General features: G+C 36.9%; 2 protein-coding genes across 2 annotated transcripts; one reads left to right on the plus strand and one right to left on the minus strand.

The window, feature by feature from the left end:
* Nucleotides 1–4,956: 4,956 nt before the first annotated feature.
* On the minus strand, nucleotides 4,957–23,261 carry LOC149785960 (superoxide dismutase [Mn], mitochondrial-like). Its single transcript, XM_089976217.1, has 4 exons — nucleotides 23,143–23,261; nucleotides 20,708–20,898; nucleotides 10,659–10,955; nucleotides 4,957–5,417 (listed from the first exon to the last, which is right to left on the minus strand). Exons 1-4 carry the CDS (start codon nucleotides 23,172–23,174, stop codon nucleotides 5,266–5,268), a joined length of 672 nt encoding a protein of 223 aa, XP_089832343.1. The 5' UTR covers nucleotides 23,175–23,261; the 3' UTR covers nucleotides 4,957–5,265.
* A 202-nt stretch (nucleotides 23,262–23,463) lies between these two features.
* On the plus strand, nucleotides 23,464–109,018 carry LOC149785961 (pre-mRNA-splicing regulator WTAP-like). The gene is made up of 8 exons (XM_089976215.1): nucleotides 23,464–23,581; nucleotides 38,246–38,282; nucleotides 38,714–38,769; nucleotides 43,024–43,085; nucleotides 57,852–57,976; nucleotides 63,932–64,110; nucleotides 90,533–90,687; nucleotides 101,122–109,018. Exons 2-8 carry the CDS (start codon nucleotides 38,253–38,255, stop codon nucleotides 101,865–101,867), a joined length of 1,353 nt encoding a protein of 450 aa, XP_089832341.1. The 5' UTR covers nucleotides 23,464–23,581; nucleotides 38,246–38,252; the 3' UTR covers nucleotides 101,868–109,018.
* The last annotated feature ends 35,161 nt before the right edge of the window (nucleotides 109,019–144,179 follow it).

Consider the following 144,179-nt stretch of genomic DNA (forward strand, 5'->3'; position numbering starts at 1 on the left):
GGTTTTCACTGTATATAGTGACAAACACACACACACACACACAAGCACAACACACACACAAAGTATAGCATTCACCCAGCTGTGAAGGATATACTATACACAAATCTATAAGGTTTACACTTGGGTGTGTTGTACTATATACATATCTACATGGTTTACACTTGGGTGTGTTGTACTGTTTACAGATATATATGGTTTACACTTGGGTGTGTTGTACTGTATACAGATCTATATGATTCACACTTGGGTGTGTTGTATCATATCTATAGTTTACACTTGGGTGTATTGTACTATATACAGATCTGTATGGTTTACACTTGGGTGTGTTGTACTATATACAGATCAATATGGTTTATGCATGGGTGTGTTGTATTGTATACAGATATATTAGGTTTACACTTGGGTGTGTTGTACTGTATACAGATATATAAGGTTTACACTTGGGTGTGTTGTACTGTATACAGATATATTAGGTTTACACTTGGGTGTGTTGTATATAGATCTATATGGTTTACACTCGAGTGTGTTGTACTGTTTATCTATATGGTTTACACTTGGGTGTGTTGCACTGTATTCAGATATATTTTGTTTACACTTAGATGTGTTGTACTGTATACAGATATATTAGGTTTACACTTGGGTGTGTTGTATTATATATAGATCTATATGGTTTACACTCAAGTGTGTTGTACTGTTTATCTATTTGGTTTACACTTGGGTGTGTTGCACTATATTCAGATATATTTTGTTTACACTTAGGTGTGTTTTACAGTATACAGATCTATTTGGTTTACACTTGGGTGTGTTGTATTGTATATCCATATGGTTTACAGTTGGGCTTGTGTATTGTATACAGATCTGTTAAGTATACAATGGTGCTCGTGTTGTACTATATACAGATCTGTGAAGCATACAGTTGGGCTTGTGTTTTACTATTCACAGATCTGTAAGTATACAGTTGGGCTTGTGTTTTACTATATACAGATCTGTGAAGTATACAATTGTTCTTGTGTTGTACTATATACAGATCTGTGAAGTATACAATTGTGCTTGTGTTGTACTATATACTGATCTGTGAAGTATACAGTTGGGCTTGTGTTTTACTATATACAGATCTGTGAGGTATACAGTTGGGCTTGTATTTTACTATTCACAGATCTGTGAAGTATACAGTTGGGCTTGTGTTTTACTATATACAGATATGTGAAGTATACAGTTGGGTTTCTGTTGTACTATATACAAATCTGTGAAGTATACAGTTGGGCTTGTGTTTTACTATATACAGATCTGTGAAGTATACAATTGTGCTCGTGTTGTACTATATACAGATCTGTGAAGTATACAATTGTGCTCATGTCGTACTATATACCGATCTGTGAAGTATACAGTTAGGTTTGTTGTACTATATACAGATCTGTGAAGTATACAGTTGGGCTTGTGTTTTACTATATACAGATCTGTGAAATATACAATTGTACTTGTTTTACTATATACAGATCTGTGAAGTATACAGTTGTGCTTGTTTTACTATATACAGATCTGTGAAGTATACAATTGTGCTTGTGTTGCACTATATACAGATCTGTGAAGTATACAATTGTGCTCATGTCGTAAAATATACCGATCTGTGAAGTATACAAATGTGCTTGTGTTTTGCTATATACCGATGTGTGAAGTATACAGTTGGGCTTGTCTTGTACTATATACAGATCAGTGAAGTATACAATTGGGCAGTGTTGTGCTATATACCGATCTGTGACGTATACAGATGTGCTTGTTTTGCTATATACTGATGTGTTAAGTATACAATTGTGCTTGTGTTGTACTATATACAGATCTGTGAAGTCTACAGTTGGGCTTGTGTTGTACTATATACAGATCTGTGAAGTATACAGTTGGGCTTGTGTTTTACTATTCACAGATCTGTGACATATACAGTTGGGCTTGTGTTTTACTATATACAGATCTGTGAAGTATACAGTTGGGTTTCTGTTGTACTATATACAAATCTGTGAAGTATCCAGGTGGGCTTGTGTTTTACTATATACCGATCTGTGAAGTATACAAATGTGCTTGTGTTCTACTATATACCGATGTGTGAAGTATACAGTTGGGCAGTATTGTACTATATACCAATCTGTGAAGTATACAAATGTGCTTGTGTTTTACTATATACAGATCTGTGAAGTATACAATTGTGCTTGTGTTGTACTGTATACAGATCTGTGAAGTATACAATTGGGCAGTGTTGTACTATATACCAATCTGTGAAGTATACAAATGTGCTTCTGTTTTACTATATACAGATCTGTGAAGTATACAATTGTGCTTGTGTTGTACTATATACAGATCTGTGAAGTATACATTTGGGTTTGTGTTGTACTATATACAGATCTGTTAAGTATACAGTTGGGCATTTTTGTACTATATACAGATCTGTGAAGTATACAATTGTGCTTGTGTTTTACTATATACAGATCTGTGAAGTATACAATTTTGCTTGTGCTGTACTATACACAGATCTGTGAAGTATACAGTTGGGCTTGTGCTGTACTATTCACAGATCTGTTAAGTATACAATTTTCCTTGTGTTGTACTATATATGGATTTGTGAAGTATAAAGTTGGTCCTGTGTTGTACTTATACAGATCTGTGAAGTATACAATTGTGCTTGTGTTGTATAGTTTACAGTTGGGCATCTGTTAGACTGTACAACAATCTATAGAGTTAAATGTTGGGTATGTATTATACTGTATGATGATGTATAGTTTACAGTTGGGCATCTGTTGTTGTTGTTCTAGGGTTTAACGCCATTTTTCAGCACAAGATAGGCTATACATGGCGGCCAGTATAACTGGTGGAGGAAGAACCCTGGAAAATCCAGGGAAGAACCACCGACCCATGAGAAGCTACTGACAGGCTTTCCCACATACCCACACTAGCCGAGCCTTGGACTCGAACCCACGCAGACAGAGGTGAGATGGCAGTGATCCGGAATGGTGAGCGCTTTAGACCACTCAGCCACTCGGGGCCCCCAGTTGGGCATCTGTTATATTGTACAACAATCTATTGAGTTAAATGTTGGGTATGCATTATACTGTATGATGATGTATATAGTACAGTTGGGCATCTGTTATACTGTACAAAAATCTATAGAGTTAAATGTTGGGTATGCATTATACTGTATGATGATGTATAGTTTAGTTGGGCATCTGTTATACTGTACAACAATCTATAATTTACAGTTGGACATGTGTCATTCTGCACGAAGATCTATACAGTTAAATGTTGGGTATGCATTATACTGTATGATAATGTATAATTTTCAGTTGGGCATCTGTTATACTGTACAACAATCTATAGAGTTAAATGTTGGGTATGCATTATACTGTATGATGATGTATAGTTTACAGCTGGGCATCTGTTATACTTACTGTACAACAATCTATAGTTTACAGTTGGGCATGTCTTATACTGTATGAAGATCTATACAGTTCATAGTTGGGCATGTTTTATACTGTATTAAGTTACAGTTGGATGAATGCTATAATATAGACAGATCTACACTGTTCACATCATGCTAGTGTTTTACTATATACAGATACATATATTGACCCATACACAGTATACAACTCGCCCAACTGCACCATATAGATCTGTATACGGTATGTTATGTATAATTAAACTGTTTTATTTGTTGGCTTTTCTTAATGATTATACATTATATACATTTGTATTTTGTACCTGACCTTATCCAAAATCAAGTTCACTGTATCTGACTGGGGGCATTTATTTTGCAAACAATATATTGCTAATATTTCTCTATTTGTATTGACTGAATATTATTGAATATTAGGATCATTATCAATGGATGTAAATATGTTAATTTGAGTCTAGAACATTGGTATTCTTCCATGGAAAAACCTGGTGTACCTGAGATTTTTCATGTTCTTTATTATAATTTTAGTAACAGTATCCATATCTTGTTGACAACTTAAAAGGTCTAGAGATGAACTTTTGACCCTCATCCAGGTTCTATTTTCTCTTGAGAAATTACTCATTCTTGCCTTAACATCTTCAAGAAGACTCAGTCTCGTTGGTGTGTTCAATTTATCATTTTGGCAATTTATTTATTAAAATTATTATTCACTGGCAATACAAAGTGCTCATCAGAAATATTCCATGAAGAAAAATTATTTTGGAATTATAGTGAATTTAGACAAGGACATTTTTGGACTATATTATACATGAAAAGACTTAGTACATCATCACACTTCGAGCCATTGGCACATTACCACATTCAAGACCACAGGCATATCAACACATTCAGTATTGGAATATATTTGGGATACCACTGAAATTCAGTTGGTGTATGTGTGATTTGGATTTTTAACACAGCTTTAACAAGTTTTCAGTCATATCACTACGATGTCTGCAGTGTGGCAGTTTATAGTGATGTCGTGCACTGGGGCATCATGCTGCAGACATGTAGCATTATGTTCCACCCGGTCACCAGGCCTACCAGTCCTAAAACTAACCTCTTAATGCTGAGCGCCAAGTGAGGCAGCTGTGAGTACCATTTTTTAAGTCTTTGGTATGACTCGGACGTGGATCGAACCCACAAACTCCTGCATCCGAGGCAGACGCTCTAACCACTAGGTCACCGGAACGGTCTACTAAGATTACTGGGACCTGACACTAAGATTACTGGGACCTTGACACCAAGATTGCTGAAACCTGACACTAAGATTAATGGGACCTGACACTAAGATTACTGAAACCTAACACTAAGATTGCTGAAACCTGACATTAAGATTACTGGGACCTGACACTAAGATTGCTGAAACCTGACACTAAGATTTCTGGGACCTGACACTGAGATTACTGAAACCTGACACTAAGATTGCTGAGACTAGGCATCGAGAATACTAGAATTGACACAAAGAAAATCAAGCGAAAGAAATGTATTCCTTTAATTTCTTCAATCTTATGCGCACATTTTATGGCTTTTTTTCTTGATTATACATCTACTTTTTAGTAACAAGTTATCTAGATTAACTCTCAAACATATATAATGAGTACACATTTCAAGTTTCATGCATTTACAATTAAGTAGCACAATGAACATACTGTCTGTCTATTGGCACAAAAGGCAAGTACACTGGCTACTGGCACTGTAAATTAGTAACCTCATGAAGCACTTTTATTGTAAATTTCCTTTAAAAAATGTTACAGTCAGATATTTATGGCAATTTCTGGGATGACCTAGTTGGCCATTTTAGCAGCCTGAAGTCTTTTTGTAACATTTTCCCAATTTGCCACATTGAAAAGAGCTTTAACATAGTCAGCCCGAACATTTTTGTACTGCAGATAGTAGGCATGCTCCCATACATCAATACCAAACAGCGGTATCAGACCTGAAAGATATGAAAAAGACATGTTTGAGATAGCATCATGAATTCAAAATTTGAAATCCTATAGGTAAAAACAATTTGAAGCAAATAATATTGCTACAGGTATGTCTGAGACTCATTTTCCATACCTTATTGCTACATGTATGTCTGATACTCATTTTCTATATCTTATTGCTACAGGTATGTCATAGACTAATTTTCCTTACCTTATTGTTACAGGTATGTCAGATACTCATTTCCCTTACCTTATTGCTACAGGTATGTCTGAGACTCATTTTCCATACCTTACTGCTACAGGTATGTCTGAGACTCATTTTCCATACCTTATTGCTACAGATATGTCTACAACTCATTTTCCATACCTTATTGCTAAGGTCTGTCTGAGACTCATTGTCCATACCTTATTGCTACAGGTATGTCTGAGACTCATTTCCCTTACCTTATTGCTACAGGTATGTCTGAGACTCATTTTCTTTACCTTATTGTCACAGGTATGTCTAAGATTCAATTTACTTACCTTATTGCCACAGGTATGTCTAAGACTCATTTCCCTTACTGCTACATGTATGTCTGATACTCATTTTCCTTACCTTATTGCTATAGGTATGTCTGAGACTCATTTCATTACCTTATTGCTACAGATGTCTGAGACTCGTTTCTCTTACCTTATTGCTACAGTTATGTCTGAGACTCATTTTCCATACCTTATTGCCACAGGTATGTCTAACACTTATTTTCCATACCTTAATGCTACAGGTATGTCTAAGACTAATTTTCCATACCCTATTTCTCATTCTGTCAATGTATTTCAGTTTGATTAATAGACATGGATGCAAAGCAAGAGTAAAACATTGTTTATATGAGCATGGATGAAGAAACAGTAAAAACATGGTTGATATAAATATTAATACAACAACAGTAAAACATGGTTCATATGAGCATATACACAACAACAGCAAAACATGGTTCATATAAACATATACACAACAGTAAAACATGTCTGATATAAACATATACACAACAACAGTAAAACATGTCTGATATAAACATACACAACAACAGTAAAACATGGTTCATATAAACATATACACAACAACAGCAAAACATGTCTGATATAAACATACACAACAACAGTAAAACATGTCTGATATAAACATATACACAACAACAGAAAAGCATGGTTCATATAAGCATATACACAACAACAGTAAAACATGGTTCATATAAACATACACAACAACAGTAAAACATGGTTCATAAAAGCATATACACAACAACAGTAAAACATGTCTGATATAAACATATACACAACAACAGTAAAACATGGTTCATAAAAGCATATACACAACAATAGTAAAACATGTCTGATATAAACATACACAACAACAGTAAAACATGGTTCATATAAACATATACACAACAACAGTAAAACATGGTTCATAAAAGCATATATACAACAACAGTAAAACATGGTTAATATGAGCATATACACAACAACAGTAAAACATGGTTCATATAAACATACAACAACAGTAAAACATGGTTCATAAAAGCATATACACAACAACAGTAAAACATGGTTCATATGAGCATATACACAACAACAGTAAAACATGGTTCATATAAATATACACACAACAACAGTAAAACATGGTTCATATGAGCATATACACAACAACAGTAAAACATGGTTCATATAAACATACACAACAACAGTAAAACATGGTTCATATAAACATATACAACAACAGTAAAACATGGTTCATATAAACATATATAACAACAGTAAAACATGGTTCATATAAACATACAACAGTAAAAACATGGTTCATATGAGCATATACACAACAACAGTAAAACATGGTTCATATAAACATATACACAACAACAGTAAAACATGGTTCATATAAACATACACAACAATAGTAAAACATGTCTGATATAAACATATACACAACAACAGCAAAACATGTCTGATATAAACATATACACAACAACAGTAAAAACATGGTTCATATAAACATATACACAACAACAGAAAAGCATGGTTCATATGAGCATATACACAACAACAGTAAAACATGGTTCATATAAATATACACACAACAACAGTAAAACATGGTTCATATGAGCATATACACAACAACAGTAAAACATGGTTCATATAAACATACACAACAACAGTAAAACAGTTCATATAAACATATACAACAACAGTAAAACATGGTTCATATAAACATATATAACAACAGTAAAACATGGTTCATATAAACATACAACAACAGTAAAAACATGGTTCATATGAGCATATACACAACAACAGTAAAACATGGTTCATATAAACATATACACAACAACAGTAAAACATGGTTCATATAAACATATACACAACAATAGTAAAACATGTCTGATATAAACATATACACAACAACAGCAAAACATGTCTGATATAAACATATACACAACAACAGTAAAAACATGGTTCATATAAACATATACACAACAACAGAAAAGCATGGTTCATATGAGCATGGATACAACAGCAAAGCATGGTTCATATGAGCATGGATACAACAACAGCAAAGCAAGGTTCATATGAGTATGGATACAACAGCAAAGCATGGTTCATATGAGCATGGATACAACAACAGCAAAGCATGGTTCATATGAGCATGGATACAACAACTGCAAAGCATGGTTCATATGAGCATGGATACAACAGCAAAGCATGGTTCATATGAGCATGGATACAACAACAGCAAAGCATGTTTTATATGAGCATGGATACAACAGCAAAGCATGGTTCATATGAGCATGGATACAACAGCAGCAAAGCATGGTTCATATGAGCATGGATACAACAACAGCAAAGCATGGTTCATATGAGCATGGAAACAACAGCAGCAGCTAAGCATGGATACAGCAGCAGAGTACAGTTCATATGCGCATGGATACAACAGCAGTAAAACATGGTTCAAATGAGTAAAGGTGTCAACAGGTACCGGTGTACTTGGGTACCCAGCCATTTATAATTACCCATAAAATTAGGTATAGGGTACCCATAGCTGCCAACCTTCCAGGCTCACAATTAGTGAAAATAGGGATAAAAAGTCATGAATTTGGACATGAATTCATGAAAAATACCATGACAATAACTCCATCCACTCTGACCACTCCATCCACTCTAACCGTCAATACTACACTATATCAAGTTCGCAAAATAAAACTAAAACACTACATATATGCAGAAATATTTATTTATCAAGACATGATACCAAGGCAGACTTGAACTTCCTCAACTTGGTGACTAAAATTGCTGACAAATTTTCTGCAGCTAAGGAGGCCCTAAAGTCTGTCTTATTTTTCCTCACTAAAGAAAATACTCTTTCGCTGTCACTGTTGCTGTGAGGAATGCACAGGATCTGCAGCATTTTTGGTTCTTCCACAGGAAAATCTGGAAGCAATTTTCGAGTCCGGGAACATTTGTCAGAACAAATGTTTAGCATGGTCTCCAGCTGATAAAGGTAGATTGTGTTCGACAAGAAAACTCACAAATAATGCTTCAGCGTTGGTAGCCTGCAGGTCTTCCGCCAATGGTTTAAAATATATTCCAGAGCTGAAATCTGCGAATTCTTAATTTTCCCAACTGCTACGTGTTTTTTGCAACCGACGTGCTTCCTCACATCATCTCTGCGATGGGCACACTGAGTGCGAAAAGCATGATGAATATCAATGTTTAATGCAGAATACACGGCCAATTTTTGATATATTCCAAATTAAACTTCACTTTTTGAGTAATACATTTCTTTTTCCTTGGTGGTGAAGACATTTTCAAGATCTTACATGCGATGCTGAAAGGTAACTCAAATCAGTGTTGGTGACGCATGCACGGAGCAAAATTCCAGTTAGGCCCCAGTTCCTCTCAAAAGCATTTGTAAAACTACTCTTATACATATAGATTAAAATAGGCTAAAATACTTGCTACCGGGCCAACTGTACTAATCGGCTGTAGATCTACTAATATCGTGACCAGCAGCACCGGACCGTTTCGGCAACTGCGAATATCACGACTAGCGCTTAACGGGAAATCGGTTATTTTATTAAAGATTTAAAATAATTGAGGATTGGAGAATTTGTGAATTTTTGGCTTGTGGCATGAATCCGTGAATCGCTGAAAAAGTCGTGAAATTCACACCAAATTCGTGAGGGTTGGCAGCTATGGGTACCTGTTTAGTTCATGTAAAAAATGTTTCAATGTTCAGATTAAAGATTATATCTGGCAACATCAGGAGCGAGTGAGACACAAAATGAGTACAGTTTGCGGCTTGTGTCATGTGACACTTATCCATTGCAGACCTAGTGATCTTATACTGTTAACATCTGTAGCCATTGCGCTATGTACGTCAAATGGTTTCCTTATTTTCTAATTACAGAAACCATACATATAGACATTTCGAAGAAAACAAATGGGTTTCTTGTGTCACAGATTCTTTATTATAGTTTGATACACATTTTATAGTGGACCAGTCTGTACTGAAACAAAATGGCACCAAATATGATCAAGTGAAACGGGGTTTTATCAATGTGACTCGTGGATGTTATATGACTGAAAATGTTAGAGGAGAGAGATTTTGTTAAACCGAAGAACCTGTTGCATCAAGAACAGGACAAATGAATAGTGCTTTACAAATTTTGAAAGAGGAATTCTACAGCATTGAGAATTTGTGGACTTGACTTTACGCATTTTGAGTGAAAGTTGAACATGAGATGTAGACTATTTAAAGTGAACGGCATGTATAAATAATTTATCATTTAGTTTTGTTTCTGTATTCTCGTATTAATTCACATGGATTTAGCCAATCTGTGACAAGAATTTTTAATCAAATTTCTGTAGTTTTTGCTTTTATTCCATAAGTCCATATTTTAAGGATAATTTTCGTAAGACTCATGGCAAAATTGTAAATTTTGGCAAATCTGCATATATGAAGATATTAGTGACTGAGGTATTTTTCATAAACATAGCTTGGCTTATTCTTCAGGTAGTTGGATAACATTCTCCTTTGGTTTAACTCTATATGTAAAAATGGTGTGTATGTATGTGTGAATAAAAGAGGGGGAAAACATCTTTGAAACTAGAAGCATAAACATGAAGAAAAAAGTCATTCAAAGCATTTGTGCAGTGTTAAGAACAGCCACATAAATAATACATGTATTTATCTCACATATATTATTCCTGTATTTTACCTGTTGTTGGTTCCAATGGATCCTGATTAGCTGTAGTGTTTATTCGCAGTCTGCCAGTGGTTGGGTTGTATCCAAGCCATCCCCAGCCTGAACCCTGAATTGCCACAGACCTGTTGATCAATTCATTTTTCATGTTTTCAAATAAGCCAAAATCTCTTCTAATAATGTCCATCAGGTCACCCTTTGGTTCCCCGCCTCCGGTAGGACTGAGTACTTGCCAGAATAAGGAGTGATTAATATGGCCACCTCCATTAAACTTTAGTGCTGGCTGAAGACTAATCACTTGTGAAAGATTTTCTGAAAGACAAGAAAAAAATATAAAAGATGTAATCAAATTTCACTGTTACATAATTCTGCCTTGTGACATCCTAACTGTATTTTATGAACTTTGACATGACAAAGTAAAATGCAGCAACTTTCTGATGGTTATTAAAAGTCAAATCTGTTCCAAACCACTGATTAACTCTCGACATTTTGTTCTATCAATATTATTGCTTGTAAATCCAACTGCAAACTACATAGACCCAGCAGATCAGGGTCTGTGATATTTTCTTCTTCTGATTACTCCTGACAAAATTGAATATACCCACATCTGCTGACACATTTTATGAAGGCAGATCTGGGACTTTACCCTTTGCAGCTGGACTCTTAAATAAAAGCATGTATATACACATTTACAAGGTAAATTGTGATCAGATACAGTCATCCATATCTTCCTCTTTGTATCAAGAATAATTGCTCCTGAAATGTCAGATTACAGACATCGCACCTTTATAGTCAGTAGATGTTGTTGTTGTATGGTTCAACACCATTTTTCAGCACAAGATAGGCTATACATGGTGGCCTGTATAATTGGTGGAGGAAGAACCGACCCACGAGAAGCTACTGGCAGGCTTTCTCACGTACCCATGTTAGCCGAGCCTGAGACTCGAACTCACGCAGACAGAGGTGAGATGGCAGTGATCCATAACGGTGAGTACTTTAGACCACTCAGCCACTCGGGGCCCCCAGTCAGTAGATGAACTAAACCCTTCTTTCCAAATGAATCAACAGACGTGAGAATGTCTATTTGTAGAAGTTTTCATAATATAATCACTCACTTTATATAGCTTCATTACGACAGTCCATTGATAGGATTGCAAACTTATGGTTTATTTATTTGTCTACATAATTGTAGTAATTTTAGGCATTAGGTATCTGTATGTAAAATGCAGTCAGTCACATATCTCCTTTACACATATCTCCTTTACACATTTGCCTTTGCATATTTACCTTTATATAAAGCATTGGTGACTAAGTAACAATGTTGTTTGTTATATCAATGAATTAAATATATGGGAGGGTCAAAATGCACTTTTTTCCCTTCCAAAGACCTCTTACAAAATGTATTGCCCCAAAATTTGCATTTCAATCAATCAAGTGCTTTCTGGACCATGCATTTCATAATCTAAATTTTATTCGATCAAGTGCCTTCTGGTCTATCCAATCTTTTTGGAACAGCCCTCACCAATGTGACATCTTTATATTTTTTGACCCACACTACTCCCACATGCTGTAATTGTATATGCATAATCAGCATAGATCCAAGCTGTAATTGTATATGTATAATCAGCATAGATCCATGCTGTAATTGTATATGCATAATCAGCACAGATCAAAGCTGTAATTGTATATGCATAATCATTCTGACTTGGAAATTTATTAAAAATAGGCAAATGCAGCCTTTTTGATGGTCAGAATATATTCGTGTAAGACTTGGATGAATATATAAAGGAGCCAGAATGCCATGTGCTCAATTAATGAAAGACTTGGAGTCGTGTAAAGTTTTATCTTAAAGGAGCCAGTATGTGATGTGCTTGATTCATGAAAGACTTGGAGTCGTGTAAAGTTTTATCATAAAGGAGCCAGTATGCCATGTGCTTGATTCATGAAAGACTTGGAGTTGTGTAAAGTTTTATCATAAAGGAGCCAGTATGCCACATGCTTGATTCATGAAAGACTTGGAGTTGTGTTAAGTTTTATCTTAAAGGGGCCAGTATGTGCTGTGTGATTGAAAACAACTAGTGCATATCGATCTTCTGGAACATTTTGCTAAGTAATGAGGAGCACAATGAACCATTTGTGGACAATGTGGATGCATTTAGCTGACAATAAGGATGGATTTAGCTGACAATGTGGATGGGTGTAGCTGACAATAAGGATGGATTTAGCTGACAATGTGGATGCATTTAGCTGCCAATAAGGATGGATTTAGCTGACAATGTGGATGGGTTTAGCTGACAATATGAATGGATTTTGTTAACAATATCGATGGATTTAACTGACAATATGGATGCATACTGCAGACAATATTAACATGAAAGGTGCCAGGAAACTAAACGAAACAGGATTCAATCTAAAATTCAGTGATTTTTATTGCATGTAATTTCAATTTTTTAAAACTGAAAAAATATGCTCTTTATTTAAAGTAATTTCACAATCTATAATTACAATACTGAATGTAAGAATTCTTAAAAACTTTATTAAAGTCTGGTCTTTATAATTACAATACTGAATGTAAGAATTCTTAAAAACTTTATTAAAGTCTGGTCTTTATAATTACAATACTGAATGTAAGAATTCATAAAAACTTTATTAAAGTCTGGTCTTTATAATTACAATACTGAATGTAAGAATTCTTAAAAACTTTATTAATGTCTGGTCTTTATAATTACAATACTGAATGTAAGAATTCTTAAAAACTTTATTAATGTCTGGTCTTTATAATTACAATACTGAATGTAAGAATTCATAAAAACTTTATTAAAGTCTGGTCTTTATAATTACAATACTGAATGTAAGAATTCTTAAAAACTTTATTAAAGTCTGGTCTTTATCACTACAATACTGAATGTAAGAATTCTTAAAAACTTTATTAATGTCTGGTCTTTCAAGTAGGGGTGGAATGATACAATTCTGTTTTGTATCAATATGATTCATGATACAGTCTATGATAGAATACATTATCAAAATACACATTTATACGAGTTGACATACTGGTTGTAGTTCCAGATTACAATCACACGTTGACTTATCATCTGTTCATATGCTATTCTCTTCCTTGACAACATAAAGTAAACACTTCCAAACTGACTACCTGTTGGTTGTCAGATTTTAAATCTAGGACATTTCAGGCTGCCCCATTTGATCAGATGCAGGTATCCTCGTGTGCACCATGCTCTTTGTTTTGCACTGCATGAATGCATTACAAACATCTTATTTCAGGTCTTCTCTTAAATTTTTAAGGCATGATGGTTTTATCTTCAAAACAAAAGAAATACTGTGCAAGGAAAATCAAATCTTCTCTAAAATCAAATGCGAGTGTGGAAGTGGAGATAACTACCAACCAGATCCATCTCTTTATAGTTACTGCAGATGCAGAATGACTGCTGTGGCCATGGTAACTCATTTCTATCAGTAAAAACAAGAAATTATTGACAACACCCACATCAATTATAGCAACTAACTAGGTCACTAAAACTCTTGTGGCTTAGAAGCACAAATTCTGAGCTATTTCTTTTATCCCAATGGCATGGTTAGTCTGAGTTTCCTCTGACCCTTGCCACCCCATTTTTGATATTTGGACATTTATGTTGGAGTGTTGGGTCAGATTCCATTCCCTATTGAAAAGTTGGAATTCGCCGATACCACTTGGTGTTGGCATGAGGTAGCCGCTTACTAGCCGGTCCAGCAAACTTGAACGACCTTTCATCGAGATACACTTGCATGAAATCGATATGAATATGATTCATTTTCTCAGTAATTGCAATCATAGCATTTTAGGTAAGGAAGAAGTCTATTATTTTTGGAATGGAAAAGTCAAAGATCATAGTTGCTGTAACTGAAAGAAGAAAAGTATCAATACTCCAACACTTTTACATCAATGACCTTGACCAAATTTTGTGGATGCTTGGCGATCAAAAGATCAATAGTCAAGGTTACTGGAGCTGGAGAAAACAAAATGTTTTCCACACAATAACTGGAATAAATTGAGTTCTCTGCCATGTAGAGTTACAAACTTTGTGGATGGTTTGCACTTGGGATATGGAAGCACCCTGTCAATTTCAGGATCAAAAAGTGAAAGGTCAAGGTCATTGACTAAACCATATACATTTATGAAACTGAGTTCAAGATTGCATACATTAATCAAAGGTCAATGTCACTGAGACCTACTGGTCAATAATTTCCAGACTCAACATCAGTTCTCCTATAATCTGTACACATTAATGTATGACATCAGTTCTCCTATAATCTGTGGGGGCGCTCACCAGTTATTTTGTACTTTTGAGAGAGTGACATATGTAAGGTGAAGCTGTTTGCATTTAAAACATGCACAATGGAGAGAATGGTGGCATATCTCTATGCTACATTAATGTAATGTGGATGATATTTCTTTGGATATTGTACTTTTGGAAATTGTACACGATTTAAACACACTGCTAACTTAAATTAATGCTCCCTTGTGCTAAAAAATCAGCCTGAATTTGTCTAAAGTACACTATCCATAGCAGCTATTAAAATAGGGAAATGAAGTTTGCCAGACTAGACAATACCAGCTTCTGAAAGGGCAATGAATAAATTATCAAATATATAAAATGTAAAGAAAGTTATCAGCTCTTTTTTTTATACAATTTACCTCTGAAGTTCAGGAAGTGAAAATGACCAAGTAGAGCTAGCACTTTTTTGAAAGGTGCACATCTGGAGTAAGGCCAAGCTGTATACTCTATAACCCATATTACACCCATCAATCATACATCAAAATAAAGGGAATTAAAGGTTCTTTCAATTAACCTAAGATATACAAGGTCTTTTTTAAATAGCCAGTATAACCAGTCAGGAAAGCTGGGGAAATTCTTTTTCTTTAAAATCCTAACCCTATGCAAAATACGAAACTGAAGAGCGCCACCTGTACACTTTAATGTATTACATCAGTTCTCCTATAATCTGTACACATTAATGTATGACATAGTTCTCCTATAATCTGTACACATTAATGTATAACATCAGTTCTCATATTTACTGTACACACAAGTATATCAGCTCTTCTATCATCTGTACAGATGAGGGAATAGAACTAGCTCTCCTATAATCTGTTCAGAAGGACTGTATCAGTTCTCCTAAAATCAGTATGCATGAGTGTATGGCATTAGGTGTCCTATACTCTGTACAGATGAGTGCATGGCATCAATTCTGCTATAATATGTATGCTATAATATGTACACACAAGTGTATAAATTTCCCATAATCTGTACAGACAAGTGCATAGCAGCTCTCTTATGATGTGTACAGAAGAATGTATAGCATTAGTTCTCCTATAATCTGTACAGAAGAGTCCATGACATTATATCTCCTATAATGTGTACAGATAGCATTATATCTCCTATAATGTTTAAAGATGATTGTATGTCATCAGCTCTCCTATAATCTGTACAGATGACTGCACATTACCTCTCCTATAATCTGTACAGATGAATGCACATTACCTCTCCTATAATCTGTACAGATGAATGTACATTACCTCTCCTATAATCTGTACAGATGAATGCACATTACCTCTCCTATAATCTGTACAGATGAATGCACATTACCTCTCCTATAATCTGTACAGATGAATGTACATTACCTCTCCTATAATCTGTACAGATGAATGCACATTACCTCTCCTATAATCTGTACAGATGAATGTACAACATTACCTCTCCTATAATCTGTACAGATGATTGCACATTACCTCTCCTATAATCTGTCCAGATGAATGCACATTACCTCTCCTATAATCTGTACAGATGAATGCACATTACCTATAATCTGTACAGATGAATGCACATTATCTCTCCTATAATCTGTACAGATGAATGTATAACACTGGCTCTCCAAAAATCTGTACAGATCATAGCTACCAACCCCTGAGAACAAAAATACTGATTGTTTATGACAAAAATACTGATTTTCAGGAAGAAATATTGATTTTAATATTGTACTGCATGTACAACTATTTACATCATCTACAACGATCACTAAAGTAGGTCAGTAAGTTACTTAATTATTACTTAATTATTTAATGTCAAAGATGCATGTGTTGCACTCTTGCACCTTCTGAGTAAGTCATCAGATACAGGATGTTTATATGAGCTTTTCCACACCTTGTCTTTTCAGTCATTATTGATTCCAATGTACCATCTTTCACTGATGATCTGAAATCTGTGCATTTCTTTTTTTTACTGAACAAAAAATCCTATCACAATCAGCATTAGAGTGTGGTAAAGAAAGAAGTCCTAACATAAAATAACTCAGGTGATCGTAAAGAAAGTCTCCACATGAATTCTTCATCTTTATCATTAGAATCCACAGATCATCAACACTATTGCAGGAGAGTATTGTTTCAGTCAGGGAGCTTATCTGGTATGAGGCAAACTGCTCTAAGCTTGTCCTGATCTGGTATGAGGCAAACTGCTCTAAGCTTGTCCGGATCTGGTATGAGGCAAACTGTGCTCTAAGCTTGTCCTGATTTGGTATGAGGCAAACTGTGCTCTAAGCTTGTCCTGATTTGGTATGAGGCAAACTGTGCTCTAAGCTTGTCCTAATCTGGTATGAGGCAAACTGTGCTCTAAGCTTGTCCTGATCTGGTATGAGGCAAACTGTGCTCTAAGCTTGTCCTGAGCATCAGAAGAAGATTCACCATCTTTTTTCAGCAGTAACATGGAAAATTTCTTGAAAAAGAACCTGACGTCTGCAAAAGAGACCTCAAACCTTGAGCTAATATTTGCAACTCGGGCATGTGTCAGAACATCATCCTTTAAGGGGAATTTCTTCTGCATATAGGTGCAAGCATTTATGAAAAATATCTTCATAGCACTGAAAAACTTCTCTCAATGCCTGGTGCTCAAGGCTTCCAAAGTCTCAGCACACTCTGTCCCAACATTCAAATCCTCATTTTTCATGCTGATATTTTCATCATTTAAATCATGGGTAGTGATGTCATTTGTCCCAACTATAACTGCGGGCTTAATAAATCTGCAGACCAGGTCTTTGCAAAGATTCATCCGACAATCTTGTGATATATGGATTTGCGGAGAACTGCCCTGTAATAGCACGTTGCTGACCTCAAACAAAGGAATTACTGACTAAAGGAAAAGTGCATATGCAACTGTCTCCTTCTTGATCAATCATTCATATATTGACAAGCCCTTGTTTGTCAATGGTTGAGGCTTCATCTTCTTTGATGATGTCTGTTTGCCACATTTTTTCTGGTCATGATTGTCAGCTTGAGGTTTCATAGTCAACTTTTTTGCTGAAGTTGACTTGCTCTCATAAGGTAGTGCACATGTGACTTTCCCGTTTGAACCACCATCAGTAGCAACTTCAGGTATCTTGTACAGTTTGATTGGGCTACTAAAAAACATTTCTGAAGTGACTCATTTTGTGCTGGAAGAGGTGCCTTGGGTTTCTTTCCTACTCAAAGCACAGAGGTGGTGGTAGATGTACTTGGCTTGGATTTCTGCTTTGCTTGGAGATGGACACTTGCCTTGGCTTTGAAGAAAGCTGTGAAGGGTTCATATTGTTCCAGTAACCTGTTAATGCATGGGCCAAGTGACATCCATCTGGTACACGTTTTAAAATTTTATGCACTTTTATTTCATACAGGCTTTGTAACTCCTTGAATCTGTGCACTCTCTTGGCACTTTTATCCATGTAATAAAAAATGTCAATTAGCAGTTCATCCATTCTTATGGGTAACGCATCAGCTGCCTTTAGTGCAGCCAAGCTGATACGATGGCAATACTATCTAGTTGCTTCCTTCTGATAAAAGAAATGCCCCCTTTCTTGTTACCCATCATTACTGATGCATTATCAGATACAAATCCAATGACATTTGCCCATGGTATGCCCAATTGAAATAGTTCATTGCTTATCATATTGAAGATATTTTCCCCAGTTGATATTCAAGCTTGATAATGAAATTCAGTCGTAATCTTTTCTTTTGTATGATCATAGAATCTTACAACAAGAGGATAAAGCTGGCATCATTTTCCCCATCAGTACCAATGCTGAATACTCCATCTAGACAATGAAAAGAAAAAGAAACATAAAATTAGGCTGAAAGATACATACCGAGACTGTCACTATATAATCTAAAACAAACAGGTTTAAAATTATTTTTAAACTGTTTCCTCTTAAGTTCTATCCAGTGTATCCACTATGGCTGAACTGATCTATCAAGGCAATATTCTCTCTTAAATGAAGAAAAAATAGTATGTAGCAGGCTCACCACAAAAATATCTCATTTTCTTTTACTAATAATGTGCATTTTAATTTTAATAAAAGGTAATATTTTTATACAAAGTATCACTTACCTCCTCAGAGAGGAAAGTTGAGTTTATAAAAGTTTTCGGTTGAACAGTGTATCAAAACAATACAGCACAGTAAGAAATGTAGAGAAGAAAAAAAAATTTCGTGCAAGAGGAAAGAAAAAAAAAACTGCAATCTTTCTGGCAATCAAAAGTACAATTTTAACAATTCACAGTAAAAATAAGAACTTAGAATGTCCAAAACTACGCACCTTTCAGTCTTTTCACAATGTAGCTATGGTTGCCTGCTGCCAGATCATTAAGGATAGTCAATGTTTTCGTTCTAGCACACAAGTAATCCTTGGCGATGTTGCTATTTGGAACAATGTGTGCAAAATAAATCGCCAGCCTCACTAGCAACTGAAAGAGGAAGGTTCCTTTCCATAAGAAATTGAGTACAAAGAACTTCCGATCGAATTACGTCAAGGTTCTCTCTGGTATGTATAAACTTAAGTTCAGGCTGTGGTGTTGATGACAGAACAGCAAGCTGATGTTATATTAGCTTTTTCATGCTGTTTTATGTCATGGGCGCCTCCATGCCCAATAGCAAAATCACAATTGCACAATTTGCAAAATGCAAAATTTTCTTCTTTACGAGATGGTTTCACAAAATTAAAGATGACAGAATACTTGTCCTTCCAGTTCTGCTTTCTTTTCGTTGCTGGAGAAAATTCTGACTCTTCTGCTTTTCTTTTTGACATCATCAAGATGAGACACAGTGATAGCAGCAGATGCTCTGTGCAATCCAATATGGCAGCAGCTGGCGGTTAAAATTTGGCATGGCAGCCTTGATTTCAAATAGACCAATTGTATTTTATACATGCAATACATTTACTATAATAATGGAACAGGTCCCGTTCAAAACAGAAAATTGCAAGAAAATTTTTTGTACATTTTTTTTATTGAAAAAATTTTTTAACAAAAGAAACATTCGTATTCAGGTCCAAAATACGGGACAAATATGGAAAAAAACAGGACAGTTGGCAGCTAATACAGATGAATGTACAACACTGCCTCTCCTGTAATCTGTACAGATAAACGTACAGCATTAGCTCTCCCATAATTTGTACAGATGAATGTGCATTACCTCTCCTATAATCTGTACAGATGAATGTAAAATATTAGCTCTCTTATAATCTGTATAGACAGATGAATGTACATTACCTCTCCTGTAATCTGTACAGATGAATGTAAAATATTAGCTCTCTTATAATCTGTATAGATAGATGAATGTACATTACCTCTCCTGTAATCTGTACGAATAAATGTACAACATTAGCTCTCCTATAATCTGTATGGATGAGACAAAAATTACTTGAAAAAAATATGATGACTCTTTTTCATCATTTTAAAATTCCCTAATAAGGAATTTATTTTCCTACATGTGAACTTAAAAGTGTCATGGGCCAAGTTTGATAATTATTGACATGTAAAAATGTTCTCACCCAATGGTAACTGATTCCTCAAATTGTTCCCTGGTCTACACTAATCTATCTTCCACAGGATTAGATAAGTTCTGGATTACACAAGCTATCTACAATATTATATCAACATGTTCTAAGACACTGATCATACATATCTTGTATACACTATGAGCAAATACATCTACAGTCAGTATCAAACGACCCTGCCATTTTGACATTCTTTGATAATTCAGCTTACTTTTTGTCAATGCTTCTGCCAGTTTCTCCTCAGCCACATTTAGGTTGGTGACATAGGCATTATGATGTTTCTGGTGGTGCAGCTTCATAATTTCAGCAGAGATGTAAGGCTCCAGGGCATTGTAGTCATAAGGCAGGTCTGGCAGGGTGTGTTTCATTCGCACAGCCATAGCTGCCCCCAATCTTTCAGCTCTGTGATATAAATACAGATTTGAGAGCTTAATAAAAAGTATACTTTCTTGTGCTGACCATCTATAAAGGTGACCATATTGTGCCAAGATACCATCTAAAGCACATATGTTTAACATTTTAACCAAATTTTAAGAATGTTTTAAAACTTTGTAATCACAGCTGTATCAATGTTTAAAACAAATAAGAAAAGGTAAAGCTGTCGAAATCCTACTGTGATGTCCTGAGTTTGATTTAAGGTTTGAATATGAGTTTGAATCACAGTTTGAATACTGAGTCTGAATACTGTGATGTCCTGAGTTTGATTCAAGGTTTGAATACTGAGTTTTAATACTGGGATGTCCTGTGTATAAATCAAGGTTTGAATACTGTGATGTCCTGAGTTTGAATCAAGGTTTGAATACTGTGATGTCCTGAGTTTGAATCAAGGTTTGAGTACTGTGTTTGAATACTGTGATGTCCTGAGTTTGAATCAAGGTTTGAATATGGAGTCTGAATACTGAAATGTCCTGAGTTTCAATCACGGTTTGAATACTGAGTTTGAATACTGGGATGTCCTAAGTATAAATCAAGGTTTGAATACTGTGATGTCCTGAGTTTGAATCAAGGTTTGAATACTGTGATGTCCTGAGTCTGAATCAAGGTTTGAATACTGAGTTTAAATACCATGATGCCATGAGCTTGAATCATGGTTTGAATGCTGAATTTGAATTTTGTGATGTCCTGAGTTTGAATCAAAGTCTGAATACCAAGTTTGGATACTGTGATGTCCTGAGTTTGAATCAAGGTTCAAATTTTGGAGACAATACTTATCATAACACAAATCTTGAATTTTCATTGTATATGCTTTTAAAAGCTTCCAAAAACACCAAGTCTGTGTCATGTCAAAATCAGAATAAGAATTAGGAGTTGGAGAAAAACCGAAGACCTTAAACAAATCACTGACCGTCACTGATCCTTACTTTTCTCCAGTAGTGTATACTTGTCTTAAAACAAGTAAAAATGTTTAAAGATAATTATTTTCAGTTACAAGATGATCAGGGCTTGCATGTCAAGCACACAAAGTACTGCTGTACAGTGTGACCTTGACCCCAAGGTCAAACAGGATCAGTGAGCATGTCACAAAATGAATTGCCTAAGCTTTATAATGATTCATCTCAAAAATGAACAAAATCCATAAAGGTGTTAGTAAATTAAATTTTTTTTAAAACCCAAAACATTAACATAAATTTTAGAAGTCTATGACCTTATTCCAAGCAAAATCATGAGAGCAAACATGTTGAAGAATGAGATGCTTATCAAATTATTAAATGCATATTACCAACTTCACTTGGTGAGGCTGTATAATGGTGGACATACAATTTTTACTCAGTGGTAATTTCTATGCTGTTATATGCAGTTACAAGATCTTATGGAGTGCGAATGTAAAAGCTTATAATTACTGCCATTGTGCTAATAATAAAGTTGAACCAAAACTTGTATCCGTATTCATTCAAGTTATTAACACACACACTGATTTTGTTTTTAAAAAAATCTGCCCCCCCCCCCCCCAATCACCTCTTAGGAAAATGATCAAATGGGAGATTCCTACTTTGTGGAAATCCAATAGAATTAACTCAAATTGGTAAAATAAAATAGGCAGGGCTATGCCAAGTTTATAAAGCTTGCAAGATGACTGGAAAATTGAACTTTCTCGTGCACTGTTTCTTTTTTTTTTTTGCTATTGTGCAATGACCCACATTTTTCCTTTTTAGCTATTGTGCAAAGACCCTTGCAATTTTTCCTTTTTTGTCAAGTCACCTCTATGGTATCCAAATAGCACTTAAAAAAAAGACCCGTTCAATTTTTACTCTCCAAACTAAGCACACCGTAAACAGGCTTTACGAAGAGAGTGTTCTGAAGCAACAGACATGATATAACTCACCGTCTTTGATAATCTCAATAATTCTACAAATTCTGAAGTTATATCTCATGTATACATTTCAACTATTTTTACGAGTATTAAAACCTGCCATTGCAAATGTTTGACACTGCATATCGCGTAACAAAACCAACTATGGAAAATGATGTTAAATTTAGGACCAAAGCCTACAGTTACTATCAACTATATAGTATTCCAAGGACACTGGCCATAAATCTAAATTGCATAATGTTTCATATAGTCCACGTGTCTGCGATGTTTTGCAGAATAAGCAGATAAAACAGCCACACCAAATAAAGTATATGAAATTTTGTTGTATATTTAACCTCCTCAATGCTCCAAATGTAGTTGACAACATCCTGATGTTCTTATTTTGACACCAAAATTACTCGCCAAGTGCTCTTGATTGTTTCGACCCTATGTGTATACGACCTTGACCTCAAACGTATCTTGACTTGCTTAGAGTAAATTTTTAAGCAGACTTTAGTGGAATATTTTTGATAGCATCTTTAAAGAAATATTTTCGTACTTGCATTAAAAATTAATTTAGTTTTGAATTAATTACTGAAAGTATATGTAGAATGGTTTCATCGATTTAGCAATTATTGTCACTAATTTTCTTACAATGAATCACATGATGGTATCAGTCTAATCTAAGGGGAAAACTCTTATGTTGTGATAGGCTTGGAGGGAAACTGTTTGCAATTCGACGTTGCTGAACAAATATTTAATTTTGACGCAGTATTGTTGTGCTGCCTTATATTGGTAAGCATATAAAGCTGGAAATGTCTACTTTTGTCCGTATATCCAGGAGGTAGAGATTTGAAAAGTGTTTCACGCTATGGGGTGTTCGCCATTTTGAAAGCACGCTTCGAAGAATTTGAAATTCAAACTGAAAGAGCTAAATTAGACAATCCAGACGATTGATACTCATATAATAATAACCTTTATATGAAACTGAATCATTCTGAGAACGATACAGATATGTTGCTTTTTGATTAATTTCTGTTTAAACTCGAACGATTTTGTCAGTTTCATTTTCTCCTTGACTTGTCTCCCTTGCTTGGTAACTGCATCTTCCTTCACTAAGTTTAGTTTACCATATATAAGTAGACCTGAAATGACAGGTGGCGGAGATTAATTGTATAAAGACACGATTCGATCATCAGCTTTTTTTACTCTGGTGGATTATCTGACCGCTCGCTGCTAATTTATAAATTGATTTCTACTGTCTTTGTAGACTTGGGTTAGTCTTGGACAATTCGGCCCAGCTGGGACCGAAAATAAGACAATTCGGCCCAACTTAAAAGACAATTCGGCCCAACTTAAAAGACAAATCGGCCCAACTGGAAAGACAATTCGGCCCAACTTGAAAGACAAATCGGCCCAACTGGAAAGACAATTCGGCCCAATTTTATAATACAACTGACAATAGTTTTAACAAGTATTTATTTTTAACATATATTTTGACAATTCTTACATATGTTTTTACCGTAGAGTTCAAAATCCTTGCATTCGGTAACTTAATTATTCATTCTCATTTTAATTAGTTTGTAAAATAGAATAGATTGAAAATAAAATTTGAAACATTTGGTGAACTAGATAAATGTTTTCTGAAGCTATAATGGTTAGGAGCTTTCTGATATCTTTAGGAAAACCGTCCCAAAGACAAATATTACTGTGGAGAAAGGACGTCTGATAGAAAGAAGTATAGTAGAGAAGGACGTGATGCTTTGGGAGTTACGTAGACAATAATGAGATGCATCATATCTCCTGTGGAAGAAGGTCAATTTTGTTAGGCACTTGCCCACTTGGTCTCAAAACCTTAATTCTCAAGCAAAATACATACGTTACAAGAGATCTCGTATTTGAACGTATTTGTTATGATTTACAAATAAAATGATACTGGGAAAATGGTTGAAAATTGCATCATTAGGTGTTTTGCGATAATTTCACCTAAATTTAATTCAGAACATTATTGCGTTTTGTCATTATGAGTTACGAAAAAGACAGATAAATGTGCACAACGTAAGATGCATCTTTACCAAAATTTCTCGTGTTTTAAATTTCATTTAAATTGATAATAGTAAATATTCAAAAGACCAAAAACATTTTAAGTTGTCAAATTAATACCATTCTAATCATAACAGTTTCCGATTCAAAGTATAAGCACGAAAGTTACAACGTGTATGCCTTTTTAGTCACTCCAAAAATATAACGTATGTATCAGATACATACGACAAAAGACTATTCATTAAATCTGTAATCGTTTTCACTCAGTTTTCTTGGTTCTCTTTTGGTCATGAAAATATGGCATGAAATTATTCAAATATGTTTGATTAACCATATTAAACACATACATTTCGTCATTGTAGTTACTTCTGTATGTGACAGCTGGACATCATCATTATTCATTGATCTGATATAATCATTGACTTATTTTATACTTTTTAAGAAGATAAAATGAATAAAAATTTTATACTTAAGTGCTTTCACGAAATTTAAAAAAAAAAGTATTTTATAAAATGTTTTGTAACTTAGAATGGTAATGTATGTGTGGTAGTGTAAAACATGGATATATTTTAAAGTTCAAACAACTTAAATGTACACTTTTGTGTGCAATTAAAACGGCCTGAACTTGTATACAGTCTCACATATAGAAAACTATATCTATATATATATATATATATATATATATATATATATATATATATATATATATATATATATATATCTTACACAGTATCTACTTGCTGTTTGAAGAAAAATATCTTTATACAACTATCGCAAAGTTGGGTCGAATTGTTTTTCGAGTTGGGCCGAATAGTCTTCTTTTTGGTCCAAGTTGGGCCAAATTGTCTTTAAGTCTTACAATGCAACTTACAGGTACCATGAGATTTATGTTCTTTGGATCATTGTCTTACTTCTAAAATAAACTTGTGTAGCATGTTCATTGGCCGACTGATGGAAAATGGAGGCCAAATTTTCATGAATACCTCTCACTTTGCAGCCCATATTAACACTGATTCTCAAATTAGAGTCAAATTCCTTTAGGAAGTCCTACATGTAACACATAGCACATGTTGATTTTGTTTAGGTGCTATGTCTTACTATCCAAATAACGGCCATGTATAGTGTGTTCTGATACTGTTGACATCGGAACAAGTAGTCAAAGTTTCAGGAATATCACACATCTGGCAGCATATTATTGACATTCTTCCACTAATTTATGTACAATTATTATACTTACTGTGCTGTCGTTATCCTGGCGGAATGAAAATATGACACTAGCAAATGGATGCTTTTTCATGTTCTGTTGACATACATTTGAATTTGTTGCAATGCGACGGTAGTCAAGGTATGCCGAAGTATGTTTAAGTAGGTTCATGTGGCGGATATGTTTCTTGAACAAAACGAAATGTTGCTTTATAGTTACAATAGGCATATTATATTTTTTATTCGTTTCGTTAAAGAATAATATTTCCACTTAACCCTATTTTGGCATTCCCGGCTTTCATCGCTTTCCAGTCAACTGAAATGTTCGAAAACGAAACTTGAAAACAGGTCCATTTCTTTTGTGAGAATTTGAATTTATTAGAGAAAAGACATCAGAGTAAGTAAAGTCTGACTAAAACATTATTACCTTACTTTGTAGAAAAGAGCCATTATTTTAGTTGCCAGTTGTGTGAGATATTCCTTAAAATTTGACTTTCATTACGATGTTAGTCGCCATCAAAACACACTACACAGCCTTGTTAGTTAGGCAGTAAGACCCTGACGCCCAATACATAAATATCAGCATCAGGTCTTACATGTAGGACTGTCCTTTAGGTTGACTATTTTTTTGCTGTCTTTTTCTAGATGGAATCAAATTCTTATACAAGCAAGTGGGCACATTTTTGGATTATGTTGATGTACATTTCAGTTTGTTGAAATGCGACGGTAGGTGAGGAATACCAAATCTTTTGATATAGGGGTAAATTTCTTTAGCAATAAAACATTCGAATGTTGATGAATACGATTAGATCACTTTGTTTTGTTACAGAAGTTTGAATCTCCTTGAACCATCTTTGGCATTCATCTGCTACCATTACATTTCAACAAACTGAAATGAATGTCAATGGAACTGGAAGACAAGCCGATTTTCTTGTGTCAGAATTTGTTTCCATCAAAAAAAAGACGGAGTATATATGGTCCGATTTAAATAATTAGACTTTAATTTGTGGAAAAGTGTTTATGGGCTTCAAGTTTGTTCGATATTCCGGAAAATTTGGCCTCTATATGCCCTGTTAATGAGCTGGGGAACACATTACACAACACAGTTTAATTCGAAAGTGAGACATAGACCCAAGGAACATAAATATTGGGGTATACATCTTACAATGGAGGACTAACTTAGTATAATCCCATATCTATTGATCCATTGCAACAATTCCTTGAGAACACTCACTTTTCGGGGGCCCAGAGTGACCGAGTGGTCTAAAGCACTCACCATTATGGATTATTGCCATCTCACCTCTGAGTGGGTTCGAGTCTTGGGCTTGGCCAATGTGGGTATGTGAGAAAGCTTGCCAGTAGCTTTTCATAGGTTGGTGGTTCTTCCTGGGGTTTTCCCTGGTTCTTCCTCCACCATTTATACTGGCTGCCATGTATAGCCTATCTTGTGCTGAAAAATGGCGTTAAACTCTACAACAACAACACTCACTTTTCAGACTTGATCCTTGTCAGAACAGAACATCTGTGTATTCAGCAGCTGTTGACCTCAGATTTGAACTGATGACATATGCATAGAAAGAACCATCACCTGAACACAAGAACAACACATCAAAACAGTCCTTAGCATTAGTCATTTCCCAGTTAGACTGTGTTATGACTCTATGGTCTTAAATTAATTATCCGAAAAGAGCGAAAAACCAACCAGTTTTGTAAAATTCAACAAATAATTTATTCCTCTAAAATGCAAAGTGAAAATTTATAAAAGGACAATAGTGTTGTTGATTAAATCCCAAAAAGTCCTCAGATTTCTGTAACAAGTCCAGTTGAATTTAAGTGGTGTTACAAATAAGTACAATATTGAATGTGTTTATGTGCCTGTAGTCTTGAATGTGGCAGTGTGGAAACTAACTTAACTATAATTCCAAATTAATTATGTAATCCAAGAAGTATTAATGAGCACTTTGTAATTCCAGTGAATATTTTAAGTAAATTCACCCAAATAAAAAACTGAACACAACAATAAGACTGATTCTGCTTGAGAAGTTATGGCAGGCATGAGCTATTTTTTAAGTAAACAACAAAGACATATAAAGCTAAGACAGTCTCATCTCCAAAACACTGAGTTGTCTATTTTCCTGACATCTTTATCTCCATTAATAATGCTTTAAATATTTGCTCAATAATTATTGGGAAATATTGGCTATGTCTTATGTTTATTACAATATAAATGGCCCAAGGACAATTACAAGATATAAACTTAATGTATAATAATTGAATAAAGCCAACAAACGGAACAAATTAAATATAAGTTGTACAGTAATAACTATGGCTCTTGCTTGGGCAGATGATGCTTTAAATGCACGTGTCTGCAAATCAGTCTAAGGTCAGTAGTTGCTGAATACACAGATGATCTGTTTTGACTGCTAAATACTTTTGGGGGGGGGATTAAGTCTTCTAAGATTTAATGCCATGGATCAATAGAAGAAGGATTATACTTCATGTCTGCATACAAAGGTCAGCCAGAATAAATTTATTAATTGCTCATGAGTGGCTCGATAATCTTCAAGAATAACAAAGCTGATGCTTATGCAAAAATCCTGTCATGTGCTGCTGTTCTCGGCCACCATTTATCTAAGATAAAAAGGCAGAGACCAACTTATTTTACTACATAAGACATTGACCCAGTCACAGTAAACTCGCACAAATTTTCAAAACTCCTCTCTTTATGGTGGGATGGAGAGAATTAATCAAACAAAATCTGTACCATAATGTACTACAGTAAAACCTGTCTTGAGAGACCACTGCTACGAGAGACCGCCTGTCTTGAGAGACCAGGTTCTCCATGTACAGATTTAGAGATTATATATTGTTATAACCTGTTATGAGAGACCACCTGTCATGAGAGACCATTATGTTTTGGCAGAAGGGGTGGTCTTTCAAGACAGGTTTCACTGTATTTCTTCTGACATCCGGTTGCAGTATTATATATGGATAATTGAATCTTGAGAAAGCATAGTTCTGGTGGTAGCTGAATCAACATGCAAAAGCAACATTTATTGCTTAAAATAAAAAAGATTTTGTACCATTATTTTAATTTCAGATTTTTTGTATGAATTGTCAAAGTAGCAATTTTTAAATAAAATTTTAAATGGTCACAAAAGGTCATCTTCGTTACACGTAGGTCAACAATTCAAAAAAAATTTGAAGGTGAAATGCTTGTGCAGACGAATAACCCAGGACAACAGAAGCCATCAACACTTTTTTGTGTGCTATAGATGTGCTAATTTCATGTATGACCTGATAACTTAAAAGCACAACAGCATATCTTGTTTGTTTTCTTTACTGTTATGTTGACAATAAACAATGTACTTGAGGATGTGACACCCAAAACATAAATATCAGCATCGAGGTCTTGAATGTTAGACTTCTTGAGGATAAGTGATTCATTCTGTATATACATAATTGCATTTGTCAATTCACTGAAAAATCATTGATTGAAACAATTTTGAACTAATCAGTACAGCTGGTGTCAAGTCTTTTAATTAATCCATTATTGCATTAGTCAGATTATTGGTTAAATGGACAATGGTTTTGCTTGAAACTACGTACAAAGGTTTAATTTGACCTTTCAGTATTAACAGTGAGACCTACATCACTTGATCGTTAGCTCCCTTTCTGTAGAATTACTTTTATACAAATTCCTGCTTTGACAACTTCTAACAGAAATTATAAGTAAATTGTCTATACAAAATCTCTAAAATTTTCTCGGACCAGAATAAATATCAACCCATTTGTTGTATGTAAATGCTTTGCATCAATTTTATATCTGTATATTGGTATCACCAAGTGAAATTAAATGTTTTACTGTTATCTTTTTCTGTTCATTTTCCTATTTCATACTATGCATGAAACATTGAAATAAGATGAACCTGTTCTCAAGCATTTCTAAATAATTCACTGTTTGGTAAAATTCCTCTTTTTCTCTTGTGCGCACACATGCACAAAATTATTGTATAGTGGTCCCCATCTTCAGCACGCACACCCCACCCCCATGGGCTCAACAATGTTGTGATATAGTTCTGGGCTTCACACATCTGTCAAGTTTTTTTTTGATGATTACAACTGGTTGTAATTGTTCAGATCTTAATATGGGCAACATAGGCTAAATATAGATTTTTTGGATTAATACACAGAAATTAACCTTGAACAAAACATGGTCCCAGACAAAGGCCAAAAAATGACTTGACATCACATATAGCGCTTCCTTTACGAAGACGGTATTTCATCCACTCTACAAAAGTTTTGTCTGCATAATTATGTTGCATAACGTTAGCAACATCCAAAAAAATTAATACCAAATGTTAACATGTCTTCACATAAACGGAGTAGGTTATTCTACTCGATGACTTTGGGGTGGTGGGAGGGGGACTTGCAGAACACGTTTATGTAGAAAAGACTAGAATAAAACAATTTATGTTGAAAAGACTTGAATAAACAGCATTGTAACCCTAAAGAGATTATTCAGCAGCAGTGGGGAAATGGAGCAAATGGAAAGAGAATTATGTGCGTACCAAGATTTCAGTGATGTTCTTGAATGGTTTTGCGATGTGCATGACAACAATACCCACTCGCATATCACACTTATGTCAAGAATAAGAACTACAGTAGTCCCCCTCTTGAATGGCCCCCTGACCAGCGGCCACCCGCTCCTTACAGCCAGAATCCATTGGCACCGACGAGTTTGTGTTCAAAAGTACCTCTCGCGAAAGGCCACCCGGCTAACGCAACCAGCGGCCAGCATATTAGTGCAATAATATAAAATTTACCCCTCACAAGCGGCCACATTTTATTTGAATATGTATCCAGAACCAGTATTTTATTCATAACATGTGTTAACTCAGTTAAGAAATCCGATTTCTGTTTCCCCGATGTCAGGTTTTCGTTACTGAAAGAAGTGTTGAGTAAAGTACATTTACCACTAAGGTTAATATTATACCATTTACGTCTCACGAGAAGCCAAATTTATTCCATAAAAACCGAGAAAGACTCAAATTTTAATCCGTACAAAAGGTACGTACATGTAATCCAATTAGCCTTACTTCTGTGTTATCGTAAGATGTCCGGTTTAGTCACTGATAATTGTTAAGATTACAATTATTGAACAGTAGTAACAGCTGAGAAGTGGCAGTATCAATGTACAATACCCAAGTCAGCAGGAAAATGGTTTGATAGCCTTTATGGCTTCACTTAGTAAGATGTTGAGCTTGTTCACTTTGATAATCAGTGGCTATTACTGCCGACAATAATTGTCAAAATTACGAATCCTAACGGCCGTGAGGTCAAATCTGCGTGATGTTAATGGTGCATATCGAAGCCGTTTTGGCTTCTCTCACATAGTGTAAAGAAATGTATAAAAATAGGGTACCAGACTGTGACTAACGAATTACGTGACAAGATCACTTCTTTAAAAACACATGGCAATTTGTTTAGATGCATACAAAATTGTTTTATCAGTATTGTAGTTGGCAACATTAATAACTTACTGCAAAAAGAACAACATGTCATTGAGGAAAAGAAAATTTCTCGGTGTAGAAGAGAAAGTGAATGTAATTCAACTGACCGGGGGGGGGGGGTCATCAAGGATCCTTGCAGAAAACTAACGTCGGGAAGATTCAGATAAACAATATCGTGAAAGATAATGAAACAATTCTGCAGAAGTTGGGAGATGAAATGGACGGAGAAAGGAGTATTTTTTGAGCCAGGAGACTTTTGTATCCTGATTTGAAAGACAAGAAAAAGCAACAATTTTGTCACTTGAATTGGGATATGACGACTTTACCGCAAGTAACGGATGGTTGCACAGATTTCAAGTGCGACAATATTAAGTGTTCTGTCCTTAGTGGAGAATCAGCTGATGTTAATAATGAAGTTGTCGAAGATTGGAACAAAAGACAACGATATATGCAGGGGATATGACAGCAAGGATATTTTTAATGTGACGAGACTGGTTTGTTTTTTAGACTTACCAACAAAGTGACAGATGTGATCTGTAACATAATTGTAAAGACAGTTTTAAAACTATATCAGTGGTTATTCATAGCATTCTTTTGAAAATGATGACACAGTTTGTTTTACATTTATTTCACATCATGCATGTGATGTTTTAATGAAAATATTAAATATTTAAAATTAAATGTACTTGTGACTTTCTTCATATGTATTTACTATTCGCATTTGTCATCCCCCTCTTGAAAGGCCACCCGCATTATAAGGCCACTTCCCTGCTGCATTAGGGGTGGCCTTATAAGAGGGGGACTACTGTATTAATGTATATTCAGTTGAAATAAGTATATTTTTAAGACAAGAAGTACCTTTTAATAATTAATGTTACTTTTAAACAAAGATATTAAATGAAGATATTAAATTCTTTGAAGTATGTAGCTCTTTCTTACTACATACGTATACTTCTCACAAAATATTTAGTCCACCCACTCCCCCGGAAAGGCCACACTTCCTAAAATAAGGCCACTTTCCCAGTGCAGAAGGGGTGGCCATGTAAAGGAGGGGGGATCACTATCCAGATCACTATTGCAGCAAAGTTATCATAATCATTGTGACTTGACAGCTGAAACATTTTGTTTTGGATACATGCTTAGGTAACAGTTGAGTATTCCTGATTTCCTCATTTTATTCAGTTAGTGACTGTGTCACTTGAAAGATGTTCCTGCCTTGAAAGATTTTCTTGATTCTGCTTATGTTTTGAAAAAATTTTCTTCAGTGTGAGTTAAAACAAAATAATGCTAAAGTACTTATTAGTGTTTACCAAATTGGGCAATCTTTAGAATTAAAATATTAAAAATCGACTGATTTATTAACCTACATTAACACCAAATCTAACAATCATTAGATTTTTCCAAGTTTTACAAAAATGACCCTTAAAATAGAGATTTACTGAATAGAAACAAAAACTATGGAAATAAGATTGTTGCGGTAAATTCAGGATAATTGGCTCATCCATATTTGATTTTGATCCGGTTTTCATATTAGATTTAGTGGAGTTGTCAGGGAACCAGATTATTTTCACTACAGTATCTCAGATGCTTTAAACTGAACATGTTTTTTCATGCAAGTCGCCTGCATGATCAAAATGTTGATTATAGAATTTTCAAAAAATGGAGACCATCAGTCAATACAAATTGAAGGCGAAATGGAAAAAATTCCTCTTGAAAAAATAATCAATATAGAGGAATCGAAATGAATAGTCAGATTCTTGTGAATAAAAGCAGGAACAGCAACAGTTGCATTTATTGGACATCCATGTCGATTTGATTATGTCACGAGGCAGAAGATATAATAATCATATGAAACTGAATTAAAATTCTAATAATTAAGCCAGGTTGAGAGATAGCAACAAGCCATTGAGTGCAGTAGGGTTTGGAACTGAAGTTTGTGCAACTGTACTAGAAGTAAATATGATCTGCATGTACTTCACAAACTTTTCAGCTGAACATATATTTACCATCCCTGAAATATCCCCAACAGTAGGTGCAAACTCATGACCTGGTGTCCCAGGTTGAATGGGTGTGTGTCCAAGTCGTACATTTTATCCATAGTATCTGTAGATGCAGTATAATATTCCACCTTCAAAAACATGCTAAATGTTATTGAAAGAAATCAGTCTACATGTTTTCGGATTCAATAATTGAACACTCCAATAATTACAAATAGTAAACTGCATAGTTTAATATGTCAAAATATTAGCAATAGTTCAGTATTATGGTTGTTACTGACACTTCATTTCCATTTAATTTACTATTGTTTTTCCTCAAATGATAAAACATTTTTTATATTTTTGCCTTTCAAAAATGAGCAAATGATTAGGATATGTGTGGACACAATACATACAGAATGCCCTAAACGTATAGGAAATTAAAATCTCAGAACATCAGAGATTTGACAGTTTTCCATGTTATTCGTTTTTGCAATAAGATTAATTACCTACAGTTGTCAAACTTTTCAATGTAAATGGCGGGACCATGATTGTGGCTGTTACCACAGGTGAAGTTGGTTGACTTTGTATGATAAAAACTTACCTTTCTCTAGCTGAAATTAATAGGTTTCTGCTAATCCTTTTCAGTATTAACAATGTTGATAGTGGTAACTACCTTGATTTTTGTGAACATTGGCTGAAGTTGAGGCTTTACTAAAGAGAGGCCATTTAATTTTCTAAAGGGGGAGGCGGTTAAATGCGTCAAAACAGTTTGCTTTATTCAGATGTATCATATAAAAAAGAAAATCCATTCCATTTTTTCTTTTAACAAATTTATCTTGTGATGAAACAAATATTCTAGTTAGAAAGAGTATTCTAGTTCCATGCATGAAATGGTTAGTTCCTTACAGTACACATGCAATCAGAATTAAACTGGTTCAAAGTTTTGTATATTCAGCCTTGTGACTGTCATTACTACGTAGGGATTAAGCACGTGGTTCACATTTCAGTGTAAATTCAGTGTTTGCAGTACGCATGCAGTCAAAATTAAACTGGTTCAAAGATTGTATATTCAGCCTTTTGACTGTGTCATTACTGCTTAAGGACCAAGCACATTCGCAGTGGTTTTTTTAAAACAGAAGCGGTTATCAATTTGGATTTATCCGTATCTCAGAGCATAAATTTTCATTTGGAAAAATAGGATAAATCTATACTGTTAAAAATATCCACAGGGTGCTCCAGATGTCAAGTCATTCGGCAAGTTTGTTCAGATTTCTTTAGTAAAGTGTAAAGTTATTGCAACCAAAAAAAATGTTGATCAACCTTTTCTAAATATACATGAACTGAATATATATTTGTCCAAATATATGCTCTTAAAGGTGACTGATTCTTTCGATAGTATCTGGTTGTAAATCACTCTTGACATCTCAGTCTCTCCATGGGTGGTCTTCATTTATTAAGTTAAAACCAGGATATAAATGGTCATATTTTCTAGTTTATGCCTATAGCTCCTTCCAAACCAAATCAAAATATTACCGACCTCAAAACCACAATTTCTTTTTCAATGTAACCAGGACCACCCAGTTTTTTATTTGGACATGCCAGAAAATAGTAAACATAGATTAAGTATGCCGATTTTAGGTGTATGAAATGGAATTGGCTGCATGAAAAGATGATTTATATGATATGGTGAGCTACCACATCCCATTGTTCTATGATTGCTTGGCTAAATAATATTTTTTAAAGCTGAAATCAGACTGCCTGAGAGACAAGTCAATGATGATGTAATTTCATTGACATTTTCAGTTCAAATTATGTTGGTCTTTTTGCAACACAGTATAGTTATGTATGGAGTTGTGTGTCTCTTTTTTTATGGACAAGCAAGTTGTGTAATAAGGGTTCCAGATATTAGGGTGCAAACATATTCACTTGTTAACTATAAAATTTAATACTCATTAATTTTGTCAGTGATCTTTTGAAGGAAACCATAGTGCTTGTGGAATTTATATTAAAAACATTGCAGTGAAGTACAAGACGTACATCTTTTTTTCATTCAGTTGTGATACACTGGCTCATATTAATCACAGTGGCTAAAGGAAGTACATTTTCTTTTCTGTCTTTGTGCTCAAAAATGACCTGCTAGTGATAATCATCCAGACTCCAAGAAAACAAAGTAACCATCCTGAGGTGAAGGAGAATAAATCTCATAAAGTTGTGAAAAAAATCTTTAACATCCTATTGCTCCACAAATAAGGATCAGCCCCAGGTATGAGCCATGACTCAAAAACAAATAACAGATTTTGGTGTCAGGGGTCAAACAAATTTTGAAATCTGTTGAGAACCCTGAGTAGAATGGTAAATACAAAACAGCAATAAATGCTAGATCTCAATATCCAGTTCTAACAGTCTTCATCTTGACTCTCTTGATCAGAATCACTTTATTTGCAATCTCATCACAACAAAACTTTAAATGGAATCAGGAAGGTTGCTCATTATTTTTGTTTCCTCATTTTACCTATTTTCTTTGGTAATTCCTATATGGAGGATGTAAAGCTAAGCTGTAAGGATTACCTTCATCAGCTAAATACTTTTTAAAAACAGTGGTCTCGCTAGAAATTTAGAACTAGGAGTCCATGACTCCCATTTTTGGAAAAAATAGGAATCCCACCAGCAAAAGTTACAGTCCCCTCCCAGAAAACGTTAAACTTTGCAGATTAGAAGAATTCTTGGTTGCCATTGAGTTTAATTTCCACATTCTTTATAACACTGACGTTTACAACCTATTCTGCGTGTCTGGCAATTCTGCACAACGATACGTCATTTCTGTAAACATTGGATCACTTGTTTTGAAAATCCAATTTGTATCATGAAAGAAAGATCGTCCTTTAATTAAGGAAACTGATATTCATAAAGTGTAGAAAAGTAACCCACATTTCTATTATAAATGAGTATATAAGTGTGATTTCTAAATATGAACATGAAGACCCAATCCATGATTTTTTTGAGCTTGTAACCCAGAAAAACCTATTTAATATTAATCGTTTAGAATCATACAAATATATACAATCATTAAATGATAGAAATGTTTACCTTAGAACAATGCTGTATCTTAATCCAAGTTACTAATTTTGCAAGAAGTTGTCACACACCTAGTTTATCGTCTGCTATCCAATTGTTCAACTTCCATCTCCGAATGATTCTCAAGAAAATTGGTAAGGATTGCAGAATTTTATTTTCATCAGTTGGTCCAATTTGGTATGCATTTTGCGCAAATATTGGTGACCTTAGATGCGCAGAATAGCCTAACAGCAGGCACATTTGGGGGTCTTTTAACCACTGAATTGTTTCATTGTAAATATCAGCACAGCTAAACTGATCAATTAATCAACACATTCTCCCACTCAGTAAGTGGTTGAGATAGGACTGACAGGTCTTTGAATTAGCCACCCACTATTTGCATGCGTACAGAGTACACCTCCTTGTGTGATTTTCAGCATCCCAGATAAAAAAAATTGTGTCCAAATATGCATAATTAAACGTTTCCGAGACCTCTGAAAAAGGCCTGTAATTTCATCCATTGTAAAGCTTTAATGTAAAATGCATAAATAGCATCATGGCAGGGAAACTGGTTATTTTTAGTGATGCATATATATAATTGTTAGATTGTCAAGAATTATAAAACTGAACACTTATTAAGGTAGGACATTTTTATTGCAGGACAATTAATCGCATGTGTTTCTGTCACATTATTCTGGCTGTCCCCCAAAAAATGAAATGGCTGACTCAAAATGTGTTTTTTTTTATGGCTGATTGTTCATGAACCTAGCATGATTAAAAAATTCAAACTTGCACATGTATGAAAGGACCAGTTCTAAACAAGACAAAATACGATGTACATGTAGCTTTTAATTTTCAAATGATCTTAACAGTTATTATTGAAATTTATAGAATGTATTCTAGTTCCTTTAGTGCCAAACTCCCAGATTTCTGTATATATTCAGCAAGTCTTTACAACAAAATGTCTTGAGGTGAACCTTCATTAGACCGATATAAAAACTTTGCATTTATCATTGTAGCGATGACAAATTGAGCACCAATATACATTATTTATAAACAATGTAATGTGTTCATATGATGTTTAAAAAATGCTACAAGATGCTTACTCCTCACAAATTTGAACCACAATGCAGCAAGTAAGGTAGTATGTTTTGTTTATATTAGTTTGGGCATTGTAGAAAAGACAAGGTACTTTATCAAAATATGGCAGTTGAGAGGAAATAGCAGTGGTAGAGTGTCTGCACTGGCTGCAATATGGAATCAATTGCTGAACATTGCTTGCTGCTTCCTGATGCTGTACATTGTTTTGTGGTCATCACATTTAGTGTTTATTTTTATTTCCGAGCAAGAAAATTCTTATAGTCGAGAACAAGTAAGAAACTAGTGGCAACTGGTTATGCATGGCAGCTAGTGCAGACATTTGATAAAATTCCATGTGATATAAGTGAGGCATGGAACTGTAAAGCGGGTACTGAAGTTGAGAGCTACTTGGCCAGTTTGCTATGTGAAATCTGTGAAAAGTTGCTATATATATTTGTTTAATTGTATGGCAGTTTGATTGTACTGTCCAGCACCTGCATGTCTTTTGCCAGCGGGCAAAGAGTCCGTGTTGAGCTGTGGACTATTTATAACCTAATATACCTATCCCTTTTGTTCCTGTGTTTCAGAATCAGAATGTCAGAAGGATCCTTGAGCCCCAAGAGGGTATGTATTGCTTGAATGATGATCAAGTAGGGCAGTCTTGTGTGATGATTATGACAGTGATAAATAATGCTCAGAAAATTGATTAAATTATTAGAGCTGTACAGTTGTTGAATTTTCAACAATGAACTGGGTTTTCTTTTGATCCTATATGTGGAGTCCCTAGATTGCATGGGACTCCCACATTTACAGAAGTTTTATTTTAAAAAGCTGTTATTGGGACTCAAAGCTGCTAGAATCCTAAAAATTCCCCTGTATGAAGCTTTAAAGAATAATTGTTCTGGAGTTGTATTAAATTTATATTTCACTGGGAGGCTATCTTTCATTTAGCTTTGCATTGGTATTGCATCTGAATAATCAATCAGACATCTGTTATGAAAAGGTCAGTCAATTGTGTAAAAAGATTTGCAAGAGGGACTTCTTTTTTTATTCAGGTTCATTTAGATGATGATGACCTTGGCAGTTTGTCCAAAGCAGAACTCATTGAAAAGTAAGTTGATAATAGTTGTCTCTTCTCCCCTTCCTTTCCTGAATACATCATGTGATCTTAACATTTTATGTTGAAGTGTGTTTGCAATTCATTATTCTATACCTTATTCAACCAAGATTGCACTTTATCCTCAACCATATTAAATAAAATTCATGCAATATCAGCTTGAGTAGTCATCATTGAAAGACATATTAAAACTTTGATTTGGGAAATCATGAGAAAGTTGATACATACAGGGTCTGTTCTACTTGGTGTGAAGGACATTGCAGGGGTAGAATTTTGAATATTCATGGTTGTCACGGTGCAGTCAGTTTTAAAAATCAGGTTGCCTGGTAAATTACTGCAGTTACCTCCAAGATTGCTGTAATCAAATTTATCAGGTTTTGTAACTTACATACATAGTTGATCCTGTTTGCACACTACTTTCAACTCACCATCAGGCCTGCCAATGGAAAGTGTCAGATAAATGTAAGTACTTATCTCATATATTTTTTGAGAGCAGGAAATAAAATATCATTTGATGGTATCTTGTTGTACAGCAACATTCATGTAGTTGTCATTATCTGACCACAAACTTGTCTGTTTTATGGTTATCTGTCTCGACATCATTATGGTTCACGTTCCTGTTAAAATCCGATGTTATTAGCTGTATCTAAACTGTCAGGTAACTTCAGATTCCATGGTTTCTTTAGTCATTTCCCCTCAAGCAGCAAGAGTTGTGATTGGTTGATTGTTTAAAACTTGCCATTATTTCTTAGCTAAAGTTATCCAGCAGAAGCAACTATCACACAGACCATTGAGAAAATACAAGATTATAGGCATTCAGTGTGGTAGGCCAAAGCTGAAAGAAACTTTGTTTTGATAAAGCCAAACATTTACATGTCTTGTTTCTTTAAGGGTTCACTCTTAGGGTCTAACTGTATGGACTGTGATCACAGGGTTCAGTCTTAGGATCTAACTGTATTGACTGTGATTGCAGGGTTCAGTCTTAGGATCTAACTGTATTGACTGTGATTGCAGGGTTCACTCTTAGGGTCTAACTGTATGGACTGTGATCACAGGGTTCAGTCTTAGGGTCTAACTGTATGGACTGTGATTGCAGGGTTCACTCTTGGGGACTAACTGTATGGACTGTGATTGCAGGGTTCACTCTTGGGGTCTAACTGTATGGACTGATTGCAGGGTTCACTCTTAGGTTCAAACTGTATGGACTGTGATTGCAGGGTTCACTCTTAGGGTCTAACTGTATTGACTGTGATTGCAGGGTTCAGTCTTAGGATCTAACTGTATTGACTGTGATTGCAGGGTTCACTCTTAGGGTCTAACTGTATGGACTGATTGTAGGGTTCACTCTTAGGGTCTAACTGTATGGACTGTGATTGCAGGGTTCACTCTTAGGGTCTAACTGTATGGACTGTGATTGCATGATCAGATAATGAGTAATGGTTGCAATTTGGATTAGTGTGGTCTTTTACCAAATGAAATCATCCAATACTGAAGTATAGATAATGGTTATAGATTGCAATGTGGATTAGCTGAGTGGTCTTTTACCAGAAGAAATCATCCAATACTGAAGTATAGATAATGGTTATAGATTGCAATGTGGATTAGCTGAGTGGTCTTTTACCAGAAGAAATCATCCAATACTCAAGTATAGATAATGGTTATAGATTGCAATTTGGATTAGTGTGGTTTTTAAGCAATCAGTCAATACTGAAGTATAGATAATAAGCAATGTGAATTTGTGTGGTCTTGTACCATTAGCAGTCATCCAGCATTTCAAGTATAGAGATACAATTTAATGATCAAAGGTTTATCCTTGGAAAATATATACAATTTCATGACCTGAGAGTATCCCAACTAGGCTTTCATACTGGGGGAAAATGGTTGCCTGGCATTGACTTTTACTTGTTCTAGGCAATGGATATAATACCTGCTTCTGTCTACCCACTTTCCTTTCCAGTCTGTAACTTTACAGCTGTTTGAAGATTAACAGCTTGATTTGTTGTATGCCATCATTAGAATGCATTGGTAATGCTCAGTGTTCTTTGTTTCCACCATACTTTCCTTTCTGTTGAATGCTTTAAAACTATTTGAGGTTCATGGATGCAACTTGGTCTACTTGTCCATCGTCACAAGCAGGTGTTTCACACACTCATGTCATCTCCAAGGACAGATGGTGCAGTATTTAACATTTTCAGTTCCACTTTCCTTACCCACCAACCATTATGATTGACAGCAAGTCTTGTGGGAATGACCCTTTAATTACAAAATAGTGTCAAAAGTCACGAAAATGAGAACGTTCAAATCGAATCAGGAAACTGGCCATGTTTTTTATCAGGTTCAGTAGAGTCAGTCAGGTAACCAGTCTGACTTGTACAATAGTACCTAGATGCCCATGTTTATCATGCAAAATGCCTGCATGATCTAGCTGCTGCTTACAGCATTTTCTAGCAGTGGTATCCGGCAAACTTAAAGACTTTGAAAATGAAAGGATTATAAAATGTTCAAACTGCATCGAAGTTTAAAAAGGAATGTTCAGTGGGGATAAAAGCAGGAAAGGCAACAGTTACTTTTATTGGACATCATATGTCTCATGCCCAGGGTTAAAAAGAATGAAGTTTTATTTTTTTAATATGGTGTTTTAAAATTTATTTCAGATTTTTATTTGAATGAATTTTATTAGGCCATTGTATATGGAGGATATCTACATTTTATGAGTGATATATATATATATATAAAGGCCATTTTCTTTTTATTATATATTTTGTAATGGCAAAAATTGGGGCCCTGGTTGGCTGAATGATACAAAGGGCTTGCCTTTACCGATCACTGCCATGTCACCTGTCTCAAGCTCGGCCAATGTGGTTATGAGAAAGCTTGCCATCAGCTTCCCATTAGTTGGTGGTTCTTGCTGAGAATTTCCTTTGTCTAACAGTTATACTGGCCATCATGTATAGCTATGATGCTCTGGCATTAAACCTAACAAATATAACCGTGGCAAAACCATCAGTTTTTCTTTTTCTTCATTCTGTGCCAATGTGAGCATCAGCCGCATTACAAGGATAAAAGGAAGTTTTCTGAATTTTACAATTGTTTTGGGATGAATTTACCCACTAGCATTTCTCGTCTGGAGTAAAAAGTAAACTTATTCACATTTGTAGGATTTTTATAAAATTATGTTTCTGCATGTGGAGAAATAATCCACAACAGAACAGATATGGAGGAATAGAGTTTCAGAATTGTACTGGCCAGTTGAACTACCGGAATTATGAAATGCACTAGACTGATTCTAAATAAATGTATGCATTGCAGACTAACATAAATATCATTCCCTGGTTTTACAAGGTCATGGTCCATGGTAGTACTTAATTTTCAATTACTTTTGCCTGTTTGTTCAATAACAGAGCTGTTTGATATGCAGGGATAAATCATGTGAACTATTCAAGAAAATTTATTTGGTTTGGAGTTTTACAGCATAGCAACACCTATAGGTTATTAAGGTGCGAGTGAAGTTCCTTGTCCACGGACACCATGGTAGCCAGCCTGGGCTGATCCAGTGGTAGGATTTAAACTCTTTGAATCACTAGTTCAACACTCTAACCACTGTGTCACCTTGGCTTCTGCCACCATTAATCAACTCTTATGACATGGGGGGGGGGAGAGCATATCTGGCCCATTCTTCATCGCGGAGTCCATATGGGATTGTTCATGGAAGATACAACCACATTTTGGGTCCCATTTCTAAGGTGAAGGTTACATGTCAGTATCTTAAAATTTCTTTCTCTGCTTTAACATATTAATGGCGCTTTTGAGCTACAGGAAAGACACATGGTGTGTAATTTTATGTCATGTCGCGTAACTAGCAGGGTTACATCTTCATACTTTAGGTCACTTTCAGTTTGTGTTCATCTTTCTCTCTGAGATCAATCAAGATATTTGGTTGCTTTCCATGTCAATAAAAGTATTCTTAAGTTCTGTCCCAGAGGCCGATTCACCACTATTCACTCTTGATAACCTCATTATGGTAAGACAGGTCTACTGAATTGGCTTATTGTTGCTTTAAATTAATTGTATCATTGTTTCCGCATTGGGTGTTAGATTTTGAGTCAAAAATCCCTATGGTGTCAGAAATGGGGATCGGATTTTTAAAAAATTGGGAGTCTCTAATTTACAAATAAGGGTAAAGGGAGACACTGTTGATTTGTCTGTTTGATCCTAATGATGTATATTATTTATCAATTTTCTTACTAGGCTGAAAGCACAAGATATTTACATTCGTCGCCTAGAAAGCAAACGAGGAAGGTTTGAAAGAGGTATGGCCTTCACTCTGGACTTCTTGTCTATATAGTATGCATTTAGAACATTATATGTATTGCTGCTGAGCTGTGGCTGGTTAACTCTTAATTACTAGCTTCAACTGATTTTGTTAACCTTTTTTTATTTTGCCTAAAATTGTATGTAGCAAATGAATTTCCAGAATGTTTCCTTCTAAATCACACTGAAAGCTGTACTAAATTATATTGTTAAAAACAAATCAATTCTTGCAGATCATAAATTTTGAAAATAATCTGATATAGTACCTAGAGGTATTAATTGATAGTAATCCTTAGTAATTATAATGAATGAAAGATAGTTTGGGATATAGTACCTAGAGGTATTAATTGATTGTAATCCTTAGTAATTATAATGCATGAAAGATAGTTTGGGATATAGTACCTAGAGGTATTAATTGATAATAATCTTTAGCAATTATAATGCTTGATAGATGTTTGTTAGCTTCAGCAGAGGAAGGTTAGATTCAGATTTTTTATGGAAACCTTGAGGAAATATTCAGATTAATTTTTGTATTTGACATTTTTGTTTTTCCTTGTTAAAAAGCCATGTGGGATATGTCTGTCCCACATATGTGCCCTAAGGACACAAGATGTGTGATAGCTTTCTTATATAAGAAAATATGTCAATCTCAGGACACTGGATATATGATAGTTTTCCCATGTGAGAAAGTAATGTGGGATATGTCAATCCCACATGAGTGCCCTCAGGACACAAGATATGTGATAGCTTTCGTATATGAGAGAAAGTATATCAATCCTATACATGTGCCCCCAGGACACTTGATGTTTTATAGTTTTCCCATATGACTGAGTAATGTGGGATATGTCTATCCCACACAGTGTCCTGTGGACACTAGATGTGTGGTCGTTTTCCTATGTGAGATAGCTGTGTGGGATATGTATCCCACAAAATCCCTCTGAGTATACTAGAGGTATCATAGATTTCCTGTCCTACACGAGTGACATCTGATCATTCAGAATTGACATGAACTGGGATTGGAAAATACTAAGCACTCTGCAGAATTTATCCAGCATAGATGCAGGATGCTACTGTTTATGATCTGAACCAAAATATTTATTAATGGTCTGACTTGACAGTTTGCACAGGTCAATTTTAGCTCACCTTTGCGTAAGAAAGGTGAGCTTGTGGTATGGTGCTGTCTGTAGTCTTATCACCCCTCCTCATTTTCTTGTTCCAAATCAGGTCATAATTCTTATTGATTTTTTTAAAATAGCTCCCCTGCTGATAGCCCAGATATGAGCCCCTGTGATTGATATCAGTGAGCTTTATTTATTTTTTTTAACCAGCTGGCAAAAACTTAAGAAATAATCATGAAGTTATAACTGAAAATATGAGAGGAACATAAAGTATTATGCAGAAGTTCTATCAAACTCTAAAAGAATGAAAAGTTCCATATAAATTTCAGAACCAGAAATTTGCTGGTCTGCCAAGAATTGTGACACCAAAATGGCATTGTCCAGAGCTCTTTTGAATAAGTCACAATAGTTCTTTCTGTTTCCACTAAACAGTCAAAACAAATGTTTTTCCTCTCAAATAATATCTAAGTACAACACAAAACACAACTACAGACTTGATGTTACAACAGGAACTCAAGAAAAAAGAATGATTCCAAATAGGAATGAATCTGTTTGCTAAGTTCTCTCCTTATATACACGTTCAAGAGTCTGTTATGACCCTATGTTGCAATACACTTGATGTGACAGATCTTACTACTCAGTGTAATATTTCAAAATATGTTCATGTGACCTAACTCTTCCAAAAGGAATTAACTTAATTCTTCTTAAGATACCACCTGACTGATGTGTCCAAGGGGAAAGGGGCTGAATCTCATTTTAAAATTTTTTACTAATAATTTTATTATTATTAACGGTCAACACATACATAAGCAACTATTTATAGATCCTGTGTAATTTTACGTTCTTTAATATGTTAAAATAGACCATATGCATGTACGAAATTCAGCTTTAGCTAATCACTACAAATTACAGTCAATAAAAAAAATTAAAAATTAGACAAAATCATGTACCAGGAGTTACAAAAAATTTAGATACTTATAATGCTAGAAGACTTCTTGTGGTCCATAGTCTGTGGTGGCAATCTTGAAAATATGTATACTTCCGGAATGGATGGTTCATATCAACATGAGGGTTTTCACCAGAAGACTTTTTATGATGTCTAGTTGGTTTGAAAAGAAAGTGGTGCAGACATTATATCCAGTATGGTCACTATTATGGCTATCTTGAAAATCCTGTTATTAATATTCCTGAAAGCAGGGGCTTGTGTACTGAGGATCGCAATCATTCTCACAGCCTTCATGCTCCATAATTTACTTCCAGGAGAGTGTTCTATTGCTCTCTCAAATTTTGCTGTTCAGAACAAAGATTTCCAATGTTTTCTGTTTACTTCTTAATTTTTGTCCCAGCTGCCTTTCACAAATGCTGATAAAGCTCCTCCATTTTGATAAATGCCATGTGCCATGCCATAAACAATGAGGTACATATCTGAGGAGAGTGAATAACAAGCCTTGTGAAAGGATGGTCATATCAACCAAATTATTATAACAGCAAAGATGGCTTCAACCTTTAGTATTTAAAATAAGAAATTGTATAAAAAAAATTGGATTGCTGGCAATTTATTTTGGCTATTAAAACATTAGTCCCTTTGAGGGACTCTTCTGTAGTTGCTGCTGTTTTGTTCTTTGTTTTAAAGCTTTTAGCTTCACTGGTCATAGAGAGAGAAGAGCTTATGGGATGACTTTTTGTGTGTGTGTGTGTGTGTGTGTCTGTCCATCCATAAGAAGTTAGTTTTCACTACTGCTCCTAAACTGCTTCCAGGATTGCCATGAAATTTTTCACATGCATTCAGCCCAAGATCTAGTTGGTCCAAAATGGAAATGGTGCTGCTCTGACATTCAGTCTGGTCACCACAGCGTTTGCCTTGAAAATGTTACTTTTATGTTATTAAATGTTTTTCTTATTTGCATGATGATAACAGTGTGGTAGGGCCTTCCATTAGATTTAAAGTTGGAAGGTGAGTTGATTCAAGTAGGCAGGTGTTTTGGGAGATTCTGGTGTTTGGTTTTTTTTCTTTAATCAGGTTAATTTTAAATTCTTTGCAGGCAAAATTGCACAAAAAATAAGATTTGTGTGCATTTCATCATGAATGCACCGTTTTTCGTGTTTGTGTGTAAAAGACCCAGTTGACACTCATTGGATTTGTTTTCCTTGTGCAAATGTGAATTATGTTTCCTGTGTCATGTGCTCAATTCATATTAGTTACTGAGAAGGTTTAGGAGAGCAAATGTTTGCTGACATGGCCAGATGGGTCAGTGCATTAAATGGCAAAACCAGTTCAAACTGACATTTTTTCATTATTTTAGCAGTTATACTTCTAATAACCATGCAGATGTTTCTGCCAATAGGCATAATGACTGAACAAACAAATCCTCAGGCAAATCACATATCAGATGATACTATTGATTATATGCATAAAGATGGTGGCACTGAAACTAAGTGAAAATCTTAAAAATTTACGTACTATCAGCAAGAAATCATAATCGTTTGTGCTATGACAATTTGCCTGTTACTTGGTGAAGGAGAATATTGCTTCTTTAAAATGTGGCACACTGCTGGATTTTAGTGGTTGTCTGGGTGTTGATGTTGGCAACATTAGAGGAGAGGAAGAGCAACATATTCATCGAGGGCCCGTGTAGAGGAATTTCAGGTAAGTTCATTTATTTTACATGTTTTTCTTAAGAAATTTAGATGGAAAAATGGTATAAATTATCAAGTAATTGCAACGTGGTTCGCCATATATTGAACAGTGTAGATCTTGAGGAATCCCTTTGTTTCTAAATTTAATGCTATTCATCTTCATTGGCCAATGAAATTGCATTTTGTTGCATGTCATTGTAACTTTCTGTGAAATGTTTAATGGTCGATAGTACTCATTTAAACAATTTTTTTAATCTTGATTATTGTTAACGGTTTCATTCGTCATAAAATTGTTTCCTGTTTATAAAGGTCATATTTCACGATCACTGTAATCATTTGTTTGATGTAATCATACAATCGCTACTGTTTGAATAAGCATGGATGCGGTTACTAGACACACCAAAATGCACTCAAAATCTGAAATACATGAGTATTTGTATGTTATATGTGTATATATCATGAGTATTTGTATGTTATATGTGTATATATCATGAGTATTTGTATGTTATATGTGTATATATCATGAGTTTGTATGTTATATGTGTATATATCATGAGTATTTGTATGTTATATGTGTATATATCATGAGTATTTGTATGTTATATGTGTATATATCATGAGTATTTGTATGTTATATGTGTATATATCATGAGTATTTGTATGTTATATGTGTATATATCATGAGTATTTGTATGTTATATATATATCACCTAAAATTATGATTTGTATTTGAATAATAATGCTAATGAAATGAAACAAGGGATCAGTATCATTTCAGTTGCAGTTACTAGCCATAGGTCATCAGAAGCCTACTTTTGAACTTTACATTAGTCAGTGCATTCTTTTCCTTCAAACAGAGAGCTGCCTGCAGTCGGAAATATTTTTTGACTGTTCAGTAATTTCAACTAAAACCAGGTGGCATGAATAGGAACAAATATTTACTTGAAGAATAATAATGACAGACAGATAATAATGAAGAATATTAATGACAGACAGATAATAATGAAGAATAATAATGACAGACAGATAATAATGACAGACAATGTGTTACTCATTTAGCTCTCAGTTTATCCATCTGGTATTAAACGAGACTTGTTTGGTCTAAAGAAAATCTGTTCAACCTCTGACATTTTTTTATAGTGCATGTAAATTATTTACATGATTGGTCAAATACCATTAAAGATAAATTAAATACTGTTATGACAGTTTAAATTAATAAGGCACTTAAGTATTTGATATATACACCAAAAACATGTATATACATGTTCTGGCTTATTAAAATCTCACTATCTTGTATTTTAAGTGCAGAACTCTTTGCCTATTATCATGCCTGTCTAATTAGGTATAATCCAGTATTGCCGAATGATGTCAAATAGTATCATGAATTTGGCTATAAAAAAGTAAATAGTTCCTGTCAGAATCGCTTAAATCAACAAAAAAATTGCTTTCTATTAGAACAATTACAAATCATTATTTTGATGTGTACACCGATATATACATGGACAACTTGTAAATTTCAGTTTATTTTGTTGTTTCTAGTAACCCTTATGGTTAGAGTTGCCATCAGCATCGGGATGCCATTCAGTCGTCAGACAAACCTGATCACTTGAAGCTTGTTTAATGCTTTAGCAAATAAGTATTATTTGTTCTGATGATCATTGCAGCAACTGATGTTGACCATAGTCTGCATGTATCGCAACTACGTATGTAGCAACCAACTAATGTCTTAGTTATCAATAGTATCTATGTCACTATGGTAACAATAAAGACAGAATAAGGCATAATCACATCCTACATTAGTAGAGTTGAATGACTTTAATTAACAGTGCCATTTTCTATTTTTAAACCTTGATGGGATTTTTTTTCAAGCGAAGACAACATTCTCACAAGGCAAGATCATCAGCAATCCTATGACCTTAGTCTAAATTTGCATCATATTTTGGTCATTTTGCTTAATTTTTTAAAATTTAATAATAATAATAATGAAATATTAAAATACCTTTATACATTGATAAAACAGCTTTTTTCTTTTCTTCCCAGGATTCCATAGCAACAGAGATAGAATTCAAGTTAATGGAGAAAATAACATGTAGTTCATGAGAGTACAGAAATTTCAGATACCATCAAAGCTGGTCATTTATACTGGAATCATTGAACCAACCAAGTTTGTTTCTACAACAGATTTTCCTGGTAATGTGTCAGTGGAAGGCTGATCATATACTGCAGAAGATCGTGGAAAAGAAGTTATAGGTTTAAGTAGTGATGGAACATCAGTGATGACAGGTTGTAAAAGTGGTTTAGCAACACGGTACAGGGAAAAAAGTCCTCACTTGATCAATATTCGTTGTATGACCCATAGATTCTTTCTGTATACATCTCAAGCATAAAAAAATATTCCTTACCAAAATGAAACCTTTGACGGCATATTTAAGGACCTGTACTGTTTCTTAATAAACCTGCAATACAGCTGAATTGAAGGAAATCCAGAACATTCTGGTCAGTCTTCAAAGGAAAATCAGAGAGGTGCATGAAATTAGATGGCTGGTACTTTATGATGCTCTATATACAGCAGTTGGGCACTTGTGAATTATTTCAGGAAGAAGAACAAGACAGAAGAGTGTCAAGATTTACTGAATAACTACAGATTTGTGGCATGAATGAATCTTATGATGGACAGCATACCCCACTTGGCACAGCTTTTACAGACTTGGATTTAGCTGCAGAGTCACCAGCACTTGATATTTTGAATTCTACCTTACACAGAACAGGCTCTGGAAAATCCCATCACCAGCCCTGCATGTCTGAAAAATTGAAATTATATAAGGATGGAGTTAAAACTAAAAATCACTTGGAATGATGTTACACAGGAACACCCTGAAGAAAGTTCCAGATGATGTGCCTAACTTTGCCACAAGTTTGTTACAAATTTTCAGGCAGAAATGGCTGCAAGATTTCCAGAGAGCAACATAGAGGTGGCAACAACATTTGAGGTTAATGGTCTGCATAGTTTCACATTGCTATCTTGTAAGGAACAAGTGTATGGTGATGATATAATCAAAATTCTCTTTGATCATTTAAATCGGGAGAAGAAATCAAAAGAAGCCACCAGTTCCCCTTTGTGTGACACAGAATGTTTTGACAGTGTGATCTCTTGCTTAGACGATCATTAGAAGAGAAAACTGCATCCTGGAGGCAAAATGTGTGAACTCGGCAAATTATACATCAAGATCATGCGGACACATTTCGAATTGGAATCATTGGCCATGGATTGTCATAGAAAATAACAGACTATGAGGGGATTTAGCAATCAAAATCAAACCAAAACTGCAGGAAGAGGCCATCTAGAAGAAAAGGCTCTCAGCAGACTTGTGATAATTTTTATTGAAGGACCTCCTGTGGTAGACTTAAACTTCAAGAAGGCATTGATAGAGTGGAAGATCACATATGACAACAGGTTATGATCACATTTGCAGAATATTGCAGTCAGAATTACAGTCAGTCAGGATGCAGATGTGTATATGTTTGAGTTAACTGTTATTGAAACGTTATATATACTTTTACCAGTTCTTTTGTGTTTTTACTTTCTATTAGAAATTCTTTGTTCTCATCTATGAAAGATGTAAGAATGGCCAGAGGAGTGACATGATTTTCAGCAAATTGTATTGATTCTCTAATGAGTAGTGTGTAGATAAAGTACTGTTATTACTTAACACAAGACTTTGATTTCAGTTTTAAGTGTTATACTCTAATATACAAAAGACATATTTATTTAATAAACTTGCAACACTTGTAATTGTTCCATTTGAATCCATTGAATTTTGTTTACACTATCCTGGGATTGGGGTGAGGGCACACAAGTGTCACATTTATCAAAGCCTACCAGAGCCTGGTATCCAAAATGGCCACCGTAGCAGCCAGCTTGAAAATTGTCACAACTCCTAGTGGAAAATCGTATCAACATTGGATTTTCTTTAGAGGAGTTTTTGACTGATTGATACAAAATAAAAAAGGATGCAAATCTGCTGTGGCATTCATTTGGAATATATTATTGCTATTCCTCATAAATGGAAAGTCATATCAACATGATGTTTTCACCAAAGACTAATTATGATATCTAGTTTATCATGACACCAAATATGGCCACCACAGCAGCTAATTTTGAAAATTTGTTATAGCTGAAGAACATTAGATACACTTTCAAGAGGGAAAAAAATGGACTTTAAACCCTTTAAATTCCTTTTTGCTTATAGTATCAGTCCCTTCGAGGGACTTTATTGTAATAGCAATCTTTCAGTACTTTGCTACTGTTGCATTGCTTACTCCAGAATGCCAAGATCCATTTCAAAGTAAGTTAATAATTGGTGCCAAGAATTGAAAAGAACATAGTAGTACTAGTCTTATTCCTTAGTCGTGGCTACACTACAGAATAACCTTCCTGTTTTTGTATGGACTATTATGAGTTCACATGTGCCGAGATCACTTTTCTAATTTTGCCTTTGATTATTGTTTTAAATTTCTTGTCAGTCAAGCTTGTGCTTTTTTTGGTGATTGTTTTTCTCTCCAGTCCTTCCATTGCTTGTTTTTGTGTGTTGCTAATTTTGAAGTGTTAGTGCCTTGCTTGGCAGTGGTGCTTTTGTCACGTGTTAACCCCTTGTAAGTAACTGCATGGGTGAAAGTTCTTTCTCACAGGTCAATCATGCAAATCCATGGATTTTTTTTTTTAAATTAGGGTTGTTGCTGGTTACAATGGTTGGAAAGCATTTAGTATGGGGTGGGGGGGATCACTGCTTTCGGATTTTAATTTACTAATTTACTGGTGAGCAAGCAAACAGAAGTTTTCATGGAGTATTCAGTTCCTTTGAGGTTCCTTGGATGTGTACTGCTGAATCATGAGTTCATACTTCACCCCATAATTCAGTGAACTCTATGGAAACCCACATAACTTTGAATAATCCACCTCGGCCGATTCTATACCTCCATGTATATCATTCAACCATTGTTTTCTCTTTAACCCCCTCCCCCCCCTTTTGCTTCATAGAAATGTTTTTTTTTTCTATTTGTTGCATTATCTTGGCTTGGTAGTAATTGGTCACGACAAATGGAATTTTGCCCATGCTAAATTTGCAGATAATAACTGCATTTTTTTTTCTCTCCAGTTCAGTACATTTAAAAATGTACGAGTGGCTAAAAGAAAAGCACATTCCTTTGACTTCAGTCTTGAAATGAAACTATTTTCTTCCGACTGCTGGTCCTGTAAGGAGGAAAAAGTGTTTCAGCAGGTTTATAAAATGTATATGTGCTGCCCGATTGTCATAGTGGGAACGCATTTTGAGAATTTGAAATTTGAATACCTATTTCATTGGAATGTGGCACTGGTATTAAAAGGATGAATATAGTGAGTGTTGAGTTACTTGCATTAATAGTTAACCTTGTTTACATCATGGCATTACTGCATGTATATTGAAGATTTTAACTTGGGCTGAATGAAATACATCTCTTGGTTTTGAATCAAAGGCATCCTATACTAAACTTCAGTTATGTCTAAAAAATACAAACAAAAAATGTCTCGGAAATAATTCTTTGAAAATAATTGCGTTTAAAAATAGTGGTAGTGTCATTTGATGTAAGCAAACTTGAACTGGGTACATGTTTACTCAGTTATAGTAATCATGCTGATATTATGTAGTAAAAAGCCATAAAAGGATTACTATTATAGAACTAAGGGATACTGGCATTGCCTTCAGACAAAATTTCCTTTTTACACAAGGCAATCACAGGATATAGACAGTTAACTGGCATGGATTTCTGACAGATCCACCAGATATGATCAAAGTAGCTGCAGAAACAAACACAAGGTTGTCAAAATCAAATGTGGAATGAAAACTAAACTAAGATGGATCATTGATGATCTAGTCATTTTTTTCTTCAGAATTGAACCTCTTGGGAACACCAAGCAGCAATGACAGGCATATTTTCTCTGCATATTACTTACCTTTCTTCTTTATTATTCTCCACTCAACATTTAAAAACTAACAAAACACAACCCATGATTATGTACACTCCTTCTGTTAATTATTGGATGGGATGTGTCAGTGTCACTGTTAATCTCATCTGAAGATAATCCCAGACATTCTCCATCAGTCTGTCATGTAACTTTCTTCTCCCACCATTCTCCAGCATTTTCAGATTGAAGTAACTCCTATTTTTGCCAAATTTTCTTTTCCTTGTACTGCACTGTTTCTTCTATGTGAGCAAAAATTTGATTGGTTATACAACTTGCATATATGAGCCAGTGGTTTCTGATATATTCATTTATCATGCGGGATACCATTCTAGACTGATGCTGCCACTCAGAAGCAGTGCTCGGTATACAAGCAGTGTAAACTGTGCCATATTATTGTGGCATACACAACATGAGGTAGGTAATGTATGACACATTATTGGGGCAGCAGGAGTTATTAAGTTAAAGGTACACTTAGAGGGGTCAAAATTTAGAAAACTTATAAAAAGGAAATTGTATTAAATGTATACAAACCTTAACCTGAGGTCAAGTCTGCATTTTTTTAAAATTCACAGTGTCATTCTTATATACAAAGTCCAAGAATTCATCCTCATTGTGTGAGGCCAAAAAAAATGTGTTTCCTGTCAGCCAACCACCTGTTTTTCCTTGCCAACGCTAGCACTCCCCCCACCCCCACGTTTAGTACATTATGTATGCTAATCATAATACATGCATGTAAATTTTTGTTTAAAAAAATACCTACCAACCTAACCTATTTTAAAATCAGTGCAATAGGAAACACTTTTTTATTTATGGCTGATAAAGATTTGTATTCCTCCGTCATTGTCTGGCAAATCATCATTGTCTATAATATATTCACACCAGCCTATTTGTACTGCCCTACCTATTTTGAAAACAAATCATCAAGGATATAAAAATGCACAAACTTAGTCATTTCATCCATTAACCTGAATGTCACCTGAACTTGTCAACTTGTCGGTGTTTCAGATAAAAAGAGAGTTTCATTAGCAACACTGTCACCGTATTTGCTTGGGCCAGTCTGTTTTCAAGCAACAGATATGTAGTTCACCCTCGTTGTAAATCTTGATAATTCTGTAAAATTTTTATTTACATCTCTTTGAACATGTATATACACAAGAGTTCTTCCTTTTTATTTATTCAAGTTGTTTTAGAAATGATAAGACTAGACACTGTAAATATTGGATACGGATGACACATTAGACTTCTGTTTGAGTTGAAAACCCAATAATTCAAGTGTTAGGGACTCCTTGGCAACAGTCATTTTTTAGAAATTATATGTCAATGAATGAAATGAAAGTTTTATGCATTTTTATATCCTTGATGCTTTTTGTTTTTAAACTTTGTAGGGGCACAAATAAATGAGAATATATGCAAAAACTATAGCATCATAAATATTGTCTAACTCCCTTTTGTGGCCTCACTGTCATGTAGATGCTTATTTAAGAGAATGAACTTTACTTTCTTTGTAAATAACATTTTGGTCTTATAATTCATGAAATCTGTTAAAGGTTGCAACTGAACACATGTCAGATGTGCAGCAAGATAAAAAATAACCTCTTTTACTTGCCACTGAACCACACTTGGCACAATCAGAAGGTTGTCGCATGGGAAAACAAGCTATGAGATTAAGGTTAATTACTTACTGGAAGAATCAGACCTCTGCTTGGCAACAAAAATGTAGACATATTCAAGACTCTGTCAAAAGGATTGTCAACTTGAAAACTGTGTGTTGCCATACCAAACTTGTATATGGTAAATGGGTAACCTATGGGTCATTTTAGGTCCTGTATAATTATAAATGGGCAGGTACTCTTGGTACCTGTTGACAGCATTATTAAACAGCCCCAGTTAAGGAAGTACCCCCAATTTAAGCCTTCCTCTTTCCTTTCTATGGCTAGATGAGGTCTCCAGAAAGGCCCAGGCACGAAATTTACAGGACTCGCTTCCTCTTCTGCCATGAGTACTTCTTCCAATATTGCCCAGCGATGCTTGGCTAGCCATTTGTTGTTGTTTTTTTTAGGTCTGGTAGAGTATAATGTCCATAATAAAGGAAGGATACTGGCTTTATTTCCATTCTCTTCTGGCAGGGACAACATTCTTTCCCACCAATCAAAAAGTGACATTATGCAAAGGGTGCAGTAGAGAGGGTGTTGCACAACCAGTTTGGGGCCTTCAGTTCCCAGATTATCCTGGTATCCAAAAACCTTCAGATGATTCTAAATCTTTATGTTATAAAATTTCTTCATGAGGAAACAATACAGATGGAGAACACAGCTTCGGTCAGGAACACCACAAGGCCCTGCAACTTCATAGATTTTCAAGATACACACTATCACATTCCAGTTTTTTTTCCTGATACGAATGACCTCTGGTTTTGCCCAGAAACAGGAGCTTGTCGTTTTGTGCCATTCAGTGTAGCTCCACACCCAGAGCCTTTATCACAATAAAGGGAGTAGTCCTATCCCACCTAATTAGTATGCATGGATCTAATTATCAAACTCATCCAAGAGAAGATCTATTTGATACAAGTACATATTTCAAGTCAGATCCTCATCTGATCAGATATGTGCATGATCACCTCATTAACATGAGGTCACTGGCAATTCCTATTCTCCAGTTTGACTACTTTTTGAACCATAATGGCCTCTTAGTATCTCAAACATGGGAATTATCTTGCTGCTGGTCCATAGTGACCTAGCATTCCAAACCTTGAGAAGTCGGAGCTTGTTTCATTTATATTCATGAAGATGAATTTCCACACCCTCTGGACACAAATTTTGTCCCTTTTGTAAGTGCTGCAGGTCCAGACCTTATCAACTCAGTTACATCTATCCCTACTGGGGACCTTGATCTTGATGGCAGACCTGGTTCCCATAGGAAGACTGCACTTGTGCACTCGAGTTGCTCTTCCTAGCAAACTGGATATCACATGGATCCCCTGACAGCTTCGATTTTTGTAGTTCAAAGGAGTTAGCATAATGCTTTTTTTTTTATAGAAAAGGTTGTTTTCTGTTAAGTGGCAATTGTGAGTCAGTGAGGAAAAAGTTTTATTACTTCATTTTTGCAATAGGTGGTAATCTTAAATTTGATTCCTGTCCAAGGAGATTAGCTGATTTTTTTCCAATAAGATTTTTCAATACTAGCTGTGCTGAAAGGTAATTTTTTTCATACATGGGCCCTGGGCATGTGACTTTTTTTTAAAAAGTCACAAACCTGGACTCTCATTCAATCAACTCTAACTGCAGTTCAGAGTAAAAGGGCTCAGATTTTTTAATATTTATAACATTGCATTGAAATTGCTGTACCTTAAATTTGAAAAACAATAAACAAAAATCTTATTAAATTGACTTGTGATTATTTGCTTCTCAACAATATTTGGCATAAAGCAGTGTTTCTCCAGGTCCTGATGTCAACCATTGTCCACTCACTTCATTGCTCAAAGTATTATTCAGACATGGACCCTGGGCAGATCTTACAAAAAATCACTTGCCATGACTTAGAAACTACTTGTTCAAGAAGGTTAGAAAAATTAATGACAGCCATGAACTAATTTTGTTTTCTAAAGGCTGTGAAGTTCACTCTATATCTTGATCAATGTTGAAAATATAAATGAATTTGAAAATGCTTTCTTTTCATAAATATCCATCAGTAAAAATATTAGCTCTAAGTTCATAATTGGTTCACATCATAGTTCTGTGGATGTGTCAGAATTAAGTTAACACTCTGTATCAATACAAGGAGCAAGTACCAACTCTTTGAACTAAATTGATTTAAATATAATGTAATAATCTTAGTTCTTTAAGGGTGAAAACACATTGTTTTGGGAGCTTTTATGAATTGCTGATCCCCTAGCTTAGCATAACTGTGCAACAATCCCATAGGTACTGCTTGATTTATTTAGCTAACAGTGCATTATAAAGTCTATGTGAACAACTTATTTATTGTTTATGCTGAAAAGTGCAAATTATGGGCGACCAGTGAACTATAGAGAACAGAAATAGTACTGTTCCCCACACACAAAGTTTATAGCTTTTCACTTAGTTAACCAGCTGATTATCATAATGTGGAGGGATTTACAGATGGGGCCCAGAAGGGAGCTGAGTATTAATAATTTACCATTGTCTTTCAAGAACTTCATGATAATAATGCCACATGTGAAGGGCAGGCTTTTGTTTCTTTCAGGCAAATCAGTCATTATTTTGACGGGCCAAATGAGCAACTTGCTTATAACATGAAAGAGACCCAGTGTTGATTTAGAGGCACCCGAGGTATCGGGTTGTTGGAGTTTTTTGTAGTTCTATCAGCAGTTTTATTGTAGCAATATTTTCATTTTACAGACATTTTAAATTATTTTTTGAGGACCTAGTATGTTGAATAAAATTGCAATTTGAACACAAGATATCAATAGCAAGAAAGTTTCTACTTAAATTTTTTCTTCAGCTTACAGTTTATTAATTGTAATTGCAAAATGCTGGCATTAATTTCAAGCCCTATCAAAAATGAGTGGCAGGTATTTTTTGCAATCATTTAGTGGGAAAGTTTTAAAATGTTATAAGTATGGGTTGTGTGACATCAAAACCCAGTAACTCTGTCATGATGATGCAATAAGCCATACCAAGGTGCTGACTGACTGCTTTACAGCATTAAAAACATAATGTGTTTAACTCCCCAATATAAATGCAGTCATGTTATTCTTTTATTAGTGTAGACCTTTCTTGTCTTGATTTGTCTAATTCCAAGGGCCTGAGCCCCATTTGGTAGAAAAATTCTTGGTTGTTGAAATTAAGTGTAGATGTGTTTAAGTGCATGTTCTTATTCCTTCAATAGGTCCATAATTGATTGTAAGTTTGTAAGTTTTCAGGGCTCGTGAAATTGAGACAACCTATATTTGGAACCTGTATTTGATTGTATGCCTTGATAGTATTGACATTTGAAGGATAAACATTGTTTTTATGCCATTCCTACAGGTGACGATGATATTGATCCCGGAATAGAAGAACGTTTAAAGCAACAGCAAAGAGATGCACAAAGACGTGAAAATACACTGGTTCACCGTTTAACGACAAAAGAACAAGAGCTTCAGGACTACATGGTATGTTCATGGATCTGTACAGTTTGTCAATTCTGTTTTCATTTATTTACTGTGTTTTAAATATGGCCATTTACATCTCAGACCTAGGCCAGTGTGTTTCAGAGACTGAAAATTCCACAAGCATGAGGTTCGGAACCCAAATTTTTAGCTTATCTTGCAGATTAGCTTAAGGGATGGCCATGTGTTGATGTGTTGTATGTTCATCCATGAACAATTGTTGACCACTCTGGAGTCTGTATTTCTGATCCAGTTTTATTCAGACTTTGAATATGATCTTGTATCATCAAAATGGCAGAAAAATTGAATAATGAGAGATCACATGCATGGTAATGAGGTGATCATGCATCTGGTTGGCTGAGCTTGTTACCACTCTGGAGGCCATATATTCTAATCTGATTGGCTGAGCTTGTTACCACTCTAGAGGCCATATATTCTAATCTGGTTGGCTGAGCTTGTTACCACTCTGGAGGCCACATATCTATCTGATCCATTTTGGCTCAGGCTTGGAACATATACTGGACCAGTTCAGTATTGAGTGGGATCCGTGTATACAAATTAGGTGATCTTGATGGAGTTTAATAATGAGTGAGATCCATGCATACTAATTACGTGATCTTGCATGCTAAGTAGGTGACCTTACATCAGATTGGCTGGGCTTGTGTATCCTCAAGATCTTGGATGGATTTGAACAAAATCAATAAAATAATGGTGTAATCCTGGATGAGATTCAGTGCATCTGTTACAGCTCTGGAAGCAATATTTGTGATCCAGTTTTGATCTAAAACTATATGCTTATATCAAGATCGGGGATCTTCAATAATTTGCAAGATTTATGCATATTTATAAGGTATACTTTAATGTGATTGGCTAAGCTTATTTCCACTCAGGAAGCCATAATTTGGTCTGATTTTGATCAAACTTGGAACATGTGCTAACTTAATACAGCCCCTAATCTTTAGAAGCTCTGTGTGCTTTGCAATATTAGATAACAAATAAAAACAGTGCAGTGACAAGATTACAAAAAACAAACACCATGAAATTACAAAACATGGTGAAAATAATTAAGGAATTAAATGTTATTAAGTCTTCAAGTCTGTTCTTCTAGTCAAAACAGGTGAGATTTAGAAATTGGTGAGTTTTAAGAGCACTCTTGAATGAGATTGCTATGTCCTTGTGTCTAAGATCTATGGGCAATGCGTTCCATGTAGCTTGACCTTGGCAAGTAAAAGAACTTCTGTATGACTTCATTTTAATAGTGGGAACAATGAGAATGCAAGTGTAAGTAGAGGAGCCTACGATTCCAAATGGGTGTAGACATCGAAGAGGTTAAAAAAGAATATTGGACGGCAGCCAGTCAGTAAAATGATGCATAGTGAAAAGATATTGTTTGGTTCTGGATCAAATAGGTTGCCGTTGAAGGTTACAGAGCAGGGTGGGTGTGCTCAGTTCTGTGTAACGGAAGGATGATACGAGTAGCCTTGTTTTGAACTGTTTGAAGTTATGTAGTAGATACTGAGATGAACCCTATAGAAGTGAATTACAATAGTCCAGTCTTGTAAGTACTAAGGAACACGCATGTTTTTTGTGGCAGCAACGAAAAGAAAATTGGAAATGGTGTTTATGTTTTCTCAGCTCCATATATGCAGCCTTGCATATGTTCTTTACATGTTGGTGTAATGTAGTGTACTGTTAAGAGTGACATGTAGGTTTTGTACATTCTGGGTAAATTTAATGTTGGTGTTGCTGATACTTATTGTCTGAGGTAAAGGATGTGAATTAAAAAGTCTTTATGTTGTGATCAGAATGGCTTCAGTTTTATCATCATTCATCTCCAGCTTGTTACATCTCAACCATGACTTTACATCAAAAGTGCACCTCTCTACACCTTGGATGTTAGCCGTTAACTTCAGCTGGATAGCTAGATCTTTTGTATATTTGAGTGTCATCATTGTACAATTGATGAGACGCCTGATGTTGATCTGTGGCTGAGTGTACAGAATGAAGAGAATGGGGCCAAGAACAGAGCCTTGTGGAACACCAAAACATATCTCTACTGGGCTGGAATGTTTTCCATTTACAGACACAGTTTGTATCTTGCTAGGTCTTGAACCATAGTAAGGCATAGATCTTAGGCAGTTTTAAATGTCAGTGGGATCCCCACTATTAATGAGGTGTTCCTGCATTGGCTAAGTTCCACTTCTTATAATCAAGATCTTGATGACTCCGATTGTGAACAGGATTCTGTTCATATTAATTATGCTTTTATAAAGTGTTTTTTATCAGGATCTAAATAATAGGAAGTTTTGGAGATGGTTTACAGAGGGTATGATCTTCCATGCTTAATGAAATAGTTAACTGTCAAGTTATGCTGGTCAGGTGAACTTGGACCTCTCATTTACCTTTGGACATATTATTAATTTCCCCAAATAGTCTGATGAACTTGTTTGAACCATTATAGGAATTTTTAACCATGTGGATGAAGATATAGGTAGAAAGAGACCTGACACTGCATGATCAGAGAATATGTATTTACCATTATAGCCAAGTACTTCATGAAAAATATCAACTGTAATACATGCTTTGGCGTACTTTTATGAAATATTGTGACACAGATGTCATAAGACAAGACCTAGTAAATTTAGTCCAAAATTCCAAGACCCAGGGATCAAGGTAAAAAAACAAAAGGGCTTTCATTCCTAGAATGTTTAGATTTTATGCATTTTCAGACTGAATATGATTGGAGCATATTATGTCACCTGTACATATGTCTCAGATTTTTGTTTAGGTCAGTTTTCAGACACATTTCTACATTAAGATAAGAATAGAAGGGTGCCAAGGAGGGCAGCATCTCAGGACACTTTGCATGTTTTACCAGATAACCCATCATGAAAAGATTGGGTTTTTTTAACAACAAAAAAGTATTAAAGAAAAAAAATGTATAGTAAGATTATTTTGATTATTGGGTGGGGGGCAGCAGGGGCGGTTGTGTCTGAGGTACAACTTTATACTAGCACTGTGCCACATTATGGTGTATTGTAACAACTTAGGCTTCATTATATGTGACCTTAAAAATCTTCCTTGCAAAATGTGCAGTAAGTGAGCTAGTAAGGGGTCATGGAAATTGTTCTCATGCCTTCAGTACAACATTTACCTTTTTTATTCCTTCAACTTTAACATGATGGATTCAGTTTGTGCTGGAAGTGTGTTGCAACTGTAATACACATATGTAAAGAACTGATTTAATTAATGTTTTGTCTGGTTTGCCCAAGTGAAAGAACAACATGCCACTTGCTTTGGTGTGCATGTCCATCTGCTGTATGTCTGTCCACATCCATGATTAACCTCAAGGTTGAAAGGGATTTGGGGTTTATGTTTTTTTGGCAAAGACTGCTTTAGAGAGGGAAAGGCATACATGGTCATTGAGATAGGGAAAAATCGTACATTGTCATTGTGAGAGGGAAAGACATAACATGTTCCTTGTGAGAGGGAAAGGTATACATGGTCACTGAGATAGGGAAAGGCATGCATGGTCCTTGTGATAGGGAAAGGTATACATGGTCATTGAGAGAGGGAAAGACATGGTCATTGAGAGATGGAAAGGCATACATGGTCCTTGTGAGAGGGAAAGACATAAATGGTCCTTTATAGCAATGTTGGTGACTGCAAGTTGTCTGTGAGAATGCTTTGGTTTAGTATAGCTCTTCGTTATTATGCTAATGACAGTGTTGCATATTGAGGAATATTTCTGTAATTTAGGAACTGAAAATCTGGAGCAATCGTTAATACTTGTTGGCTTTCATTTCATTTGTCTGAACAAGTAGATTAGTCTAACAAGCAGATTCATCGAGACTAATAATATAAACAAGTAGATTTGTCTAGACCATAATAATGTAACAAGTGTTCTGTTCATGAAAAATCGTAAATGATGGCGGACATAACAGTGATTTTGATGACGATAAGAGCAAAAATGAGGAGTTTCTCAGGTTTGATCTAACAAATATTGAGCAAGCAGAGAAAAGATATGTTCGTCGGTTGGATAGTTTGTGAGATTTAGGTTCGGATATAGAACTCTGAGACTGAATCACCAAAAGATGAGGGTGATGATAGGGCTGATGACATATTTCTAAAAATGTTGCACATAATTTTGTAAATATTGTATAAATAAGTTGTGAAAGACTTGGACAAATAGGGAAAAAAAATACATCACTGTGTAGACAAATTCATTTGGAATAATTGTTGAAAGTTTCGTGGATTTGTATTGGTTATAAGACGAGAAATTAAGGTAAGAGTGAATGCACATGCATGATGTTTGCAAAATTTTCCAAACAGGTAAAAACTCTTTGGGGCACAAGCAGCTAGACACAGCTTAGTGCTGCTGGGGCATAGCAGCAGTGATACTGATAGTGCTGGGGTTGAATGAGTTACATTTTGTTTGACTCTTGGTTGATTACGATGAGGAAAAAGTTTGTTATGGAGCAAATCAAAGCTTCAGTACACAAGTGGATTAACCTTGTTACACGTTTGCTGGTATTGATTGTAGTTCAGGGACTTGCTAGTATTGGCACTGGTTGTATTTAACTCGCCATTTGCAAATAGTATATTTCCACATGCATAAATGGGATCTACCTGGTCAGTTTGTGGGTTATTTTTGTAGTTCTGCATTTGAACTAAAACCCAGACATGTATTAATATAAAGTGCACACACACACAAACCAGTTCTTCTTGATTTAAAAAAAAAATGAGCATTATAAATTCCTGCTCACCACGTTCTTGATCCCAGTATTTCTCAGTTGAGGGAAGCGGCAGTTAAACATGCCTAGAACAGTAAAGATTTCTTGAAGCATTCCAGTAACTCTGTTCAATGTCTTTATCCACTTCATTTATTTTGTTAATTCAGCCAAAAAGACAATCAGTGTACCTATGGGGGGGGGGGACAATGCACCTCCAAAGTGGAGAGTTCCTAACATTGACAAAAGGAGCAAATGTACATGTGATGGAAACAGTTTATAATGAAGTCATTGTGCAGTTGAGATTAAACATCAAAATATTTATTGAAATAATTTCATAATCACAAAGTTCAGGTATTTAGTCCAGTCTTCATTAACCAGGAGATAATGTGATCATTTTGAAAGTAGACAATTATCATCTATGCTCCATAGGAACTTGATAAACCACTTGGTGGCAGGATATGCCAGTCATGCAAGAGTTGGACTGTTGTCATTTCATTTTAAAAACAAATACGGAATTTCAGTTTTGCACATCCCAGCATACCTTTGACTAGGTTGGGATTAGAATTTTCCATGTAACTAATAAATTTTGACCTGAAAAATATGAACGTGTGCAGTTATTTACTGTGTCAGATAAAGGCTCCACTGTGGAATTTTCCATTCTGGGTCTGGTGTCTATTCAGGGCATAACCCATTATTATATTGCTTTCATAATTCTACTTTATTAACTGTATTGGTTCCTTTCAAACCAATAAAAGTTGGGGGTACCAGTGCTTATTTATGAATTTCTTGGTGTTACTTTAAGAAATGTAGTCTTATTCAACCTAAAAATACTTTGAAACTAGTGAACATCAAGGCAAAATCAAGCAAAAAGACACTGGCTGCTTAATTTGAATTGTTTTTATTGATATGAATTGGCATCTGAAAAGTTTGATAACAGGTGACAATTGGTAATGTCCTGCAACCTCACATACACAGCTCAGGATAAAAGTTTTACATTTCTGGACATAATTTTTTCACAGTTACATTGATCATCTAGAACTTCATTTGCCTGAGGAAGTAATGCTAAGGGAAGGCGTGGGTTGGATATGGAATGAAATAACTGAGACAGTGTAGGTATTGTGCTACTTTGCTACACATGAGATATAGTAATAGAAGAAAAGCGTCCATTCCAGGCAAAGAAAGATTCTAATGCAGAAAATGTACTTGTTTTAGTTTTTATTTGCAGAATCAAATCCAGGAAATGAAGCAGGCCCAAACTCAAGGCACAGCACAGCTGCGATCTATGCTTCTGGAGCCAGCAGTCAACCTCGTGATCCAGAGAATGACTAAGGAACTGGAGGACACACATGAGAAACTGAAACAAACTCAAAATGAACTAAGCGCCTGGAAGTTCACCCCGGACAGGTGTGCATATTCGCTGAGCACTTTGGTAACTTTGGTAACATAGTCCATCTGACTATTAAGCAAGACTATAATTGGCCGAGCACACCAAACACTGCAGCTTTCATGCCTGCAAGCCAGAACTATGACATAAATGGCTGGCTGCCTGCTGACTTTTCTGTGCTACCAACACAAAGACAGTCGGTGAAGCAACCGGTCATCCGACCAGCCGAGATAAAAGACAGTCTGAGTCAATAAGTATCTGGCTTCGTGTGCACTTCCATGTGTGTCACACTGACATTGGGGAGAGAGGAAAAAGTCACCCAAGCAATGCCTCTGTGCTTTCATTGTCCTCTGTTTTGTGATCATTTTAAACTTTTATTTATTACTTCATACTTGCATCAAATACAGGGCCAGACCTTTGGAAGAAAACATTGTTATTATCAAGAAACTGAACTTGTCTTGGAACATTGATATTAATTGACTAGATCCTACTGGTTGTACAGGTTACCAATTGAAAGAATCATTTTCATACCTGGCACTATATAAATCAAACATTGCTCCAGGTTTTCAGATAGAATATTATTATTTAAGGAATGCACAGAGAACTGGTGACTTTTGATCTGACTAGTAACTTTGCCTTAAGATAAACATGGACAAGTTTTGACACCGTGGTAAGTTACAATGCCTTTGTCTCGAGTTTCTTGATAGTCATAAATAGTTATCATTAGTGCATGCCCTTCACTTAAGCATTTTCAAATTTGTTATTTTTCTGGAAGGTATGATTTGTTGGTCAATTTCAAAAGAAAAATATCCCAGTGAAAATTAATACAGATTTGTATACACCTACCATACAGTGGGGTGTAATATCTTGTGATGTTGTCCATCCAGTTTCCAAACAATAACTTGTATTATCCACCATCCACCAAACTTTGTGGATGGCTTACACTTGGGGAAGTAAGAAACTCAGTTTCAGGGTCAGACAGTCAAAGGTCAAGATCACTGAGTGGAAAAAAGAAAAAGTTACCACACCATAACTTTGAGTTCACACTCTGGTTGCCAGATTATGTGGATTGCTTGCACTTAAGGTAACGCAGATGATATCAGTCAAGATTACTGTGAAAGAATAAAAAAGAAATGGTTTTTGCACAGTATCATTAACATTAGTTCTATATTGCTGCCTAGACCAAGTTTTGGGGATGGATTGCACTTGGGATAATGATAAAGCCTGTCCATTCATTGGGGTCAAAAGGTCAGTAGTTCAAGTAAGTGAAATAAGAAAAATGGAACTCATTCAGTAACATTAGATCTCTATCAAAGGCCTTGACCAAGAAGTCTGTTGACTTTGGGATCTAAAGGTCAGTGGTCAGCGCCACTGTGACTGAGAGAGGGAAGGTAGTTTCAACTTGATAAAAAAAATTCTGATTAGATGACTACTAAACACAGGTACTATTGGTTTTCTAATGGAAATTTTTTCTCCTCAATAACTGATATTTAAATAGAAGAGAATTTTTGTCTTGTCATTTTATTATGACACGAGTAATTATATCTTTTCACTGGGCTTACTTTTATTGAAGTCCATTAAGACTTGTTGAGAAATGGAGCATTTTCATGTCATTTTGGAGGTGTTGAATGTTCTTGTTGTTACCATAATGTCAGAAATTAAATTATTTGCTCTTTTCACAAGCACATGCCAAATGAAACCAGTCCTTTATATGCGTATTAGTTGGTATGAGTGTATTGAACCCCAAATGGTCAATAAGGGAAGACTGGACACAAATAAGGAACAGTATCCATCTGATCAAGTAGACACCTGCATTTTTTTTTCTGTCAAATTTTATTTGGCAAACCTGCATAAGTTGTGTTTTTGTTGGGTTGATCTTTATCACTCACAGCTGCTGATGAGTGTAGTCTTAAGAATGGTGTTTTTCATCAGTTAGAATTGTGCGTGAATGACATGAATTCATCATAGTTGGTGGTCGAACTTCATGCTTCATGACATCAGCTATTTTTCAAAAGATTCAGGATGGAAGTAATTTGGCTTTGACTAGTATGTATAATGTTAAATGTATATATAGACTTCAGCTGTATGCAAGAGCTTGTGACTGTTTCATGTATGAATACATGTACAAGCCTTACAGAAAACACAATGAGTGAGCGTACTGGCATCCTTCCAGTTCTTTTCATCGAATGTTCATGATTCTCTTAGTTGCATGTGCTTTCAAAGTTAAAGCAGCAAAAATCTGCTAAAGCTGTAAACACCATTATTCAAAATCAGAACATGGTTTACAGTGTGAGGGAGGCATATGCTGAATTTTGATTGGTTGCATCAGGAGACCAGTAAAGGGAAATAATAATCTATAATTATTTTGTTAGATACTCTTTTTTTGGACAAGTTTATAATGTATCCGCATTTTAAAAAATTAGCAGTAATTATCAAATGCACTTATTCCTTCGGTAATGTTGACATTAAGGTTGTTTTGAGATCCACTAGATTGGGAAAATTTAGATACCTGTTGATAGAATTTAAGGTGATCATTGGTGCCTCTTGAAATGATGATCACTGCAAAGATATTGGGTATAAAAACTTTCAATGAAGTGCATATTGAAATGATCACTACAAAGATATTGGGTATAAAAACTTTCAACGAAGTGCATATTGAAATGATGATCACTACAAAGATATTGGGTATAAAAACTTTCAATGAAGTGCATATTGAAATGATCACTACAAAGATATTGGGTATAAAAACTTTCAACGAAGTGCATTTTCAAATGTTCACTACAAAGATATTGGGTATAAAAACTTTCAACGAAGTGCATATTGAAATGATGATCACTACAAAGATATTGGATATAAAAACTTTCAACGAAGTGCATCTTGAAATGATCACTATAAAGATATTGTGTATAAAACTTTCAACGAAGTGGATATTGAAATGATCACTACAAAGATATTGGGTATAAAAACTTTCAAGGAAGTGCATTTTCAAATGATCACTACAAAGATATTGTGTATAGAACTTTCAACAAAGTGCATTTTGAAATGATGATCACTACAAAGATATTGGGTATAAAAACTTTCAACGAAGTGCATCTTGAAATGATGATCACTACAAAGATACTAGGTATAAAAACTTTCAACGAAGTGCATCTTGAAATGATGATCACTATAAAGATATTGGGTATAAAAACTTTCAACGAAGTGCATCTTGAAATGATGATCACTACAAAGATACTGTGTATAAAAACTTTCAACAAAGTGCATCTTGAAATGATGGTCACTACAAAGATATTGGGTATAAAACTTACAACGAAGTGCATCTTGAAATGATGATCACTACAAAGATATTGGGTATAAAAACTTTCAGTGAAGTGCATTTTGAAATGATCACTATAAAGATATTGTGTATAAAACTTTCAATGAAGTGCATATTGAAATGATCACTACAAAGATATTGTGTATAAAACTTTCAACGAAGTGCATTTTGAAATGATGATCACTACAAAGATACTGTGTATAAAACTTTCAACGAAGTGCATATTGAAATGATGATCACTACAAAGATATTGGGTATAAAAACTTTCAATGAAGTGCATCTTGAAATGATCACTACAAAGATACTGGGTATAAAAACTTGCAACGAAGTGCATCTTGAAATGATGATCACTACAAAGATATTGGGTATAAAAACTTTCATTTTACAACAGACTAAAAGGCAAATTATATGCAATAGAATGATCTCGGAGGTAGTGTCTTTGGGGTAAAGAGCTGTTTTAATAATGAAGTTGTATGAGAGTCCATTTTGAAACTCGAAATAATGTTTATATTATTATTGAAAACTGGAAGTACACCACTGTTGTTCCAAACATTGCATTAAGACTGCAAGGTTGGGAATTTTTCAGATTTGTTTGCAATTTCATATTATTGATGACTTTGCAAATAAATTAAAAAATACTTGAGAATTTTGTCTGCTAAAATATGATACTTTTGACAGGGTTTGATGGCAGAGTTGTCCCTCGTCCATTTGTTAAGAAAGGGTGCTGATTGCATGTTAAGAAATTTCAAGGACGGAAAAGTCTAAAGTGAGGGCACCCTCCTTACTAGAGAGGTCATTTTAATCACTGGTGCATTTAAGTATTTAAGTTGATATTTAGTGAATATAATGGGTAAATAATGTCAAGTTGATGCCCAAAGTGCATATGTATAATGTTGCCATGGGCAGTGTATTAAAGCTCTGTAGATTTACATCAGAGAAGCCTTTGAAAAGACCAGGGTGCAGTTCCTCCTTGAAACAGTCTAGGGACAACAGTGGGCTGTGATTGTAGCACTTGAGAAAGAAAATGCAATATTTGTGCAGTCAGTGCAAACCATAGGCAAAACTTGACTATGTTCTCTTTTGTATGTACCTTTATACAATAATATTTTTCCTGCTTTCTCACGAATAAGCACAAGCAAAAATACCTCCTCTTCAGTGCAATGATACAAGCTCTTGTACATCAATGGAAGTAACAACTTTTTATAGGGAAGAAATTTTTTGGAAGGGAAAATCTGATTTGCTTATTCATTTGGCAGGAAATGTCATGCTGAGTCAACCTTCACACAAGATTATGCTCGGGCTTACAAAGATTTGTTAAGCAGGTTTATATTATTCATGAGAAACAAGGAAATGCTATCACAAGCCGCCGAAGATGAAAAGAAACCAGAGTGGATTTTCACCATTTGGCTTGCAGCAATGTATTTGTGCAAGATAAGGGTGATTGAAAACTCACTTCCAAAGTAAAGTCAGTCTGCACAAAGATGAAGATGATAGAACTGAGGTGGTAAAGTCTAGACTTGTGTTAATGCTTAGCGGCAAAAGTTATTAACAAACAGTGATCAGTGTAGAAAACCAATACTAACTTTTGCTTGCTTATTCAGTAGCCCATCAATACAGACTTAAGCTGCCTGATATTAGATATGTATTGTAGCACCTTTTGCCAGCCTAAAACCAACAAGTGTAATATCGAACTCCTAGATGCTTGTCTTGTATTCACAAAACTCCTCAATTGAGTGCACACAAGTGTTGCACATTGAAAGCAGGATCATGGATTTCAAGCAGTTTTTATCAAGTCCCCAAACTTAACTTGTGCTCATTTTTTCTTTTCAGTGACAGGTTCTTTTTAAAGGCACCTCCTATTTTTAGTTCAGTGGTCACAGACAAGAAGAGCTACTGGGATGACCTGTTGTCTGTTGTCTCTCTATCATCCATCATTGGGCACTTTGGTCCCCTTAAACAGCAATTGCAATCAAATTTTACACACACTTTCATCCATGGTATAATTGGTCCTAAATGTAATGATGCTGCATGAACATTAAGTATGGTCACAATAGCAGCCATCTTAAACATCATAGGATGCTTAGTTGGTCATAATTAAAAAAGGTTGTCACAACTGGTACCATCTTGAACATGTTCTTGCTACTCCTAGATGGATGATCATCTCAACATAGGGTATTCATTAAAAGACTTTTTTTGTTGTCTTTTGGTCCTAAATGGAGATGGCGTAAATTGAACATCCTACATGCCAGGAAAAAAAAATTAGCGTCCATTTGGTCCAATATGAAAATGGTGCTGATCATCATCCATTATGATCACAGTTGGGGTCATCTTGAAAATCTTGTTATCATTACTCTCCTAAATGGAAAGTCATAAAGATACCTGATGATGTTTGTTGATCCTAAATGAAAAAGGCTCTGATCTTGCATGCAATATAATGGCAATTTGGATACTCTTTTTATTGCTACTTCAGCAGAGTCAAAGGTCATATTAACATAGGACTTTCAGTGGTCATATTAACATGGGATTTTCAATGGTCATATTAACATGGGATTTTCAATGGTCTTATTAACATGGGATTTTCAGTGGTCTTATTAACATGGGATTTTCAATGGTCATATTAACATGGTGTTTTCATTGGTCTTATTAACATCGGATTTTCATTGGTCATATTAACATGGGATTTTCAGTGGTCTTATTAAATTGGGATTTTCAATGGTCATATTATCATGGTGTTTTCATTGGTCTTATTAACATGGGATTTTCATTGGTCATATTAACAAGGGATTTTCAAAAGTCTTATTAAAATGGGAATTTCAATGGTCGTTTTAACATGCGATTTTCAATGGTCTTATTAACATGGGAGTTTCGCTAAAAAGACTTTGTATCTTTTCTAGTTGGTAATAAATAAAAAATGATGTCAATCTGATATTTAATATGACCATCATGGGGTCTATATTGATAAAGTTATTTTTGCTATACTTACAGGACTCACATTAATAATTTAGTTCTCATAGTAAACCAATGCAAACACAATTATGTTAAAAATTCAATAACTGCAACTTTCTGAGTGCTCATGATCAAACATATATGTATTAGTATAGATGCATACTGGATGAGAGCTTCTGTGTAGAGAAAAGGATATGAGCCGTGACATTTTATGGACCCACAAGTGTTTGAAACGTGCTTTCAATTCTGCTCCAAAGCGTCAGTTGCTAATTTCATTAATAAGTGTTCCTAGCTCAGTACTATTACAGGACTGAAATTCCATCAATAAAATAATGTTTCAATTTTTTTTTTCAGTTACAATTTAGATAAGCTCTAAAAAGAATCTTTTTACTAAAATCTAACTTTAATTATCAACCAATCCTGGCCAGCCAATCCCATATATACTCTATTTTATTTTCATCCATTTCCAGGCTGGCTGATTCCCATTTTTCCATGTCAGTACCATGTGTCCTATATCCACCCTTGATTTCCTTTACTGACCTAGGAATAGTATAGTTCAATGCATAAGTAAGCAATGTGTGTAGTTCTTCTTGTCAAAGTTTGCATTAGTGAATATGAAATTATATTGCAAGTTCATGTTCACCAATAAAGCAATGGTGCATTTCAGGCAACATTAAGTATTTGAGCTTTATTAAGCAAATCGGAAAAATATTAAACTAAAGCTGTCTAATCAAGAGTCACCTTTTGTACTATCACCGTTTATCTCCCTTCAAATTAAGATTGAAATATATTACCAGCCTTGTCATTATATAATTAATGAGTTAAAGGTCACAGTGACCATCTATATGCACATGTATTATTACAGAAAAAGATATTAAAATGACAGAAATTACCCAAAATTCCCCCCAGAACAAATAATTTAAAACTAATGTAAGGTAGGCATAAATCCATTAAAATACGCAATATGAAGTTTCAAAAGATTCACTGAATGAAATTAGTAGGATGCAAAGTCATTTGGGGTCATCATCGCTAAGCATGGTGGTAGAAACCTAAGTGATCATATCTGAAGCATTATGTTTAAAAACAGTTAGGAAATGTCATATTGCTTACTGTAATTACTCTATAAATGGTAAATTGTATAAACCTTTTATATGTGATTGCAGATATTTACTAATGTGCAAAACACTCCACCCAGCAGTCAAATCTACATGCTGCACCCACCCACCCCCTTCTTAGCAACAGTTGATATATCTAAATATGCATTTAATATCCGACTGAAAGACAATCTGTGGTTTATTAAAAGTATTAATTTGGCTTGTTATCCACAAATATAACCATATGATTGTATTTATAATAAAGTTAATTGCAAATGCATATGTGGGTGACTATATTGCTGTAGCTCTCTGTAGGAAATGCACTACTAATTCAGTTCTCATAGCAAACACCATGATAATAAAGATTCAATAACTGTAAATTTCTGAGTGCTCATGATCAAACCTATATTTATCAGTATAGATGAAACCTTGATGTCAGCTGTGTAGAAAAAAGGATATGAGATGTCGCATGTTCTGGACCTACATGTGTTTGGACCATGTGCTTTCAATTCCACACCAAAGAGTCCGGTGCTAATTTCATTAATGAGTGTTCAGAGTTCAAGACTATTAACAAGATTGAAACTCCATCCATAAAACAATGTCTTTTATCTTCAGTTGCAACTATAATAAGCACTCAAAAGATGCTTTTTACTAAAACCTAACTTTAATTATCAACCAATCCTGGCCAGCCCAATCCATATATACTCTATTTTATCTTCACCCATTTCCATATTGGTTCCCATTTTTCCATACATTTAGTACCGTATGTCCTTAAACAAAAAGTCATATTGACCTGGTGTTTTCACCAAAGAGACTAAATGTGATTTCAAGTTGGTCCTAAATAAAATTATTGCCAGTATTGACCACCATGGTGTTCATCTGGGGAATCTTGATACTGCTCCTCTTGAATGAGTGGCTATATTAACATGGAGTTTTCACAAGAAGACATTTTATGACGTCCAGTTCTTTCTAAATGAAAATGGTGTTAACCTTAAATCCAGTGTGGCTGTCACGATGGCCATCTTGAAAATGGTGTGTATATTCCTCTGGAATTCATATTGACCTTGAATTTTCACTAAAAGAATGATGTATTGGTGTACCTAAATTAAATTGGTGCCAATTATACATCCACAGTGGCCAAATGAAAAACCTTGTTGTTGCCTACAAATATCAATGTGTTTTCATACTCAGCAGGTACAAAGAAAAAGAGTCTTGTCATGGATTCCTGAAAATTATTTTCATCTGTTGGAGTGTTAGTCCTACCAAAGTGTCAGTCCTATCAACTTTCAGAACGCCATTAATTTCCCTTTGAAACAAAATATTTGGCAATTTAAATATTTTGGGATTGTAGGCTCCCAGATTATTGTGCACAGTCGACATTTTCATGGTTGAATTATTGACAAAAGGATTACATTTTTGTGGTGAAAACCGTTCAGAAATAGATAGTTTGGCATTTAATGAATTATGAGTTTCATAAAAAAAAAAATTCAGACCAAAATAGGAATTGTTATAATAAACAAATGAGTGAACCAAGTTTAATGTCAATCACACAATGTTTTTCCAAATTTTTTTAGAGCCTCCAAAAGGATGTTGACAGGGTAACAATAAAAATCCAATAGTAATAACCCCAAGTCAAAATTCATGAATTACCAACAAGTGTACAAACTGTTCGCTTCTATCCATCATATCCAACTATAATACTTTTTAAAACGTAGGAGAATTTAAATACTTGAAAGTATATTTTTAAAAACTAAAAACGTACTGTTTTATGGACATTTTAAATAGTCCTGGTAGATATTTGTTTTGCTGAGGTATTTTCTGCATTAAGACACCCATCCCATCCTATAAACAATCTGAGTAAAATCTGATATCACTGTTCTAGGGGAAGACCTGACAGTGACCGTTTAGGGGCCATGTTCTGCTGACCATTGAATTAGCCTTTGGAAATGCAGCTTTCAGAAATGTGAAAGTGAATCAAATCACTCGGCACACATTTATGCTCCTTAGCCACACTGCTTAGTCTCCAAATGTGAAAGTATAAACCTCCATCTGATTGGCTGATAAATTTAGCGATTATGATAACAACATAGGTCTCCAGAACATGACCCCCGAGCCGTCACTGTCAGATCTTCACAAAGGACAGTGAAAGTCTGATTTTAATGATTAGATTTGATAGATCAATTAGTAATCAACCTGAATGTGCATATAGTGTTCTATATATAAATGCCCCTCTCCCATTTAAAGTTTAGAAAGTACCTACCTTTAACTTTGAAGCGTCCAATAATGGAATTCTGTTGAGAAAGCACAGTCTGCAGTTTTTAATGTGTTAAATTTTATGCATAAGGTCTCCAAGGATAAATGAATTAAACACAGCACAATACCTTTTTCAGGTGCCATACAACTTGGCCTTTGCATTTCATCTTCAGACATGTATACTTCAGCTGGAAAACTACCTCAGCACATGTGTTTAGTTTCCAGACCTTGAGAAATGTTGTGGGGGTGGGTATTTGGACCACATCAACAACTAATAACTATTGAGATTCAAGATGGCCATTATCGCTTAACTGGCTTGAATCAGCTGTTCGGTTTTTTTTGCCGTTTTCATGATATTTGTGCTTGTTGCCTGTCTTCGTCTACGTTATTGTGTTCATTATGCATTTGTTGTTCAGTTCGTATGTGTTTCTTCATCTCCTTGTTTTGGAAACGAGAACAATTAGACCTTTTCTCAGCTGTCTTGCTCCACTGCTACAGCTTTTTTTGTTTTTGAACAAACTGCCATCACATGATACTCGCCAGTCAACCCGTTGATGCTATGATGGACCCTCATTAATTGCTTTTAATGACCACTCCTTGGCTTTCCACACTACATTGTGCTCTAGACTAAACGAACTGGGACTACATTCATCATTACCTAAATGTAAACAGAAGTGAAAAAAGAAACGTTTCAAAGCTGGCCGGCGTAGAACAGGAAGAATTCCAGTTGTCTCCCTTATGCCCTTTCCGGCTCAACAATTTAAAAATTTGACCGTTAATTTAAATAACTTAATTCAAATCCCTATTAATTCATCAACTTTGTCAACTATCCAAGAGATACCTCTGTGTATTGCATTATTCAATGCCCAATCAGTAGGACCACCGGAAAAGTGCACAGAAATAGTTAATTTTATCAACCACCAGAATATTGACGTCTTTCTCCTGACAGAAACATGGCTAAAAACATCAGGCGATGAGCCCAAGTGTGTGGATCTAACACCCACTGGTTACTCCATCAAGTCGTTCCCCCGTAACTCTCGCGGAGATGGAATTGCTGTCATCACAAAGAACTCCATGATCAAATGTCTTAACCACACCACTTTATTCAGTTTTGACCACACATCGTTTGAACTAGTCCAAACCACACTCACACTGGAGCAAAGTTCAGTCCATTATTTCTGCCTATACCGCCCTTCTCCTAGTAGAAAGAAAACAAGCTGACTAAATCTCTCTTTTTGGAGCAGTTTCCGAATCTCCTGGAGTCTGGAAATTCAATAGGTGGCATTCTGATTATTCTTGGAAATTTCAACTTTCTCTTTGACTGTTCCAGAAACCCAAACACATAAAAACTCCTAGATTCCATTAATGTTTTCAACCTCAGTCAGTTAACCAACCCACCCATAAACATGGTCACATTTTAGACTGGTTTCTTCATAGACCTGATGATAACATTCTACGGTCCTCCCTGGTATCCCATGAACTTGCATCAGATCACCTCTGCATTATATGTCATCTTGACGTATCAGTCCCTAACTCTCCACCTTTACCTGCTACTAAGAGAAACCTCCATATGATAAATAGAACCAAATTAATGCACAACATCCAAGCTAACCTAACAACTTGCTTACATCCTACAGCAGAACAACTCAACTGCATGCGTTCATTGCTCGACAAACATGCCTCAGCTACCAAGTGCAGAGTATCAATTCAAGAGTGTTCTCCATGGTATAGCAGTGGTAGGGACCAGCTTCACACTGCTAAAAGAGACTGCCGTAAAGCTGAGAGGCTTTGGCTTTCCACCAGACTCACTATTCATAAGCAGATCTATGAAGCCGCTAAGAGGAATGTCACAAATATAGTCCATGCAGTGAAATCAGCCCACTACACTACTAAGATCATGGAAAGTTCCAGCTGCAAAGAGCTTTTCGAGATTACTAAGAAGCTAATGTCAAGGAACTAATGTACACCACTTCCAACTACCTTCTCTCCAGTCGACCTTCCAGACATGTTTGCAAATTTCTTTCATGACAAAGTACAAACCATTAGAGATAGGCTTGACACTACAATTTCAATTGACTCATCATCACCATACAGTTGGGATACAGAATTTGAGCAGCAACCATTAGCAGCATTTTAACCTGTCTCTATGGATTTTGTATGTACAATCCTGATGAAGACTGCACCAAAGTCATGTGAACTTGATCCAATTCCAACATCACTGCTGCTTAAGTGCTTAGATCCAGTATTGCCTTCACTAACTGATGTTATTAATGCCTCTCTCTCATCAGGGGAATTCCCATCATTTTTCAAAACTGCCATTGTAAAGCCTCTGCTGAAGAAACCAACACTAGACCATAATGATTTAAAGAACTACCGCCCAGTTTCTAATCTCCCATTCATATAAAAAATCTTGGAAAAGGTTGTTCAATCCCAGCTTGTATCTAATCTAAATTCAAACAGTCTTTTTAGCAATGTACAATCTGCATATCGCCCATGCCGCAGTACTGAAACTACTCTTCTAAAAGTAGTTAATGACATTCTCTCTGCTTTGGATAGCGGAAAGAATACAGTCCTCACCCTCCTTGATTTGTCTGCAGCATTTGACACAATAGACCGTGATATATTACTTCACCGTCTCCAGCATGTATTTGGCATTCATGATACAGCCTTACTGTGGTTCAAGTCCTACTTGGTCAACAGGACACAAATTGTGTCTGCAAATGGAATACACTCCAGCCCAGTTGATCTATGATGTGGTGTTCCACAGGGGTGTGTTCTTGGACTTGTTCTCTTCATTCTATACACTCAGCTGCTCTCAAGTGTCATAGATCATCATCCAGTGTCTCACCAATTGTACGCTGATGACGCCCAAATATACAAATCTAGCCACCCAACTGAAGTTGATGCTACCATCCAAGGTGTAGAGAGGAGCATTTCTGATGTGAAATCATGGATGACATGTAACAAGCTGCATACGAATGATGATAAAACTGAGGCCATTCTGATCACAACACAAAGACTTTCTCATTCACTTCCTTTACCTCAAACAATTAATATCAGCAACACCAACATTAAATTAACACAATCAGTACGAAACCTAGGTGTTACCTGGACAGTACTCTCACATTGCACCAACATGTCACGAACATATGCAAAGCTGCATATCTTGAGCTGAGATGCATCAGTTCCATTTGCAAATATCTTTCAGTTGATGCCACTAAAACACTTGTGTGTTCATTAGTACTTTCAAGACTGGACTATTGTAACTCAATTCTGTCTGGATCATCTCAATATCTGTTCCAGAAACTTCAAAAAGTTCAAAACACAGCTGCTCGGATCATACTTAGAGTACCACGATCAGAGCACACCTCCCTGCTGCTCTGTACCGTACACTGGCTATCCATTCGATCCAGAATCAAACACAAAATTTGTTCTCTGTTCTACGTTTCACTGTCGGACTTTAGTCCAACATACCTATCCGACCTCACCCATGTGTACACACCAGCAAGATACTTACACTCCTCTTCCGACAATCATATACTCATTATTCCCACTACAAAAACAAAGTCATATGGACAGCGTTCTTTTGCATACCTGGGCCCGGCAACGTGGAATGAATTGCCCACTGAACTTAGACACAAAGACACAGTGATCCCATTGAAGAGTGCTCTCAAAACTCACTTATTTCGACTGCAAGAACAAACTTAAAGACCTAATGTTTCCTACCTTAAATATTCTCAGCATGCTTTTTATGTTTTCTAATTTCGTGGTGTTTGTTTTTATAATCGTATCATTATATATGTTTTTTATCTTATAGGTGTTGTCTAATGTTGTAAAGCACTTAGAGCTTCTAAAGATTAGGCGCTATACAAAGTCCTCATCATTATTATTATTATTATTATTAATTATTATTGTTATTATTATCATTATTATTATTATTATTATTATTATTATTATTATTATAAAGTACAAGTACCTTAAAGTGAACTTGGAGAGATCAAGGTACAAGAAGTACCCTTTTCAGATATTATGATGCACCTAGTGCATCTTCTCCGAATACAATATTGCAAGTATTTTAAAGATATTTAGTGTATTTATTCAGTGCTTAGCGAACATTTAGAAGAAAGTAAATTAAAAGATAAACTCTCGTTGTTTATTTGTGGGGGAATTTAGAAGATTTATGCGATGATACAAGAGATGTTTGTTTTGCAAAGATGGCTCTCTTGAATATTTTTGGATTTATGTGAAAGTGATTCCTGTCATATAGAGGGCAAATTATCGTGACATGTATTGCAATACAAAATGACTGGAATATCCAGTGTACAGCAGATGAAAAACGTATGGTGAGAAGATGAACAAAGGAAACAAGATTATCTAAATGTTTTCTCTCTACTAGTCATAGACCAGAAGAGCTTGTGGGATGGTCTCTTGTTCATCATTTGACCTTCAGCAATCTGGTTGCACAAATTTGGTATCAGTACTCCTCCCAAACTACGTTGAGGATAGCCATGAAATGGTTTCGATGGTCCTAGATGAAAATGGTACTGCTTTCACATCCAATATGACTGCCATCTTGAAAATCATGTGCTTCCTCCCCCTGAGGGTCATGTCAACATACGGTTTTCACTGAAAGACTTCTTATGCTGTGATGTGTAGTTGGTCCTAAATGAAAATGACGATCTGACATCCAATATGGCAGTCATCTTCAAAATCTTGTTATTACTACTCCTGAATGGATAGTCGTATCAGTTTGTGATCTTATCTTGAATTCCTGGAAATTCCTTTTGCCTAGTAGAGCAACAGTCCTAACAAGCAACTTGTTTTTATTTTGCTTCAGTTAGGTACTATCTAGTATTTTGTTTTTCCATTTGAAATTTTGTCTGTCCCCGGAGTTAGAGAAAAGGGGGAACAGCCTTCTCTGCCCACTGATATTCAAATAGTGCCTTTTAATAAACGTGATCGTGTCTTCATAAAATAAAACCGAACAGTTACTTTGCACCAGATCATTGAATCATTGTGTTATCACAAAACTGAGTTTGCATTCAGGGGTAATTAAAACTTAGAAAACATAGTTCTGGTGGTTGCTGCCTGAACATGAAAAACAAAAATTATTAATAAAAGCTACATAACTATATGTTTGTCTTGTACATGTGTCAAAAAATAGAGAAAGAGCGTTACTGAGATTTTGCATCTATACTTTAAGCTATTTTTTAATTATCATAGTAGTGTTTTTCATTTGACAAATGGTCACAGAATGTCATCCTAGATGCATGTAGGTTCACATGTAATGTTTGAAGATAAATGCCCATGTGTGAACTAATAACCAAGCACAACAGAAGCCATCAACACAGTTTGTTCTTTTCTCACTGTTGTTAATTTCTCCTGCAATCTCTTAACTAAAAGCATAATAGCAATTCTTCTGCATATTTGTTGTTGTTTCCATAATGTTGACAATAAGCAGCGTACTTGGGGTTGAGCGTGGGGTGGAATTAGCATTTTGTTGAATCATACTGTATAGCGAACTAGCTATTCCTTTGTTCGATTCTCATAAAAGAGAAATCGGTGATAGAAGGAAGAATTGGTGAACTAATCAAAACAGGTACATGTAGTGGTATTTATCTGCTTAGTCGTCCATTCCTTGTGTCAGTAATATCACTGACATAAAGATTATTTGTTAAGGAATAAGATGTTTAAGATGGAAGTACATGTAGAGACATCATTCAACCATTTGTTATTAACAATGAGACCTACAGCTTTGAATCATTCAGTTCTCTTCTGTTGAATTATTTTTATGGAAAGTGATAAGATTTAAAATAATTTTCCCTCCAGTCAAGTAGGTTAAATAAAAACAGTTCTGTTTCTTGTGTTTCTTTGAAAGATCTTTCTTTTCAATCATTTCAAATAAAGGCACAAAAAATTTAACAAAGAGAATTATTGAATTTTACAGTGTTAATTAACCATAAATGTATGCTGTACAGGTGACAAATTAGCCAGGTGTTTGTTAACTTTGGTAAATTTCATGACTCTAATTGTTTTGACAATGGTAAGACAAGCTGCACTCTTTGGTAAATATTAGAAGAATAGTTTCGTTATGTTAGGTTGGTCAGTGTTCTTGTATTTATTGTTTTATTCAACTATGTTTCATTCAGCAAGTTTATGATGGCTGCCTGTAAACTAACCAGGGAAAGTTAAATTTTCCCCACCAGTGTGTTCCAAAGTGAAGTGTACTTGTGCACATGTCCAAGTGACACACTTTATCCAATCAGCCACAGTAACTACATGCAAAGCAATAGACCAAAAACAGAAACATGCCAAATACTATTTTTTTAAAATTAGTTCACATGGTTTTGTTGGGGAAGGGGTCTCAATAATCAAACGCACTAACAGGAAACTGTACTTGAATATCTGCATCAAAATAAATATAAGAATTAAATCTCTATTACACTTAGGTTATTGACACACCATTTCCATATCATGTTATTTTTTCGATAATAAAAAAGATTGTTTTTATATTTTCCAATTACAAAAATGAGCAAATAATAAGTGGAGATATCCACTCAGAATATCCTTAATTTGTTGGAAATTAAAATCTCTGAGATTTGACAATTTTCCACATTATCATTTCAGCAATAACTTCAGGTCAATTAATTACAATGATCAAATTTCTTTGAATAAAGTAAAAGCATAAAATTAGTGCTAAAGTTGATAAATCTTTTATAAATATGCATGTACTGAATAAGAATTTTGAAATTATTTTTGAATTGTCAAAATATACGATCGAAATAAAGATAAGTAATTATTGACATCTTGGAGTTTCCATGGGTGATCTTCATTCATCTGCTGTTCAGATGTCAGCCAGCCCCTCCACATTTGAGTTGCCCTCAGCATTTGTAATTTGTAGGTATATATCCCTCAATTGCAGAGCGAACTGGAGGTGATTAAATCCCTCACCCCGACGTGTTGGGTTTCAAAAGCCATACTGTACATATATAATGTGCCAAGCACATCACATTAGGATTATGACCTTAAGTCATTGATTTTATTCTTAGGTTTATTTGTACCATAGATTATTTGTGTTACCCAGATGTGATTTATTTAATATTCCAGAATAATAACACTTAAAGACACTAATCCCATACAAAGTCACTAGTGAAAGCAACTACCACACTTGTGTATTTTAGTTTGGATTTTGTCACGCCTTTGTTAGAATAGATTTGTGGTAGATCACTGGGTTCAAATGGTTATGCTGTATTCATTAGAACAGTAGTAGTTTTGTTCTTACCATGTTTGAGTGTGACTGAATATGACCTGTTTGGCCAGGTTTTCATGAAATTTCTTTGATTTTCTCATGTATACAAATCTGGCTGGGATGCCATTCAGTAACAGGTGAACATTTTCCAAGAGTGAGATTCAGCAAATAGTCATGCCTGTTGTCTCTTTAATCACGACAGTACACTTGTCCACTAAACTATTTGCTTCAAAACAACAGGCACGTGCTTGATACTAAAATGGACATTAAGTTCTAAACCCTTCTAATGTGACCACATAGACGTATAATAAGCGACAAGGTTTGTGATTTGAGAAATTGTAGTTGTACACGTAACCTGTGACATCTGAATGGTTTTTAGACACTTCTTAGTAATCATTTTGATTTAGGGAAGATTTGCTGTTTAGCGAGGTGTTACCCATTATACAAGTTACACCTGTAGGAAATTAATAATGATGTCAAAAGTAAATTTTTATGTGTTTAAATGGTGCTGGTTTTGCCCAGATCACCAGTATTGTCAAGACTGCAAATCTTTATTAAGAATTGCAATGATCTGAAATTTTCACTGATTGTTGGCAATCAGTTTCAGTTGGTCTTCCATTTCTAGAGAAGAGCTGAATGGTGTCTATTAAAGTGAATATTCAGATTGCCCAAAAGTGTCGGAAGGTTATTACACCATTTCCTCATTAAAATTAAGACCAGCAAGTTGTTGATTGAACATGATATGCTTTCTAAATAGGTTACAGTGGCATGCAGTGTGTGAACCTTGGTTGAAATCATCAGATACTCTTAAAATAGTTCTTTAAAATGTGAGTTCACGCCATTTTTCTTGTGAAAAATAATTACACTTGTAGAAATATCTTGACTTTGCTGTGACAGCCATGATGTGCAACTGCAGTTTCTCAAGTTAGTATTCAATCCTTGTGTTTTATATATTTATACAAGGGACCATTCAAGTGAAGGTTTTTAAATCCAATGACTCCACTAATAACAATATTTTATTGATTTGGACCCATGTTTGTTTGGCTAAGATTACCATGTTATAAGAAAAGCACAAAAAAGCCTGCTTCTTTTGCAGCAATTCTGGACTGAAAAGAAGTAGGCAAAATAGGCAAAAATAATTGATAATTACCTACAAATAAGTTGTCAGATTTCCCTTGGCCCATTTTACCAGTCAGGATGTGAGAACAAGTGGGGTCTTTTTGAGCACTGAAGAAATTTCTCCATCTTCACGGTAATGATTTTGTGGTCAGTTCATCCATTAGTCCATTACACATTTTTTGTTCACCATAATAAATTTAATTGTCCAGCATTTACATTTACCCAGCTTGGCAGCCAACATTCACTTAAAGTAAGGAAAATCTCTATTGATATCTGTTCCAAAGGTCAAGGTCACTGTGACTGAAAGAACAAAAATGGTTTCCTCAGTTTGAGTTCAAACTAGGTGGATAGCTTTCACTTAAAAAATAAGGGGATCCAAAGGTCAAGTCACATATAGAAGAAAAATGGTTTCTGCAGAATAGCTTGATATCTGTACTATCAACAGTCAGTTTCAGACATTGTGGATGGCTTGGCAGAATAGCTTGATATCTTTACTATCAACAGTCAGTTTCAGACATTGTGGATGGCTTGGCAGAATAGCTTGATATCTGTACTATCAACAGTCAGTTTCAGACATTATGGATGGCTTGGCAGACTAGCTTGATATCTGTACTATCAACAGTCAGTTTCAGACATTGTGGATGGCTTGCCTTGGAATATATAAGAAGCCTATTAGTTCCAAGATCAAAAAGGGCAAAGGTCACTAACTAAGAAAGAAAAATCGTTTCCAAACAGTAGCATTAGTTGTATGGACCAGCACCAAACGTTATGGAAGACTTAAACTTGGGCAAGGAAGAAAACTTTGAATTTACAAGCTCAGAAGAGGCAAGGTCATTTTGACTGAAAGATGAAAAATATTTTTGGGACTATGTGACTTGATTGCATTTTGTAGAGTACTTTCTGGTTTTTTATGGTGTTATGTATTTTGAGCTTACATAAATTTATTTGAGGATGGCCATAAAACTTTACACATGTTCATCCCCAGATTTGGTTGACCCAGAATGAAAATGGTGCCCCTCAGACATCCAATATAGCCATTTTGAAACTCTTTTTATTGGTAATTCTCCCTCCTGAACATTTGGTCCTCTTAGAATGGAGAAATAGCAAGAATTCTTTACAGTGAGCTTATTTGTTAGTATGGGGCACCTTAGTCCATGCTTACTTATGGGTAACAATTTTGTATTGCATGTAATCAAAGAAACATTTTTCAGATTTAAAAAATTCAAACAACTAGCTACCACACAGAGGGGAATGCAGCTTTTAAGCGCATGAATGACAGCATAGCAATTTCCCTTGGAGGTTTATGTGATGAAAAACAATCTGGCCAAGTCTGTTGCAAAGTGAGATGCTCAGCCGCTCCTTCAACTCCATCAACAGTTTTCACCTTATTTTTTGCTGTTTGGGTATCAGAGAATCTCGCATTGATTCAGTATTAATTCCCTCTTCAGCAGTGAGCAAATCAGCGAAATCACTTTTGGCTAAACTTCTTGAAGGTCACAAGTTGTATAGAGGAATGGCTAGGAAAAATGTCCAGCCAAATCACATTTGGCTAAACTTCTTGAAGGTCACGAGTTGTATAGAGGAATGGCTAGGAAAAATATCCTGCCGGCTCAAGCTTAATATAAGAGCAGCATGATAAAAAGTCCAAATCACCTCAGTTTCATTTGGGGCCAAGAGTTTGGTTACACTGTTCTAAAATTCCAGTAGGTACATCTTCCAAGCTGTCATATAAATGGATTGGTCCATACTATCTATAGCTCCATTATGTCTGCTAGGTATCCTATATCTACTATGTTCCCATTTCATACTTGTATCTTGTTCTCGGTTCTTTTCTTGTTTTCCTGACTATTGCACTATATCTGACTGTCTTCTTGTGTGAGTGTGTGTGTGTGTATATATATATATATATATGATCCCACTCACCCTTTTCTTACATACAGAATAAGATTGGCTAACTAGATAATAGCGATATGACTGAAAAATTGTTAAAGCTACATTAAAAATCCAAGTCATACACACTAAATGAAGGACAGCCCCTTCCCCATGATCATGCCATAACTAAATTGCATATGACCCAGTTACCTAGATTTGTCATGATGCTGACCTGTTTACTTAAATTTGTTAAAGCCTTCCAGAAACCCCAAAACTTGCTACTGATGCATTTCGTCTCTCTCACACCCAACTTAAATTAGTTTCGCCTCTTTCACACCCAACTTAAATTAGTTTCTCCTCTCTCACACCCAACTTACATTAATTTCGTCTCTCTCTCACATCCAACTTACATTAATTTTGCCTCTCTCACACCCAACTTATTAATTTTGTCTCTCTCACACCCAGCTTACATTAATTTCATCTCTCACACCCAACTTACATTAATTTCGCCTCTCTCACACCCAGCTTAAATTAGTTTCAATGATGCTGACCTAGTTACCCAGGTTTATCGTTGCTTCCTCCACATCTATTCCAGATATTTATTTATTTTCCAGATTCTTACACCCCACATATTACTAGTTAGAAATCTGATATTGGTGCTACTAATCTGTTATTTCCTGCCCATTCAAACTTGTATATTTTGCTTTTTCCCCCACACTAAAATCCCTTTGGTCATAATTTTATGAAGGGGGCCATGTGTGAGAAGGTTTTTTAATCCACTATAATTACTTTAAACATAAATCAATATTTCCATGATTCTTACAGTTTGATAACACTTTATCAAGCTTGTGTCACGTACCTGTGACTTTTTAGTTAAAAGCATTGTTGAGGAGAAATGTTCTTTGTTCAGTAAAATCAGGACAGGGATGAGCAACTGTTGCCACTCATCCATCGCATGAATGATTGTTTGGAAAATATATGGTTTTTATATCCCTTCCTTATAATTTGTGTATAAATTTTCTTTATTTGTAAACTCGTACAGAAAGATATTTTGTTCAATTTTCAGTTTTTGGATTTTGTGTATGTACTATGCCTCCACACCACTGCCTAATTTGAGACTTTGTAATTTTTAGTTTTACTGATCATAAACCAGAAGAGCTTGCTGGAAGGTCTGTACAGATTTTAGCACAGGTTTGTTATAGCTACTTTAGCTACTTCAGAACCACTGGGAAGGTCACCATGAAACTTTACATGGCACATTCATCTATAGGTCTAGTTGATGGCCTTTCTTGGATGTCCATTTTAGCCACCATGGCAACCATCTTGAAATTCTTCTCATTGATACTGTGATCTCTGGTTGGTCCTAAATAAAAATGGAGTCAATCTGATGTCCGATATGCCACCATGGCAGTAATCTTGAAATCTTATTATTGATATATCTCCTGAATGGAAAGCATATTGACATTGGGCTTTGACCAGAAGAGTTGTGATGTCTACTTTTTCCTGAATGAAAATGGTTCCTCCATGGCATTCAATACGGATACCACATTGTCCATCTTGAAAAACTTTTTATTGCTACTCCTCCAGAACAGATGGTCATATCAACATGTTGGTTTAACTAAAAGACTTGTCTAGTTGGTTCTAAATGCAAATGGTGCCAGTCTGAAATCCAACTGTAGCCACCATGTCGTCCATCTGAAATAATTGTTTTAGCTTCTCTTTCTGAAGCGAAAGTTGTGTCAACATGGATTTTCACTAGAAGACTTCTTACAGTTTCTACATGATCCTAATGAAAATGCTTAGATATCTAATATGGCTGCTGAATGTTCATCATGGAAATGGTTATCACTATTTCTCCTAAATGGATGGCCATGTCTGTATGGTTATTTTTTCCAAAAAGACGTGTAGTTGGTGCCAATCTGACATTAGGCAGTCATCTTGAAAATCTTGTTATCGCTCTCCTTCAGAATGTAAAGTCATAATGGCATGGGGATTTTACTAGAATACTTCTTACAATGTCTGGTTGGTTCTAAATAATAATGGCTTCATTGGGACATTCATTATGGCCATCTTGAAAATCTTGTTATGGTTAATTCTCCTGAATGGATGGTCATGTCAACATGGGCTTTTTGCTAAAAGACTTATGATGTCTACTTGGTCCTAAATGAAAATGACTCCACTCCAATATGGTCACTACAATATTCATCATTAAAATGTAATTCTTTTTACTTGTCTGGAATGGAAAACATGTCATGCTGGTCTTAAATAAAAATTATGCTGATCAGATATAAAATGTGGCAGTTAAAAAAAAGAATGATTTTTCCTTGAATTTCTGAAAAATTATTTTTTAGACAGTAGAGAATCAGGCCCCATTGGAGGACTGTTACACTGAAGTCCTCTTGTCACTACTTCTTCTTAATGGATGGTCTTTAGCAGCAAAGATTAAAAGACTTGCCATACTGCCAAATTGGTCTTGAATGAAAATAGTGCCTTTCTGACAACCATTATAGTTCCAATATAGGCCATCTTGAAAATCTTACTGTCTGCTGATTGGATGGGTTTTCACATTTTAAAAAAATCGTACATTGTCAATCCTTAATGAAGTCCTCCAACATTGCCACCATAGTGGTTGTTTTGGAAATCTTGTCAAATTGAATGGATGATTGTATTGACATGGAATGTTCAGTACAAGAATTCTTATTATATGTTGTTGGCTCTATATGAAACATTTGCAGATTAGACCTCCAATATGGCCACCATTTTGGCCATATTGAAAATCTTGTGACTGCTACTCCTGACGGGTGGTCGAGTGGTCAAAGCCACATGACATACAGATCGCTGACATCTCACCTCTATCCTTGTGGTTTCATGTCTTGGCTTGGCTATTGTGGGTATGTTCAAAAGCTGCTAGTCTTCCTATGGGTTAGTGGTTCCTCAGAGGGTTCTTCCTAAACCAAATATATTGGCCGGCATGTATTGTTTGCAGAAAAATGGAGTTAAACCCAAACCAAACCAAATAGTCATATTGACATGGGGTTTCATTAAAAGACTTGCTATAGGTTGTGGGCCCGTAATTAAAATTGTGCTGATCAGACCACCAATGTGGCTGTTATAATTGCTACTTTTCCTGAACAGATAGCCATTGCTAAAGACTTTTGATCCCTAATTGGCCTTCAAGAGACAGCGAGTTCTTAACAAATCCAAACAATTAGAAAGAAGCATCCCCAAAAAGTATTGTATATTTTGCCATGCTTCAAAATATCCAGAAAGGAATGTAAGTTGATTTAGTTATTGCTCGAAGCAGGAGGGTGATTGCCATTGCCACATGAATTCAGACAAAAATAGATTACATGATGTTAATGGATTGCCCAGAAATTCTTTGATTGCCATCAGTTTTCGAACTGCAACATCTGAAATTCAACTGGAAGTCATTAAGGCCAAGTTGTGCTTTATGAACTGTTTGGTTGAACATGGCTTTTTTTTGCAGCATCAGACCACGCTTATCGAATGCATCATTTCCAAATTGACTTTAGCAGTAGGTCATATTTTGTTAAACATTACTGAAATTTTTTAAATTTTCTGAAAATATCAACTTAAAAGGTCATTTAAGGATTTTAAGGTGTAGAAGATGGGAGAAAATGACAATATGTCTGTTAAAATATTTGTATGACCAGTCTGAAAGAAGAAAAGGAGCAACTCTGTGTGAAGGAATATCAGAAACTTGAGATTAGTTCAATAACACCAGTTATATAAATTGCTAGTAACATTTTATTGTTTTGTTTTCCAAAGAATAAATTATGTGACAAACAAGATGTTGGTAGTGCCAACAAATTACTTGTTACATAAGGTATGGGAATCATGGCCAGTCCCATGATAAACATGGACTTCTGATATGAATAACTAGCAAAATGCCATGAATATATTGTTGATTGTTGTGTTTCCAGTCAGTATAGATAAACCCATGTGACCAGGTAAGTTTACTCCATTTAAGGCCAAGATCCTACTATAAAACAGGGCAGGTGGGTGACCCTTTTCCTTATTCTAAATATGGCCAACAAAAATAAAGCTTGCCATAATGTGATTAGCTGTAAGACATTTAAAACTACCTGACAAAGTGATGGACAGTTGAAGCTTAACAATCAATTGAGCATGTTATTTTTAATTTGCTAAAGAAAGAGGCTCATTGGCCATTTACACCAAGAGATCAACCACTAGTTATGTTCTTGTTACACCTTGTTTGATGCAGTTATGTAACAAGTTTCATCTCTTTAACCAAACATATAAAATATATGTTTCCCACGCCTAATTAGTGACCTGCCGAATGACTGATTTGAAACTTGATCTATTAAAATACATTTACCCATTGGCCGTGAAGTTCTGCAGGATCCCAAGGTGATGGTGGTTGCTATGGTAGTGGGCCTTGAAGATCTGTAGGATCCCAAGGTGATGGTGGTTGCTATGGTATTGGACCTTGAAGATCTGCAGGATCCCAAGGTGATGGTGGTTGCTATGGTAGTGGGCCTTGAAGATCTAAAGGATCCCAAGGTGGTGGTGGTTGCTATGGTAGTGGGCCTTGAAGATCTGTAGGATCCCAGGGTGATGGTGGTTGCTATGGTAGTGGGCCTTGAAGATCTGTAGGATCCCAGGGTGATGGGCATGGTTGTTTGTTAGATCTTAGAACTACTTTTATTTTAAATGAGGTCTGCACCACCCACTTGACCTCTCAAAGAGAGAAAGAAAGAAACAAATGGTCTCCACTGTTTGAACTTGAAACCATGACCACCAGCTTTAGAAATTATCAGATTTGCCTAGCCTTCTAAGCAATCCTTCCATCAGAGGTTACACCAAATGAAACAAAATGTCGGCGCTGTTTAGATGGTCACCAGTGCTGCAAAGAAATGTATATTTTATACTACCTTGTACTTAGTACAACTTTTAAAAATGTAAAGTGATGTGCATGCATTATGTAAGCTTTGTGTCTAAAGATAGTTCATCAATACTACAGCTACATTAGTGTCCTAGGACAAGGTGGTGTTTATGAAAAGCTCTTTAAGTTTACGTGTTTTTGTCTGACATGCCTTATTGCAGTTTAGACTATTATTTAATTATTGGTGTTTCTTACCCCAGGGCCCGTGATCATTCTCTACAGCCCTACCTATATGGCAAGCTGTAGGCTACATTAGCATCCTAGGACAAGGTGCTGTTTATGAAACACTCATTAAGTTTACGTGTTTCTTGTCCAACAAGCCTTAATGCCGTAGACCCTATTACTTACTTAATCAAATACGTTTGGCACCAGTTAGTTACTGTTCAACTTTATTACTTAATTACATACAAGTTTGACACCAGTTAATTGCAGTTTAGACTTTTACTTATGCAGTTAGATTCAAGTTTGATACACCAGTTAAGTTAAAAAGTATTACTTATTCAGTTACATACAAGTTGATACACCAGTTAGAGTTCCTGTAAAAGATGTATGTCAAAGCATTTGAAAGTCATAAATAGGGATGTTATATTTAAGTATTTCTGGTTAGCATGATTCATTGTAAAACACTTGTCTTCCAAATCCTGTTTACTGTATAGACTGTTTTATGTTGAGTCCAGTTGCAAACAACATAGACTCTGATTTGCCATTGATTAATGTGCCAGCAGATCGTGGTCTTATTTGTTTACTCCTAACAAGCTGCATAGATCCAGACCTGACAGTGCAGTATGCATGGGCAGATCAGGGTTTGTTCAGTTTGGCATTGAACTTGCAAGCAAATATTGACAGCATTATTGATACTGTATTGACCCTTGTACAGCATTCTGTCCAACAAAAACAGCATTGACCTATTTCTGCCTTTATATAATGTACTGACAAATTAAGGTCTGTGCATTTAGGTTGTAATCTTAAGGTGAATCAACTGCCTGGTTCCAATCTGCCACTACATTATGCAGTTGAGATTTGGTCGTATAGTCCTTCAAGTTTGATTCTAAAGATCAACATAAAATCTATAAAAAAAATAAGTTGAATGTATTACATGGAATGTGCATACATTATTGAAAATTTGAAGGCTGAAGGGTCTGCATAGATGATGCACAAACCTGTTTACCACAACATTTTTATTTTGGACTATATGTATGATTTTTTAAACAAGCACATCACAAAGTTAGCACTGAAGGAATATATGGTATCTACTCTTCAGCTTAAAAAATTTGCTCACTAATAAAACAAGTAACAATAATATGGTAACTTATTCTATGCAGCAACTGGTGTAGACCCTCTTGTAGAAGTGGCAAAGTTATGATGCTCCCAAAGTCAGGTGATTTTAAAAGTTGCATGCTGACATTAAATTTGTACCTGACTTATTTTGTTATAATCATGTGGAAAAGACAGGGTCCCAGTCAACCTGTTGCTATTTATTTTTTTGTTATGTAGGGGTGAATATGAAAAGCAGATATCAAGGCTTGTTTTATTATGTAACTATTACTTGAATGCAATCAAGCCATCAAGAGCACTCATCTAATGCCACTCAAGTCTAGGTGCTTTGGAAGCATGCCATCTGTTTCATTGTTGAGTAATTGGAAAATGATCTTTTATATGATTTCAGCCAAACTGGAAAACGATTAATGGCCAAGTGTAGAATGTTACTCCAGGAAAACGAAGAATTTGGGAAGACCATAGCATCTGGAAGAATTGCCAAACTGGAAGGAGAGATTGCATTGCAGAAAACACTTGTGCAGGAAATGAAAAACAATCAATCAGGTTCAGATGTTGAATTATTTATATATACATAAAGTTTGATTTTCACAGAAAGGAGTGAAACCAATATTGTGCTTTATCCAGACTTCATACAAACATTACTAGGAATTTAAAATTTATGTAAGTGACATCTTTTAATGGTGGGGGTGGCATAGTCATTTTTTTATATCAATTGTTTATGTTAAGGATTTGGTCAGTTGTAATTTTTTGTGTGTGCTTAACATGGAGACTTTCATTTTTTTAGTGTGGGCTTGAAATGGAGATTACTGCATTTGTAATGGGGGCTTGAAATGGAGACTATTGCATTTTTTAAGTGGGGCTTGACGTGGTGATTGCATTTTTTTAGTATGGGCTTGACATGATGAATACTGTATTTTTTAATGTGGCTTGACATAGTGATGACTGCATTTTTTAGTGAGGCTTGACATGGAGAATACTGCATTTTTTTAGTGTGAGCTTGACATGGTGAATACTGGATTTTTTAGTGTGACTTGACATAGTGATGACTGCATATTTTTGTGTTGGCCTGACATGAAAACTACTGCATTTTTTAAGTGGAGGCTTGACGTGGAGATGACTGCATTTTTTTAAAGGGGGCTTGAAATGGAGACTACTGCATTTTTTAAGTGGAGGCTTGACGTGATTGCATTTTTTTAGTTGGGGCTTAACATGGTGATGACTGCATTTTTAGTGTTGTTGTTGTTGTCGTAGGGTTTAACGCCATTTTTCAGCACAAGATAGGCTATACATGGCGGCCAGTATAATTGGTGGAGGAAGAACCCTGGAAAACCCTGGAAAGAACCACCGACCCTCGAGAAGCTACTGGCAGACTTTCTCACGTACCCACGTTAGCCGAGCCTGAGACTCGAACTTACGCAGACAGAGCATTTTTAGTGTGTGCTTGACATGGTGATTGCATTTTTTAGTGTGGGCTTGATATGGTGATGACTGCATTTTTTTGTGGGGCTTGACATGGTGATCACATTTTGTAGTGTGGGCTTGACATGGTGGTGACTGCATTTTTTTGTGGGGCTTGATATGGTGATCACATTTTGTAGTGTGGGCTTGACATGGTGATGACTGCATTTTTTTTGTTGGGCTTGACATGGTGATGACTGCATTTTTTTGTGGGGCTTGACATGGTGATCGCATTTTTTAGTATGGGCTTGACATGGTGGTGACTGCATTTTTTTGTGGAGCTTGACATGGTGATCGCATTTTTTAGTGTGGGCTTGACATGGTGATTGCATTTTTTTGTGGGGCTTGACATGGTGATCGCATTTTTTAGTATGGGCTTGACATGGTGGTGACTGCATTTTTTTGTGGAGCTTGACATGGTGATCGCATTTTGTAATGTGGGCTTGACATGGTGACGACTGCATTTTTTAGTGTGGGCTTGACATGGTGATTGCATTTTGTAGTGTGGGCTTGACATGGTGATTGCATTTTTTAGTGTGGGCTTGACATGGTGATGACTGCACTTTTTAGTGTGGGCTTGTCATGGAGACTACTGCAGTTTTATTAGCAGTCTTCAATACAACTTACCATATTGTCTTGAAATATGGGGTGTTTGGCTTTTTATTGTTTTTTTATCAGACTTTTTTATAACAGTGCATTCATGGTTATATTCTGCAACATTGTAAAATTGTTTAACTCCCTGAACAAACCATTTGTTTCCATAGCAACTAGGAATACAAGGAAAAGTGATACTTGTCAGTGCATGGGTCAGAAGCAGGAAAGTTGGCATTTACATTTATTGAACACTATGATTCCTGCTGCCCCTGGAATTCAAATTAGAAGATTACATTTTCCATTTTAGAGATTTAGCAAGAAGTCATTGACCTCCATGGGATTTGAAACTGAAGTCAAGGTCATTAAAGCCAAAGTCTACATTTTAGTTGAACATAATCTTGTTTTTGCTGCATCAGACAAAAGATTTTCAACTGCATGCTTTCCAAGTTGGCAAGAGCAGGACACGATATTTTTGTTACATTTTACTAAAAATTGGACCGCTTCAGTGGCCTAGTGGTTAGAGCGTCTGCCTCAGATGCGGGAGGTCGTGGGTTCGATCCCCGGTCGAGTCATACCAAAGACTTACAAAAATGGTATTAACAGCTGCCTCACTTGGCGCTCAGCATTAAGAGGTTAGTGTTAGGACTGGTCGGCCTAGTGTCAGGATAATGTGACTGGGTGGGACATCATGCTACATGTCTGCGGCATGATGCCGCAGTGCTAGACATCACTATAAACTGTCACACTGCAGTCATTGTAGCAATATGACTGAAAAATTGTTAAAGCTACGTTAAAAATCCAAATCACACACACACACACTTAAAATTGGCCTACCTATCGACTGTATTACAGGGAAGGTCTTTTTAGGGTTATCAGGTCTAATGATGGTGGAGGGGTATCTAAAATTATACTGTCTCCAAATGGGCAGCATGTGAAAACCTTGGGTTGTAATGATACCATGCCTCAAGTTTTGACTATGCTTTTGTTATTTGGGGCAATACATGCAACAAAGAAATGGATAGTTTCCAGACAACAAAAGAGAGCATTGAGTTTGACTTGAGATGCAGGTGTCTGCAACACCCCTGCACTTGTTTGAAGTATTAAAATTGTTTACAGTTAAAAATAGAAACACCTACCACAAAATTTATTCATATGTTCAAATCTGTTCCTAGCTTGTCTCCAGAATACCGGATTGTAAAATTTACATTGATTACTTTCTCTGCTTCATATAATTTATGATCTTTGGAAACCAAGTCTTTTTCTCGCAAGAGCATAATCTTGACTTTTTCTAGAAAAGTTGCCAGTGTTGTGATCTAATTCTTCACTGATTATTTTGAAAATTTAAAGCTGTATTGAAGAGTGTAAGAATGAAGTCAAGTACTTTTTTTCATCAACAATCTGTTTCAAGATTCACAAAATATGAAGATGTATGTGTGTGTGTGAGAGAGAGACAGACAGAAGGAGAAAGTGGGAGAGAGTGTAAAATCAAATGACAAATTTGTGTTGTATGCACAGGTTTGAAGAAAAGGGTGGATCATTTCTTTTTCAATGTTTTAAGGGCTGCAGGGGAGATGAGTGTTTGTACCTCTAACTGAAGTAGTAGTAGTAGAGTATTGAACGCCATTGAAGATGACACATGCCAAGCTAGCTTCACCTAAACATGGTGATCCTATTTCATTTTAGAACTTTGAATTCATCTGTAGCTGGACTACCTAGAACCTGTTCAATTTTCTTTGGATAGTTGGGTATACATTTTGGGTATTGGGTATACATTTTGGCTATTAGGTATACATTTTGGGCAGTATTTTTCAGAATACTTAAGGTCATGAACTTTAGCACAGCTTAATTAAGTACAGCTTGTTCAGCCAACCAGATTTCAGTGATGTCTTCAGATTTAACTTGGATTCCAACCAAGTTATTGAGAGATTTCTTGTTGGTGATGATAGGTATTGTGCTTCTTTTGGTAAAAAGTTTAACATTTTAAGAACAAAAAAATTTGATTTGCCTCATGCAATTATATATTTGGATTAAGATATTAAAACAGTAAAGGACACTTAAGAGACCACTGAATTGAATCCATTGTGGCCCGTTTAGATGGCCTAAGTGGTTAGAGTGTCTGCCTCAGATGCTGGAGGTCACTTGGCGCTCAGCAATAAGAGGTTTGTTAGAACTGGTCAACCTGGTAACAGAATATAGTGAAAGTATAGGTGTGCTGTTACCGTTGGAACAGCCACAGTAGTTCTTTAGATTTGTCTCCCTTTTTTAACTCTTCATAAATATCAGTTTCCTTTTTTTTTCGTTTGTAATACGTCCAGGCAGGAATGTGAACGTGCCTTCACAGCTCTTTTCGTTGAATCTGAAGCCCACCACAGTCTTTTTACCTCACCTAATTTCAAGAGAGTTCTCGCCTACGAATAAAAACAGTATTTAAACACATTGTGTTGTCTTGTGTCTTGGATGCTGGAGAACTCGGGGTTATGCTAACTGTAATTCCTCCAGGGGAAAGGCAGTATAGTAAAAAGACTGTGATCAGCAACTTCATGGAAAATTCTTCGTAGGGATAGAGATACAGCTGCCTGGTTCATCAAGACCGCTTTATAGCTACGCCTTCTATTTACACACATGTGGAGAATTACTACAGGCACAGGACAATCGTCAACAGTCACGTGACACTGACATTTGGTCGCCGCCTATACAGTATATTCTTATGTGTTGAGAAAGCTAAATGAGCACATCTTCCTTTCAATTCAAGGATTAAAATTCACTTACACTACAGAACTAGGATCTGATCAGTACAACCGTTTACCTATGGTCACCAAGAATTTGAATTATGAGAAGAACTAATTCAAATTTGCTAGTCTATTAGTCTGTTTAATGTGAAAGAAACAGTGATTCAATCAAAGCTACATAACACGTTTACAACATATTCTACAGAACTCAACCCGTTTGGAAACAATTGTCATTTGTTTCATCAACTTCTTGTCACATAGCCTTCTGACATCTAACAGATTCCATTTTTTCCATTTAGTGAAGTTCTGTCATCTGTGCAAATGGATCCAATTGATTCAAAATCTGTGGACCTTGAAGCAGTTTCATCGCAGCCTACTGAACGGCGAATCAGAACATTAACTGTCAAAGGCATGGAAATGTACGAGACGGCCCGAGGAGAGTATAATGTCAAACTAGAGAAAGCTTGGAAAAACGTTGAAGATGTTTTGTCAATATTCGCTGATCGTCCCAGTGATATAAATTCTTTACGCAAAATAGAAAATGATCTAGTCAAGTGCTATGACAAATACTGTACTCTGTCCGCAGAATACCTCGATTTTCTGTCAAAAACAAGCATACAGGAGAGCCTTAAAGAGTTGGAAACACATGTTACATCAGTGCAAGCATATAAATTAACAGTCGAAAATACCTTAAGACGACTTCACACCTTCAAACAACATGCTTTGGAATCTGGGCCACCTCATTCTAACTCCTCTATACACACAGCAAAATCTAAATCTAATGGTTCGACTGTATCCAACATCAGTTCCGTGCTTGCTAGAAAACGTGCAAAAGCTGACGCCGCACGTGCACGAGTGGAATTCGCCGAGAAAGAAGCAGGGATACGTAAACAACAAGCACTTCTTGACGAACAAGAAAAGTTGTCTAAAGCGATAGCTGTACGTAAGAAAGCAGAACTGGAGGCTGACCTGGAGCTTCTAGCACATCAGAAGGAAGCTGCAGCAGCTAAAGCTGAAGTAGAGGCTTTACAGTCGGTTGGTGAGGACCGTGGTGACTCCAATCTAAGTGAATTTGATATATCTCGTTCTCTGGACCCCATGGAACGTGTTAAACACTATGTTAATCAACAAACAGAACTGCCAGAAAATAATAATGTCGCGCCTGACTTCGATAAGGACAATACGAACATCAAGTGTGATGTTAAACAAGGCGTACACCACAGTGTCGGTTTCATACCTGCACCACTTGTGTACCCGAATTTCGTACCGACACCGCAGCCTGTGATTCAGACCTGTCGCCGTGTCAACCGTTATGATCAAGGATGTGTATCTAGTGTAAGCTTAGACTTGGACCAACTACACGAATCAGGGATGCATAAGAACGCTTCTTTGCCTACATTTCGACCCACTATGTTGAATGCTGATGCACCTACCTACCACCCCAATATTGGACGAGTCGTTTATGCTCCAGCAGCATTTCAACCACAGGAATGTAATAGTCACTCTATCAGTATGGAACTGACTCGTTTTCTTCTGAAGAAAGATTTGCTCCTTTCACGTCTTTCAAACTACAATGATCGACCAGAATTTTATGCCGTTTGGAAAGCTTGTTTTCTCAGTGTTATGAGAGAATTACAGGTTACCACTAATGAAGAAATAGACTTATTAGTAAAATGGTTAGGTCCTGAATCCTCAAAACATGCACTTAGCATTAGAGCATCAAACGTGAACAACCCTTCTAGAGGACTACAAAGAATCTGGGAGCGTCTGGATGAGAGGTATGGTTGTCCAGAAATGGTTGAGGCGGCCTTAAAAACTAAATTAGCTAACTTTCCGAAGCTGACTAATAAGGACAATAAGAAACTCTATGAGCTATCAGATATTCTTTCTGAAATAGAGTCTGCCAAGGAAGATAAAAAATACCAGTCGCTTTTGAGCTATTATGACTCGTCTTCTGGTGTACTTCCCATAGTGAACAAACTTCCTTATGGTATACAAGAAAAGTGGACTACACAAGCAGTGAATTACAAGAAACACCATGACGTTTCTTTCCCACCGTTTTCCTTCTTTGCTGAATTTATCCGTGAGATTAGCAAAGTGAAGAATGACCCCGGATTCACATATGAGGCCAACACCAACACACCTACTAAGAAGGAGACTACCCCTCTTAAGAACACTGGTAATAGACCTGTTATCTCGACAAAGAAAACACAGGTATCGCGACATTCGGATGTGAATGATGTTGAACCAGACAAACGATGTCCATTACACAAAACAAACCACTCTCTGAACAAGTGCAGAGGTTTCAAAGTCAAACCTTTAGAAGAACGTAAGAAACTTCTAAAAGAGTACGGCATATGTTTTAGATGTTGTGAATCAACAAGGCATATGATACGTGCATGCAAAGAAGTAATACAGTGCACGGATTGTGGCAGTGATCGTCATCCCACAGCTTTGCATGTCACCGCTGCTGTAGCAGAGAAGCTTATATCTCAACCACCCGCAATAGGTCATGGCGGGGAGAAGAAGGATATTTCAGATTCCTCACCCTTACGAGTAACATCTAAGTGTACACAAATTTGTGGCGAAAGGTTTATTGGTAAATCTTGTGCTAAAACTGTCCTTGTGAGAGTATATCCAGATGGCCATCCATCAAAAGCCACAAAGATGTATGCTATCCTAGATGATCAAAGCAACAGGTCATTAGCCAAGTCAGACTTTTTTAATCTTTTTGACATACAAGATGAACAGGTGGAATACACGCTTTCTTCGTGCACCGGTTGTGTAGTGACTTATGGTAGAAGAGCAAGTGGATACATTGTAGAGGCACTAGATGGAAGTGCAAGGTTGGAACTTCCGACGTTAATTGAATGTAACCAGATACCAGACATTAGAGAAGAAATTCCCACTCCAGAAGTAGCGGAACACCACCCTCATCTCAATGATATTGCGAGACACATCCAACCATTAGATGGTGACTCGTCTATACTACTACTGATTGGTAGAGACTTGACTGAAGCACATCACGTTCATGAACAGCGCATCGGTCCACGGAACTCTCCATATGCCCAGAGACTTAGCCTCGGATGGGTAATAATAGGAGAAGCTTGTCTTGGTAAAGTACATAAACCCGATTTCGTTAATGTCAATAAAACTTACCTGTTAGGAAAAGGACGTACGTCTATCTTCAGACCATGCCCTAATGGTTTCAAGGTAAAGGAAAACCACACCAGGAATGTATGCACAGACGACAATATAAAATCGTATTTTTCATCATTCGCGGATGCAGAAGGTGACCTTGGTGCCTCTGTTTTCGAGAGAACAAGAAATGATGATAAAGTTGGGATGTCAATAGAGGACAAAGAATTTCTTAGGATAATGGACGACGGGTTCTACAAAGACCCACAGGGAAACTGGGTTGCACCCCTTCCTTTCCGTACACCAAGACAAAGACTACCGAACAATAGACCGCAAGCCATTAAACGGGCTAAGACATTAGACATTAGTCTTCGTAAAGATCCGGTCAAAAAACAACATTTTGTGACCTTCATGCAAAGAATCTTTGATAGTGGACATGCGGAGTTAGCCCCACCTTTAAAAGACAACGAGGAGTGCTGGTACTTACCTATCTTCGGTGTCTATCATCCGAAGAAACCGGATCAGATAAGAGGCATATTTGACTCCTCTGCCAAATACGACGGTGTTTCATTGAACAATGTTTTACTGTCAGGGCCGGATATGACTAACAACCTTTTGGGTATTCTTCTTCGTTTTCGGAAGGAACCAATTGCTATCACAGCTGATATTCAACAGATGTTTCATTGTTTCTTAGTCAGAGAGGATCATAGAAATTTTCTAAGATTCTTTTGGTATCATAACAATAATCTGGACGAAGATCTGGTTGAGTATAGAATGTGTGTACACGTCTTTGGTAATAGTCCATCTCCTGCAGTTGCGACTTATGGACTGAGGAGAACGGCGCAAAACAGTGAAAAGGTCTTTGGAGTTGACGTTAAAGAGTTTGTTCAACGGAATTTCTATGTGGATGATGGACTTACATCACTCCCTACAGGTACACAAGCTATTGACCTAATGAAAAGAACACAGCGAGCTCTTAACGTTGAAGGCAACCTACGTTTGCACAAGATTGCTTCAAACAGTGATGAGGTGATGAATGCCTTTCCTTCCAATGATCTGGCTAAGGACCTGAAGGATCTCGACTTAAGTGTAGAAACACTACCCTTACAGCGAAGTCTAGGCCTGACCTGGGATCTTAAATCAGATTCATTCACATTTCAAGTGTCATCTGAAGAGAAACCTTATACACGGCGAGGAATTCTGTCGACTGTTAACAGCCTGTTTGATCCTATAGGCTTTGTTGCCCCTGTTACTATTCAAGGGAAGATTTTTCTCACAAATCTTGTGTCAGGAACTACGGATTGGGATGAAGCTCTACCTGTTGAACATCAATCAGAATGGGAGGATTGGAGAGATTCGTTACAACTCCTTGAACATGTGAGAATTCCACGCACATATTTGTCTATGTCTCTCGGTACTGCTGTAAAAAACGAGTTACACATATTTTCAGATGCCTCTGAAAAAGCTATCGCCACAGTAGCTTACCTCAAGACTACAGCCGCCAATGGTAGTCAACAAATTGGTTTTGTTCAAGGCAAAGCTAAAGTCGCTCCTATGCATGGACACACTATTCCTCGTCTTGAACTCTGTGCAGCAGTACTGGCTGTGGAAATTTCTGAGACTATATTGGATCACTTAGACATTATAATGGATCCAGTCCGGTTTTACACCGATAGCAAGGTCGTTCTAGGATACATACACAACCAAACGAGAAGATTCTACGTATATGTCAGCAATAGAGTGGAGCGCACGATCGGAATCACCCGTCGAATTCTAGACTCTATGATGACTGAAGTGGAATCCAGAAACCTTACAAATGAAGTACTAATCACCTTTATGGCTGAAGTTTGTGCTATTGTTAACGCCCGTCCTATCGTGCCTGTTTCATCCGACCCAGAGTCTCCAGTATTACTAAGTCCTTCAGTGCTTCTTACTCAGAAAATAGACACCATTACAGAACCCTTTGGACCGTTCGAAATGAAGGATTTATACAAGGCGCAATGGAAACGTGTACAAACTCTGGCTGATATATTCTGGAACCGTTGGAGGCGTGAATATCTCCAAACATTGCAAAAAAGACGGAAGTGGCAGATCGATCGGATTAACATTAAACAAGGAGACATTGTACTCTTAAAGGACAAGACCGTTTGTAGGAATGAATGGCCTATAGGCGTGATTGTGAATACGATTCCAGGTGGAGATGACAGAGTTCGTAAAGCTGAGGTTCGTGTTATAAGAGAAGGCAAGCCGACAACCTACACGAGACCAATTACCGAGATGATTCTGTTGTTAACGGAGGAGTCTACCGTGAAATGATTTACGCCTTCCTAATATATGCGATTTGAAATGACCTTAAGCCATCACATAGATTTTGTTTCCTCTAACAATGATGTTGAGACTAAAGAGGAACTTTACACCTATAGTGCACATTTGTATATTTCTTTATAGTGATATCTGGTAGATATCAGGCGGGGAGTGTGCTGTTACCGTTGGAACAGCCACAGTAGTTCTTTAGATTTGTCTCCCTTTTTTAACTCTTCATAAATATCAGTTTCCTTTTTTTTCGTTTGTAATACGTCCAGGCAGGAATGTGAACGTGCCTTCACAGCTCTTTTCGTTGAATCTGAAGCCCACCACAGTCTTTTTACCTCACCTAATTTCAAGAGAGTTCTCGCCTACGAATAAAAACAGTATTTAAACACATTGTGTTGTCTTGTGTCTTGGATGCTGGAGAACTCGGGGTTATGCTAACTGTAATTCCTCCAGGGGAAAGGCAGTCTGCAGCATGATTCCCCAGTGTGAGGCATCACTATAAACAGCCATACTGCAGACATCGTAGCTATATGACTGAAATTGCTATTACAGCGTTAAAAATCCAAACCACACACACATAATCCATTCTGGACATACTTTTTTATATATAAGGTTTAATGCAGCTGAATAAAAGGAGTTGATAAATGTTGTCTTTTATAACTAGGTAACATTTATGTGGAGTTGTCGACAAAGACAGGTTTGATTAAATTACAGATTTATAGAACTGTGTTGTATTGTATTTCAGAACTTGACGAATTTTTGGGTGATCTGGAAGAGGATGTAGAAGGCATGCAGACCATGATATATGTTTTACAACAACAGCTTAGAGAGACCAAAGAGCATCTTGCAAAAGTACAGGCAGAAAATACTCAGTTGCGGGCATCACAGGCTTCATCAAATACTATTCCTGCACTAAAACATACTTTAGAAAATATTGTAAATCAACCACAGACTACCTCTGACCAGGAGATTAAACTGGAATGTAGGGACATTAAGAAGGAAATGGAAGAAGAACCTATAGACAGCAGATATATAAGCACAGATTATGCTATGAAAACACCTCTTTCTAGTGACTCTGACCATGAACAAATGGAAACTGATGAATTGAAGCAAGAACCAGATGATGTAACTCATAACTGTAGTAGTAGTAGTAGCAGTAGTTCTTCACAAAAGGAAAGTCCTCTGCTTAAATCTGATCGATTCGACACTGTATATAAAAGGACAGATTCACCAGTGAACAGCAGAGATAGGGATTACTATCAGGATCAGTCCTCTTCAGAGCCCCCAAGCCCCATCAGGGGTTCCAATGGGGAATACAGGACTACTGCTAGGGACTCGGAAGAGAGGGAATGCAAATCAAACTGTGGTAAAAACGAATTGGACAACAAGAAATCAGACTCTAGCCCATTAAGGCATGAGAAGGACTCTTTGGGTGAAGTTCTTCAGAATGGAGTTAATAGGACTCCTAATTTGGAAGAAGAGGCCATATGAATTTTCTATGTTGGCATGGAAATGACTCATCATTCATTATTATTGCTGAAGTCCGCTGATCTCCATGACTTGTTCAATAAGTTTTTTTTTAATCAGCAGCAACTTCTAAAAGAATGAAGTTCTTTAACTTTTAACATAAAGTTTATATAGTCAGTATTGTCAATATGGCAGTCAATATTGTCAATATGGCAGGCAGTATTGTCAATATGGCAGTCGGCATTGTCAATATGGCAGTCACTTTGGCATTTGTCTGCATGTATGAACATGTGTCTGTTCGTCTGTCCACACTAAGTTAATGTCAGCATAAATTGTTTTTAAAAATTATGCTCATTATTTTACCTTCTAGTTTAATAAAGGTAGGCTTGAGCAAGAGAGGATCACCCGTTGAACAGGCAAGGATGGGTTTATTAACTCCACTGGTCATAGACCAGAAGAGCTTATTATATGCTCTGTTGTTGTCATCCGTCCTTCCATTAGCTGAGTTTTTATTGCTATTCCTCGTAAACTACTTGGGGGATTGCTTTCAAATTTTACTCAAACATTTATCCCATGGTCTAGTTGGTCCTAATTGTGAATAGTACATCTCAGGTACACAATATGGCCACCACAGTGACGATCTTGAAAATTTTGTTATTGCTATTCTTCCTGAATGAATGGTCATTTCAACATGTAGTATTCACCAAAAGTCTTCTAATCATGTCTAGTTGGTCCTAAATGACACCAGTATGGCAGCGATGTAAAAAGGAAGAATTGGCCTTACCTTGAATTCCTGGAAATTCTTTTTACCCAGTAGAGCATCAGTCCCTTCAATGGACTCTTGGTTTTTTTATGAAGCTTATGTTTGTACAAACACAAGTAGAGGCAAGAGTTTGGTTTTGGAACAAGAGGATTATTTTTTGTTGATTTTTTTTACAGTTCGTATTTGTACAATAATGGTGTAGTATTATGTACAATTTTTAAAAATTCATGCTTAGCTTCAAATTGAAAATTTAAATACTAATAGTAATTCACAATATAAAATTAATAGAGAGGTACTTGATAATATTTTGGTACATAGTGATTCATGGTTTATCAAATATTTCAAGCAGTGTTGAGAACATCATAGAAATCTATACAAGACAAATTTCTATATTCCTACCATATACATGTAGTAAATATTGGGCAACCCTTGCATGTTTTGAATGTATTAAACATGTTTGTAATGATGGCATTTGTCCAGTTACATGTGTATCTGACCTAAATACATGACTAATATTGACCTAATTGCAGCCATGATTTTGATGTCTGTTATACTGGTGTAACATCTACTTTTTTTTATAAGACTGACTAATGATGTGTCTCCTGATTTCACATCTTTTTTTCTTTTATCAGTTCTCCTGGGAACCTATTATCCTTTCAAAGTTCATGTCTCCAAATGGCCAAGGTAAATGCAATTTTACTGTACTGGGAGACACATTTTCAGTTTTTGCGCCATATTTTTGGAGATTGTTTCATTGAAATGGTGGTCAGGATTACTTTTTAGAGAGATCTAGTAATACTTGAAAAGGTTATAGCCTGTTTTGCCTTGTTTACAGAGAGTTGTGCTGCGGTGGAGGTATTTTATGAGTTTGGTAATGAATCAGGATGTCATTTTTTAGTTGATAAAGAAATTGGGAATTAGCAACTTTATTTAGAAACTTTAAAAGACCAAGTTGTACTATTCATTGGATTGTATTCTGTTGGAATGTGTGGGCAGACGAGGCTTTATTTTGTGACATGGCTGGGCTGAATTTGCCATTAGAATGTGCCTTTTAAGTCTATTGTGTATGTAATTAGAGTGTAGATCCTGCTGGATATAATAGATTGCTTCTCTCATGCTGGAAATAAAATTTAACATGGATGAATTGGGCAAAAAGTATTGGCAGATATGCAATGGATGCCACGTAATCAAGCCATTCAGCTTGTCTTTAGTTCCTAAATTTTCTCAGTGAAATATGTGAGACTTCCCTTAATATTTCGTGATGCATCCCATTTTGTAAATAACTCTTGACAATGATCTTGGAATGGAATGGTACAAATTTTTTGAATTAGTTTTGCTTGTATGTTTTGCCCTATGGAAAACACGGTCCCCCAAATAATGTATGTTGTTTTGTAGATACCATTTAAGTCACATTTTTTTGATAATTTTAAGTCGTGATTCTGTGCTAGCCATTCCATATTTTTCCCTTGTATTACCTCTCAGTGATTACTGGTACCCCCATGCCATGGTATGTTACACATCCCCAGATCATCAAGCCTAATCTGGACATGGTTCATTCACACAGGTTGTAAAGACAAGGATCAATTCTTCCACAGTCCTTCCCCAGATCTAAATACATGGACTACATTCCACTTGCCACTGAAGATAATGTTCTTCCAATAATTCTTTACACCTTGCGCTCTCTCACATCTTCACCACACCAATCCCACTTCTAATGTTTACAGTCTGCTTGTGATATCCTTGACAATATTTTCTTTTGACAGTGCTTTGAGGTGCCAATGAAGGTATATTTCCATTGAAATTTGTTGTGATTTCTGTTCAACTACATCTCTGATTCTCTTTTAAAACCCTTAAAATCATGCAACTGTCTCAAGCACTCAGTCTACATAGCCAACCACACTGGGTGCTATTTTCCACACTTCATGATGATTTTGATACCTTGATGCAAAATAATGCAACCTCTTTACAAAATGGTGAACAGTATTTGCTGGTTGTTTTTTTTTAAATAAATACCTGGTGATTTCCTTGCTCTTCACAAACACACTATAACAAATATTTCCATGCTCTTCACACACACACACTATAATGAATATTTCCTTGCTCTTCACACACACACTATAATAAAGATTTCCTTGCTCTTCACACACACACACTGTAACAGATTTTATTGCTCTTCACACACGCACACTATAACAAAGATTTCCTTGCTCTTCACACACTATATATCACACCATTGTGCAGTCCAAGAGCTGTCGCACTAAGAATTCCTTTAACATTGTACAACATCATGTTAACATCTTATTGTCCTTAACTTGAACCAAGTCTGTAAATGCATAAGTAAATGATATGTACCATTATTAAAATTCAAAGTCGGTTTTTCATAGACGTTTTTTTTTTTAAATCTTTAGTTACGCATTTTTTCTTCAAATTCTGATGTGCAGAATCTAGTTAAGGACATGTGATTGCAGCATTGACACTAATTTCTAAAAATATTGTACCCAAAGTAAGTAAACCAGATATTGTGCTTAATATTTGCCTGCCTTTGCTGACACGAGTTTAGTTCTAGGTATCGCTACACTAATTGAATAGTTACTGTAGTCCATAACGAAGTGTTGACCATCATAAAGTTTTTGGTTTATGTTTTTCATTTGCATACATTTCCAAAATCTCATGATAGATTCTCATCATGCAATCATGAATCTATAGCTTAAGACAGTTGAATTCATTATGAAACACGCACACTTTTCTCTTTGTGTGCGTAAAGGTCACAGAAAGAACTTGCATTAAGGATTTGGTTAAGGATTTTTTATTTCCCTCAGTTTCCTAAATCCATTGATGGGTTTTGTCTTTTCTTGGAATGGATGATTATGAAGCTAAGACATTCTACATCTCTTCTTCACCCCTTTGACTTTGGTGGTCAGGGTCATGATTGTAAAGTTTGCTTTAAGGTTTTGGCTTTTTAAAAGAAAATTTCAGATGCTTCTGTTTACAAACACTTTTTTGGATTTTGCTCACTTCAGATGAATCGCGATGAAGTTGAGTCCTTTCATTTTGCAATATGCTAGATTAGGTTATTACAGTCCTAGCAAATTGTCCTTAAGATTTTAGTTTACATTTTTTGGGGCAGCTTTGAGTACACCTGGCCTTGAGTATGCTTTTGGTATGGTCATTTCTCCATTTTGAGTACACCTGGCCTTGAGTATGCTTATGGTATGGTCATTTCTTCATTCTGAGTACACCTGGCCTTGAGTATGCTTATGGTATGGTCATTTCTCCATTTTTGAGATGTCTGTCATCCATTCACAGTCAGTTTGTATCTGCTTGACACATAATTTTATGGGAAACATTCTGGCCTTTGAGATATGTTAAATTTATGTGTATCTGACTTACAATCTTCCTGCCATTGCAAAATATAGAAAAACTTTTAAGAACTTCATTTAAAAAACTACTGAACAAATTTGACCAATTTGACATGGTCTTTCAAATATGTTTAGATTTACACTCATACACATGCTTATATCTTTTACAGAATTTAGCATCTTTACCTTTTATCTTTGCTGGGTCACATGTTTTTGTTTACTTGGTTTATCTTCATAATGCTTTTTGCAGTTTTAGCTGCTACATTTTTAAAACTTAGATTTTAATTCAAACTATAGCCACAGTTGTGCTGATGTGCTATAAATCTTGTAGTTGCATACTAACATAAAATTGGTGCTGGTCTAAAGTATACAAACAACTTCACAGATGCAGCTCAACAAAATTTATAAATATTTTGAAATTCTGCTCATCCACAAGCAGATATTATTGTTATTTAGAATTTCGTCTGATTTGCTAGAAAACACCCAGACATGAATTAATTTCATTTTTGTACAGATTATGCATAGCCACCATAATGTCACCTTTACTAAAAATGTTTTTTTAAAGATCTTTTTTAAAAGTGCTTTTTTGGATTATGACATTTTATGAGTGAATATTATTCTGGCTTGAATGTGTGTCAGATTTATTTAGCTGCTACCATTCTGCCTTTTAACTGTGGCCAATGATATTAAAAATAGAAATGTTGTTAAACTTTTTAACATCAAAAAGCAGCTTTACAGAATGTGACTAAAATGCTTTTAAGTTTGTACAAGTGATCTGATCTGTCAGAAATGGCTACTATTTCTAATAATAGAAATTAACAAATACTACGGAGCTGAATTTGACGATATTTGACAAAGCATGAAGAGTTTTCAAGTTTATGCCAATCCACCTTCGAAGCTTGCCACTGTTACTAAAAATAGAAAAACTACTTTTTCTCTTAGACCAATAAATAGAATTTGAATAAATTTGATAGAAAGCACCCAGGTACAAAAGTAGATTTCGGCAAGTGATGCATACATTTAGGCCCAAGCCTTCTTGCTTACACGTTTTATCAGTGTTAGTGCCTAACTTAAGTAAGGTAGAATTGGTACATCAGAATGTGCACTGGATTTCATCAACTGAAGTAGAAAAAGGAAATGAAATGTATAAGGAACTTGATTAGTAAGTCGGGGATTGCATGTCGAGCCCACAATCAAAGCAGTTGAATTTTAGATGATCTTTCATCAACGTGCTTGCAAAACCTTTTGACTTTGGAGTCAGTCACTGGTTTTACAGCATTGTTTTTATCATGGATTTGTCTGTCATACATGCCTAGGCTTGTTTCTTATGTTGTGTCCAAGTTAGTGTCTTGATATGTAAGATATTCTTGGGGCAACTGAATAAACTAATGCTCTGGATTTTATCAAAAGTCATGAAAAATGAAGAAATGTAAGGATTTCCATTATTGTGGTGATACCTTCTAGAATAGACCTTATAGATTTTAGTGCAATTACTTCATCATAGATGATGTTATACGGTTGCAGTTGTGCGTTATACCAATACATGTTGTCATTTGATCAATGTTGAATCCTTGGTGCATAAATGACTAATTAAAGCCTGATGCAAAATCCTGTAGACCACTAGTAGCATAAAATATTTGTAGTTGGTGCTCCAAATATAATTTCTGTTGTGTCGTTTATTAAATGATCAATTGTATCCTGGATAGCGTTTAAACTTAAGGACATTCCCAAACAAAAATAGCACTGCCTAGATGCCAAAACTCACATGCTGCAGCTGGTGTCTTTTGGTCACGGGCAAGATTATTGATATACTCCACTGGAAAGTGTGAAAACTGAGGCTTCGTGGAAAAATTGCTCGCTTTGAGTAGCAATATGAAATTTATAAAACACTACTTTGGCCAGGTATTTGAAGAGTTCGCTGACAGTTTCTTTTAGGAGTGAAATGATGAAAAATGCAAATTCATTTTTCTTAGTGACATATATCAAGCTTGACAGACACATGAGCTCCTGACTTCTAAGAAAAAAATTGTGTTTTTCAGTTTGTTTCACACCAGTATGTCTAAATCGTGTATTTATTTCTTGTACTTTTACCTGCCATTACTTTCCTATTTAAATGGCTGACTTTCTGAAGGGTCAAAGGCAACTTAACCCACTCAAAGTCCAACTTAGATGAAATACTCAGACCACATATTCTGTTTACATTTCACACAGATGAAAATATGTTAATAGAAAAATTCTTCAATTCTTTTGTTTACTTTTTGACATAAAGAAAAGGGAATGTAATACTGCATGCAGAACTCTGTCCAGAGCATACTTACACTAATTATTGCATAATATAGCTGTATGTGCATGCATTCATGCTTGTATCCGTGTATGCATGTACAAGTTTTTAACTTGATATCAAGGGAAATTAAAAAAGCACAAAATGGACTTTATTTTCTATAACTATGGTTTTTATGTTTATGTAACATTACAATTGTTTGGACTCGTAAAATGAACAAAACTGGGCAATGTTTGTATTGTTGGCTTTTTTTAAATGGCACTTTTAACACACAATTGGCTATATCATGCCAAGGAAATGGAAGATAAGTGCCTTTCCCAAGGACATGCCTAAGCAGCTAACCCAGGCTGGCCAGGTGGATTATTGAATCAGCAACCTTTGGAATTTGAGTCCAATACTCTACTGAGCTGCTGTGGCTTCTTAAACTGGGTACTTCAGGAGAATAGTATCATCTGTCTATGAGATGAGAATTTAGTTATTGCATCAATTAAAGGACAAAGATGAGTTTGAAATAGACTACAGAAGAACTGGCTATACAACCCATCACAGGTTCAGTAGGGTTCAAGTACGACTTGTTTTGGTGTTACATATGTTTTTTGTTGTATTAATTCACATCATTTATGTTTTAATTGATTTTATGAAATGAACAATTGCTATTTCGAAATACACATTTTCAAATAAAGTGAGAGAGAGAAATTGTAATTTTTTTTTACATATATGTCATATTGTTGTTTGTGCTCATTGGTAAAAATACAAGTGAACAAAACTGGTACATTTCTGTGGTCTTTATTAGTTTTAGTGAAACCAGTAGAGCTCATGTGATGGTCTGTTGTCTGTAATCGACTTGTAATCCTATGCATTATCTGCCATTTATGGTCATTTCTTTGTATTAATCACTGTTCATTTTTAGCTGACCTTGCTCTATGGTTGAATGAGCTTATGATATGGCCCTGCATTATGCATCCACCAACAATTGCAGTTTTTAACTTTTCTCCAAAATCACTTTCGAAAATTTGATATAGAGCATGCTGTCATGAAGGGCCTTCAGATTTTTTACAAACATCTTCAAATATGGATATTGTTATTAATAATAATAATAAAAATATTTAAATATAACTGAAACCACTGAGCAGAATTTGTATAAATGATGCTGAACCACCATCAGCAGCTGTTACTTAAATTTGAAAAACTTTTATATGGCTTATCCAAAACATAATTAGAATTTGACTTGACATAACAGAAAGCATGGCAACATGAAGATTTTTGACGTCTGAATGCCATGCCACTATCGGGTACGGCTACTGTTACGAAAAAGAGACAAACCTTGAAACATCTTCTCCAAAACAATTAAATGGCATTTGACAAACTTGATATAAAGCATCCTGGCATCAAGACTTCTCAGATTTGAACCAAAAAAGGGTGCCAATCCACCATCATATATGGGAGTTGTTACTTAACAGTAGAAGGAGAAAAAACTGCAAAACTTTTTAAATACCATTGATCAGGTTCGGTGATGGAAAGCATGTAGAGGGCTTTTTAAGTTTGTACATCTGATGCTCGTCTGCCATCAAAAATGAAGAAAAAAAAACAAAAAACATAAGAATTTCTTAAAAATGTACCTTCAGAATTGGATCATATTTGACAGAAAGCATGAAGATCATTGAAATTTTAGAAAATTATGCTGATTTGCCATCAGATGTGGCTACATTCGTAAAAGATGTCCTGAAACAATAACTCAAAAATTGTTACAGAAAGTATAGAAAAACATTTTAATGACTTCAGAAAATTACTGTATAGAATTTGACCGGTCTTGATAGGAGGTATCTTGGCATGAAGACCTTTGAAATTGGTGCAAATTATGCAAAACCACCCAGGACCGGATTAAGGCGGGGGGTGGGGGGGGGGGCCTGGGGCATTCAAGATGGGGTTGGGAGCCTTATAGATCGACAAATACACCCTGAAAGCTGTCCTTTATGTGTATAATAATCGTAGCTATATTAGGCCAAGTATTGGACTATTTAGACCTTTATGTGATTTATTTAAGCATGTGATTTTATCCTCGGGAACCGGGGTAGCCCCATATGATGGGAGGAATTGGGGGCTTGGTGTATGTGTATATATATATATGTATATATATATATATATATATATATATATATATATATATATATATATATATATATATATATGCCTGTCCCACCACCACCACCACTTAATCTGGTGCTGATTACCATCAGGTATGGCTATCAGTACTAAAAATTAAAAACCTGTCGGTGACTTGTTAAAACCATTTGAATGAATTTGATCAACTTTAATAAAACATTGTGATGTAGAAGGCTTTCAATTCTACAACTGCACATTTTAAATGTTACCAGAATATATACTAAGGATGCTATCTGCCACTAAATATGGCCACTATTACTTAAAATAGGAACACGATTAAGTGACTGAACAAAATAAAAATATTGGCTTGAAGTTTGATATAAAACATCCAGCCACAAAGGGTTCTTAATTTGATATATACTAAGGATTGCCATTAAATATGGCCACTATTACTAAAATCAGACAAACACTTAAATGACTTGGACAAATTCTGCTTAACTGAATTTGATAAGATTTTTCAAAAAGCATCCTGGCATAAAGGGTTGCTAAATGGCAGTCTACTGTTTTCCCAGAAACTTCAACAGAATTTGACGCAAAACATCCTGGCATAAAAGGTTGTTAAATGGCTGTCTGCTTTTTCTCTAAAACTAATATAATTTGACACAAAACATCCTGGCATAAAGGGCTGTTAAATGGAAGTCTGCAGTTTTCTCAGAAACTTTAACAGAATTTGAGGGGGTGGCCGAGTGGTCTAAAGCGCTCTCCGTTACGGATCACTGCCATCTCACCTCTGCCTGCGTCAGTTCGAGCCTCGAATTCAGCCTATGTGAGAAAGCTTGCCAGTAGCTTCTCGTGGGTCGGTGGTTCCTTCCAGAGTTTTCCCGGGTCTTCCTCCACCATTAATACTGGCCGCCATGTTTAGCCTATCGTGTGCTGAAATTGGCGTTAAACCCCACAACAACAGAATTTGACACCAAGCACCCTGGCATAAAGGACTGTTAAATGACAGTCTGCTGTTTTCTCAGAAACTAACAGAATTTGACACAAAACATCCTGGCATAAAGGGCTGTTTAAATGGCAGTCTGCTGTTTTCTCAGAAACTTGAACAACATTTGACACAAAACATCCTGGCATAGGGGGCCTTTGAATACTGGACAAATGATGCTGGAGTGCCATCAGGATAGAAAATTCTTTGGTGCTCTATGTCACAGTGACTCAAGCAGTACAATAGGTTATTTAGTGCCCAGGCAACTGGAGGAACGTATCTTGTCCAAGGACACGCCACAGTAGCTGACACAGACTAGTCTGAAGATAGGATTCAGACCCTCACCTTTTCTGATGCAAATCCAGGATGCTGACCCCAGGGCCTTAGATGAATTGTTTTCCTAAATAATGTGCCGTCATCATCATGTAAAGAAATTTCATCAGAAGGCATACTACTGACCCGGATTTCTTGGCCAACTCTTGCATTTGATAGGTAGATTTCAGCCATGTGATCTTTCCATTCTTTTTCTCTGTTTTGGCTCCAGATGGCACCATTTTCAGACATGCTGCTGCTACCAATACAGATATTAAATGGTTTCCAGTGGTGTTCCGATCTGGTCATGCATATATTTGCAAGAGTTTGTCTCCATCAGTGTCGTTCTGCATTCGGTAAGTTTGATATGAGGTAATGCATCATAAAATGTACAGCACTGAGCTCCCCCCTCTCCCCTCCACAAGGATATCACAATCAGCAGCACACATTTTTTAACATTGGTACATTCGACAAGCAGCAGAGGGGGCGAATCGGACATTTAGTCCAATCGTCATTTGGTTTAATTGATACTTTCTGCACTCAGCGGATCCAGCGTCGTCAGCGCCTGGTAAAAAAAGAACGACGTCGTCGTCGGGGGGGCAAATCGAACGTCATTTAGTTTAATATACTTTCTGCGCGCCGATCCCAGTGTCGTCAGCGTCGGGTAAAAAAGCGCGACGACCGCGTTGATGTCATCGCCCCCTCTGCTGCTAAGGAGTTACAATGAAAATCTTTATGATCTTACAAACAGAGTGATCACTAACTCCTCCTCTTGTAGATCAATTAGGTTATTTGACTGATCGGTAAGTCTGAAATTAATTCTCGTTAAAAACCGATTATGGCATCGCATATAGACCGGATTAATCGGACTCTCAATAATTAAAAATCCCGGAGGGGCTGTAGGTGAAAATGAATAAAGGATATACCCCTGTTGAGCCTGATTTGATTGCTTGGTATCCACCTGGTAACTTCCTTCGATAGCATCACACACTAGATTGATTGCTATTACCGATGTGATATTTACGTTGTATGGAGCAATATGCCTACCACCCTCTCCGTTATCGTGTCTGAGGATAGTTGATGGACCGAGAAAATCATTAAGAGATTTTTTTAGTTCTGGAGCGTTGTATCCTGGAAGCTTGAAATCGGGTAAATCGGCTTCTGTGATATTATACTCGGTTAGGAATTTTTGTTTATTATCATCGCTGTTAGCAGATATTGTTTTAACGATTCGTTCATTGATATATTCCATGTCTGATATAAGTTGATTTAACACCTCAACGTGTTTTCGTGTTTTTGTTTTCCGTAGCTGTTCTAGTTGTAATTGGTAATTACGATTAATCTCGGTAAAAGCACCAGTGATATCATTTAAATTAACTGTGACCGTGGCGGACGATTCAGGAGTTTCCTTATACGGAAAATACCATTGCATGATATTCCTGTCTTGAAATATAAACCTGCTGGGTAATAACGTATTTTTTATAATAGACAAATCATCTCGATAACTGGGATTAATTTCATGATACGATTGCGCATTCGTGTGCAAGTCCGCGGAGATTTCATGAGGTGGATTCTCAGGCCATCCTAGTATGGTTCTTATTGAACTGTTATAAATATCAACCATATACCCCGGTGTGCTTATTTCAATCGTCGACGATAACGTTGGTTCATGAACCGTAATAGATATTTTTGATTCCTTTGTGGTAATCGATTTTATTCTGCGTTGAAATTCTTTATTGATTTGTTCTATTTGGAATGACCCAGTTGGTATTGAAACAGTTTTCCAGTCTGGGGTCCCATCGGGTTTATTTGTCCATGCAAAAACCAGCGAGTTGTTAGGTTGTTGTCCGTTAAATGCTTCCGCTCGGATATTAGGCCAACTGTGATATACTCGCAATTTTGCCAGGGATATTTCCTTCACTGGAACCGATGATGGGAAGTTCACACTGAATTCGGGTTTCGTTGATGTTATTGATATCATACTTGTTTGTACCGGAGTGGTGTTCTCCGCGATCCGTTGAAGTAATTGAAACCCTTCGGGGTTCAGCGACATTATTATTATTCGCTGTTTCTAGTGTTCAATTTCAACACCGAATATTAATAACTTGCTTGTTTTCAGGAGAATGTTTTAAGCCCATTGAAGTGGTTTCAGCGACGTGGTTTCCAGCTTCCAGTTGAAAATCCTCGATTTTTGACATCGCGGAGTCATACAACTGGACCATCGTGGAGAATTCAACATCGGATATGAACGAATTATCAATCGACAACGAGATCAACCCGGATAATTTCGAGTACGCGTCGGATACTATTTGATGTTTTACTGTATACTCGTTGAGTTTTTTCTGAGAACACGATGATATCTTTTTAGTGATTGCGTTGGCAACTCCAGCAATTGTTGTCGCCGCGGAGATAGCGATTGGAACAGCGATCGGGGCCATCATGGTCACCGTGGATAAAATGACACCGGTACCAGCTGCTATACCGGACACCGAGTACACGGCCACGTCGATGGTGGTTATTTTTCGGCGGTATTTTTTTATTTTTACACGGTATTGTTCGGAAAGCGTTTTCAAGTTCGCGGAGAATTCTTTTACGGTATCGAATCGATATTGATGTGACGTTGGTGATACCTCTGATTCAATTACCCTGGTGGTCATTTTATTTTAAAAGAACTAGTGTTTTCAATTACTTACTTAAATTATCGCCACGAATTCCACATACCATGTAATGTTTGTCCTAAATAGACCGCTATCAACGGCTCTAATTATAAACCGTTCAGTTGCATCCTTGTCAATGATTGTTGATATTGTATTGTTAAACCCGGATGAACTCGACGATGATATATTGAACTGCATCGTTGAAATCAATGTCAATCGATAAATGCCCTTAACAGTTGCGGTAATATTTACTATATTCTGTGTAGGAGTCCAGGTAAATGATCCGTGTTGAACCGTGTATACGCTATTGCCGATGCTCCCATGAGGTGTTTTCATTTTTTCAAGTTGCTCTGTCATTTTCGGTAGTCTGTCTTTAATCGCTGTAATATCAGTTTTGACTGCTCTTATTTCCCGTTCATGCACGTCTATATTAGTCCTGATCGCTGTAATAATAGTGTTGACTGCTTTTATTTCCTGTCCATGTGTGTCTATATTAGTCCTGATCGTTGCAACACTAGCGCTGATTGTTTCTATTCTCCGTCCATTCGCGTCTATACTAGTCCTGATCGCTGTAATATCAGTTTTGACTGCTCTTATTTCCCGTTCATGCACGTCTACATTATTTATGATCGATGCAACACTAACGCCGATTGTTTCTATTCTCCGTCCATGCGCGTCTACATTATTTATGATCGATGCAACACTAACGCCGATTGTTTCTATTCTCCGTCCATGCGCGTCTACATTATTTTTGTTCGATGCAACATCAGTTTTGACTGCTCCTATTTCCTGTCCATTCGCGTCTATACTAGTCCTGATCGCTGTAATATCAGTTTTGACTGCTCGTATTTCCCGTTCATGCACGTCTACATTATTCTTGTTCGATGCAACACTAACGCCGATTGTTTCTATTCTCCGTCCATGCGCGTCTACATTATTTATGATCGTTGCAACACTAGCGCTGATTGTTTCTATTCTCTGTCCATACGCAGTGATATCATTTATAGTTGTTGTAATTTCATCCGGCTTGGCATTTTTTCTACCAAGGAATTTATCAACGGTGTCATCGATCCTGTTAACATTTTTTCGTAACGTGTAAAATTGGCCCGACAGCGTTGTAAACTCCAAAATAGTATTTTTTATCCCTGCAAGATTCGGTTCGGTCACCGGGGGGGGCTCCAAAAAAACTAGCGGTAGTGAGTTGTATATCGGTGACAGACTTTTGTATCCCCTCGAACTGATTTGCTTGCGCGTTAAATCTATCATAGAAATTTTTTAACGAATTCGACATGGATATATAATTGTCGCCCAATGTATTTATTTTTCCATTTATCGTCAAGATGGATTCACCTGATTTAAGTCGTCCGTCGCTGGAATACAGCGCTATACTGTTTTCAGCGACATCGCTCTTCCGTGTTAAAACGTCATCCAGCGACACATTACTGGATTTCAATTTACCCTGGCGAACTTGAAATACAACTATTTCACCTGGGTCAACACTTGTTAGGTTCAACGTCTCAGCGATTTCATCCTCAATTAGTTTTTTTACATCGGTGGCAGACGTTATGGGTTCTTTCAGCGCCGAAATAGGTCGTCCCCAGATTTCAATCATTGTTATCTAATGTAATTGTCTCTAAATTTCCCACTAGTGTATTCGTTTACAACCACATGAGGTGGTTTCCGCGATGATGAAATCGCCGCGAGTACGTTCAATACCTCACGGCCACATATCGGTGGGTCACTTAATTGTTGTGTTGGCAGCGTGGAATAAAAAACCGGGGCTGAACCCGCCCGGATATACCGCATGAACTCGTTTGACGGGGCTAACCCGTATGAATCAAAATAGACGATCGCACGCGGATCAATCGCGTATGTAACCCAATGAGTTCCCGCTCCGGAGGATTTATCGAGGTTAATTATACCGGTTTCAATATTCCTTGGTTTTGTCGGTAATTGATCCCTCATAAAAACACCTCTGAAGTTTTTTATCGCTAACGCGTCGGCGGCATCTATTAAATCAAACTTGGATAACGGAACCATAGACTCTTGCGTTAATAAACGGTTCCCGGTAGTCTTAGATCCTTCCCCGAATACCATGAATACGGGGTTCCAGGTAGTCTTAGACCCTTTCCGGCTACGGATCGTCCTCGTTTCTTTTTTTTATAGCCTCTCCCGGTCGCCTTCTTCAATGCCATTCCCGCCGCGGTACCAACGGCTCCTAACGCCGCCGCCTTCGCCACTGCTGGTGCGGCCGCGGAAATCAACGCCGGAATCGCAGCTAACAACGGAAATATCCCACCGGTCTTTTCCATGTTTTTGATTGCTGCGGCTGAAAAATTTACTTGAATACCCTTTTTATTCCTCATTGCATCATTGAAATGTTTTATTTGACGTGTCGTCAATGATATTTTATGCTTGCCACCAGTCATCTGTGACGGCTTTAACGTTATTGTGGTTCCACATTGTTTAGCGGACTTTGATTGTAATTTCTTGACTTGACCATCGGTCAACTCTACACTGACAACACTATACGACATTTTTATTGTAAAACATTTATGTTTTTAATTACATATTTTCCACTGGTGCATCAACGATTCTCATTCGTCCACCAACACCTTCCAACAGCATTGATTTATCGCTGAGAATGACAGCAACCGCTCTATAATTAACACCACCCGAGGCTATACGAGCTCGGAAGTGTATATCAACGACGGATTGTCTCGTTAAATCAAGATGTTCCAACGAAAAATAATAAATCGGATACAGGTTTTTAAAATCAAGTTGTGATATTTGCAAACCAGTGTCGACGTTTTGATCGCGACCCATATATGACAATATACGATGGTACACACGTGCGATATGGTTGTTGTCGTAATCAAGCTGTATATCCTCGGATGGTTCCTGTTGTCCGTTTATTCTCAGCGAAACCTCCCTGACTCCTAATCGATCAAATATCATATGGCTGCGTTCTTGATTACCCAATCGATCCCTATTCTGTAGCGCTATAAATATATGACGTGGAGCTGAAACGCCTTGTTTTGATGCCAGGTGCCATGTAAATGTATCAGCGACATTATCCTCTTTAGCATCAGTCGTTGTTGTTAGCCAACTCAATAATGATTTTCCCCCCTGTTCTATAAATGATAACAATCGTGCTTCCGTGGTAACTGATGGAGTCAACACCGGCATCCACAATGCTATTTTAGTTAAAACGACTTTACCGTCGGTGACGCCAGCAGCACGCCATATTGCATTGTCATCATCGCCCCTTCGCACGAGTGCTACTGTATGCTTAGCCCCATAGATAACTTTTCTGACATTTCTGCAAAATCCAAATATGTGATGGAGTGGAATCGCGCATGAAAAATGTCGGCGTGGTCCTTGCAACATCCCTACTCGTGTTGCAAATCCTAGATTGTAATTACCGTTAATACTTTTTATAATAGTGAAATCAGCGCCTGGTCTTGCCCTGCGGTCTGGGTTAGCTGCTTCAGCCTGTGGGTCAACTGCGTTATCTCTTCCCGTCAGCACGTTAATGTACTGAAGATGGTCAGCGTTATCAGTAACGTCCTTTGCGAACATCATAGATGGGCCCGCCGATCTTGTATAATCATCGGAATATCTTGATAGCCCAATTATCGTCGTTGCAACATCAACCTCGCGTTCTATTGATTCAATTTCTCGCCCGTCAATAAGATATCTGGCACTCTCAAATAACGCCATGATACCGTTGTTGACGAAGCCAACTCGAACACGAGGGTCATCTGCGTATGGTGTATTAGCGGCAACATTTGTCACGAGTTCTCCCTCGATTTCGATAAACGCTTCACACGGCAAAAAGTATTTACTGGTATCATGGACTTGAAGTTCAATTCGCGATCGTAGGTTGGCTTGTGGTGGTTGATAGGAATAAAATTGATAATCACGGACAGAATCATCCTTGCGCAGTGGGGCATCCATATCAAACGCGGGATCAGCGGTTCGCGCAAACATTTTATTATTTATCATGTTGATGTTTTCAATTGCAAACTAATCTACGATTTTCAGCGTCGTCTTCGTTTCGGTTTAAGACCACTTCCCGCTATCGCGTTCATGATCGCGTTGGTTGTTGCATCAGTGGACGACGACGGGGTCGCCATCGACGGAGTCGCCAGCGACTCGGTCATTGACGCTAGTTTTTTTTTCACCGCGTTATTTATTACCCTGCTGACATTTGCAGGCATCACTGTTGTAGAACGCAGCGGCGTTTGTTTTTTTCTTCTCACCAACGACATTAGTTTGTCCTTTGCTGCAGAAAACGCCTTTCCGGCAACATCTCCAATAGCGCTGATTCCCTTATCACGAATAACATCAATGGCTTTCATAGATAATTGTTTAGCTAACGGCGCCACTTTTGGAGCCATTCTTGTAAATAACCCCGCAATGGTGCTACCGAGACCATCTCCGTACCACGCGCGGTATACAGGCAATCGTGAGTTTACCACGTAGACGCTGACTGGTTTATCATGGTTGTAGTGTATGATCATCTTTATTATAAAAACACCAGTTTTCCAATTAGTGATTGATTGGTCAATCATTCACGAGTTCGTCTATGAGCGTTCGATATACATTAATGTCCATGATACCGCCTGCAAATAAACGCCTGAAAATATCAGCGGCCTCATTGATTATTTCCGTAGAGTTATTTCCGGCTCGTTTTCCTCCGATTAGTACTTCCAGCCGTGATATATCACTGAGAACATTACCAGGACAAGTGACACTAGCGTTTGAAAAACCGTAGGATTTTTTACCAGAAAAGTTTCCAACAGAGTATCCTTTCCCTCTTTTTGGTTTTTTACTTTCAACATTCTCGTGGAATATTACATAATCATCATCACGCGGTGGTAGTACATTTTTATATTTACTTGCTAAATACACTATTCTTGTCCAATCCTTTAACGACTTTATATTTTTCTCGTAACCGCTTTTGATATATTTCTTTCGTGTATCCTTAGCAAAATTTGTAGCAGTAAAATCAATCAATTCTTCATCGCTGTCGAAGGCTCTAATTTGATCTATTGCGGACTTTGTAAGTACATTACGGGGTATATTCCCCGCCCTTATCTTTTCTTGTTCTTGTATTTCTTCCGGTATTTCTTCCGGTATTTCTTCTTCTGGTGCTCTTGCAGTAGCGCCTAGTTCTTCTTCATCAGCCATTGTAACATAAGGTTCTTGTGGGTCTGTTATAGCGAGTGGTGGTGGTCTTCGCAGCCGTTGGTATGTTGTAGCGACTGCTATTTCCGCAGGAAGTGTTTCCAGAGACTTTTTTGTTTGTTCGGTCTGAGCTGCTATCTTTTCAAGCGCACCGAGGACGGGCACAGTTGCGCTTTTTACCGGGCCAAAGAGTTGTTCGCTTCCAACAGCAAAATCAGTTTGTAGTTGTTGCCGCGTTTGAAGTTGTTTTCGGACCCTGTCTCGTAACGGTATGAACTTTTTAAGCGCTGCTAGCCGCTCTCTGGCTAGCCGAGTAGTAAGTGATTCACCTACCATTATTGCAAATTGCTCCGCAATTTCTAATTTCCCGCCGAGTCATCAATTTTCAATCCTGTGGCAGGAATATACCCGAACACCTGTCGCGTCAGACGCAATCGTCTTACTATTTTAGTATTACAGGACTATTGTAATTAGAACGTTACCACGACCTATCGGGGAAAAAAAATGTATACAACGTAAAAATTCACTTTCATACGCTACGTGAACAGGTATACCATTAAATTGGGGGCTCCACGGAGTTTTCGTCTATAATCTTTCTAATGTTTTTAATCTTACTAAAAATCTCCCGCCGTCGTTCATAGGCACGTCCAAGTTTTTTTCGTATTGTTTCAACGGCAGTGAATAGCCCAATGAATGCATTTACGTCATTGAGGTACAGGTTTTCATTAATCGTATGTTGTAATCGTTTTATAAAAGAATACTCGCGGGCCAGGGTAAAACGCCCCCGTTTCGATTGTTCGTTAATAATTTCATAATCGGATAATATTCTTTCGCTGTTGAGACTATCAGATAATTCAATTCCTTGATTTTTTAATTTTGAAATCTCGGTTAATATATTATTGATGTCTTCGATATTCATATTCTTATAAACATCTTATTTCTAATATAAAAAAAAAATGTTTTACAAAATGATCTCTAGGCACATAAAGGTGCTGTTAACATCTTTACTGCCTAGAGAATTATAACCCATTTGGCAATCTCGCTGGCGCCCTATGACGTCAGAGAGACCCAGCGGTTACTTAATTAACTTAATTAAGGACAAGCCATCAACAACACATCTTGGAACCCCTTGGGTGCCTTCGCATCCATCTGAGCCCAAGGGGACCCCGAAACATACATCTCCGGGAGGGAGGCCTAGGGTGACAAACGTCATCGTAGACCGCCCAGAAGATATGCTTGGGGGGGCATCACTACATGTACTTAATTAATGATGGGACGGCACAAGACGGCACAGACATAAAACGGCGGGGCGGAACACTACGGTCAATTCAACCAATCAAAAGCAACCCAATTAAATTAACCCGGTTGCATGATTGTGAACAAAAGACAACCACACGCCCGGGTCAAGAGCGTGGGTTAGTTTTGATTGGTTGAATCGGCTTTCGAAAGCCCCAGGCTTATAACGAGTCGGCTTATATATAAGGTGACTAATACAACCGCGTCAGTCACAAGGTGTGTTATTGTATTTTGTTAAATTACTTAAAAAACGCTATCAATAGCGTTTAAACAACACTAAATACTTCGATGAAACATAAAACAGAATATTACAGTTGTTTGTAAAGACAATTTATTCCATCAGTTTTCTTTAAAACGGACAATTTAATAATTGTAATAGACTGTAGCGTTCACACTGTCGGTAACTTTGTCACTCGGTGATATACCATCACGAGTTATTCCCCTTTGATGTTATATATGAAAATCGTATTCTGTGTCCGGTCTTTTTTGAGATCGCTGTTTTAGTTATATTCTCTGCAACATCTCGAACTGATTTACTACAAATATCGAAGTACCTACCAGCCGCATTCATAGAGTGAAATATTTCTTCTTCGTGCGTTATTGTATCAAACGATTTGACACTCTTTGCTTTTTTTGCGTGTTTCCCTGTTTTACCCTTTTTGTTATTCTGACTTTGAGTAATGGATTGCAGGTTTATAAGAGAATTATTTAGACAATCAGAATCAATGTGATCAATAACGAAACCATCCTCGATTGGCCCCTTAAACGTTTCATATACCACCCTGTGAACAAGATAGATTTTTTTCCCAGCACCAAATATCAAATATCCGTGATTATTTTTCCATCCAACTGGTTTTTTTAGTCTACGATGTCTAACAACGCCGTCGCGAGATGCTTCATAATTAACAAGCACAGGGTGAGGTAGAAATTCTTGGTTCATTTGTATAATAATACTACTTGTCTAATTCATTATTTGGTTTAATTATAAATCTTTCAATGTAGTCTTGAGGAGCTTTGATGATTTTATCGTTGTTGGAGTCAACGGTGGAGTTTTTTATTCGTTTATCATAATAACGTTTTAACTCTCTGTATCGCTTTCCTCCACAATTGATACACAACTGCGATTTTCCTCTTACACCAACATGGCAAACCAAGCACGGGAGGGGGCCAAGAGAACCATTACGAACGCTTTGTAAATGATACCCGCAGAATTCACCTCTACATGATTTATTGCACGGGGTTGTCGACCCAATCATCAACCATTTGCAGTGATTCATTATACTATATTCTTTCATTTAAATACTTGTTTTAATTATATGGAGGAGGAGTTCAAGAAATTAGCAGCAATTAAGCCCTGGAAAAATATTAAGTTCAATCTCGATAGAGCCCTCAAGGACGCACCAAAAGCGTTAATAAACGATAAAACCCTGTTAAATAAAATCCGTGATTGTATCAATGAATTCAAGCGTGATGGTGCATCTCATAGTTGGTCAACATTTCGAATTGATGGCGTTGTTGATGCTACCATGAACGACAAACGCGCAGCAACGATAATATCACACCTTGACGGTAAAAAGTATTTTTTCAGAGTAAAATTCATTGTCCGGGTGGAATCAGGTAATTGGATCATACGTGATAAATTTGAACCAGTTCTCAGCGACAAGAAAACAGTCATTGTTAGCCGCGACTCCAAGCCGGGGCTGTTAACCGGAATTGACAAACCATACTATGAACGAGCGTATCCTGAAACAGCAGTTGTTTATGGAATATACCCGTTAAATAAGAAACCTGATATCGGAAAACTAGCGCCGATGAAACAGTCAACGGGGATAAATTGTGTAGCAGAACGAATAATAGAGCATTTTACAAATGCATGTCGAGGAAACAAATTGACTGATTTACGACGTAGCAAAATCAACCAATGGGGGGAGACAGTGCGCGAGCGAGGAGCAACCATCAGCGACATAGCGAAATTAGAAACATCGTTGAGATTTCCAATAACCGTTACAACGATAACCGGTGAAGTATTATACGAATCAAAGTATAAATCAAAAGGAGCCCCAATCAAAATTATTGATCATAACGAACACGCATGGACGCCCGCGGTCACAATATTTCCACGGAATTCTTCAGGTATATACTTTACTGTTCTATCGAACAGTAAAGTATATACCTGAAGAATTCCTGGGAGAACAATTCTCGAAGGATGGTTTTCTCGCGGACAGGAAACTATTTGATGCTATTGCTTGTTTGTGTAAAAACGACCCTGTATCAGTGTGGTTACTTCGCAGCGCTGAAAACGATGCGGATACCTTTGATCAGTTTGTAAGACCAAATGGCGAATTATATCGCACTGAAGCGTTTCACAACAGGATAAAAAAAAACCGCCATGGAATTTGGAGAGCATAATGAACAACTGCTAACAAATTGTTTTACAATTCCATCGGTTGCAGCTCATTTTGCAGCAAAGAAAAATGCGTGGAGACCAACACGCAAGGAATTTCTACCGGATGTACAATCCAGTTGTTTGGAATATTATCACGGTGGACTATGGAACACTAGATACAACCGCGACGCTATGATTTCCGTTGATATGGTTGCCTGTTATCCAACGAGTTTTCTCGGGTATGGATCCGCCGCTGAGTACTTTAAACGATTTGGACACCCCAGACATGAAATGACTCGTGTTGCTATTAATGGACCACTGCCTGATTTTGATTTAACCGGATTTGCTCGCATAGTATCATTTGAATTCGCGGCAGGACTTCATCGCTGTTGCTATATTTGGATCGGTAGACACATGACTGAAAAGAAGTGGCTGCCAATAGCGCTGCTACGGTATATGACTGATTGTAAAATGCTAGTTTCGTTGATTGTCAGTGACGCGATTATATCATACCGGGCGCAGACTGAAGTCTGGTTACCAGAACCGGAGCGTCTAGATAGCATAATTGACGAATCCAGAAAACACATTGATGCCGACGAGGAATATATCGTCGAATGGTCCAAAAAGATATTCAACCAACGAAACAGAGAGGCAAAAGATCTCGGTAGAAGAATAATTGGTAAGTTCACACAAGGTGGAAAAAACTGCGACTACAAACGATATTGCTCACGGCTGATTATAGATGACGCAGAATATGATTTCGTAATCAAGGACGCAGTGGCGAAAAATAGATACGTGAACTGCAAAACAGCTTTCTTGTCCAATGGAACAAGGTTGGGTACAGTTGTTACTTACATCGATGGAGACAGCCCGGCATATCCACATTTGAGGGCATCTATGCTGGGTTATGCTTGCATAAATTTATTTTCAATGTTAAATAGATTTCCCGACACCGCAGTTAGAGTTGCGATTGATTCAATGTACATAGACGTAAAGTATAAAAGCAACGTAGCTGTGCTTACTAGTCCGGACGAGAGTTGGGGTACATGGAGAATTAAAAATGAAATACGACGCGATTATTCACCATCAGCAGATGTCACCGTTGAGAACAACTATTTACGCGGTGATAATCATTCAGAATGGTCTAATGCACCACCGTGTTCTGATCCAATTTGTAGATACAAAACAGTTTATTTAAGCGGCTGTGGCGGGTCGGGAAAAACGACTCGGGCAATTGAATTATTTCGAACGCGGGCAAGTATAATCGTGCTTACACCAACCCATAGACTAGCGCGAGAGATAAAACAACGAAATGTTGACGCCGTTACTTATCACAGCTTTTTTCGATACAGCGGCGTGAGTGGACTCCTGATCGAATGGGTGAAAAATTTATTCCTGAGGTTATCATCTGGGATGAGATATGTACTGTTTCGTTAGATGTTTTACAAATGTTTCTTGAGTGGTTGCTGCGCGCGAATACAGCGGTGATAATGTGCGGTGATCATGGCCAACCACCACCATTTGTCGGCGAGGGTCCACATGATTGGTTAAAGGGTTTTGTGGACTATTATGAAGAAACCGATACTGATTACCGAGCACTTGATGAACAACTACGCGAGGTTAAGAAATTAATCAGATTACAGCCGGATAGAATTCAATGTGAAATAGTCCGCGAGGTGATTCCCGAAACTCCAATGAATGAATTTTGGGAAACATGGAGACCAAACGATTTGATTGTAGCGAGTAGAAAGATAGTCAGAGACACACTTCAGCAAAAGTTGTTTACGTTGCATAAGGAAAAGTTTCCAACGCGCCCAGTGCCGTTATGTTATAGACCCGCGGATACACGGCGCCAGAACATTGAAGTTGAAATTCCAGGCCCGACAGCGTCAGGGACAAAAAAACAAATTCTTGTGCTGAATAATATCGTGCTCGTTGATATCAGCGTCGTCGAGGGCGCGCTACGTGCTGATAAATCCTCGTGGACGCTAGGATACGCAACAACAATACATTCCTCGCAGGGGTTGACTATCACGGATACAATTGTTTGGATAGTTGATAATCGCATCGAATGGTCAAATCTAGTCTATCTTGCAGTGTCCAGAGTACGGAGGATAAATCAGCTTCGAAGAATTGTTATTGACGAAGCCAGTGACAAAGTCACCAACGACATCATCGATGCAAGCGTCATTGATAGAAAACTCTCGGGTTACCGCCAACAGGATAAAAAAAAACCAGCGGCGTTTTGATATTGATGCCGAATTAATAATTGCGTTACGACAACAACAGAATAATCACTGCGCGAGTTGTAATTGCATGATGCGCTGGCGTTATTCGGATAAAGACGCTCGCCAATTTACCGTGGACAGGATCGATAACAGTCTCGGTCATGTCAAAAACAATGTGAGGTTGACCTGTCTTGAGTGCAATAGACGCAACGGCGCTAGTTAAGACCACGCGGGGGGTAATTGAGTATCGTCAGGTATCACTTGTAGTTGCTCGCGTGTAAACCCCCGCTGTGGGGCAGTTGAATCCAGTCTATAGATCGGTGGTCTATCAGTTGATCGTGTTATCGTTGATATGTTATGTGTGGTAACACTCCAGATAGGATCAGTAGCTCTTTTTTTACCGCCTTCAAGCTCTCCTGGTTCATATAGATATCTAACAGTGACATCGCCGAGAATCGGCTTGGAAACGCTATCTATTTTTGATCTTTTGGGTATATACTTTTTTTTAATCGCGTCGCTGGGCTTCATGTTGATTGCTCGGGTAATCTCGTTATTTAACGCTGCAATTACGCCTGGCAACCTTTTGACCCATTCACGAGATCGTTTTTCTTGGATGAATTCTTTTGCGTACTGATATCCAAATAACCGTTCAGCAAGAGTCCGATTGAATCGTTCAACAATTGCCTGATCACGATGTAGCGCAGTATGACCTCGTCGTATCGCGACGCTATGATGTTTCAACGCTGATAAAACAGCGCCGCGAAATTCACTACCAGGATCAACTTGTAATAGATTTGGCCAGCGCAGAGGACCTCTTCGATAAATCCGCTCAAACGCATCGGCTACTTCAGTTGCTGACTTTGTTTTTAACGGTTCCGCTTGTTTGTATCGACTCGCAACATCAACTACGGTTAGCGCGTATCTGTAACCGTTGTCATGCGGCAGAAATAGTATATCAGCCTGATGAACTTCATTAGGTACGCTGACATCAAAGTGCGAGAAGTTGATTTGTTTAGGCGGTGGTAGATAAATTTGCCATATAGCCTGTTTGGATAACCAATTAGCCGCAGTGGCCCTCGTTACTTTTGCAGCGCTTGCAAGCTTACCAATTGCGGCCTTCCCCTTCCAGTATCCTCTCGGAGAATAATAGATGGATTCCATGTTGTTATTAATTACCAGCGCCCATCATTAATTTACCTTTCATAGCCGATTTTACCAACCATGAGACCAATTTTTCTTTGAAGGATTTATCAGGAATAGCATTTAACGCGTGAATTAATTTTACATCCGCGACATGACGCTGTTGCAGATCGCTACTTTTGTAAGCAACATCATGAGCATGGCACGCCTTATCGATAGCGTTTATTGGATACTCACCGGGTTTGGGTTGATTTTGATCATCGAGTCTGATATCTAATCGTGTTCCGGGGCCACAGTAGCTATATCCTGGGAGGTGCTTTTCTCCTGGATACTTTGCCCACGGTGTTCCGGGGAGTTTTGATAACTTGGCTGCAATATCACCTCCTCGCTTTTTTTTAAAACATCCCCGGGTCTAATAGAAATAAATCTAAATTTCTTTATACCGCATTGTACACACTTACCAGTAAGTGCCGATCTGTTATTTCTTGTTGTAACGGTTGTCATATCATTTGTGCCAGTACGCACTCTACACTTCACACAATATAGATCCATAATTTATGTATAGAGATATGAATATAATTGATTTTTCGGCGACTAAAACAAGAGAACCAGTTAAGCATGTTGCAGCGTTACCAAACTCGATCCGGATGATTATCATCGGACCATCTGGATCCGGCAAGACGCAATTGTTACTTAATTTAATAATGAGATGGATGAAGTGGGATAAGTTGTATTTAATCGCCCCTAGCGTAGATGATCAACGATGCTACGAGGTGTTGAAAGATTTTAACGAGAATGCATCAGCGATCACTGAAAAAAATGTTATTGAGTTTATTACAGATATCAATGATGCACCAGGTATTGATGATATTGATGGCGACGTTAACAATCTAGTCGTGTACGATGATGTTATGTTAGACAATCAAAAGAACCCAGCTAGGATATTTTCCAGAGGCAGGCATAAAAACACTGACGTGATATATGTCACTCAACGATACACTCAGATTCCAAAAGTAATCAGAGATAACTGTAATATTCTTGCTGTGTTCAACGGCGTTGATACACACACGCTACGAAATATTTGGCAGACATGGTGCGGCGGTGACATGGACTTTAATGTTTTTCGAAACTTTTTTAGTCATGCTCAGTCGACCCCACATGGATTTGTAACGATAAATTTACATGATCCTCGGACACGATATCGTATCGGACTTGACCAAATATTCGGTTAAATTGTAAATAACTCCTTAGCAGCAGAGGGGGCGATGACATCAACGCGGTCGTCGCGCTTTTTTACCCGACGCTGACGACACTGGGATCGGCGCGCAGAAAGTATATTAAACTAAATGACGTTCGATTTGCCCCCCCCCCCCCGACGACGACGTCGTTTTTTTTTACCAGGCGCTGACGACGCTGGATCCGCTGAGTGCAGAAAGTATCAATTAAACCAAATGACGATTGGACCAAATGTCCGATTCGCCCCCTCTGCTGCTCGACATGTATTTAATGTACGTGATTTCAGTAAAGTTTAGTATTAAGGTTCAACACTTAGGCTATGCTATCAGTAGAGATGTGAAATCAAACTTGAAATTCAAGAACAGTGGCAAGAGAACACTCAACGAGATTATTATTACCAAATTTTCACGTGGCCAAATGTTTCCCTTGTCAGTTGGCATTACGTTGCATTATATACTGTTTGGGGGGTTTAGACCTTGTAAAATGGAATTTTTAAACAATAACTACATTTAACTTCTTTGTTTCCACAATCAACTATTTTTGCACTAGGTTCGCATCCAATACCCCTCATTTAATATAAATTAACACTGGTTAAGGCGAGTCCATATAGACAAAACCGTTTTTCCCAAAAGTTGTCTAAGTAATTTAAATTTACAGGAACAAATTTGGCATCAAGAGCTCAAAATGTTCTTCAGTTCTGACGATACGAAGTCAGCTGCAGTCGAAGTTACTAAAACAAGAACTGTGACCAGCTTGTCAAAATATTGGACCAAATTTGATACAAAATACTCTGCCATAAAGGTCCTGTTAATTCAAAAAGTCGTAAACCACCAGACCGTTTGCGATGCCCTTTAATCCGTTGTTAGTTAGCGCCAGAGTTTGTATAACTCTATAAACTTCTGGAAGGTTCGAAGCAAAACTTGAAAACACATTCTCCCCAGGATCTAATTGGTCTTATATGAAAACGGTGCCACTCAAACACCCAACATGGCAAATCTGCTTATCGGACATTCAATATGGCTGACAGCGGACATCTAGAACATCTTTATTTTATTGCCACTTCTCTTGAATAGAGGGTGATATTGAATTGAGGGTTTTAATTATAAATGTCCTAAATTTAAAGGTGGTCACATGACATCCAATAAGGTTAGCCATCTTAAAAACCTTGTTAATGACATACCTCCTGAACGGCTACATGTATCAACATCTCCGCGTGGGCTTCATAATGTTTGCGGAAGATCAGCGCGGTTTTTTTTTGGGGAGGGGGTGTTTGGAAGGGGGGGTGCTGACTCGTAGAGGGCCTTGGTGGTGTTCGCCATCATCTCATTATTGGCCGCCTCGTATTTGTCCCGTCTGTCCAGGATGAGCCGGAACTCTTCGGGATGGTGTTGTGCAGCACGCGAAACACGCGGTCCAGGGTTGTGTAGAGTTTGGCTTCAACCAGGATGCGAATTTCGTAATGTTTTGGGTTCCGGAACTCTTCCTTGAGGATGATGGTATCGTGCAGCACCCTGGACACACGGTCCAGGGTCATGACGAGCTTGGCCTTGACCAGGACGCGAATATCGTCATATTTTGGGGCCTTTGCTGCCGGAAAGAGTATGTCATGGCCAGGGACAGCAAGCCAAAACCCAGGATAAGGATTTTCAGGGCGAGCACGATGGGGGGTGGCGACTACTGTTGAAAACAATGCGACTCCTGCCACACCACCCTCAATGTAAACTGCAATCAAGGCTCCAGCATCTCCGTCAACCACGTCGGCAGCGTCGGAACCTGTTGTCGAGACCTCACTACTGTTCGGCCTGAGCTAGTAAGGCACCCTGCATCTCCAAGATTCTTTTCAGGGTGAATCTTGGGGATCGTGGAGCTGAGAGTACAGAGACATAGTTCCTCGATGAGCAGGACAAGGTGGAACTTTAATTGTACATCTAGGCCGGGTCTTTTCGGCGATCTTGAGACAACGCAATAATAGTTTATCGCCCAGGCGTGACACGACGACGGCCACCGGGCTGAAGTGAATGTTTAATAGTTTAATGGACGTTGGTTACGATCGCCGGTGGGTTTCCTCGGTGCTAAAGCCTGAGAACCGTCTGTCCGGAGCCTTAGCGAATAGGGGACCTTTTCGTCCATGACTGTGACTCGGCACAGCACATGTTTGTCGAAACAAAGCAGGTTTTTCGACCTCATGGGCCGGTGAGCGAGATGTTTTTATACAACGAAAGCAAGGGAACTGACGAGAACGCATCACCCAGCTCAACACTGTGCTTGTAGTAATAGGCGTGTTCTGGCTGCCCACTAGGATATGCCTTTTTCTGTAGCGAAAACGCGATTATCCCCAGCTGACCACGTATAGGCTTCGGAAAATTGGGTTGGCCACACTGCTCAATTTCTAGCTCTCATGTGGCATTGTCCCACCCCAATCTGAACCCCGAGTTGGCGAAGTTAATCTTGCACCAAAAGCCTGTTTCTCTTGTCGAGGCTGCTTTGCCACTCCGCCACGTTTTCGTGCGGCCGGCGCAGGTTCTAATTGCATAGGCCAAACCATTTTGAGATCGCATGCCCCTAATGATGTGGATCGAAAGCGCCTCCCACGGCCCAATTCAAAGACGGCCCAACCCACTGACCGCCGCGGTGTCGACTGTAAAGTATAAATCGTGTTTCCAAGCATGCCCTGAGGTGCAAAAGCCGCTAGATCGGGCTTGGTTACAAACTCAGGAGCATTGCCTGTTTTGTCGAGGGCGGGGCTGTTGGTGAACTCCCTTGGATATCTGCATAGCTGTTCTCTATATCGCCGATCTTTTTCAGGCGTTGCTCTAGTGATGAACTTCAATCTTTATCTGAGTGGGCATGTTTAAATCACCTATCCTACTATTCCCATCAGTAGTGAAAGAGTGAAAGGCGGAGATGGGATGGAGGCCATTCCACGGTTTGCCCGAAATCGATATAATTGGTGGTACCCGGGTCTGGGGATCGAAAGAAAAGCAGTCATATGAAAGAATCTTTTGACATTTACCTTAACCCGCTCGTGGAATATTCTTGGGCGGCAAGGTATATGTCACTGTCTATTAACATATTACGGCACATAATGGAAATGTTGAAATCGTTTTCACCTAACGGACCCACGTTCGCATACCCATTAACTCTCAGCAGGTATAGACATGTAAGAGCTCTATACTCTCGCCAAGGGAGTGTTCCCCTGAAGCTTCAGTACTTGAACGGGACACGTGTATTTTTCATCAGTGTAAGTATATGATTTAACATTAGGGTTAGCGCTACTGTGTCTGTATATACCTCTGTAAACTAGGTCACGAAGGAAGCTGGGTGTCGCTAAAATTTAACATCTTTTTCAAGGCCATTCCCAAAGGGCCAGTCGTGTTATTGCCGCTTTTGGTAACCTTGAGAGCGCCTTGGCCAGTCACATACTATATTATTATAAGGTGGCGACCACAGTGTAGAAGTACTGTTTAATAAACGCGTCTTGAACTTCGAGGAAAACCACCAGATCCATGATCCTTTTTCCGCCACATTTAGGTCCCCAGTCATACCTTCGCCGTCCTTGGATGCCTTAAGAGCGATTTGACCCTCGACTTACCTTTTTGCTATTGTATTTAACCGCTCGCTCCTGGTGGCAAGGTCTAGTTTTTTGGTCGTCCCCGTACTTCTTTTGCGACCTCGTCTTGGCGGTCAATTTATCTTTAATGGCGGCACTTTCTGGCCTACCTGCATCGGCCACGTTGAGATGTCTTCTTGCTATTGCGTTTAACCCCTCGCTCATAGTAACAAGGTGTAGTTATCTCTGTTGTAGACATACCTTTTGCGGCTGTTTCTTTGTCGTCCACATACTTCTTTTGCGACCTCGTCTTGGCTATCAATATATCTTTTATGGCGGCACTTTCTGCCCGACCTGCATCGCCACGTTGAGATAAGTCTGCAAGGAAGCTTCAGTCAGAGACTTATCGAACGGCTTGCCGCCGTTGTGCAGCTCACAATTGGCATGGAAGACCGCGAGGTTAGTTACACGCCACCTGGCATAGGCAACAGTGAAAAAATGTCCACAGGAGTTATTCAGGTTCCTGGTGGTGTTGACCAATACAACCAAGTCGTTTGAGTATGAAGCGTCAATGCCATTTACAGTAGCCCGCGAGCTCGACCTTGGACGCCCAAGACCTGGGCCTTCTTGGGAGCTCTTCTTTGGCGGTAATCTGCAGGGATGGGAGGAGGGTAAATAGCGGGAAAGATTCTTGTTGCATATCTTTATGGCCCGAAGATCGATGCTGACACCGCGCATTGCCTTGCAGGCCGTCCTGTGGGGCTTTGTCTCTGTCGGCCGTCAACATGACTGGATGGCACTAGTGGCCAGAGTAGAACTGTAAGGGGGCTTTTCGAGGTGGCTGGCTATGACTGTCGTTGAGATTTTTGTTGGGCATCGCACCCATGTTTGCCGGTGGACTTTAAATTGTGTTTTCCGTGGTGGCGTCGACCACCTTCATTTGTTCCGCCCCCCCCCCCCCGTTCGCAGAAATAGTGTTCTGTCCGAGAAGCTGACGGCGACGGCCAGTAGTTGGTGATTGGATTGCGCGCGACGCGGGCCTTTAAGTACACGACCACAATCGAATGATTGACCTAGTCGAAATGCTCTAGGCTAAAGGAGTGAATCTAATAGAGCCGACAAAAAGTCATTCTAGCTGATTTGAAAACCAGTGTCAACCTTCTAGTCGCAGCCCATCAAGTTCGGAATCCGGGGACAAGTACAACAACCTAACTCACAGGAAGTGATGCATTGCGGAAAATGTGTGTCGTCATATTTGACTGTCGATTCAAGGTAATGCATATTTGAAGAGTTTTCATTTAAAAAAATACATAGTCCACCAAAGTCAGCAGATTCTCAGAATATTATTGCTGTTAAATAGTCGTCCCAAGCGCTGCTAACTTCAAACACCTCAACTGATCATCGGGAAGTGCACGTCATTCAATACCCAAACAAAGATCATTGATTAGCCGATATGTTGCACATCATAATTTGCCTGAAAGATTTGGTTAATACAGAATTTAAAGCAAAAAAAAAAAGTGCCTTCAATCGAAGCGAAAATCCATCATGGAGTCTTAAAATTTCCAGAATGCATCACTTCCGATGACGTAGATTATATCAGTGGGAGTAGACGCTGGCAACAATTTTGGAGGTGTAGTTCAGCAGGATTTCCAAGGTCGGTTCAGCCAGGGCTGTATAACGTAAAGTGTTGTGGATGGTTTCCCAAAATTTCAAAAGAACCCTGCCTTTCATCGAAAGAGTACCAAAGCAAAGTTTATGTCTATGCATAATACCCAATAAACGAAACCATGGTCGAATTTCAAGTGAGAACTGACTGTACGTTTGTGTGTCGGTGTGTGTGTGTGTGCGTGTATACGGTTTTGTTTATGGGGTTCTTTTTAGCCTGGGGAGGGGTCCGGACACACCCACCCATCCCCAGTCCGGCCCTGAGCCACAAATAAGCTTAAAAACATCAGACCCACTATTGGAGAATGGCATCCATCCTTATATTAAATCGGAGAGATGAGGTTGTACCATGCCGATCGCGTGTTGGACAACTAGTGCATATATGCTGAATGGTGAACCTCGATCGGAATGCGTATCGTACGTGTCCTCTGACAGTGGTGAACCTCGACCTGAATGTGTATCCTGCGTGTCCACTGACAGGGGAATACATTCTAGTCGTGTGCGTATATTAGCAACCTGTGAAATAGAATCATTTGAAAATGAACTGCTTGAAGAAACTGAACAAGGACGTGACATCTGGGAAAACCTCAGACCTTTTATGCGAATGCGGTTTATACAACAAACTGTAATAGTGTTTTAAGCATGTTACATGTGTTATCCTTATCTGTTGTTTTATAAACATTTTACAAAATTTAAAATATTTTCGTTTTATATTTTATCAAATTTTATTTTATGTTTACGTTTTTCGAAAGGTTTTTTTCTTTTGTGTAATTCATTTTTACATTTGTAACTTATACCGTTAGTTGGCATACATAGCCACATTTGTGCTGAAGTACCGTAAAACACTGATAATACACTGCTGAAGTGCCGTAAAACACTGATAATGCACTTAGATTGGCAAGAGCATCCTGGCACGATGTACAAAAGATGCTGGTCCGCCATAAAATATGGAATCCGTTACTTTAAACAAAATACAAAAGAAAATGCTTATCCAAACCGCTGATCAGTATTTTATTATATTTGACATCAACCTTGGCTGCATGTGCTAAATTTAAAAAAGTGAAAGTAAAACAACATTGAAACAAATTAACAGTTTGATCAGATTTGACAGAAATCACACTTGCATACAGAGCTTTCAGATTGCTAAAAATCATATCAATCCAAAACTAAAAGTACACACATTTATAGAACTTTAAAAGAAAGTGCAGACCAGAATCCAACGAATGTGGGCTCTGAGCATCCTGCCGTAGGCAACATACAATACTGGACAAATAATAACGATGATGTGTAGTGAAATAAGGACGAATATAGAAACTCTAATACTGGAATAATTTTTGTATAAAAATCTTATCCTGACTCGGATTCATTGGTTAACTGCATTTGAATATCTCTCCGTATTGTCTGTATTGAAAAGGATACTTTTGAAATAATACAGTCAACTGTCATCGTTTTCACCAGCCGAGAAATTCAACCGACTTGACATAGATTGGACCGAAATAAATCTGATTTGTGCTTGTGTCAATATTGTTGTAAACAGAGATGGTATGAATTATCTGTAGATGTAGATATATGACCTGAAAGACATTATCTACAAGTTAGGTCACTACTCTACATCGAAGATAAATTGATGGTAATTATCTGATATGCCTATCTGATGAGCTTTGAAGTATAGTAGAATCCTAGTTTTTGACAACAGGAGACATAGTCTAAAATCAGTATGCAAACAATTTATTCCTGTCACATTACAAAACTTATTTTCACCGAACTGCTTAATACAAGTACAGCGATGTACATATGGAAATAATAGCGTGTTTTGTACCTCTAAATATCGTCTATTCGTACCAACACAGATTTGGGGTTTGATTTATAGGACTACTAAAAAAAACAATCACATGTGTGTATACCTACATCAACTGGCCATATACCAGAAAGCTTATGTGATGGTCTATTGTCCGTCGTCTGACCGTCCGCCCGTTAACATAAGTTTGTAATCGCTACTACTCATAACTTACTTGATGGATTGTCATGAAACGTGGCACAGAGTTATCCCGTTGTCTTGTTTGCTCTAAATGAAAATGGTACTGCTCGAATATCCAATATGGCCGCCAAAGCTACTCATCTTAAATGGATGGTCATATTAACACGAGGTTATCACTCAGATACTCCTTATACTGTCAAGATGGTCCTAAATGAAATTGGTGTCGATCTGATGTTCAATATGGCCGTCATGGCTGCCATCTTGAAAATCGTTTTGTCGTAACTATCCTTCAATAGATGGTCGTATCGACACTGGTTTTCACTTCAATTTTTCTTATTAATATGGTTTTTATTTTAGTCGATGACAGGACAATTAACTTCAATCATTTACCCTCGGTCCAAATTATAAGGAAGCTCATCACTCAGTTAAGGTCTTAAAACTTGTTGTTTGCTGATAATATATTGCAATTGAGAATACATTTTTGTTTGTGTTATGTATATTTGATTTAATTTATATTTGACTTAATTTGTTTGTTTGTTTGTTAGTTTTACTTTTTTATTCCATTACATGCTACTGTAATGTAACTTTATTTACTGGATTTTACATTTTCCAGAAATTAGTTTGACCTGACTGTTTTTTTCGTAAACACCTAATAATAGAAACTTTGCATCAAATGCTGAATTAGTGAATTAGTTCATGACCTTGGTTCAGACTCAGTAAAATATGAAGTAAACAACTAAAAAAAAAATAATTCTCAGAGTAATATTCATTGGTTTTAGTGTAGGCCAGGCGTGATTCTAGGCATGTAAAAAGCTTCTACGTTGTTCTAGAAACATGATCATATGACCCTCATACAGGAATCCTTTTTGCGTCTTAAATTAGCGTATAATTCTTTTCTATAGAGAATTTAGTATATTGGGCTATAAACCATTAACACTTAAAGGTGTCTTGTTGTTACCAGTTTGAGTTGAAATTCTATTTTATGGAATTATTAATTCTTTTCCTGGAAATATTTAAGCTCATACAGAATTCAAGGACAGCGACATTTATTGAAATTTTATTCGGAATTAAAAGCTGGAAGGTTATTTTATGTGGTTCAACAAAGAGCTGTTGACTCATCGTCCTCCATCTTGGATTTTTTTATCAGGACTCCAACTCAGATTCGTTTAGGACTTTTTATTTCTAGGACTTCTATTTTTTAATTCTTTGATTATTTTTGGACTTGATTCGTAAAACCGTAGGTTCTTTTCCTCATTTTTTACCTTATTATTTCTAGGGAAATAAATTATTTGTTAAATTTTGCAAAGCTTGTTGCCTTCACTTTTATTTTTACTGTTTAAGAGAGCCTAAACACGTAACATTTGATTAAAACACCTGAAAGTATTTTATATAGCTTATCACATTATCACGTAAAGGCATCTTCTTGTTATTAATATCATACAGCCTCTCCATGCACCGTTCTGGCTTCTGGTTTTATTTATTTATTCCGTGCATGTACTTCTTTTATACAGGGGAATAACCATGTCATGGGCTTAGTTGTCCAGGGGGTAATTGACCAGGGGATGATTAACCGGATGGGGTGGATAATTGACTGGGGGCGGTAATTGACAAGGGGGTAAATGGTATAGGGGTAATTGTCCAAGAACCGTTTAGGTCTAAATGAAACGGATTGCATTTGACGTCCAATATGGCCGCCGTCGCAGCCATCTTTAAATTCTTATTATCACATCTATACTTAAACAGAACGTTATAATGGCGTAAGGTTTTCATCAGAATACGCATTATGATGCCGAGTTGGTCTTAAATAAAAAATGGTGTCCAATCAACGTCCAATATGGCAGCCACATCAGTGATCTTCCAAAACGAGTAACTGAGGATGATCCTTAAAATTTTCTGGCCAAGAATCTCAAACAGCGAGCTACATTAGATGACCAGGTACAAAACCTATTATCCAAAAGGTGAAAAGGAGGAGATAAAGATGGCTTGTGCATGTGTTGAATGCCACCCGACGGACTACCCAGAACATCCCTACGCTAGACACCATACGGAAAGTTGTTGTTGTTGTTGTTCTAGGGTTTAACGCCATTTTTCAGCACAAGATAGGCTATACATGGTAGGCTTTCCCACGTACCCACGCTAGCCGAGCCTTGGACTAGAACCTACGCAGACAGAGGTGAGATGACAGTGATCCGGAACGGTTAGCGCTATAGACCACTCATCCACTCGGGGCCCTCATACGGAAATTGTAAAAGGGGTTATTTCTCGGTCGAGAATAAGATGAAGGTGTGCGGCATAATATTGGAAACCACCAATAGGCAGTTCGCAGATTGGCAGTAGTTGCTCTCTCTCTCTCTCCCTCTCTCTCTCTCTCTCTCTCTCTCTCTCTCTCTCTCGTGGAATCCCTGTCATCAAAAACACGAAGAGTGTGAATTAATGCATGTTAAGGAGTACTCGTACTTTTGTTATTACAGATTTGTCTCTCTTGAGCTTTACCGGTATAATGTTCTGTTTCGTGCATTGATGTTGCATCCATACACTATAAAAATAGTATTCTCCGTTGGTCAGCAAGTCTCCTGGAAAATAGAGAGAAGCAATCGTGTTTTTCTGTTTAAATACAATGGAAACTTGGTATAATCTTTTTGACGAATCAAGAGGTGTTTTCTTTGTTTTGGCACTTCAGCACATGATAGACTTTATTGTACAATGACATCGCACAGACTTATCTTGCCTTTTGACGGTTTTCCGACCCCGAATGATCAGAGGAGGATTTGAACCCACGACCTTTGGCTGGCGAGTCAAGCACGCAAGACACCGAGCATCCGTGGTCTCCAATCAAGAAATGTGACGTCTTTCCACATATTTTGCTCCCTGTGTAGATGTTTAAAGATTCTGATATGAAACGAAAAAAGATTCCTAACATAATTATATTAACTTATTTTGACCATTTTTTATGAATTAGGATTTGCGTAACGTCAGGATCGTAACGCAACCACTGTGCACATGTCAGCATTTGTAGATAAAGATGGAATATTAAAGGGAACGAATTCTGCCAATAGAAAGTTCCATGGAAAATATGTTGCCATGTTAGTGTGTGCTTATTAAGTCTGTGGGAAATCGTAGGGTGACTAATAGACTAATACGCAGCACGTGCAACCTTGAAAACAACAGGGTCAAAGATTTTCTTACTGATAGGGCTTGTAGTCTTACAACCAGGAGAGGAAATGCACTGTAGGTCAAAATCGAAATTACTCTTTTCCAGGTAAGAAAATACGTCCATATGCGTCTAAATGCTGTTAGAAGCTAGTGTCATTTCTTTGCCCAAACACGTGCTGGATTTATTTGTTTGTCACACTGAGCAGGGGGCAACCATGCACAGACCAACATTTTTTCATTCTGTATGAATCGGGACTTATGCAGGTTATTTTTATTTTTAATTTTCATATCATCTAAACATTAGAATTTGTGAACGTGGTACTTAACAAGCGTGTAACTAGCACTATGCCCCGGGCATAATTTGCATGGAAAGATCAATCATTTATATCCAGTTTTCTGTGTCAAATTTCAATCAAATACGTAAAAGGTTTCCTTAAGTAGAGTTTAATACGATGATTTGGAATATCTGAAAAGTAGGAACTCAGGTGGTAGAAGAGATTTTGTTTTAGAACTTTAATTAAGTTTTCTCGAAAAGGTTTAATTTGGTTTGGTTTGGTGTTACAGATCACCTATAATCGAAGGTTATATTGTGCAGAGACTGAGCGTATCGCCGAAAGTCAAAGTCGAACAAGTGCCGATACCCGTTGTCGCTTAGCAATACTGTCACTAGAACAGGCATTGCGCATAATGCTATCACGGACACAGCGGTAAGCCTAGGCCGATGAATCAGCCCTTCACCCGTGATGATATTGATGTTGGGGTTAGGTATTAGTGGGTATTCCGGTCTAAAGTTCGTCACGTGACTGGCACACTATAACCTACAACTTTATAATATTTAAACTAGTTTATATGAAACTTACGTACTGGTTCATACTGTTGCAATTGTCAAATGAAACCAATTTGATGTTGGTATGCTGTGGCATGATAATGAGTGGGTGTGGTTATGATAATGAGTAGAAGTGGTTATCTCGGTCTATATGTGAAACTGAGTAAAGTGCCAGAGGCAAACATATATGTCAACCCAGTGTAATCCTATGGTAGGATTCGAACCCTCTCTCTTCTGGTCGCCAGTCCGGAACGGTGACAAGTGAGCCAACACGGTTCCCTTCTCGAATAGGAACTTTTGAGCATGGACCATAGCTAATCCGAAAAGAAAACTGTCTTGTTAGAAGATGAAGTATATCTGATAAAACATCAAACGCGACGGAATAAAACAAGAATTTTTTAATGTTCATCAAAAGACAGAAAAATAATTTTGGATAATTATTAATTGTTCATAATTCCAGGAAATCCATAAAATGCCACTTCGGATAATAGTTGGCAAATATTACTGAGAGTTCGTACTCTTCTGAAGAAAAGAAAAAACATCCTCTGTTGTCATGGGCGCCCGAACATAGGGACAAGGCCAACACCCCACCCCGATTTCGCCTCTAAACATGTTTTAGCCGACGTCTGTAAAACTTAATAGAGAACACTACATGTTTGCCCCTCCCCCCCCCCACTCCCATATAATTATGCGGGCGGCCCTATCTGTAGTGTACATAGTCAGACTGATCTTACAAGGCAACTAAGCGTGTATATACATTTTATATTATTGCCTGGGTGTTTTACTAATTACTTCTTCCCTGATGACCTTTTGTCACCCAATCTTAAAGATGTAATGAAATAGTCCAAATTTACAATTAGAATTAAGCCATTCTTTTTATTATTAACTTCCAAGTCAGTGCTACAGATTATACCTCTAATGTGAGCCAATTTGTTCAGACCAGTTATTTACAAAACAAGGATTGACCGTGAAGTTGTAAATGCTACGAACTATTTTTTTTGACATTCCTAACCTCTGGTTCAGTTTCACAGGCAATCCAAATGTAGAAATAACCGATGAGATCTGAACAGATTTGGGCTTTCTTTTTTTAAATGAACTTTACGGCTATCAAATTGAATGAGGTTTTCTCGGTAAATGACCGAGTCAGTATACACCGGAAGCACAATATTGTCCAATGGAAAGAGCCGATAACACTCCGATTGCCTATCTCTCCTGACCTTTCCTTAAAACTTCATAAGCTTCGGTTTCATAACTTTTGTTGAGGCATTATGGGATTTTGGACTTATTTCGTTCACTGTGTAGGTGTCACAAAACGAATATTTTGACATTTAGTCTTTCAGCTGAATAAACTTCACTTCAAAATCGTATCATTTACCTGGTTAGTATGTATCGGAATGAGGCACCATTTTCTTTGATGTCCCAAGAATTTTTATTCCGAAAAGGAAGGTGTCTTAGCACACTGATGTGCAACCAGATTTCACGATTGAAATCCTAATGTTGCCTGGGTGGCGCTGTTCACGATGATTCCATGTACAACTGTTTCAGAATTAGCAATATTTGTATAATTGTTGCCTTTTTGACCCGATAGAACTATGAACTTAGTAAATAATGCCAAAGGAATTTATCACAGGACTGGGGGTGTAAACCGGCCCTATGTGCATGTCTCGGACGCGACAAATCGCTTGCTGGTGACTCACTGGTTGGAACAGCTGACCCAAACTGTGAGGGTTCCAACAGGATCAACCCCGATCGGCTACTGTGGTCCCTTGGGTAAAGCACTTTACTCCAATTGCCTCAGAAGTAAATAACCTGTGTTGCTGTGGCCCATAACATAAAAAAAAGTCCCCAAGCCTTTATACTTCTACACACACACGATGCTGTCAATTACACCCAAGTTACTATAAAAAAAAAGAGATACCTCAAAGTCACTTCTCAGAAGAACTCCTTGGAAATTTATTAAATTTGACATTCTGACATAAATGGCTTTTCCATTCATACAAGCGATGCCGTTCTGCTCTCTAATATCGTTGTAGTTACTAAAATTAGAAAAAAAATTAACTTACTTCTTTCCCAAAAAAACGCTCAACATAATGTAACGAAATTAGACAGAAAATATCCCAGCATGAACGACTTCTAGTTTTCTTCAAGGGTTGCCGATGCGTCGTCAAATATGACAGCCATTTCTAAAAACATAAAATCTTCAAAAGACAGATATGGTGTGCTCCCATATTCTCTAAATGTTTTGAGTATGAAACTCGAGCTGAGACAAAAAAATACCCAAAACAACCAACAAACAAACACAACAAATTAGATGAGACACTTAAACACCAGCTGCATAATCGAGCGACAATGGGAAATTAACATTGTGGGACAATCGCGCGACAATTGGAAATTAACATTGTGGGCCAATCGAGCGACAATGGGAAATTAACATTGTGGGCCAATCCAGCGACAATGGGAATTTAACACTGTGGGCCAATCGAGGGCCAATCGAGCGACAATGGGAAGTTAACATTGTGGGTCAATCGAGCGACAATTGGAAATTAACATTGTGAGCCAATCAAGCGACAGTGGGAAATTAACACTGTGGGGCAATCGAGCGACAATGGGAAATTAACATTGTGAGCCAATCGAGCGACAATGGGAAATTAACATTGTGGGACAATCGAGCGACAATGGGAAATTAACATTTTAACATTGCGGGTCAATTGAGCGACAAAGGGAATTTAACATGCTGGGCCTATTGAGCGACAAAGGGAGTTTAATATGGTGGACCTATTGAACGACAAGGGGAATTTAACATGGGTGACGTCAACGCACTGGCAATAGGGAAAAGATGGCAACAGTTGCAAGCGGCTGACCTCAATCGGGCGGAAACTTAGTAACGGCCCTTTTCATGGCCACTCCATTGCTTCGAAAAGATCTACTCATTGCCATGTGCATTTGTTTGCTTGTTGGTTTGTTTGTGTATGTCTATGTTTTGTTTGTCTCTATAAATAATATTTCAAATCCTAAGGATTTCACACAAGTTATAGCTATAACTGGATACTAAGCTTTTCCATAGGATTTTCAAACAAGTTGTAACTAAAAATAGATACTAGGTTTCCCATAAGATTACACCACAACTTATGGCTAAAATTAGGTACTAGCGTTTTTTTCATTTCTCACTAGCATGGAAAAGATATACTCTTTCACTATTACCCCAATTTTTTTGTCTTTGCGCTGTATAATTGTGTGTTTGTTTCTTTCTTTGTGTATGTCTATGTTTTGTTTGTCCCTATAAAACATTTCACATACCTACCTACCTACTTACCTAAAGTAGCACGTGTTGTGCTCAACTCGAACACTATAGCTAAGTTCCCGCCCGATTGAGGTGAGCCACTTACAACACTGTTGCCATTTGTCCCCTTGTGTCAAGTAGAGTGACGTTATTGAAGCTAGAAATTTTGAGGCTAGAAATGGATACTAGGTTTTTCCATAGGATTTCACACAAGCTGAAGCTATAAAAGGTACTAGTTTTTTTTCTCCATGGGATTTTAACACAAGTTCTGGCTAAAAAATATATACTAGCTTTTTCCATAGGAATTTCCACAAGTAGTAGCTAAAAATAGATACTAGATCTCCTTCTCTTACACTCCAAGCTAACACATAACGTTTTTGGACAGTGTGTGGAGATCTTGTATGGAATAGATCGTGTAATGAATAGTATTTGATGGCATGATGGATAGTATGTTTTGTTTGCTTACATCTCCTTCTCTTGTATTCTAAGCTAACACATGGCATTTTGGATAGTGTGTGCGGGTGATGGATGGTACAGACGGTGTAATGGATAGTATCTTTTTATAGGGTGTTGGATGGTATATAAGGTGTGCAAGAGTATGTTTGTGAGATTTCATCTCCTCTTACATTTTAATATAATACAAGACGTTTTGGATAGAATGTATAATGGGATGTTGGATAGTATATAAGGTATGTGATACTATGTTTGTGGGATTTCATCTCCCGTTCTTGCACTTTAAGCTAACACAGTGCATTTGGATTTTGGGGGGTGGGGGGTTTGTGCATGTCTATGTTTTGTTTGTCCCTATAAAAACATTTCACATACCTACCTTGAGTAACGCGTATTTGAGGTCAACTCGAACACTGTTACTAAGTACCCGCCCAAATGAGGTCATTTACTTGTAGCACTGGTACGTTTTGAGGCAATACATATATACTAAGGTTTTTCCATAGGACTTTCCACAAGTTGTAGCTATAAATATCGTAATAATTTTATAGTATGCGCATTCATTTATAGCACTCCGGTTTAATTATATGTTAGATGACTGTGATTACTTGTTTGATTATGAGATGTCTATCCTGGGGAGATATTCCTCAGACCGAAATAATTAGCCAATTAATAGGAGCAAACGTCACGGAGTGAAGTGTTAGTAAGTTTCCATGATGCCATGGTTTACTTGTAATGAATTCAGGTCAAAGCCGCATGAGTGTTCATGGAGCTCAATATTTCCTATCAAAATTTAGTTGTATACATTGATTTTGTGACTCCAGGTGCAGTATTTATGATTGGAGACTGGTAAAGTACACAATGGAATAAACGAGAAAGGACTGTTCCGTTGTCGGCAGGCTCCGTTTATTGTTGCCAAGGTGGTAAATGTGATGCAATTTTATAGGCGAAATGTGACTTAAAACCATGATTTGACTGGCCAAAGGTGGCGTAGTAAAAATAGTTCCCTATAATAGGGGGAATTGTATAGTTTTACGGCTTGAAATGCTAACGGTACTTTACGGAAAGTTAATGAAGAGAAACCATACAATCGTGCGATTGAAAGATAATTGGGAAGTTGTGAGATATGTGGTCCTGCATTAATTAGAGTAAAATTATTTATAGAATGTGCACGTTGGACTTTCTAGTTTACAACAGTTGTATAGAGGTCTTTGGAATTAGGGGAAACTTATGACTTCTAGTAGAATCGCGCCCGGGTTTGACATCGCTCGGTCATCAACTCCTTTGATGGCTTGTTACAGTAGATGCTAGGTTTTTTCCATAAGATTTTCCTACAAGTTGAGGTTAAAAATAAATACCAGGGTTTCTGGTAGGAGTTTCCTACAAGCTGAGATTAAAAATAGATATTAGGGCTTTTCCATTGGAATTTCTACACGCTGAAGCAATAAATAGATGCAGGGATTTACCATAGGGTTTTACCACAAATTATGACTAAATA

The sequence above is a fragment of the Sinohyriopsis cumingii genome, chromosome 12 (assembly GCF_028554795.1).
Source record: "Sinohyriopsis cumingii isolate HCF-2022 chromosome 12, ASM2855479v2, whole genome shotgun sequence".
Lineage (NCBI taxonomy): Eukaryota > Metazoa > Mollusca > Bivalvia > Unionida > Unionidae > Sinohyriopsis > Sinohyriopsis cumingii.

Excerpts from the sequence above, each read along its gene's own strand:
- LOC149785960 (XM_089976217.1), bottom strand. The coding sequence starts at position 23,174 with ATGTTGTCAACTACATTTGGAGCATTGAGGAG. Across the intron at positions 10,956-20,707 it reads GGCAGAAGCATTGACAAAAA|AAAATCTTTCACAAGTGATT; the intron begins GTAAGCTGAATT and ends CTTGTCTTTCAG. Across the intron at positions 5,418-10,658 it reads TCCATTGGAACCAACAACAG|GTCTGATACCGCTGTTTGGT; the intron begins GTAAAATACAGG and ends CATATCTTTCAG.
- LOC149785961 (XM_089976215.1), top strand. The coding sequence starts at position 38,253 with ATGTCAGAAGGATCCTTGAGCCCCAAGAGG. Across the intron at positions 57,977-63,931 it reads AAGAGCTTCAGGACTACATG|AATCAAATCCAGGAAATGAA; the intron begins GTATGTTCATGG and ends TTTTATTTGCAG. Across the intron at positions 64,111-90,532 it reads TGGAAGTTCACCCCGGACAG|CCAAACTGGAAAACGATTAA; the intron begins GTGTGCATATTC and ends ATATGATTTCAG.